The sequence below is a fragment of the Cannabis sativa genome, chromosome 5, assembly GCF_029168945.1.
Source record: "Cannabis sativa cultivar Pink pepper isolate KNU-18-1 chromosome 5, ASM2916894v1, whole genome shotgun sequence".
In the NCBI taxonomy this organism is placed as follows: Eukaryota; Viridiplantae; Streptophyta; class Magnoliopsida; order Rosales; family Cannabaceae; genus Cannabis; species Cannabis sativa.
In genome coordinates, this window is record NC_083605.1 from 74734855 (window position 1) to 74857314 (window position 122460).

The 122460-nt window shown below is 30.4% G+C and overlaps 17 protein-coding genes and 3 long non-coding RNA genes across 26 annotated transcripts; 12 read left to right on the plus strand and 8 right to left on the minus strand.

Moving 5' to 3' along the window:
• Positions 1-4368: 4368 nt before the first annotated feature.
• Positions 4369-6629, plus strand: LOC115716156 (ethylene-responsive transcription factor CRF2). The gene has a single exon (XM_030644899.2). The coding sequence runs from the start codon at positions 5327-5329 to the stop codon at positions 6362-6364; it is 1038 nt and encodes a 345-aa protein (XP_030500759.1). The 5' UTR covers positions 4369-5326; the 3' UTR covers positions 6365-6629.
• Positions 6630-19984: 13355 nt separating this feature from the next.
• LOC115718122 (umecyanin-like) lies at positions 19985-21878 on the minus strand. The gene is made up of 2 exons (XM_030647082.2): positions 21346-21878; positions 19985-20488 (listed from the first exon to the last, which is right to left on the minus strand). Exons 1-2 carry the CDS (start codon positions 21512-21514, stop codon positions 20091-20093), a joined length of 567 nt encoding a protein of 188 aa, XP_030502942.2. The 5' UTR covers positions 21515-21878; the 3' UTR covers positions 19985-20090.
• A 2032-nt stretch (positions 21879-23910) lies between these two features.
• On the plus strand, positions 23911-25309 carry LOC115716173 (uncharacterized). Its single transcript, XR_004011530.2, has 2 exons — positions 23911-24400; positions 25029-25309. It is a non-coding gene; the product is annotated as an uncharacterized LOC115716173 (long non-coding RNA).
• A 239-nt stretch (positions 25310-25548) lies between these two features.
• On the minus strand, positions 25549-26393 carry LOC115716172 (uncharacterized). The gene is made up of 2 exons (XM_030644920.2): positions 26030-26393; positions 25549-25790 (listed from the first exon to the last, which is right to left on the minus strand). Exons 1-2 carry the CDS (start codon positions 26391-26393, stop codon positions 25717-25719), a joined length of 438 nt encoding a protein of 145 aa, XP_030500780.2. The 3' UTR covers positions 25549-25716.
• Positions 26394-28673: 2280 nt separating this feature from the next.
• Positions 28674-29481, minus strand: LOC115716171 (uncharacterized). Its single transcript, XM_030644919.2, has one exon. The coding sequence runs from the start codon at positions 29184-29186 to the stop codon at positions 28875-28877; it is 312 nt and encodes a 103-aa protein (XP_030500779.2). The 5' UTR covers positions 29187-29481; the 3' UTR covers positions 28674-28874.
• Positions 29482-33677: 4196 nt separating this feature from the next.
• LOC115716144 (uncharacterized) lies at positions 33678-36855 on the plus strand. The gene is made up of 3 exons (XM_030644882.2): positions 33678-33950; positions 34314-36337; positions 36434-36855. The coding sequence occupies exons 2-3, from the start codon at positions 34360-34362 to the stop codon at positions 36595-36597; spliced, it is 2142 nt and encodes a 713-aa protein (XP_030500742.2). The 5' UTR covers positions 33678-33950; positions 34314-34359; the 3' UTR covers positions 36598-36855.
• Positions 36856-37499: 644 nt separating this feature from the next.
• Positions 37500-47693, minus strand: LOC115716322 (uncharacterized). Of its 2 annotated transcripts, none has more exons than XM_030645087.2 (3): positions 39554-39697; positions 38789-39451; positions 37500-38421 (listed from the first exon to the last, which is right to left on the minus strand). In XM_030645087.2, the coding sequence occupies exons 2-3, from the start codon at positions 39444-39446 to the stop codon at positions 37931-37933; spliced, it is 1149 nt and encodes a 382-aa protein (XP_030500947.2). In that variant the 5' UTR covers positions 39447-39451; positions 39554-39697; the 3' UTR covers positions 37500-37930. The 2 variants fall into 2 exon arrangements, 1 of the variants encoding a protein (XP_030500947.2); XR_009688023.1 differs by lacking the exons at positions 38789-39451; positions 39554-39697 and adding exons at positions 45983-47110; positions 47491-47693 and having other exon boundaries at positions 38282-38421.
• Positions 40958-42957, plus strand: LOC115716323 (nudix hydrolase 15, mitochondrial). The gene is made up of 5 exons (XM_030645088.2): positions 40958-41104; positions 41718-42043; positions 42125-42267; positions 42429-42548; positions 42648-42957. Exons 2-5 carry the CDS (start codon positions 41740-41742, stop codon positions 42870-42872), a joined length of 792 nt encoding a protein of 263 aa, XP_030500948.2. The 5' UTR covers positions 40958-41104; positions 41718-41739; the 3' UTR covers positions 42873-42957.
• LOC133038067 (uncharacterized) lies at positions 43746-45053 on the plus strand. The gene is made up of 2 exons (XR_009688026.1): positions 43746-44020; positions 44355-45053. It is a non-coding gene; the product is annotated as an uncharacterized LOC133038067 (long non-coding RNA).
• Positions 44115-52114, minus strand: LOC115718126 (uncharacterized). Of its 4 annotated transcripts, none has more exons than XM_061116097.1 (3): positions 51978-52114; positions 49890-51650; positions 44115-44988 (listed from the first exon to the last, which is right to left on the minus strand). In XM_061116097.1, exons 2-3 carry the CDS (start codon positions 51643-51645, stop codon positions 44876-44878), a joined length of 1869 nt encoding a protein of 622 aa, XP_060972080.1. In that variant the 5' UTR covers positions 51646-51650; positions 51978-52114; the 3' UTR covers positions 44115-44875. The 4 variants fall into 4 exon arrangements, with proteins under 4 accessions (XP_060972080.1, XP_060972078.1, XP_060972079.1 ...); XM_061116095.1 differs by lacking the exon at positions 44115-44988 and adding an exon at positions 48317-49058; XM_061116096.1 differs by lacking the exon at positions 44115-44988 and adding an exon at positions 48317-49058 and having other exon boundaries at positions 49890-51675; positions 51978-52106.
• A 3363-nt stretch (positions 52115-55477) lies between these two features.
• LOC115716321 (uncharacterized) lies at positions 55478-58653 on the minus strand. 2 transcript variants are annotated; one of them, XM_061116100.1, is made up of 3 exons: positions 58538-58653; positions 56963-58241; positions 55478-56296 (listed from the first exon to the last, which is right to left on the minus strand). In XM_061116100.1, the coding sequence occupies exons 2-3, from the start codon at positions 58218-58220 to the stop codon at positions 55914-55916; spliced, it is 1641 nt and encodes a 546-aa protein (XP_060972083.1). In that variant the 5' UTR covers positions 58221-58241; positions 58538-58653; the 3' UTR covers positions 55478-55913. The 2 variants fall into 2 exon arrangements, with proteins under 2 accessions (XP_060972083.1, XP_030500946.2); XM_030645086.2 differs by having other exon boundaries at positions 56963-58225; positions 58538-58640.
• Positions 58654-61268: 2615 nt separating this feature from the next.
• LOC133038518 (uncharacterized) lies at positions 61269-62145 on the plus strand. The gene is made up of 2 exons (XM_061116687.1): positions 61269-61952; positions 62071-62145. Exons 1-2 carry the CDS (start codon positions 61269-61271, stop codon positions 62143-62145), a joined length of 759 nt encoding a protein of 252 aa, XP_060972670.1.
• A 5163-nt stretch (positions 62146-67308) lies between these two features.
• Positions 67309-72368, plus strand: LOC115718127 (COP1-interactive protein 1-like). The gene is made up of 3 exons (XM_061116101.1): positions 67309-67669; positions 69877-70002; positions 70329-72368. Exons 2-3 carry the CDS (start codon positions 69960-69962, stop codon positions 72056-72058), a joined length of 1773 nt encoding a protein of 590 aa, XP_060972084.1. The 5' UTR covers positions 67309-67669; positions 69877-69959; the 3' UTR covers positions 72059-72368.
• A 3319-nt stretch (positions 72369-75687) lies between these two features.
• Positions 75688-84088, plus strand: LOC115717376 (COP1-interactive protein 1). The gene is made up of 4 exons (XM_030646344.2): positions 75688-75904; positions 76368-76439; positions 77694-77852; positions 77951-84088. The coding sequence occupies exons 3-4, from the start codon at positions 77759-77761 to the stop codon at positions 83749-83751; spliced, it is 5895 nt and encodes a 1964-aa protein (XP_030502204.2). The 5' UTR covers positions 75688-75904; positions 76368-76439; positions 77694-77758; the 3' UTR covers positions 83752-84088.
• Positions 84089-85628: 1540 nt separating this feature from the next.
• On the minus strand, positions 85629-89502 carry LOC115716868 (mitochondrial adenine nucleotide transporter ADNT1). The gene is made up of 9 exons (XM_030645773.2): positions 89100-89502; positions 88461-88509; positions 87997-88160; positions 87841-87878; positions 87488-87600; positions 87258-87371; positions 86822-87169; positions 85892-86019; positions 85629-85790 (listed from the first exon to the last, which is right to left on the minus strand). The coding sequence occupies exons 1-8, from the start codon at positions 89264-89266 to the stop codon at positions 85936-85938; spliced, it is 1077 nt and encodes a 358-aa protein (XP_030501633.1). The 5' UTR covers positions 89267-89502; the 3' UTR covers positions 85629-85790; positions 85892-85935.
• Positions 89503-97802: 8300 nt separating this feature from the next.
• Positions 97803-99820, plus strand: LOC115715944 (uncharacterized). The gene is made up of 2 exons (XM_030644624.2): positions 97803-98166; positions 98249-99820. The coding sequence occupies exons 1-2, from the start codon at positions 97840-97842 to the stop codon at positions 99563-99565; spliced, it is 1644 nt and encodes a 547-aa protein (XP_030500484.2). The 5' UTR covers positions 97803-97839; the 3' UTR covers positions 99566-99820.
• Positions 99821-100144: 324 nt separating this feature from the next.
• Positions 100145-102221, plus strand: LOC115715945 (uncharacterized). The gene has a single exon (XM_030644625.2). The coding sequence runs from the start codon at positions 100145-100147 to the stop codon at positions 100562-100564; it is 420 nt and encodes a 139-aa protein (XP_030500485.2). The 3' UTR covers positions 100565-102221.
• A 248-nt stretch (positions 102222-102469) lies between these two features.
• On the minus strand, positions 102470-105085 carry LOC115715946 (protein SLOW GREEN 1, chloroplastic). Its single transcript, XM_030644626.2, has 4 exons — positions 104275-105085; positions 103781-103927; positions 103541-103621; positions 102470-102963 (listed from the first exon to the last, which is right to left on the minus strand). Exons 1-4 carry the CDS (start codon positions 104905-104907, stop codon positions 102778-102780), a joined length of 1047 nt encoding a protein of 348 aa, XP_030500486.2. The 5' UTR covers positions 104908-105085; the 3' UTR covers positions 102470-102777.
• A 1823-nt stretch (positions 105086-106908) lies between these two features.
• On the plus strand, positions 106909-108871 carry LOC133037691 (uncharacterized). 2 transcript variants are annotated; one of them, XR_009687738.1, is made up of 3 exons: positions 106909-107164; positions 107293-107431; positions 107834-108871. It is a non-coding gene; the product is annotated as an uncharacterized LOC133037691 (long non-coding RNA). The 2 variants fall into 2 exon arrangements; XR_009687737.1 differs by having other exon boundaries at positions 106911-107164; positions 107310-107431.
• Positions 108872-116169: 7298 nt separating this feature from the next.
• LOC115716749 (protein ENHANCED DISEASE RESISTANCE 4) lies at positions 116170-120097 on the plus strand. The gene is made up of 5 exons (XM_030645645.2): positions 116170-116913; positions 117094-119164; positions 119244-119304; positions 119398-119621; positions 119715-120097. The coding sequence occupies exons 1-5, from the start codon at positions 116796-116798 to the stop codon at positions 119767-119769; spliced, it is 2529 nt and encodes an 842-aa protein (XP_030501505.2). The 5' UTR covers positions 116170-116795; the 3' UTR covers positions 119770-120097.
• The last annotated feature ends 2363 nt before the right edge of the window (positions 120098-122460 follow it).

Genomic DNA, 122460 nt, shown 5'->3' on the forward strand with positions numbered 1-122460 from the left:
CCGCACTATCCCCACTGCAACACCCCTAATGGTTCATGATTATTTTGAGTATATATTTTCACTTTCAATATGGTTCATTGCATTGCATTGATGATGTTTTATTACATCAATCTAATAGAAATCTTTCTTTAAAAATTCAATAAATGCTGAATAATTTAAATAACTAAATAAAAATATATATATAAAAAATCAATTTAATTATTAAACTATAGTAAGTATTTTTTTTTTCTTGTAAAATTTATCATATACATACTCTACTTATGGTTATGGTCATATTTAATATTTAATATACAACACCGCCACAACATAAATTACTTTTTCCTTTTTTTGGTTAGAGCAAACATAAATTACTTGGAAAAAATAATTTTCCATGTGATATTAAATGATTTTCAAATATTAATGAGTGTTTATTTTCATTTATACTTACTGACAATTTTTCTTAACTAAATAAATAGATACCTTTTCTATTCCACACTCAAACGAAGACTCAGTGACTAGTCATTAACAGTAAGAATAGAAATTTGGTGGGTAATATGCGGTAAATGTTGTATTTTACCGTCTCAATCTCGTTATCGAATCTTATATAACTTAAAAAAATAGTTTTTTATAGAATATCACTAACCAATCATGAAGCACTACCTATAAAAAGTATTAGACACCACTGATACTCAATAATAATGCTCTTAAACATCCTCGTCTCCATCCCCATATATTCTCCATTTAAGACGGTGTGGAAGATCCCCGTTGAGCTGGTAATACACATAGAAGACCCATTTATTTTTAAAAAATAAAATTTTGAATAAAAAACGTAAATTGTATAAAATTTGAAATATTATATAAGCTAATATTTTAAAAATACTTAAAAATTTACTAATAATAAATTACAAAATAGTATAGTAATTAAAAATAATATTATAAAATAAATAAAAAAATTAAATGGGTCTGCATCGGGGCGGAGGACATTATCTCCATTCTTGCTTGTTTAACATTCGGTGATAGAAAGTTGTCTCTGTCCGACCGTCTCCACTTCATTCGCCATTTAAGTATGAAATCTTTGCTCCAACAGGGGTGGATACCTACGGGCCCATATCAATATGGGTGCGATTTCCATCCCTAACTCTCTTCAAAATGATAACAATACTAAATTTTTTACAATTTTTGAGAGAAATATTTTTACAATTTTGGCTTTGGTTAAACACTGAAAATGCATGCATTTAGTAGTAATGGAGTGATTGCCTATCTTACTACATAGACAATAAGGACAAAAAAGTAATTTCAAGTGTACAAGTTAATTACGGGGTTGTAGAAGAAGAAGAAAGAAGTAGACAGATATCATTAGTAAACCACTTGGGGCTAGCTCAAGTGGCCATAGGTGGGTGTGTGAGTGTTGGAGGTCCTGGGTTCGAGTCCCATGTAAAACATGATGTAATATATAAACGCTTAAATCAAAAAAAAAAGACAGATATCATTAGTACGGTGCCGTTTTAGCGATTTCTACTCCAAAAGGCATCTCTACTACCCTGCCTATTTTTTGCTTTTGAATTTAAGTGAAAATGACATTTCTTCTTATATATATATATTTATTATAATCACCTAAATTTCCCATACGCTATAAAAACAATATCACATGCCCAAACCAGTTTTGTACTCTTGATTTCAAAATAATAACATTAATTGCACTATATTTTTTTTTTAATTATTTTTGGGTTAATTTCTTCATTTTCTTTTGTATTTTTCCTGTCTTTCTATTTTATTTTATTTTCTCTTCTATATATATTGACCTTAGTACTTGGTAACTTCTGATTTAAATGTCTCATATATATATTTATATACAAAAGAGTTACACACCAATGATAATAATGATGAGTAGTAGTAGTAGTAGTAATGTTATTAATTAGTAGCCATTATTACTATATGGCACAATAAAAATTTAATTTTTAACAGAGAATAAGATCCAACCAAACAAACAGCATAAATTGCTTTAACACGTTTATATATTATTATAGTCTTTATAGACATATATTATGTAGAGTAAAAATAAAATAAAAACATAACATAGTTTTTTTTAAAAAAAAAATAAACATATTTTATTATTCCAAGTTTGGCTTATGATAAGGACACTACTCTTTTATAGTACATTAATTATACCAACATTAAGGTTTAAATAATTTTGTCCCTAAGTGTAGTAATTATTATTATTAAGAAACGTACAAGCTGGAGTTAAAAAGTAATTAAATAAAATCCCAAGTTGATAACAGAGGCTAATAATTATCAACTTGCCGAAATTCACTGACCCCAAAAAAAAAAAAAACAACTGTAAATGGTAAAAGATTATGTATGTTGACTAATTATCTATTTTTTTTTTTAGTCCATTTTATTTATGATTGAATAAAAGTTTACAAACTTTATTTCAAAAAAAGATTATTTGTGAATTTTTAAAAAATTCTAAGTAATTTGTTAAAAATAAAATTCAAACATTTATTTACCATATATTTTAGAAAAATAAGTCACACATACAATAAAATATATAAATTTTATTTAGAATATTTGCGGGGAAACTCTTTTAATATTTACAATTGTTACATATATGACCCCTAATAAAAAAATTACGGCTGCAAAAAGAAATCGTAAGATAAGGTACTTTTGCCGTCATTTTTTTTATTAGGGTCATATGTGTAACAATGGTAAATGTTAAGGGCGTTTCGCTGTAAATATCTCATCTTATTTTTGGCATTGTAAATTACTTATTTTTTGAAAAATTACTGATGGTCCTAAATAACTAAAACGTATATGATCATGAAAAAAAAAATTAAATTAAAAAACTCTCCTGTAAGTTGAAACAGATAGAGATATACCGAAACAAACTTTTAAGAGAGCGCACTATATACTTACTAGGGTTGTACATAAAATTTTGTAAACCGTTAAATTCGAATAACCCGTCCAAACTAAACCAAGATAATCTGACAAAAAATATAAATCGAAAAACTCGAAAAAAATATAACTCGCCTAATCTTTATATTGAGCGGGTTGAAAATAATATCAATTCGCTTAATTAACTCGAACTAATTTGACCAGCCCGATTATGAAGATTTTTTTTATATATATTTAAAAAATATAAAGTTGAATTGAAATCAATTTTTTTTTTTTTACAGATTTAAATTTTGAATTCAATTTATATATTTATTTTATTATTATAATTAATTAAAATATAATAATTGAATGTAAAAATAAAAAATTAAAAACAAAAATATTAGTGCATGTTTGGTATCATAACTAAAAAATTGTTTTTTGTTTTTAAAAACAGAAAATTATTTTTAAAAACAATTTGGTTTGTTTGGCCTTGTTTTTTAAAAACAGTTTTCAGAAAACAAAGTTACAAAAAACAAGAATTTTAAAAACAACAAAATGTTATTTTCTGTTTTAAAAACCAATTCACTTTTGGTCCATATTGTTTTTAAAAAACACTAACCTAACGTGACTTGTGTTTTAAGAACTTCAAAAACTATTTTTTGTTCTCATTTCTAAAAATAATTTTTTAAAACAGAAAATAAAAAACAATACCAAACATGCTCTTAGTATTCTATACAGAGGAGTTAAATTTACAAATTTTATTAGGTGGGTTACTATGTTTTTTTAATGCTTACCCAAAGGATTGTTGGCGAATCACTGTTTTAAATTTTGACTAACCATAACCGGACAAGACTTTTTGTTTTACTTTTCATCTACACAGCTAATCAAATGCTGAAACGTGTCTGAGTTACAGAGTCTAGGCTGTACTGTAGCACACTGGATTACTTTCTTAGCCGTACAAAGTTACGAAATGGTAAAACTAAAAAATAGGTAAAAATAAATTAATTAAAGATATAAAAAGGTAAGATTAAGGAAGAAGAGCGTGCATGGTTTAAGGACAGTAGTTATTAATATTGTCGATTTTCGAGGTTGCCTGCCACGTTACACTTAGCTGTAAATGATAAGGGGTTAAAAGGGTAAATTCACTCTCTCAAAAAGTATAACGGAAACGGCCACTGCTACACTCTCTCAAAAAACTACAAAGTACACTTTACTGAAATGACCAAAATACCCTCTCTTTGTTAAAAACTCTAATCACCCGTTTTAATGGGCATTATAATAATTAAATTAAAAAAATTCTTTTTAATTTTTCAGTCAAAGGAAAGACTGTAGTCTGTACCCCCATGTGTGTATCTCACGTGACCCGAATCCCATATTCCAAGAAATACAAATTCTTTAGCTGAGTAAGCTCTCTCCCTGGCCGTTAGATTAAAAAACTCATTACTCAGATTCTGCCACGTGTAAGGCTCCAACTTGCCCAGCTTATGCGGCGGCTCGTTATAAAATATCTGCGGTAAGTAACCGGAGCCGGAAAAACTCAGGTTACTACTAACCGGTGAAAGTCATGTATTATTAATTATTAATTAAAATAATAATAAATATTTTTAATGTTGTAGGAAATAATTAAAATTGGAATAATAAAAACAAGAAAAAGTTAAAATAATTAATATTAATTAAAATTGGGAACATTTAAACCAGGGTTTAGTGATTACGGCTCTGTTTGGTGGATCCTATAAAGTAGCAAAGTTTCTCTATAGACCACAACAGTTTGCTCTTTTTCTTCTCTGTGTATTATCTATCTTACTTTCTCTTTCTCTTTTTTCCTTTCTTAAATTTTCCCGGGAATCTGAGAGAAAATATCAGAGACTACTGTAGTAGTGGTTAGTGAAAGAGTGAGTGAAGACAATTTATTCCTTCATTTGCTTTGCTCTTACCTTTCCGGTTAAAGCTATTCTCCCCCCCACGAACGAACCCATCTTTCTTTCTTTCCCTTTTTCTTTTTCTCTTCAAACTTTTTTCCCAGAAAATTTTCCATTTTCATCCATTTCTCTCCTTTTTTGGTTCTCCAACTCTCTCAGTCTCTCTTCTCCCCAAATCCACGCTCAGTTATAGTATATATATATATCTCTGCTTTTCCGTACTCTGTGTAGTGTGTGTGGGTCTCTTTTCTCTCTCGTCACGCTTACTCTTCTCTCTCTCTCTTTCCCTTTTTCTGGGTGTGACTTTCCGTGAAATTTCTCTTCCTTTAATAAACCCCAAAACCCCATAAACCACTGGTTTTCATAGCTTTTAATCTTTCCTTCTTCTTCTTCTTCTTTATTTTTTTTTTAATATTCTCTTCTCGTGTCAAATCTCAAAAGGAATCTCTCTTCTTCGCTTTTCCACCATTATTTCAGTCTCACTTCGTTTTCAAATGCCATAACAACACAGCTTTGAGAATCTAAACAAAAAAAAAATAGAGAGAAGCTTCTCAAACATGAATCGAGGAGGTTCAGTAATCAAGTTCACCGAGCACAAAAACCACACTAAGCTCACTACTCAAGAAAAATCCATTACCAAAACATCGCCGGAAATGGTCATCAAGCGACCGAGAATAGTGCGTGTTTCAGTCACAGACGGTAACGCCACCGATTCTTCCAGCGACGAAGAGGAATATTTCAACAACAACAACAATCGTCGCCAGAGAGTTAAGAAGTTCGTTAATGAGATTACGATTGAGTCTTGTTCTACTGATGAAACCAGTGCCGTTTGGAAGAGCAGATCGTCGAGAAATTCCAGGAACAAGAGGACGAGGGTTCCGGCGGTGAATCAACGGAGTATGAAGGCGGAAACGACGTCGTCTGTGGCGGCGAAAAAGTTTCGCGGTGTGAGACAAAGACCTTGGGGAAAATGGGCGGCGGAGATCAGAGATCCTCTGAGACGTGTACGGCTCTGGTTAGGTACGTACGACACCGCAGAAGAAGCTGCCATGGTTTACGACAACGCGGCTATTCAGTTGCGTGGACCCGACGCGCTCACTAACTTCTCTACAGTACCGCCTGTACCGAAAAATGTTGTTACGGAGAATATTATTAAGCCGGCTGTTAGTTCCGGTTATTACTCCGGCGAAGAGTCCAACAACAACAACCTCTGTTCTCCAACCTCTGTTCTTCGTTGTCCTTCTCCTTCGATCGAAGAAGAAGCCGAGTCTTCTTCACCACCCTCGAAAGAATCGCGAGATATCGGAGAAATGCGAGAAGATTCATGTGTATCGGAGAATTTCTCGGAGTTTTCGGAGCATTCAAGTTACGGTTCTTTCATTCCAGACGATATTTTCGATTTTCATAGCTCGATACCCGACTTTTTCGACGAGACGAGTTTACGAGACGGTATTTTGGGTAATGATGATTTCTCTGGTATTTTTACCGAGACTTGTTGGGATTTTGGTTTATCGTCCAACAAATCGTACCCGATGGATGATTATTTTCAAGATATCGGCGATATTTTCAGCTCAGATCCTCTCGTTGCTCTATGAAACAATGTGAAATGAAAAAAACAGTCATTATCTCTCGATTTTTGGCAAAATTTTGTATCGGCGGGAATCAAAATATCGGCTGTCTTTTTCTTTTTTTTTTTTCGCCTGTAATTTTTTTTTATTTTCTTCAAATTTTGTTTGTATTAGTTTTTATTTATTTTTTAACTATAAATATTAGTGTTAATTAATGTAAGAAAATCTCCGTCACACTAACGGTGATGGACGAGTTTAAGTTTAAGCTAAATTGTACGGTCTTTTGTTACTATCGCTTGTTTTTTTTTTTAAAAAAAAAAAAAATTAAAAGGGAAAAATTAGTATAATAAATAAAATTAAATGCACGTGCCCTTCCACGTGACTTTCCACCTCGTGAATGGTTAAAGGAAAAGAAATAATTTTTTTTTAAAAAAATTATTTATTATTAATTATTTATCTAAGTCGGTCTAAAAATTATATTAAGATTTAAGGTGGCGTTTGGTTGGAGGTAATGAAATGGAATGGAATGGAAAGGAAATAATTTTCATTCCATTCCTTTATTTGGTTGCATTTTAAAGTATTGGAATGGCATTCCAATAGAATGCTCTTTCCACCATTTTGGTGGAATGGCTATTCCATTTTAAAAAGGAAGGAATAACCATTCCAATGTAACAAGAAAAAAAAATTAATTATTTTTTTATCAATTTTTTTTATCCATTTTAAATTTTATTTCTTTCTCATTCCCATTCCTATTCCTATATTTTTATTCCTCCCAACCAAACGCCTCCTAAGAGTCTTAATTTTTAATTTCTATTAAAAATTTTTAGTCACCCTCTGTTCGAATTTACATTTTTAGTATTGTTAATTTTTTGAAATCTTTTTAAAAATTTATAAAAATAATGTAAATACTATTAGTTTTAGTGTAATAGAGGTTAATAGTTCAATTCCCATATAACTATTATTTTTTTTAAAATTTACTTTTGACTCTGCTTTAAGAAAAAATTATACCCTCCTCACTTTAAATCCTAATCTGCCACTACTCTTATTACAACTTTTTATTCAATGGCAGTGTTGTTATGCTTATAACATCATCCTTACAAATACATGTCAGAATATTTGTTTTTAATTTTTTTTCATGGTAGTGTTGATTATGCTTATAACATCATTCTTATAAATTTTTAAATAGATTACAGTGTCGAAAATATGTTAAATGCGCATGATAAAGTGGAATATCAAGAACTTTATAACTTTATTTTACATATTATAAATTATTTAAAAATTTTTAAAAATTTTACAAAAATAGAGTACGAAAAAACATAAAAAAAAAAAATATTTAAACATGTAATTTTAAGCTTTAAAATTGTATTAAAAAATTATAATTAACAATCATTGTTCATATAAACCCAATATGAATGTACACGTGCTATGAATATACACTTTTAGTGCCGTGCTCTCTCTTCTTTTCATTGTTAATAGTAAAATTAATAATGAATTAAAATTTACATATAAAGTTTGGTAAAATATATAAATAGAAATTAAAAATATCTTTTAAAAGGTGGACTGACAATGTCAGTAAAAGAAAAAGAGGACACGTGGCAATAATATGATGGGGAAGAATTATGAATTGAGAAAAAAGCTGTGCTGTTCAGTTATGACCGTTACGTTGTTGGACACCATTACTGTTCTGATTAGTGCTCTCATCTCTATATTCAGATATTTTTTTTTTTTTTTTTTTTTTTGCGAGGGATCCTAAGGAGTCTATCTTGTGGGTGGCCTCTAAGATGCTTCACTTTGCTGATTCTCTTATTGGGGAAGCGGCGGCCTGCTTATTAGCTATGGAGACGGCGGTCTCAAGGCACCATCCTTTTGTTATGGTGGAGAGCGATTCAGAATGTGTGATCAAAAACCTAAAAGGTGGTGAATCTTTGTGGGGGATTGAAAACTATACAAGACAATGTAATCTTCTCTCTACTTTGATGGTTTGCTGTAATTTTTCTTTTATTACTAGAAACTGTAATTTTGTGGCCCATAATGTGGCTAATTGGGCATTCGCCAACAATATTATCGGTATGGTAGAGATATCTACTATTCCGACTGCTATCCTTTGTAATGACCGCGAGGTCTAACTCTTTTTATTGATTTATAAACGCTTTTATTCAAAAGATATTTTTTTTCTTTCATGGAATGAAGTTTTTTTTTTTTTTTTTTTTTTTTGGGGGGGGCCAATTTTTGATTTTGGTGCTCTATGTTTCTATGTATGAAAATGAATCATTGTATTTGTACCACATTCTTTTTTTTCTTTTTTTTTTATTTTTTATCTTATTCTAAGATGTTCTTTCCTTTTTTGGGAAGAAATATTTTCATTATTATTATTTTATTATTATTATTATTATTCACATTTATGTCCCTGCAGAAAGAAAATAAAAAAATTATTGGACACTTTATGATTTTGTATATGGAATTTTAAGAGTTGTTTTGGTTGGCAATGTGTTTTAATTTGTTTTATTTTTTAGTAAGTTAGATAAATAATTAATTGTGTATGTATGGTATATGGTATGGTATGGTATGGTATGGTGAGTAGTGTTTTTTAATGTTTTTTGTAATTTAATATTTAGGAAAATTGAAATTTTATTAAATAGTTAAATAGATGTTTGATAGTCTAAAATACTAAAAAAAAATCTTATGTTGAAAATAAGATGACCAAAAATAGCTAATCAAATTGTAAACAAAATTAAAACATTGTAGTTAGGTTTAAGCTAACATCTTTCATGGGTTAAGTATTCGAATACATATTTGAAAGAAATTAGTTATGCTTAGTCTTTTGGAATATAAATTTATTTTGGTAGTTTATTAGGGACACTTAAAATATTCAGTATCGATGATCAAACTAATAATGGATGAAGTACGAGTTTCCTAGAGCAAAGCATATGGTTCTTGCTCGCGGGAATTGTCTAAGACAAAAAGAGTAAGAAAATACACCACGTGATCTCTCCTTTTCACTTAGTGAAAAATTCATGTATAAATCATACATTATGATTTGTAATTAATCTTTAAGTGTACAACTAAATAATAATTTAGGTACACTTAAATTGCACACACTAATTATAATCCAAATTACATAATTAAAAGTGTTGTAGTCCTCAATCCTTATTTTAAAATAGAAATGATTAATATTTAATACAGTATAATAAGTATGTACAATTTAAGGTGCCGTTTGGTAACACTTTTGTTTTCTAATTTTTTAATCACAAAATAAAAGTAAAATTTTTGTTTTTAAAAATTTTGCTTTTGAAAAACAAAAATTCGTTTTGTAACCACTTTTGTTTTTTCAATTTTAAAAACAGAAAATAAAAGTGTGTTCTGTAAAATTCTTTTTCATTTTCATTTTTTGATTTTATTTACGTCAGGTCTAGGTCTAGGGTCGAATTTGAGTTCAAGTCAGAGGCCGAGTTCAGCGCCAGGGCCGTGGGAGGATTTGGGTCCGAGTCTGATCGAAGTCCAAGATATTGATTAAGAAGAAAAAAAAGTGTTTAAAAAAATATTGAAAGTGATTTTTTTTAGTTTTTAAAATTTTTATTCTCAATTAAAAAATTGAAAAGTAATAAACAATTTTATAGAACATGTTTTTGAAAAATATTTTTACTTTTTCAATTTTAAAAACAAAAAACTGATTAAAAAAAAAGTGTTACCAAACATCACCTAAATATATATATATATAGCATTTATGTGTCTACAAATTTGTGACCATAAAATTTGCCCCTTATAAAACCAAGCACTAATTCATAATAGCTTGAAAGGTATATAAGAATCTAGTGTTAAATTTACAAAGAGATTGAGTGTATCTTTTTTAAAGATGGATAAGATATTTTCATTTTGATTGAGCAAATAACGTGGTTAACAAGTATACATGTGTAGTATATATATATAGTATATATATATATATATATGATATATATGACTAGTTGAGTAGTAATACTAATGAGTAATGCCACACCTACATGTACTTGTGTCTCAATTAATATGGCTACTATGTTTACTCAGTCATTATTATTATTACATTGTGTGGGTGAATCATATATATCATCTTCTCATATCATTTTCACCACACAACAAAGAAGATAGTGTTATAATAAGTCACACATTTTCTCACTTGCTTTGAAAGATTGCTTATCTTTTTTCTCTAAAAATTATATAAATATGTATATGACTTTGTAGAACATGATGAATGATATCTTTCTTGGCCACATGTTATTATTAGTAGCAATAGTAGGATATATTAATAATTAGTTTAATGAGCGTTAAACTTATATAATTATTGAGCATTTAATCTTGTATTATATGGTATTGAAAAAGAATTTATATGCAAGTTACAACTACATTAATTTGTCAAAATATGAGATCAATTTATAGCTTTTTTGTCTTTAAAGAAATATTAAATACCATTGTTAATGCTTTTGATTTGGACCCATCACTCTAATGAAGAAGATTTTGACAATTAATTAAGCCAAAAGTTTTGTCTTTCATGAAAATATCACATAATTATTAATAAGGAGATTAAGGTTTTGATCAAGTTCAAATCAAAGGTTGGGGTTTAATTAAGAGTATATATACTTAGTTTGGATTTTTAAAAAAAATACACTCGTTTAAAGTTTTTTTTTATATATTTTTATAGCATTTTATAAAGACATAAGAAAAATATAAAAATAACATATAAATAAAAATAATTAACAACAAAATAACTAGAGTAAAAAATAAATTAAAAGACCATTTTTTATATAAATAGAATTTTAAATTTTATACAGTCGTAATTTTTTTTAAAATAACCTTTTAATAATAATAATATAATAATTAAGTGGTCCATTTAGATAAGGATTGGGTCATTTTTATTGTCTAACTGAAAACCCTGCAACAATAGGAGTAAGAAAAAAAAAAGTATATGTAAACAAAATTGTTGGCATAGAGAAATAGCCAAATGGCATTTACCTCATACAAAATCCAAACATGACCTTAATTAATATGTATGCAGTTATACCTGAAGACAATCAGCCTACATGCCTAATATGACAAACATACCCTGAGAAAACCCACCTTGTCCTTTCCTTTGTTCTCTTCCTCTTTAATCTTTATACACACATATATATATATATATATTTACTAGGTGATTGTTACGTGCCAAGCCACGTAGTGTTAGTTTTATTTAATATTTTAGTTTTTTATTTAAATTAATAATTAAAATAGTATAATTATTTGAACGATTTGTTTTAATATTTTCATATTCTAATATTTTTTAACCTTCTCCTCTTAGTGGTAAAATTAAAAATAAAACTAAAAATAAGCACAAACATATAAGGTAAATACTAATTACAGCCCATTTTATCTTTTTTTTTTATTATTTTTTTTAAGCCCAAGCCCAAAAATCTCTAAGCCAACCCAATCAATCTTCTTTTATATTATCTTTTCTAAATATTTTATCTATATTTTTCTTTTTTAAAAAATAAATAAAAAAATTATTAATATTAGGTTTGTTAGAGAGATATGTGGCTAAAATGATTTTTTTAATTTAAAAAGATATTATTAATATTTAAAAGATTGTTTAATTTTTTTGGATTTAATTATTGGGTTTATTTTTTAACGGGAGATCAAACCTAATCGTTAAATTTAACAGAATATTCTTTTATTTTTAAGTATATTCTGTTAAACCAAGAAATGCCGTTAGATAGGCACTTTTAATATATAAAGATATATATACATATTTAAGTTTTGTATAATATGGGGGGTTATATAGGGTTATATTACTATAATATTAGGCCTATGCATGTAGTCCTTGTGTGATTAGGGAGTTCAATGTTAGTTATGTCATTTTCTGGTTAAACATAAGAGACAAAGTAATGACTATTTTCTTTTTCTTTTGAAAAAGGCTACTATTACTTCAGAACCTATTACATCTTATTACTCTGCCTTTTCATAAGTGATATCTTTTGGGTCCCCCATCTCAATTTGAATTTAACATTATTAGATTACCCATAATAAAGTTGATTTTAATTATGTTTGATATATAGCTGATTAATTTGTTAGTGTGGGAGATATGGGATTTATTAAAATGACAAGTTTCATTGATACCAAAACTTTTCACAAGTCTCAATACTTAGATAATTTTGGACCAACCAAGGGAAAGACCCATGTTGGGTTGTGGGTTGGGACCATAATATATTGTAAAAAGAAAATTAATGTAAGTATGTAACATCATTCAATTTCAATCATTGTAACATTATATTATATATATATACATATATATTACTTACTCTATTACTACCACTACATGCAATATATACTTGATTTCACTATCATCGTATTATATAATGAGTATTAATATATGGTATACCAATTGTGTTTGTACTACTTTGAGTTGAGTTGAGTTGAAGGTTAATGATATTTTATAATAGTTATTAATTAAAATATGTAAGATCTGATATTTAATTATATTAATAGTGATATACAATAACAAATGTCTTTCAACATTTCTCTTAATAGGAGACTTGGGAAAGAAAAAAAAAATTATTAAGCCCATCTCCAAAAACACTTTAAAAGCTTACATATAATGTAGTTTTTTCTACATAATATTCCAATCGAGCAGTAAAACGTATCTTATTTTGATAAGAATTTACAGTTTAACAGTGCATGGTAGACCACACCATTCTTTTTTTTACTTTTTAATAATTAAATAATTAATTTATTAAGTAAACATTTTTATTATATTAATAAAATAATATTATAATAAAAAATATTATTTTTATTATAATTTTTAATATTACTGTTGGAATTAAAAAAAAAAATAGTGATAAAATAGTACCCTAATTTAACTCTAAATTTGAGTTGACAAGAGTTGCCCTAAATTACTAATTGCCCTAAATTACTAATTGCCCTAAATTACTAACCCAAAACCTAAAATTGAATGATAATAGTCCTAAAGTCATTGTTAGAGAGCCACTTGTATATCAATGATTGCATTTTTCTCCTACACCATCCACTAAAATCCTCTGCATTGTGTGTCCCATGACTGTGTTTAATACTACTGTTTCATTTCATGCCCTTTTCTCACTCTCTCTCTTTATATTTTTTCAATGCTCTTTCAACCAAATAGAAGGTCATCAAAAAAAAAAAAAAAAAAAAAAACTTAGCCCCACAAACCAAAATGTCCCATAGGACACTAGACAGGTCTAACGAAATCCTCAGAGAAAGAAAAAAAAAAACACACAAAATTCCAAGATTTTTCCAAGATTCAGCCCCAATGGAACAAAACAAACAAAGAAGATCTTCTTTGTTATTCTCTAGCTCCCACCATAAATCAATCTCCACCGTACACGTGTACTCCTTTCTTTCTTCCACCTGGAGACCTCGAGCAGTGCAAGTGTTGCAATTGGGCCTTTGTTGGGGCCCAAGCCCATGGTCCCCCTCTCCTCCTACCAGATCCAGCTCATACAATACTGTATGTCTGCACCTACGATAGTGATAGCTTTGGGCCCACTTTGGTTTGCTGACGTGGCCCATTTGGATATTGGATTAAGAGACTTTGTTTGTGTTTCATCATTTTGGGCATCCACGTCATCAATCAGACCAACAAATAATGGGCTTTCTCTCTTTTGAGGCCTCTTTGACGTGTGGCCCATGTCACATCCTCTAGTAATGACTTCTCTTAAAATAAAATAATAAAAAAAAAAATCTTAATTTAATTTGTTGTTTTTGTCACTTTCATTTAGATTTTTAGATCATATGGAACAATAGACAATTAGACATGTCATGTATAAAGATTTGAGTAAAGAGTGATTCACAAAAAAATATGTATAATATAAAAAAAATTAAAAACTCTAAGAAATTTTATTTACAATTTTTAGTGAAAATTACACATTTTATACAATTTGTGCAAAAATATGATTTTTTTTTTCAAAAATTATTTTCTGGGAAAACATAAAAAATATATACATGGTGTGGTGTTACAGTGTTCCAGCTTTAATTACAACATTTTTTATATATATTAATGTTATATTTATTATTTATTAGGTTATAAGTTTAGTGTAATGGTTATAATGGTAAAATATATATAGATATTTATGTAGTGTGCTAAAATTCTATTCTTATAGTATTGGTTCTACACCAATAAAAAAATTTGAGTATTATTTTATATTTATATATATTTTTAATGTATTGTGGACGAATAAAAATAATATTATTAAATATATATATAAATAATAATTAAAAAAAAACAACAACAAAAACATATAGACATGGAAAAAAGAGATAAAGTCAATGGCCATTATTTTGATCCATGCACTTTCTTAAAAATTGAAAGTATGGTGCTATATACCTTAATAACCAATAATAATAATAAGAATGACATAAAATTTTGTACCCAATAACAAAGTTTTTTATTTAATAATTAATTTATTTTAGGAAAAATAAATAAATAAATAAATCCCATGTTTGGTTGTGTGGGAGGAGAATTCCATACTCCAACAAAGGCTTGTATTATGGGCTTCATTATCAATTGTTTGTTTTAATGGCTTTGTACAATCAATCTCATTATCTAAAAGTACTTCTTATTCTCATAAAAATAAAATACAAATTCAAAGTACCAACATATTTTTTGTGTTATATATAAATATTCTCCGTACACATTCAATCATATATTATGGTGGAAATACATCACTCATATTTATGAATTTTTTTTACCAAACAAACACATCATTAATTTATTACATATGTAAAAATATATTGTCACGTTTAGTTTGGAAGAATAAAAATATTAAAATAACAATGAGGATGAGAATAAGAATAAGAATAGAATGGAATAAAATTTAAAATGTATAAAAAAAATAATAAAAAAATTATTAATTTTTTTCTCTTTATGTGTTGGAATGGTTTTTTCTTCTATTTCAAATAGAATAACTCTTCAAGGTTTTGTATCCCAATTGAGCTATTTGATAAGTACCTATCATTAAAGGATGAAAGTGATTCAAGCAACTGAATTTATCTTTCATAGACATAATTTGTCTCTAATACTAACTACTATTTTTTTTTTTTTTGGAAAAACCAACTATTGGTTTGAGTTTCATAACTCCACCAATCTTTATCACCCAAGTACACACTACGAATCTGCTTCATCCACAAATTATCTTGCTTAATAGCAATAGACTAAATATATTTCCAAATAGCAGCAACATATTCCACTTAACTGTTCTTCTAAATCTCAATCCTCCTTCACTTTTTGGTTTGCAAATCTCATCCTAAGAAATAAGACTTAGGCCATCATAATTAGCCATTACTTTCCATAAAAAAGCACGACACACCGCATTCACTTTGTGAAGTACTTTCGTAGACAAAATTATTATTGAATGGTGTTTTGAGTATTTTGAATATTTTTGTTATATAAATAAATTGAAATTCTATATATACACATTTTATCATATAGAAATTACACAATATATAGAAAAATTATAAGAGTTTACTTTTTTATTGCATAAATAAACAATACCATGAGGCTATAGGTTTTTTTTTTTTTTTACATTTATATGTGATTTTTTTTTTTCCATATTTTTGTAAAAAAAAGATAGAAATCTCATATTTTTAAAACAATAATAAGTTTTCGTCGAAAAAGTCACATGAGCTGGAAAAGTCACCGGTGCCAGAAAAGTCATTGAAAAAATTACACAATAGATAATATTTATATATATTTTGAAAATGTAGCCTTAATAAAAAATAAACAAAAAATAATTGACTGGTTTTACAAACTTTGGTCTCAAGAATGGTAGATGGGAAATGTAAAATTATGTACTAATGTTCTTGGTAAATGTAATATAATAAAGTAGAAAGTGATTTGATTTTTTTTTTATGAGAAATGTTAAAATTTTTATAAATATTTGTCTGAAATTATTTTATTGTTATTGGTGTAATTAAATATTAAGTCTCGTATAATTTAATTTAATAGCTATTATAAAATATTGCTAACTATATGCAAAGTGCATGTAAGCTAGATACACTAGTGTCTAAAAACAATGTTCATTTTCAGTATATGTACAAATAGAAAGAGAGGTAAATTAAAAAATTGAAGTGAAGTGAAGATATAGAGAAAATTGAACATAAGGAAGGAGGACTAGGAGTAGTAGTAGTAGTAGTGTGGTACAATACCAAATAATAATGACAAGTAAATAGAGAAATTAAATGAATGCATGATAAACAAGTGTGGGTGGAGAATTAGGTAGGTGGTGTGAATATCACCAACCAACCCCACAATATGGGACATAATAATAATAAAGGAAGTAACTCTAGTAACATTTTTTTTTCTTTTTATTTTGCAATATTAGTGAATAGTGATAAATAATTATATTGGTGAATAAGTTATTTAATATGTGTAATTATAATGAATACTTCTCATTATATTTAATTTTGGGATTATTTTATAAATACATAAAAATAATAAAAAATTTACAAAAATACAGTTATACAGAATTTTAAATATTTTTACGGTTTTTAATATTTTATTTACAGATAATACAATTTTTTAGGTTTTCATATTGTTTTGTTGTTAGTTTTTTACTATTTGCATATTATTTTTATGTTATTTTGATATTGTTTTCCTGTTATTTTCATATAGTGTTTTTATTGTATTTATAGAATACTTTAAAAATATAAATAAATAAATATAAAAATATAATTTTTTTACCAAAAATAATATTTTGTGTAAATTTTTCTTTACTTGTGCTAAAAATAGAGTTCAACAATCAATTTCATACATAAAAAAAGTACTAGTAAAGTTCGGAACCTTGAAAGTTCATTGTTCATAAAAAAAAATAATTAAATCAACATACAAAAATAATATTATTTGGAGAAATAATTTATGCGGATGATTCATTATAATTTTAGTGTAGACTATCTTAATTAATTATACACATATATCATTTAAAGGACAATACTTTAATCTTGTAATACTTTTAAACCCTCAAATTTATGTAGTTATTAATTAAATAGTATGAAAAATATAATGTCATTTTTTTAAAAACAATAAAAAAAATATAAACACTAGTATTGAAAAAAAAAAAAAAAAAAAAAGAACACACAACCTTCCTCTTCAAATAATAATAAGTGAGATTTTGTTGAGTTTTGATATGTTTTCTTTGTTTCTCATTATTTAATTTTGGTGATATGAGATCTCATGAAAATGCCACATATTAATTAATACCAATTTAGACATTCACTTCTTGTTCTTTTCTTTTTCTTTTTTTTTTTTAAAAAAAAAAATATTTTTTTAAAAAAGATATTATTATTACTCCTCCTACCTTTATTTATTTATTTATTTATTCATTATTATTATTATTATTATTATTATTATTATTATTATTATTATTATTATTATTATTATTATTATTATTATTATTATTATTATTATTATTATTTGTTGGAATGTTATGTAAATAGGATCTTATAATTTGATATTTTAATTTTGGAACATTATGGTATCATTGATAGTGAAAGTTATATAAGTTGAGATACCAATATTTATTGATATGACTTTTGAATTTTGAAACTCAATATCACAATCTCATTTCATTTGTACAAAAACGTGTTAGTGAAAAAAAAAATGAAAAAATTGACATTTTTGTCTTAATAACTATCTTTCTTTTTTCTTTTTGAGTACAAAATTATATATATCATTTTAATTATTGTTTTTTTTTAAAAAATAATACAAAAGTTATTGGAGTGGTTCTGCTTAAGTTTAAATGAAAAATAATGTAAAACAAGTGAATTTTGTATCAAGTCATGCTAGATACATGATGAAATGATATAAAAATGTTTATAGATATATTTTGAAAAAAAAAATGGAAAATAATAATAATAAATTGGTATGAGACGAAAAATTGTATGGAAAAAAACTTGATTCAACAAAATTTTTTATACCAAAAATTAATAATTAATTTTTTTCCTTTTTTTATTTTCTATATTTTCCTTACCTTATTCTTTTCTCACCAAAATTCAATTTCCAAACATTAAAAAAAAAAAAAACCTCTAAAACAAATTCCAAAATATTTTTCCTTAGTCTAAACAAAAACAACAAGCCTAAATACTTGAATTTCATAGGACTCCTTTTCTTTTTGGCTAACTATTATTTTTGTCTACTGAACTCTATTATATACTAAATTATGTCCTTCAAAATTTTTAAACCGTTAGAAAAATTTCTAGACTTATTGAGAATATTGGATTTAAGAGCTTTTGTTTAATTTTACTAACAAATGTCTGATGTGGATGAAAGTTTAGAGGCATGATTTAGTACATATTAAAGTTTGGAGATCTTGATTTGGTACATGAACAATCTCTATGTTAGTAAAACTGAACGGAATTAAATAGAAATCCTTGAATTTAACAATCTCAATAGTTCGAAGAAAATTTTTTAACGACCTAAAAAGTTTAGAAATATAATTTAGTACATATTAAAGTTCAGATGATACAAAACCTAATTAAATATTCATTTGTACAGAAAGAATAACATATTACAATGATGCAGTTTGGGGATTTAAACGTTAAATACCATTTTTGACCCTGTGTTTTGCAAAAGTTACCAATTGGACCCTCTGTTTTGTTAAATGACAAAATGGACACTGTATTTTCTAAAATGATACAAATAGGATCTTGAACTAATTTTTTGTCAAAATAAAATTTAATAATAATCCGATCTAAATATGTTATGATAAAATTATTTACATTTTCTTGTATCTCTTCGTATTATGAATTCTCTTCAAGTTGGTTATATTGAAAAAAAAAAAAGTTGTCTAAAATTAAGCTCATGGTCCTATTTTTACTATTTTAGAAAATACATGGTTCATTTTGATATTTAACAAAATAGAGGGTCCAATCTGTAACTTTTACAAAATACAAGGTCCAAAATAATATTTAAACTACTAAAAAAGTTGAGGACTTTAACTGCAACATTATGGGGGGAATAAATTGCTCTCTTTTCCAAAATATGTTTCCCAAATATTATTGGTGGGCCTTCATTGAATGAAGTTTCTTAGAGTTGGATTTATTAGATCACCTTCTTGTCCCTCTAAATTGGGCTATCATGGCCCAATGGGCAAGTACTCAAGAAAAAGAAAACATTGAATTTAATTGGGGTTTTTATAAAAATATTATATTTTGAGCAAAAGTTTACAATTTTACTGCTACATAGAAATTTTTACAAAAAATATTATTTTTTTATAAAACAACCGTAAAACAATAAAAAAGAATAATTAAAAACAACAATGCAATAATTAAAAAATAACAGTAGAATAACATTAAAAACTAAACACACTACATAATAATTTTGAAAAACATATAATATTTTGAAAAAAATATTCGCCTCACAATAAAAAAAAATGAGAAATTTTAATAAGTGGTGTAAAAATCCCAATTAATTAACAAGTCAATTATTAAAAAAAATAATAATTCAAAGTCCAATTTGACAATGCACTTAAAATCCATAGACAAATCATGAAAAAAAAAACTAGACACAAATACCAACTACTATATAAACATTATATATATATAGCCCTGTCATGTATGGAGTTTCAATTACAACACAATTATATTAAAAGAAACTTTAAATAAAGACATTCAAAAGAGAAGCAAACAACATAATTGAGTATTAAATTATGTAAGTTCTGCAAACGTAAGATTTAATACTTAATTACATCAATTAATACCGATATTATATTAGTCTATATTATTAGATAAAGAACAAAGACAAGAAGAAGTAACAAGTAAGTAACAAACTAGAAGTGAAAACCGAGTGGATGGCGGTGGCCGAGGAGTGTTGGAGCTTAGAAGCAGCGTCGGGGGAAGAAGCATTGACGGTGTAATTAGACAAAGTGTCACCGTCGAAGTACTTGAACGGATGATCGTCACCCGAAAACCCTTGTTTGTCACCAACATTGATGTGGAGCTTGTGACCAGCCTCACAATGCTTGCCCACACCACTATAGAAATAATAGTCACCAGTTTGGGTTAGGTTTAGGACTAAAGGCCCTTCATAGAAAGCTTTGGTGATATTGTTTTGGGTGCAATGTTCATAGTCATCTTTGCCTACCCATACCACATTGTTCCCACATGGCCTGGATGGGAAAACTGAAAATATTTCTCATCAGGACAAAAAATTAAATTAAATCATATCTACTAAAATTCAACTATTTTTTACCAACTCTAGCAACTTGTTTTCATGATATAATAAAAACTATTAGAATTGAAAATTAAGAATATTTATAGCGAAAATATTTAAGTTATTATATTTGTAGCACTTCAGTATTTAAATTTTTCTTTTTCGGTGGAAGAAACTAAATTATTGCATTTGTAATACTTAGTATTTAATATTTTTTTGTTATGCAGGTTTGGTCTTGGGTATAGGCGGGTTGGGCACCTAGTTCAGGAGCTAAAAAATCTCTCTTTTAAAATTACATATTTTTAATTTATTAATTTTGAAAAATACTACATTTAGTTTTAAATAAGAGTCTAAATATATATATATATATATATATATATTTTTTGTATGGTTCACTAAATTTTAGAGTCGGCTCTGTTATTATGTAACATTTAAGTTTGTTTGTTGAATGGGTATTTTTCCGCAAAATAAAATATAAGATTTTCTTTTTTCTTTTTAAGAATTTCATTTGGTAAGAACATTATTTTAAGTATAGTAATTTTTTTCTTTTCTATTAATTTGAAATATGAAATTATGAAGAAATAAAAGAGAATGAGATTGAAATGATGAAAAACTTATCAAGATGCTCATTGCTCCAACAATGAAATGATTTTTTTTTTTTTTTTTACTGAACCAACAATAAAATGATATTCATTATTATGTTTCTTGAAATTTTGAAATAAAATAGTGTATGACATACATCGATGAATCTTTTTTTTTCGAAGGCGAGAATAAATAAGAATAAATATGTTTTGGAATGAAATGAAAAGGGATAGTAAGAACTTACCAAGTCTATCACCAACTCCAAATGTTCTTGGCTTAGCCCATTCATCAAAAAATGTCAAATTTCGAGGCACACGCCACCCAAATCGTCCTCCAACAATATGAGTAAATCCCATTACACAATCCACCATCATTAAAACCAACAATAATCTTTTACATTCCATTTTCACCATTTTTTACCACCTTAAAACTTTTGTGTTGGAGGGAACAAATTCTTCTGTTAATTTCCCTTCAACACATTTGAAAAAAGAAAAAAAATAAAGTGTTTAATTTGTCTTAGAAAGAAAGAAAGAAAAATCGGATTAGTTTCGACAAATTTTTGTTTTGTTTTGTTTTTGGTATTTTAAGGGAATGAAAAAGTCAAAGAAATTCAAGTCTTATGATTGGGATGTTATGGTTTGAACATATTTTGAAAAGTGAGTTTTGGTTTGTATTTAGAGGAAAGGAGTGTTTTTAGAAATGAAAAAACAATATAAGATGATGAAAGTTGGGTGTCTTTTTTTTTTTTTTTTTTTTGCATGAAATGTGCATATAATTTAGGAATACCTTTAATTATGTGTTTCATCAATATTGGTTGTAAAATATGGTTTTATTTTCTAATTTTTTTAGTGTTATTTATTCATATTAGGAATGGTATTTGATCTGAGTTGGGATTTTAATCGATTCACAATTCTATTTAGAAAAAAGAAAAAGAAATAATTAGATATTATTACATGATGATAAGATTGTGAATTAGGCTGATTTTTTTTTTCTTTTAAATGCCACTTAAATTTAGCATTTGTAATTTTAGAATAATTTAATAAATAAGATTTTTGTTTATCGAATTATTATAATTACTGTATTGTCCCTCTAAATTTTTTGATTTTTTTGTTAAAATTACCTCGCAAACTATTCCGTAACTAAGTTTTAGTCCTTTTATTACTTACGTGGCTAATCAAATTTGGATGTGGAGTTTTTGGCGTTGATGTGGGAATGACACATCATTGCCACATGTATAATTCAAATAAATTTATAAAAACAAAGTTTATATAAAATTTAAAATTAAAAACTTAAAACAAAAAATTATAATTAAAATTTTATATCTAAAGTCTAAAAAAAAAATTGAATTAAAAACAAAAAAATTAAGCTTCCAACAAGTTTAGGGTAATTTATTTGGAAGAGAAGGATGAGTTGTATGTGTTCCATTTATGTTGATTGAATGTACTAGATTCTAGATCTAACATTCAACCAAAATAAATATATACTTTTTAATTTATTTACTATTGAATCTATAGAGTTAAGTGCTCATTCAAATTCATCATTCATGTCATGTTACATAAACTCATGCTTCATGCAAATCAATCCAATCTAACACATATAGTATAGTTACAAGGTTCATTTCATGCCAAGAAATTTAAATATACAAGTCAACATGGAATATCAAATGAGTATTGCTATTAGGCATCAGGCACCTTCTTGACATGTCGCGTTGCGATTGGCTAGCGATACTACTTAAAAGCTATTATATTAAATTATATGGGACCCAATACTTAGTTGGACTAATAGCGATATTGACACATAAAAGAGTGCTAGCCAACACTGGTGCCCCTTAGCATTTCTCATATCAAATACACCCAATATATGTAAATGCAATTTAATGAGCATGCCTACAAAGTGGGCCCAAACCACACAAATGAAAGGCCCTATTCATTAATGGGTTCTCAATGGAAGGTACAATTTCATAGTTTGGTGTATCTTATTAACTCTAAAGGCACCACAAGAAGCACGATTAGAAAGATTTGGTTTAGTTGCAAAGGCCAATAGTTGTAGTTGCCAAACTCTTACATGAAATTTATTGAATGATATTTAATTTTTGTGGCATTACCATTTACACCAACCCATTCTCAAGTTGTTAGCAAATTTGTCATAGATCTTTCATAACTATTTTGGCAAAGATGTTATTATGACTCCATATGTTGACTACTACTCAATGTTATCTCATCAAGTGGATTTTTATCATCTTTTAGGTCGATGATGAGCCTTTGATACTAGTGAACTCTTTGAATAACTATGAAAAAAAGGCATATAGCAAATTCTTTTTTGAATAAAGATAATAGTAGGATAGAAAAATAGATAAAATATAAATTTAAGTTCTCTTCAAAGAGTTATGGAAAAGAGTTTAGAAGAGCAATAAAGAATTTGTAATAATCTTAGTTTAACCAGATTTATGCATCTTTGATTTGGCTTAACCAATTTGGTTTTATCCATTTAAACGGTTGAATGATATTCCTTTTTCACCAAAAAAAATCAAAGAAAAACTTTTGTTAATTAATAATTGATTACACAAAATTTCAATTACAACACATATACTTTTCAAATTTATATTTTGTAAAAAGAAAATAAAATGAAGAATCGCGAGGGGAAGATGACTACATCGAAAAAAAAAACAATAAAATTTAATTTGAATTTTTATACTTTATTTAAGACAATAACAAAATTTGTACGGACAAAATTAAAGAATAATTACAGTTTATGCCGCTAAAAATAAACATTCAGTTTATGCCGCTTAACAACATAAAACTTTAGGTACTTATAACGCTATTTACTTTTATTTTTATTAGGGAATTTCTCATCTCGTTTCGACCCAATTATGAAATTCTTTGTCCTATTTTCGATAAAAAAATAAACAAAAATAGAGATTAAAATATTAAAGGGAGATAGGAAGCTGCTATCACTCCTTACGATTCCCCTAAAATTTATTAAGGAAAACGATGTGCTTTGCCGGTTGTTTGGGTAAAAGTAACTGAAAGTGGTCTTGACACTTCTTTTTTCCCGAGAACCAAACAATCCGCAAAAGAGAAAATAATTCATTAAAGATTTAAGCGAGGTTTTATCAAGAAGGCTCTAGAAAACGAAACCCTAATTCCGAAAATCCAATGGAACATTCTCCAGCTTCTGATGCTCAGCCCGTATGTGCTCAGGAAGCTCTTGATCTTCTCAATTGCGTTACTCAATCTCCTTACGATCAAGACAAATGCATCCGTCTTTTGAATTCTTTGCGAGACTGCGTTCTCACCAAGGTATTTTTCTTTTTTAATATTTGAATTCTCTGATTTGATTTTGGTAATTTGTGTTAATGGACAAAAGAATCGATTTTTAGTTTGTTAGGATTAGTGGGTTAGATTGTGAATTGTGTTGATTGTTTGCCCTTAATTGTTTCTTTATAAGATTTGATTAAATACCTAAATGGGGTTCTCCACAATGTTTTTGAATTGAGAATTATGGTGAAAAACACTGTTGAACAATTGAAATTGTGGCCTTTGAATTTGTATTAAAAGCTCAGCTTATTAGTTATCTTTGATTACATTTAACTTTAATCTGATGATGTTGAGATCTTAGTTTTGACTCAAAGATGTTCATTTCATAACACTATTCCGTATAGTTATAATATTATTTTTTGTAAATTTTTGAAAAATTTCTAATAATTTACTAATAGAATTCCTAATATTCCAATTTATTAAGTTTCACTTTAAACCAAAAAAATTGACCAAGAGATTTATAGGTTGGTGGTAGCACTCCTCCCACAGAAATCCATCTAATTGACATGAATCCCCATTGTTTGGTCAATTTTTTGTTGTATTTTATCACTATGCAATGAGTTTCTCTCATTTGGGGTTTTTTCTTCTCTTATTTTTGTGTGTAATGCAGAAAGTGAAGAAGTTTTCAATAGCTGATCAGGAAGCAAAGCCAAGTGACAAGAAAATTTGATTGAATTATGTATTGTTTTGGTAGAAAATACTTGGATGAATTGTGTTGATTGCTACATTTTATGAGAGTCTTCTTCTTCACTCTATACACTTTTGTAATTTGTATATCAAATTCAGACGCTAACCTTTCTTCATTATTGATTTGTTAAAAAAGATGTTACTTTACTATGATTGCATTTGCTACCACTTTTAAGGTTCAATAAAGATAACATTTCCTCCCTACTATTATTGTTTTCCCCTTCTTTCTTTTCGATGGGGTGTGATTGTTTTGCCAATGAAGGTAATTCCATGAATTTGCAAGGAAAATGAGCTTATTGTTACAATTAGTTATCACATTGCTAATGTTAAAAGATTGAAAGAAGCCATTGAATATGAAAGTTGGTATTGTCAAAATTCAAACTTGATCTTGTTTCAATGGAAGGTTTGATAGAAGCAAATGGAAATGACCCATTGAAAACAGATTGAGATGAAAAATGACAGTAAACCAAACAGAATAGAATCCTCAACAACACAATCAATAAATTGTCAAAATCAGAACACTAATTAGTATATAAATCCATAAATTTTGCCCCAATTTCATGACTAAATCACACAACATATAATCCAACCCCAATTCAAATAATCTCTCTTCAGTGAATTAGGTATGTCAATACCAAAGCCACCAACATCAACAGGCATGCAATCCCTTGATCTATCGTTGCCCCTGAAAAATCACCCAAAAAAAATAAAAATCAAATCTTTATTACAAACAGTACCCAATTTGATCAACCAATGAACCCTAGGAAGATTCAATGAGAGAGAAATCAACAATGCAATGCATCATCACATTTTTCAAGACCCATTTTTCTTTAACCCTAATTCGACATTAACCATGGCTGCATTGACATATATAATAAAAATTCAGAATTCAGATCTGTTAAAAAACAAGCTGAGAGAACTCACCGTCGCTGGTGGGAGCCGGAGCCGGAGCAGACGATTGAGCCGTAATAGTCAAAAACAGAGAAGCAACCCCCAAAACGAAGAACAAAACCCTGGAAATCTCCATTTTCAGTGAAAGACACACACAACACAAACTCTCTCTGCGACGAATCAAAAAAGGGTGGAAATCCTTCTTAACCTCCGTACAATGGGCTCCGGAGAGCCCCCGCGCAGAGAGAGAGAGAGTTTTGTTTTCTGAAACTACGGCTATGGAGGTTGAAGAAGAGAGAGAGGAGTGTTTGTTATATGGGCCGGGCTTTTGAAGAGAGAGAAAACCGGTAAAGCCGGTAAAATGGGTTGGGGAGAGGTGTGGGCCCATTAGGCCCATGACATGTGACAGAATGAGGTGGACTGAGGCATGGTTTGACCCAGCTTTTTTTTCTAATTTTAACAGTGTGTCTACTCTCTCTTATATCCACTCAATATTTATCCCAAACTTCCTTATTTGGCGCCATATTCTACGGCTCCCATTCTGCCACGTGTACCTCATCTCTTTTTCCTTTTTTTGAAATGAAAAAAAAAAAAAAAAAAAGAGAAACCAAGTGGTAGTTCATCCTTATAATTTTTAAAAAATTCTAAAAAATTTATAGTGTCGAAAATAAGTTTAAAATTTTTTAAACATGCGTGGTAAATTAAAATATTAAGAATTTTGTTTTTGATACTATAAACTATTCAAAAACTTTCAGGAGATAGGAGATGATATTGTAACTATAATAAACATTGTTATGAAAAAAAAAAAAAATCGATATGTGATTTCAAATGTGAAAATTGACTAAAAGGTTGTAATATAAAATTGTAATTAGTATATAATCAAATAAATGAGGTAATGTATAATATATTTTAGGCAGATAAACAAAATTCTGAAATGACCTCTACAACTACATTTAAGAATTTAACTAATTTAATATTATAGACATACCATGTTACAATTTCATGTCAATGTACTTCATATAGTGTTTGCATGGTGGTATTTAAGCCACATTTACATGCACACTGAAATTTGTCAAACTCAAATACTAAAATTTACAAAATACCAACTCTTAATTTAATCCATGCATCATGGTCGCCCATAGAGGTATTCATCCGATCCAATCCGCAATATTTTGCTCATAGTACATCTGATCCGCACTAAGTGCGGATTTTATATTTTGAATCCAATCCAATTCGTGTATTAATTCAAATTCAATCTAATTCAATCCGCATATATATATAAATTAAATCGATTATTTTGGATTAATTATCTTTTAATATTAAATTATTTAATATTTATTAAAAAAATATATATTATCACATAAATAATAATAAAGTAAAGAAAATTATTATTATGTATCCTACAATAAATTAAAATAAATAAAACAAAAAATAAAAAAGTCAAAACCAAAAAAAAAAAAATTATATGTATAAAAAATATTTAATTTTATTTTAAATTATATTTTCTTATAAATAAAAATAGAATATACAATTGATTTACTGTGTTTTTAAATATATTTATACCAGACATGCATCAGATCTTTAAGTTACCATATTTATAACATCAAAATATTAATTGTATAGATATTTTTTTTTGAAATATGTATAAATATGTGTGGATTGGATGAGATCGATTACTTTTACATTTTAATCAACATCTAATCCGCACAAGTACGAATTTTAAAAATTTCAATTCAATCCAATCCGTACAAGTGCGGATATCCGCACAATTATTTTGGTATTCGCAAAATTTCTAATAGTTTACAGGATCGAAAACAGAGTTCCTACCAATCTACTATGTGTGTTCAAAAAACTTCAAACCTATTTTTCGGCATGGTAAACTATTCGAAAATTTTCAAAAATTTATAAGAATGATGTTGTAACTATAACAACAATGTCATGAAAAAAATATTCTATCATATGTTTTCGAGCACAAAGATTAATTAAGAAGTCGTAATAGAAGGTTGACAGCAACATTTCCCAATTGTATCGATTATAAAAATAAAAAAAATAAAAGAAGTAAGAAAATATTAGAAGAATAGACTTAGCATCTGAATCCAAATAAAAAGAACATAAAACAAAAATGTAAAAGGAGTTTTCTTAGTAGTGTAAGGGATTTAGGTGAATTTTATTAAGTGGGTATTTGTTTTAGCATTTAATATTTTAATTTAAAAATCATAAGAACGAGCACCAAGCTAAATTTTAGCAATATATTACTAATTTATCGGTTTTTTTTTAATTAAATTTTGGCACAAGTCTAGTACTCACCACAAATCTTATGGTCCAAGTTAACAAAAAAATCATGTATATATATTAATCTCAAGAAAAAAAAAACAATTTAAAATTGACCCTTCATTTTTTGATTATTGTTTTCTTTTGTTCACCCCAAAATTATAAACGTGAAGCAAATTAATTTCTGCAGTTATTAATTTTGATGAGAACAAATGTAAATAAATGATGAAAATGAACGTTACCCAATTGAAGTTAATTTAATTGATCAAAAGTATAAACCAACATTAAAAATGAAATCTTTATTCTCAAATGTGATGATTCATTAATTCTTGACTCTTTATAAGTAGAAATAAGGTTTTGTTGAAATGAAATTGGTAAAAAAAAACAACCATTTAAAGATTTAAAATTGGTAAACAAAGGATTCAAAGATTGGTAATTAATTCTTCTTTATTTGGAACAACATAACAAAAAAATTAGACTCAAAAGAAATGAAAAACTCCAAATGAAAGATCATTATATAGAACACTACATCAAATCCTTTTACCATCTATCTCAAAAACAAAGATGCATAAATATATAATATATGACTAATAATATAATGATATTATTATTGATGATATTGAGAAGGCCAAAGAAAAGCTCCCATAGCAAATTTCCTCTTGTGGTTAAGATTATCATCATCATCATCATCACCAAGATTTGTAGGCAAACCATATTGTGTCAAAAGCAAGTCAAGCTTCCACTCAGCCATAATCTCATAGTCTCTTTTCTTGTATCTTGGGTAGTGAAGAGGCATCTCAAAATCACTAATCTTCTTCTTCTTCTTCTTCTTCTTATTCTCATCATCATTATTATTATGTTGATTCCCAATATTCTCTTCTTCTTGGATTTTACTAACTCTTTCTTCCTCTTTACTCATTGTTTTTCAACCTTTGTTATTTCTTGATCACTAATTCACTCAAATATACAAAACAACACTGCCCCCCCTTTATTTATAGATGTGAGATTTTGAAACAACTCGAGTGGTTAATTATGATATAATAAAAGAAGTAAATAAGTGTGATAGATATGCATTATCAGTGGTGCCTAGCATCTTTGCGACATGTCGCGTTGCGATTGGCTAGCGATACTCCCTAAAATTATTATATTAAATTATATGGGACCCGATACTTAGTTGTATCAATAGCGATATTGACACATAGGAGGGTGCTAGGCACCACTGGTGCCCTTTAACATTTCTCTATTATTTATTTCTTGAAAGTGAAGCATATTGAATTTTGGGGGAGACTATTTAATGTTACCTAAATAAAATGCAACTGAAATTCATGGTTGAGCTTGGGTTTAATATTTATTCAAATTCAATGAATGAGAATTTTAGTGTTGAAAAGTTGTACAATGCTAAATGTTATAAAGCACTTGTGGTATTTACTATTTAATGTAATATTACTATTATTATACTTAAATATTGAATCTCCTATGAATTAATATAATAATATTTAAAAGATATTATTATTTAATTATATGCGATATTTTTAAAAAGTATTTGTTAGAAAAATACTTATAATTTTTTTGGATGCACTATATAATTATAATTTATAAGTGGGATATGGCTAAATTCTAGAGGGTAAATACTATTTTGGACCCTGTGTTTTGCAAAAGTTACAGATTGGACCTTGTGTTTTGTTAAATGACAAAATGGACCCTGTATTTTCTAAAATAGTAAAAATAGGACCCTGAGCTTAATTTTTGATAACTTTTTTTTAATACAACCAACTTGAAGACAATGCTTAATACGAACAGATACAAAAAATGTAAACAGACTTGTCATAGCACTTTTAGATCGGATTATAATTAAACTTTATTTTGACAAAAAATCAATTCAGGGTCCTATTTGTACTATTTTAAAAAATACAGGGTCCATTTTGTCATTTAACAAAACACAGGGTCCAATTGGTAACTTTTACAAAACAGAGGGTTCAAAATGGTATTACCTTTTCTTTCATTGGGAGTAAAATTGCCAAAAAGCTACCTTGGTTTTTAGTATTCTAAATTTTGTTTTTCTTTTCTAGAACAATCTAGAAAATTATTTAATAACCTTTTAAAAAAAATAAAATAAATAATTTCATAACTTGTCTTTGGTTTACCTCCCATTTGAGCAAAAGATCATTAACGAATTAAATTTTTGTTTAGTGTGGGTGAAAATATATATTCTTTATCCGTTGTTTTTTTTTTCTTACAAATTCTTTATTCATTGTTAGTTTGTTATAGTGTTGTTAATGGGTTGACCTTTCACTAGTCTATTTAGAGTGTCAAACATCTTCATGATAAAAGGGCCATTTCTAGGTCTTCCACTAACGGTCGGCTTGAGTTAAGGCGAACTAGGCCCTCGTCTAGGTCCAACTAGCTCAAGGGTAAAAAAAATAATAATTTTTTTAAAAAATATATATAAATAGTGTTAAAAAATACTACATATATTTTAAATAAAACGTATAATAATTTTTATTTTCTTAATACCTAATTAATCTCAGTGTCACCTTAGAACCAACACCACTATTTTGGGAGAACAAATACTTGCATATTTTTTTACAAATATACAATTTTTGGTGACCAATGAAGTTTGAAGTATCCAAGCCCGGCCTAGGCATAGGCCCAGGGCCCACCTAGTTCAACGATCCAAGAAAATATTTTCCATTTTTAAAATTACATAATTTTTTTTTATTAATTTTAAAAAATACCACATTTTTTTTAAATAAATGTCCAAATTATCACTATGTTGTCAAGAATTCCTTTTTCTTTTTAAATAACAATAACAACATTTTTTTTTTAATTATTACAAACAAAACAAGGAGACATAAATAAATTTATATAATTAATATATTTTTGAAATTAACAAAGGAGACCTAATGTAAATTGTACTAATATAATAAGGGTTAATTTCACAAATGCACAAAAACAACAAAAAAATAATAAAAATACAGTTTTACGGAATTTTAAATATTTTTACGATTTTTTTGATTTTATTTACATAAAATACGGTCTTTTTATGTTGAAAATTTGTTCATTTGTTGTTAATTTTATGTTATATGTATGTTATTTTTTGTTATTTTTTTATTGTTATTTTGATGTTATTTTGATGTTACATTTATATTGTTTTCTTATTAATTTTATGTTATTTTCGTGTTATTTTTTAAAAAACTATAAAAATGTAAAAAAAATATACTTTAAACGTAAAATATAAATATTTTACAAAAAAAAATAGTACCTTATATAATTATTCCATATAATAATTCAAACAAATAATTCAGATTAAGTAAGTGGATAGGGTTATGGCTGTTACCAAAAAAAAAAAGAAGCTTCTTTGACCCACTTTCACCACGTAAGGTTGTTGTTCCACGTGGCAATATTTAATTGGTTATATCAATACGTGGGACCCACCACAACGACCACTCCTATTAGTTTTTGCGTTAGTTTCGAAAGCAGTTAACATCGTGAACGTCACACACTTAAAAAATAAATTAAAACGTGCCGCCCATACTAATCACCCCTCCTTAATGCTGCCACGTGTCCATAACATTAATTAATTAAAGTGCAAAACTTAGTTTAATTAATTAATTAGCTATTGTGGGTTTTTTTAACCTCTTAATCAATCAGATATCAAATTAACGTAGCATATGATCAATTCATTTTAAAATAAAAAATTTACTTAACACGAATTGCAATGCAAGACTATATAACTATATATATCATCCAATATGTATATAGCATAAATAGGATGAATTCCCCAAAGTATGATACTTGTAGAATTTTTATAATTTATAAAAATTTCTCTTAAATTATAAAAATTGTTGTGAATGTTTCTTTGTAGTTATATTCTAGTTATTACTTTAAATAATTTATTAATATAGTACTAACATAATGTTAGTTTGATTCAATTAAAGAGTCAAGATGAAATATTATATAATTAGCCATTCAATAATAAATTATGAGATTACACATGTATATTCTTAGAGCTATTGTTTATATGTTTAATGTTAATAATTGAATTTTAAGTAGCTTAACATTATTAAATAAGCTCTTATACTAATTATACTTATAACTGATAGTTATATAAGTAAATTGTTATAAAAAATGAGGAGAATGCAATTGGATTCTCAAAGAAATATTTGTAACGATTTGTATATTTAAATAGAATTTTTGCAATTGAAAAAAATTTAAGAGGAAAATTCCTATATATGTATATTATAAATAGAGTAATTTGCGGTAAAACCTCTTTAACTATCAATTTACTTGCAAAAAACCATCCAACCTCATATTTTGGTGGGAAAACCCCCCAAAGTACTATTCTGTTTACATTTTAAGATGTCGTCTGTCCAGCTCCTAATTTTGCCCACGTGGCAATGACAAGTCACTAAAAAATTATCATATGTGGCCATATTTTACAAAATAAAAATAAAACTTTAAGAGTAATTTGCGGCAAAACTCCCCCAACTATCAATTTACTTGCAAAAAACCATCTAAAAAACTTTAAGGTTGGATGGTTTTTTGCAAGTAAATTGATAGTTGAGGGAGTTTTGCCGCAAATTACTCTTAAATTTTTTATTTTTATTTTGTAAAATATGGCCACGTAGGATAATTTTTTATTGACCTGTCATTGCCACGTGGGCAAAATTAAGACTTAACGAGGCTGAATAGACGGCACCTTAAAAATGTAAACGAAACAGTACTTTGGAGGGTTTTCCCACTAAAATATGAGGTTGGGTGGTTTTTTGCAAGTAAATTGATAGTTAAGGGGGTTTTGCCGCAAATTACTCTTATAAATAAGCATAATTTTGGCTACTTTATATCATAACGTTAGGAAAACATTAAATTTTTTTTTTTTTTTTGAAAAACAAACATTAAATAATTCAATAAGCAATAATCATGCTGAAAGTTGTCTTCTTCTTTTTTCTTTTTCTTTTGTATTAATGTGGTTTTAATTTCATAATAACTCTTCACCTTTTGTATTAATGTGTTAATAGTTGTTTTTTCTTTAAGAAATTTTTTGTACAACCCCACTGCATAAAATTAGAAAAAAATAATAGTTTATGGGTGTGAAAACTAAAAAAAAAATGTCTCTTTTTAATGAACATAATTATCTATTTTAAACTAGTCAAAGAATAGCTTATTTTGTCTAACCAAATTATTATCCCTTTCCTTTGTACTATGAGAATGTTCCACCGTTAAACTAACGAACTTTTACTAATACCTCAAACGACAGAAAAACGGTGTCGTTTTGACAAGAAGAAGAATAATAGTTAACCGTTAACTAACGGGAACACAAAAATCGCGGGAAAATAAAATAACCAAATATATAAAATAAATTAATAAATAAAATTATAATTGTATGTACATAATATATATAAATATATAAATGTACGTAAAAGCCAGACTAGTTCCAACGGCCACACCACCATTTCCATTCTTAACCAATTAATACCCAAAAATAAGAAACTGCTCAATTTCCTAAAAGCTTTGATTTTTTTTTTTCTCTTTGAATAATCTGACAAAAACCCACCTTGGCAGTTTCAATTTCAATTTTTTTTTTTTTCAAATTTAGTTAAAAGAAAAGTCAAAATCAGATAGATACGCCAGCTTCTTCTTTCTGGGAAAATATTTTCTGTTTTGGTCAAGGCTCAAAGAATCTGTAAGTTGGTTTTTCTCATCATCATGAATATTGAGTTCTTCTCTTAATTCTGTTTTGTTTTCTCTAGAAAATGTTTTGTTCAGGTGCCCATTTGGTTATACTTTGATCTTTTTCTGGGTTGAATGAATTTGCTATGAATAAATATGGAAAATGAAAAAAAAAAATTGTTCATTATTAATAACTGTTGATTTTATTTGTATAAAGTTTCATTCTTTTGGTTATATAGTTGTTTTTTTTTTGTTTTTAATTTTGAAGTTATATACTTAAAGTTTGGAAATTTCTTCATTTTTGGGGTTTGACACATTTAATGTGGTCATTTTGTTTGTATTGTAATTATTTTTATTTAATTTGATTTTTTTGAAGGTGCCCAAATCGAAATTTTGTACCTTTTTGATCTTGGCCGGAATTAATGGAGCAATTCCGGCATGTAGGTGAGGTTTTGGGAAGTATGAGAGCTTTAATGGTGTTAGAGGATGACATTCAGATCAATCAAAGTCAGTGTCGTTTACTTCTTGATATTTACAGTTTAGCTTTTAAAACCATTGGAGAAGAGATCAGACAGAATCTGAAACTTGAAGAAAAGAATACCAAATGGAAAGCTCTTGAGCAGCCATTGAAGGAGCTTCAAAGGGTTTTTAAGGAAGGAGAGGTTTACATTAGACAGTGTATGGATTCAAAAGATTGGTGGGGTAAAGCTATGAGCTTTCATCAGAATAAAGATTGTGTTGAACTTCATGTTCATAACCTGTTTGTTCATTTTCCTATTGTGATTGAAGCCATTGAAAATGCTGGGGAAATTTCTGGTCTTGATCATGATGAGATGAAGAAGAGAAGGATTGCTCTTGTAAAGAAGTATGATAAGGAATGGTGTGATCCTAAGCTTTTTCAATGGAGATTTGGGAAACAGTATTTGGTACCTAAAGAGATTTGTAAAAGATTGGATTGTGCTTGGAAAGAAGATAGGTGGAGATTGATTGAAGCTCTTAAGGAGAAGAGAAGTTCGATTTCGATTTCGTTGACAAAGAATGAGATTAAGCTTTCTGAGTTGCTTATCAATAAACTGAATGGTTCAGAGAATTTTAAAGGGAAACTCTTCCCAAGTTCTGTTTTATTGGGTGGAAAAGATTACCAAGTTCGGAGGCGATTAGGTGGGGGAAATCAGTTCAAGGAAATTCAGTGGTTGGGGGAAACTTTTGCTTCAAGGCATTTCTTTGCTGATATTCAACCATTAGTACCTGAAATAACTAATCTTTTATCACTTTCTCACCCTAATATACTCCAATACCTTTGTGGATTTTTTGATGAGGAGAAAAAGGAGTGTTTTCTTGTTATGGAATTGATGAGTAAGGATTTATCATCTTACTTAAAAGAGAATTCTTGTTCAAGAAGGAGAGCTTTGTTTTCACTCCCATCTGTTGTTGATTTAATGCTTCAGATTGCTAGAGGAATGGAATATCTACATTCACAGAAGATTTATCATGGTGATTTGAACCCTTTTAATGTATTTCTCAAGGTGAGGAATAATTCAAGTGAAGGTTATGTTCAAACAAAGGTATCTGGTTTCGGTTTATCATCTGTATCCAACAATCCAAGTACTCGAAACTCCTCGCCACCTCGTGATCCAGTTGACACCTTCATTTGGCAAGCACCAGAAGTTTTAGCTAAGCAAGAACAGGCAGGTGGGGATGCTGCTGCTGCTGCTGCTGCTAAGTACACCGAAAAAGCTGATGTTTATAGTTTCGGGATGATTTGTTTTCAGTTATTGACAGGGAAAGTACCTTTTGAAGATGGACATTTACAAGGAGATAAGATGAGTAGAAACATAAGAGCAGGAGAGAGGCCTCTTTTCCCACACCCTTCACCGAAATACCTTGTTAACTTAACCAAAAAATGCTGGCAAACCGAGCCATCTCACCGTCCAAGCTTCTCATCGATTTGCAGGATTCTACGTTACATAAAGAAGTATCTTATCATGAACCCAGATCAAACTTTGCCAGAGCTCCAATCTCCATCAGTTGATTGCTGTGAATTAGAGACGAGTTTTGTGAGAAAAATGTCTGCTTTAGAAGGGGGTTGTTCTTCTTCTAACATGTCCTCAGTATCCCAAATCCCATTTCAAATGTTTACTTATAGACTTTTGGAAAAGGAGAAGACTTTCACACCAAGCAAAGACATTACAATACCCGAATCAACATACGACATAGGCTCATTCTTTAGAGACTCAGCTTCAGCCTGCACTATTGATTATCTACCACCTGTGTTGGAAGATCCTATTTCAATCACAGCAGGAAGTGATACAAGGTCAATTTGCTCAGAGGCTCCATTGAAGAGAGCTTCATCTGTAAAACAATCTCCTGAAGTTATGAAGAGTACAAGAAGAAGTTCAGGTCAGTGAAAAAACAAACCCCAACTCATTTTTTTTTTCTTCATATCATTATTAAAACTTTTGCTTTATTTGACTTAAACATGTTATGTTTTCTCAGGGAAAGTAAAATCTCAAACTCCTAAAAAACAAGCACCGTTGACTCGTTCGAGTCGCAGTTTGAAGATGAATGAAGATACTCAGTTGAAGTTGTTAATGAGGCCTTTGAGACAAGGCAGAGTTAGAAAATCTGGTCATGTTTCAGATTCAGAAATAATTCATTAGCTTTTGTTTACATACTTTGGTCATTCATTGTTAAAGTACAGTTTTTTTCTAGCCTTCTTTTACTGTAATTTTCTTTCTTTCTTTCTTTAAAAAAGATTTGCTTTTTTTGTAATCCTTGAAGAAAAAAAAAAAGTCCCAGGTTTTAGTTTTTTATGGTAGTGTGTGGATGAAGTTGTTCCTCCATTATAAAGAGTCATATACAAACTGTTCTTTGATCTTCAGATTTCTTTATAGGAAAGTCTTTTTCTTTTTTGGTTATTTACCAATTATTGTTGAGAAAAGAAAGAAGAAAAAAAAAATCAGTTAAAAGATTTATGCATAATCAATTTTGTATATAAAGAAGCTGTATTAAATGTTCTATCCAAATTATTAATCTAACTCAGAAAATTTACTCAAGCTGAGATAACATTTCTGATTTATTCCAACTATATATTGAGAATAAATAAACTTGGTTATAATAACTATAAGGTGATATGAGAACAATGGCAAATGGGGTTCCAAACTAGCAACCATAATATCTTCAATTTCAAGCACTTGATTTCCCAATACTGTTAAATAGTTGCCCAAAAGTTGTCAATGTGCCAAACTTGATTTTTACACTGATTAATTTCTCTTAAAATTACTTCTAAATACACTCAAATTGGCAGAAGAAACACTCAAATGCTTCACTGATTTTAGACAACTTTCTAATGCAATTGTGCCAATTTTCTAATGTTTTGTTCTTTATTTCATAACTTATTGATTCAATCCAATCATTAGACTCCTTTAAAATCAATTTTTTCCTGGTCTTAAAGAAGACCCTAATGTTTTTTCTGCATCAGTTTCTTTGTGTTTTTCAAACCAAAGGGCTTTTGGAAGGTTTCCCATTGTGGCCATGTTCTCCAATTTACATTGAGATACAGTTTTCTTCAAGCAAAAAGAAAATATAAATATATATATATATATATATTTAATAATAATAATAACTTGTTACAAATATCTGTTGAGCTTTGACTATACCAGTCCAATTAGCTAGTTTTGTACAAAAGGGGAAGAGAAAAAGAACCATTTCAACCTTGCCTTAAAAATATACATATAGACAGGAACAAAGGCAAGAATGGTTTTTTCTGACTCTTCCTAAGGTAAGGTAGTGAACTAATCATATATAGATACATATACACTAATGTGTTAGTTTAATGGCATCTAACTATATCTATAGCTACAAGCAAGCAATAACAACCAGCAACAAAAAGATCAGAAATGCAGAGTACAAGAATCCTCTTGACTGCCCCGAAGAACAAGTAGACCAAAATGGTGTTCAAAATCGCTGGTCGTGTACACTCACTTATCTTAGTTAAATTGGTTTCTGGCTTTGTGAAAAGATCTCATCTAAATCAACGCTAGCATCACTGTGATATGAGGAACTAGTTTGCTTGTCAGATGAGGAACTAACCTCAAAATTGAAAGCCCCACTCTCATCACCAACTGTTAGCTGGTTAAAAGTAGTTGGAGAGCTTTTGTCCTCTCTTGTCTTCTCTTCGTATTCAACTTGAACATGTTTTGATGGCGATTTTCGGTTCTTAGCATCATTTGTAGGTGTTGCACCATCAAGCTTCCTCTTGCTCCCACTTGCATTAGGCGAACAAGATCTTTTTCGTTTAGACAGAATGGGCTTAATATCCCAATCCGTCAGATCTATAGGGTCTTTATAAGTCAGATCTATAGGGCCTTTATAAGTCAGATCTATAGGGCCTTTATCATGCAAATTGGTTCTAGGAGGAGCATTTTCATCATCACTATCAATGATAACAATAGTTTGTTGTTCAAAGTCAGATTTCTTGTCACCTACATTGAACATGGAAGTTAGGAATCTTACATGTGCATGCATATACATATATATCTATATATATATTCTTTGACTTGATGTCAATCCCAACTGAAGCAGTGACCACTTCATCTAACAATTATAACTATGTTTGCTACCCCAAACTGGATTTCTTTGAAATTAGTCCCTACCACAGCTAAGGACATTAATGGCAGCTCATGAAAATGTCAAACTACACTTATCAGTACAAACTACAAAGTCATTTCCATAACATGTAATCCTTTCAAACTCACATTATGACTCAATTTAGCATTTTCCTTTAACTCAAACAAACACATGCATGATAAGTAAATTGCAAGAAATAAGCAATGCAAACAAAGATCTTACTTAGAAAATCTTGGTTCATTGGAGAAGTTGGAGGTGAAGGAAGATGATGATCATTTTCACCTGTACCCTTCTCCCCATTTGCCTTGTTAGACTCAGTAGAATCTATGGCTTTTACATTTGGAACCAAAGATTCAATTTTTACAACATTTTGTAATTCAGCTTCTAACAAAGTTACTCTTTTCTCCAATTCCACAAAGCTTTTCTTCCACACTTGAACATCTTCCTCAGCTCTAGTTTTCTCAGACTCTAAAACCTTAATCTTCTCCTTGAGCTGATCAAACTCATCCAATTTTTCTCTCTCATTCTTCTTCGCATCTTTCAGTAACCGTTCCAACATTCCTTCAGTTTTTTCAGCTTTCTCTTCAGCCATCTTCACTCTTTCCCTCATAATTTCATAATTCTCTCTCAAAACTCTACTCTCACTATTCTCTGTCTTCAACTTCTTGACCTCAATTTCAAGTCGGATTTTGTCAGACTCCAAATCCCTAATTTGTTCCATCATCTTGTTTTCCTTAATGACAAAAATCTCCTCAACCCTGTCAAAATCGGAGGGCCTAAAGGCCGTCCTGAGGTCGCCAATGAGCTCAGAAATACTGAGGTCAGCTCTTTCGTCATCACTTGGGTCCATACCGTAACTCAGTGGAGACTCGACCTCCATTAACACTGTCAATCCAAAACCCACAAAACAAAATGTGAACAAGTATTATATACAGTAACCATGATTTTTGGACCAATTTCTATGATAGAAAACATCACTGTTTTTACCTGAGCTGAGACGAAGATGAAGAAGTGAAGCTGAGCAGAAACGGAGCTCGTCGGAGTGAAGTTGAGGGAGCACAGTAGCTTAGCGTGGAGGAGAGACTAGGGAAGTGGGAAAAATCCAATACAAGAAATAAATAATAATTTTTTTATAAGTTTCTTTTTGCAATTAAGCCCTTTTAATTTTAAATTTTAGTGGTAAAATTCTTTAAATTATTTAAATGTTAGTAAATTTAAGGTGTCATTTATTTTTTAAAGTTAACTAGCAATATGAATTGTTAGTATGTACATTGTTGTATATGTGTAATGTTTAGATTTGTACACCTAATATTATTATTAAAAAATTATTTTAAAATTTATAATATTTTTTTATTTTTATATATATTGTTTAAAATTTTAAAATGAATTTTGAAATAAAAATATTAAATATAATTTTTAATTTTAAGTATTTAGATAAAAATTCCAATAATTAGAAATTTATGTAGTAGATTCAATGATTTTTCTACTAGACCTCTATTTGTTTTGATATATAACAGAGTTTTTAATTTATTTGTTTTATATATATATATAATTATATATATTGTAGCTATTTATTTAAAATTACTTGTAAATTTTTTTAAAAAAATTAAATAATTTATCGTGTCAAAAATAAAATTTAAAATAATTACTTATTACACGTTAAAAAAAAACAATCAGCGTGAAACAAAACATGTAAATTATATTTTAGACATTGTAAATTTTTTAAAAAATTTTAAAACTTTACAAGTAATTTTAAATAAACACAACATATATAATCATAAAAAATAGGATTTTTTTTGATTTTACAATTCAAAATATTATATATATATATATATATTTACATAAATCTGTATAAAAACTTACATAATAATTGACAGAGCAACATAAATTGCAACCAAAATCCACTTAACTACCCTCATGAAAATTACTGCAATAATTACCGAAATAACTTAAACCGTAAATTTAAAAACACAAAGTTAAAAAATAGGATAAATACTATTTTAGACCATGTGTTTTGCAAAAGTTATCAATTGGACCTTCTGTTTTGTTAAATAATAAAATGGTCCAAGTATTTTCTAAAATGATACAAATAGGACCCTGAATTGATTTTTTTTTCAAAATAAAATTTAATAATATTTCGATTTAAAAAAGTTATGACAAAACTGTTTATATTTTTTGTATCTGTTCGTGTTAGGAATTGTCTTCAAGTTGGTTTTATTAAAAAAAAGTTATCAAATATTAAATTCAAAGTCCTATCTTTACTATTTAAGAAAATACATGATCTATTTTGTCATTTAACAAAAAAGATGGTCTAATCAATAACTTTTGCAAAACATATGTTCCAAAATATTATTTATCCAAATATTATTTATTTAATGTGCTTAATATTTATGTAACTAACTACCCACCCTTGTCATCTTAGACTCTTTACTGTTACACTTTACAGTTACGAAAATAGCCCTAACTACGGTGCTCCGCTTCACTCCGACGACTACCACCGAAGCCACCTCCACTCCCATCCCATCTTCTAATCCTTTGGTATCTTTTCCTAACACTAAATTTATTTACATTCTTCTATTTCATACTCTGTTTTCTACTCAATATTTCCTCTGATTTTTGAGAAATTCATGTTTTTAAACTTAGCAAATGCTCAAACAATCATACTGTTGTTGCCTTTTATTTGATACTTTCTAGTGAAGATCTCATCTAATAATCATGGTTCTGTATATCATTGCCTTTTCATTTGCTTAGAACACTCAAAGTTTGATTTTTTATAAGTACTGATAATTCTCAGATGGAGTAGTATTTGATACTTTGTAGTGAAGATCTGATCTGATTTTTGAGAAATTGATGTTTTTGAACTTAGGAAATGGTCAGAAAGGATGATTATGGTGAATTTAGACTTCAAATTGGTCTCAGCTAGATTTATTTTCTTGTACCTAATGATTAGACCGACTCTGCTGGTACCAGAACAATAGCAGAATCAAAATAGAGAGAAACTTGTCTATAGATTGATAGATTAGAACAGAGAATTACAGAGACAATATAAACTATCCTTTACTCTACCACAATGACTTAACAGTTAATCAATTAGCTCTTGGTTGTGTGCCTCAAATCAATTAACTTATTTTCACCTTTCTTCTTACAACAGACGACGATTAGTTTGTGTATATATGGATTCAACAGCAAATTGGTTTGGAGGGTCTGAGAGCCTAGTGGCATTGGCCCAACAGCTCTGTCACTACAAGGCACCGCGAATGCCCTTTGATGATGATTCAGAGGAGGCCACCTCTGAAGAGAGTGCAGGAAAGGTCGTGTCCCAAGTGGGTGTCGTGGAATCGGCTACCCCAATTAGCCGAAACCCACAAAGATTCAAACAAAAGAGAGCAGCTGTCTTAATCTGTCTTTTCCAAGGAGATGCTGGGGATCTGAGAGTAATTCTCACAAAGCGGTCCTCCACTCTGTCTACTCACTCGGGTAAGGGTTAAGTTTATGAGATAATTGGGAATCTGTTGTGTTTCTGAAATGGGGAGTTTGATGGGGTTTTTGTTTTTGCAGGTGAAATTGCTTTGCCAGGGGGTAAAGCAGAGGAGGGTGATAAGGATGATGGTGACACAGCTACGAGGGAGGCACATGAGGAAATTGGTTTGGATCCATCACTTGTCAATGTTGTGACGGTTCTTGAACCATTCCTTTCCAAGGTTTTTTTTTTTTTGCTTTTTCTTTTCTATTTTCATCTTAAATTATCAATCAATACATAGACCTAGATAGATAGATTCATTTGAGAGATCTGATCTGAATAATGGCCCATTGCTTCATTTTGAGTTGAATGTTAATAATCATTGGCATCTTCTACTTGCAGCATCTTCTTAGAGTAGTTCCAGTCATTGGCATACTTAATGACAAGGAATCATTCAAGCCTGCTCCTAATCCTGATGAAGTAGAAACTGTATTTGATGCCCCATTGGAAATGTTTATTAAGGTTCACTGTCATTCATTATATATATATTCACTTTTGTCAAATCACATGTCCAAAGTGGATGGACCTTTAATAGAAATATTCATACATATTTTTGTTTAGGATGAGAACAGAAGAGTAGAAGAAAGAGAGTGGATGGGGAACAAGTACCTTATTCATTTCTTTGACTATGAAACAGAGAATAACAAGTTCATGATATGGGGTTTGACTGCTGGGATCTTGATTAAAGCAGCATCAGTTGTATACCAACGGCCACCGCCTTTTCCAGCGCAAAATCCTATCTTTAAAATTCTTCGAAATGTAGAAAAAGATACTGCATTGCCCTAATTATAAGAAAAAAGAAAAATTCTTTTGGAGTGTAATAATGTGACAGTGTGTTACTTCACCTAATAGATTTGATTCTTGTGGCAAATGAGTAGTGGAGGAAAGGAATGGGGTGTTAAAAGTTGAGAGAAAGCTTGTAATTAAAGTTAGGCTAATTAGTAATTTTTCCCCCTGAACTTTGACATGTACTAAATCATGCCCCTGAACTTTTTTGGCCGTTAAAAATTCCCCCCAAACTATTGAGATTGTTAAATTTAAAGACTTTTGTTTAATTTTAGTAAAAAAATTATAACATGGATAAAAGTTCAAGGGGCATGATTTAGTACATATCAAAGTTTGAGGGGCATAATTTGGTAGATATCAAAGTCTGAGGAGCATGATTTAGTACATAAATAATCACTGAAACGGTAAAATTGAATGAAATTAGACAAAAGTCTTTAAATTTAACCATCTCAATAGTTCGGGGGAATTTCTAACGGCAAAAAAGGTTTAGGAAGTATGATTTAGTACATGCCAAAGTTCGGAGGGAAAAATTAATAATTAGCCTTAAAGTTACTATAAGCTAAATTTCTCGTCGAAAATGAATTGATATTTTATGTGGCTCATCATTCCCACTTATAAGAATGTTGTATTTGTCCTCTTCTACTGTTGAACTGTTGGAGATGCTGGGCACTTTCAAACTGTTCTATGTCAAACTCTCTTTAACTGCATTTCATTTTGACAGACATAAAATGCTATCCTTAACTGCATTGATGGTATTTCAGAGACTGCCATTCTCCATGTTTTCCCTTTCAACTCAGAGAAAAAGCAAAGCGAGGGGGTGTTGCTTTGAAACAGGTATGTGATTTACTTGTTTGTTTGTTGAATTATGCCAATATCACAACTTTGGAACATTCATTGAGTTGTTTTTATTAACTTTAATACTGTTACAACATCTGATACAACAAAATATTACATAATGCGTTTACCTCTTGTAGGTTGAGCAGCATTCACAATTGTCTTGTTTTCTTATAATAATATCATTTTATTTTCATGGTAGGCGGACTCAAAAGTGCATATACATTGGAAGGGGGTTAGTGGAGATAGCCTTGGCCTCGTGTACAGGGTATCTTGATGCAAATGGTTGTGTGTAGTCCATTGATGAAAATAAGGTTAGCAATGGTGATATTTTAAATGAGAAAGGAAGTATAATATGTGAAATTTAGAAGGAACAACAGAATTTGTGGAAACCAATAAAAACATATGTAGACGAAGAAAGAACCCCATTTGGTCAATAATTAGAATTTTAAGTCAGAACTTTTTGGGTTAGTGTAAGGTTACAAATTTGCCATGAATTGTTTTGATTTGATGTGTTGTTATTACTTATTAGATCAGTTACAGATATTTTGTAGAATTAAAATTGGAATTAAAACGAAACGCAATCACCCAGTTAGAAGATTCCTCCAATCGTTTTGGATCAATTTTCTTTTCATATTCTTATTGCAGGTCCTACGAGTTGGACCAAGTTCCTCCAATCAGTCTCATTGGTGACGGCGAAGACACCAACCTATGGCAATCTGCTTGGCTCAATGGTTATCCCTTGCGTGACCAACCAGCCAGGATCACTCCTTCGGACAGTGACCTCTTACTCCCAGCACTAGAACTGCTATGTAGGCTTTTGGAAAAGGCACAGCACTAGAACTCTGCTATGTAGGCTTTTGTGGTTTGAATCCCTCTCTTTCCATACCCTTATTAACACTTAATTCACCAACATTACCGACCTCAATGTATCAAATAACAATGAATAGGTATATGTGAAATATCTGTGATAAATCCAATAAAAAGACGGAGCCTAGCAAGGATAGGAAAGACAGTATCCTAAGATCTAGGAGAAGTGGTACTTTGAAAGAGAGATGTTAAGAGTAGTTGGAGAGCTTTTGTTCTCTCTTGTCTTCACTTCACATTCAACTTGAAGATGTCTTTATGGGGATTTTAGGTTACCAAGAAGCTTCATCTTGCTCCCACAATTAGAGAATAAGATCTTTTTCGGTTAGACAGTACAAGCTTGTAGGAGGAGCATTTTCATCATCGATATCAATGATAACAATAGCTTGTTGTTCAAAATCAGATTTCTTGTCACCTGCATTGAACATGGAAGTTAGGTATCTTAGCTACTCAAATGTACTAGATCAGTCTTCATAATCATATTCAAACAAAGAGAAAAAAAAAAAAAAGAATATCCTTGTTCAATTATATTTATGGAATGCCTAACAAAACAATTTCTTTGACAAAATGCCAATCCCAACTTAGTCATCTATCAGTAATAACTATGTTTGTCAACCCGAACTTGATTTTCGATACACTAAGCATATAACAAAATGAAACCTGAAGCGCATCATCATGCCAAGTTTGACAACATCAAAAGGCGCTTTAATTAAGTACCACTGGCTTACCATGCCTGCAAAACTAATTTAAAACCCAGACTAATCCAGGCAAAAGGAATCATACAAATACCCAATGACTATCACCTAATCAAATGTCTCACTGTTTCTTATGTGAATTGAGTCATAACTTTCACTAATAAAGTCCGAATTCGGTAATTCAAGTAGCTGCAGAAATCTAAGCCTCGGCGTTAAAACAAAACCTCTATGTTACAGACTCGGCTCAATTGTATTGTAAGGTCTGTTTTGATAAATTGAAGGCTGTAATTAGACATATGTTTCAAATAGATTCATTGATCAACCTACCACCTAGTATATCTCATACAACTACTCTTTGCAGACATTCCGAACCTTGAAATATGAATCCCAGAAATCCCACATATTAACATACTAATTAAGTTATTTGGTGATTACAGCATTCAGGTAATGATACATTCATTCATACTTAACATAAATAAAGGCCCATCTCATAGATTACAAAAATGTCCTCCTACATTTATCAGTAGAAACTACAAAAGTCATTTCCATAACATTTAATCCTTTCAAACTCACATTATGACTCAACTTTTTTGAATAGATTTGATGCCTGTTTATACTACATTATGTTAGCAATTTAGCATTTTCCTTTTAACTCAAATAAACACATGCTTAATAAGTAAATCCCAAGAAGCAATGCAAACAAAGATCTCTTACTTGGAAAATCTTGATTCATTGGATTAGACAAGGTGGACGTGAAGGACGACGAGCAGAGCCTGAAACAACATCAAATCCATCATGTACCCTTCTCCCCATTTGCCTTGTTAGATTCAGTGGAATCTCTGGCTGTTGTTACCTTAGTAACCAGAGACTCCATTTCTAAAACAGTTTCTGTTTCAGCTTCTAACAAGGTCACCCTTTTCTCCAATTCCTCAAAAGTTTTCTTCCAAACTTCATTATCACCCACAACTCTATTTTCTCCAGACTCTAAAACCTTGTTCTTCACCTTGACCTGAGCAATCCCATCCAACTTTTCTCTCTCATTCTTCTTCAATTCATTCTGTAATCGTTCTAACATTTCGTCTGTTTCTTTAGCTTTCTCCCTCGCCAATTTAGTTTCCTCCTGAGCTTTCATAACTCTTTCCAAAATTTTCTTCCAAACTTCATTATCATCCTCAGCTCTATTTTCTTCATACTCAAAATCATTGTTCTTCTCCATGATCTGACCAATCTCATCCAACTTTTCTCTCTCATTCTTCTTCAAATCTTTCCGTAATCGTTCTAACATTTCTTCTGCTATTTTAGTTTTCTCCTCAGCCAATTTCATTCCCTCTTCAGCTTTTATAACCTTTTCCTCTGTCTCTCTTGCTTTCTCTTCAGCCATCTTTAAATCTTTCCGCAACCGTTCTAACATTTCTGCTGTTTTCTTAGCTTTCTCCCAAGCCAATTTCTTTCCCTCTTCAGCTTTTACAACCTTTTCCTCTGTCTCTCTAACTTTGTCACCAGCTTCTCTTGCTTTCTCTTCAGCCAATTTCATTCCCTCTTCAGCCACCTTCACTCTCTTTCTCATGATCTCATAATTCTCCCTCGAAATTCTACTCTCACTACTATTTTTACTCAATCTCTTGACCTCAAGATCAAGTCGGATAGTCTCAGACTCCAACTCAGTGATTTGTTTCTTCATCTTGTTTTCTTTATTGACCAGAATCTCCTCGACTCGGTCAAAATCAGAGCTCCTGAATGCCGATCTGAGATCATAAATGAGCTCAGAAATGCTCAGTTCAGCTCTTTCGTCATCACTTTGGTCCAGACTAAAACTAGGCGGAGACTCAACCTCCATTATCACTGTCACACCAAAACCCACAAAAAAAAAGGAAAAAAAAAAACTTAAAAGTGTTCTATCTAAGCAAATGAAAATTGAAAAGGCAATGATATACAGAACCATGATTTTTAGATCATTTCCTAAGTTTGAAAACATGAATTTCTCAAAAATCAGATCAGATCTTCACTACAAAGTATCAAATAATACTCCATAAAAAACAAACTTTGAGTGTTCTAACCAAATAAAAGGCAACAGCTACGATTGTTTGACCAATTTCTAAGTTTAACAACATCAATTTCTCAAAAATCAGAGTAGAAATAGAGTACAGAGTATCAAATACAACAATGTAATGGAGCTCAAATAAATTTAGTATGACTGCAGTGAAAAAGTTAGGAAAAGATACCAAAGGATTAGGAAATGGGATCGGAGTGGGGTGGCGTCGGTCGTAGTCGTCGGAGTGGGGTGGCGTCGGTCGTAGTCACCGGAGTAGGGTGGCGTCGGTCGTAGTCGTCGGAGGGGAGCAGAGCACCGTAATTAGGGTTATTTTCCAAACTGTAAATTAAAATATAACTAACAGTAAAGAGTCTAAGACAAGGGTGGGTAGTTAGTTGGTTAAATATTAATTAAGCTTAGTAAATTATCAATAGCTAAGTTTAATTTTTTAAACATAAATATAACTTAAGTATTACTATGTTTAAAAATAAAATTTAAATATTTATCACAATTAATTTTTTTTTTTTTTTTAATGATATCACAATTAAACTTAAATATTTATTTTACAAATTATTCTTATATTTATTTATTTTTTGAAATTTTTATCTACATAATTAAAATTAAAAAAAATTACTCTATATATTATTTTTTTATTATTTTTTTTTTTTTCATTTTTACAGTTCGGATTGCTCTGGTGGTTACTTCAATGGTTTCTTTGTGGATTTTAGTTACGATTTAAATTCTTTCGTTGGTTACTATGTAAATTTACGTAAAAATACCAAAAAAAAATATATATATATATATTTTAAAGTGTAAAAATAAAAATAAAAAATAAAAAATCCTAAATTTAAAAATTATACATTCATCCAAACAAAAAATTAAAAATTGTAATTAATTTTATATTGTTATATTTTTTCATTTAATTTTTTTTAGGGATTTTTCAAATTTTATTTGTAATTTTCTACTTAATGACAAAATAATAATAAAAATACTAAAAATATATTCATCAAACATTCTTTAAATCATACCAACTTTAACTTGCAAAAAGCAAATATAAACATATACATACTAACTTTAACTTGTTACTAATATCTGTCTAGCTTTGACTAATACCAGTCAATTTGCTAATTTTGTACAAATGTGGGGAAGAGAAAGACAACTACTTCAACCTTAACTTAAACATATATATACATTAAGAGGAACAAAGGAAAGAATGGTTTTTCTAACTGTTCCTAAGGTAAGGTAGTGGACTAATCATATATATTTATATATATATATAGACATATACACAAATATTCTAGGCAAGCATGTGTTAGTTTAGTGAATCTGTATATCTTGCTTATCTTAGTTAAATAGGTCTCTGGCTTTCTGACATGATCTCATCTAAATCAACGCCACCATCAATGTCCGATGAGGAACTAACCTCAAAATCGAAAGCATCACCCTCATCACCAACTGTTAGCTTGTTAAGAGTAGTTGGAGAGCTTTTGTCTTCTCTTATCTTCTCTTCACTTTCAACTTGAACATGTCTTGATGGTGATTTTCGGTTCTCAGAAGGTTTACACTCATCAAGCCTCATCTTGCTCCCACTTACATTAGGCGAACAGGGTCTTTTTCGTTTGGCAAGTATGGGCTTAATATCCCAATTGGTCAGATCTATAGGGCTTTTATCATGCAAATTACTTCTAAGAGGAGAACTTTCATCATCACTATCAATAATAACAATAATTTGTTGTTCAAAATCAGATTTCTTGTCGCCTGCATTGAACATGGAAGTTAGGAATCTTACATGTGCATATCTACCCAAGTGTGGATACATATATACTTGTTCAGTTATATTTATGGAATGCCTAACAAAACATTTTCTTTGACTTAATGTCAATCCCAACTTAGGCAGTGCCTACTTCATCTAACAATAATAACTCAATTTTTGATACACAAAGCATATAAGCAAATTAGACAGTTAAACAAATCAGATCAGATCAATTTTCAAAAATAATGAAAGAACAATATTTATGTTATAGAATGATTAATGGCAGCGTTGAAACCTGAAGCACATATCATGGATCCTCTCACTAAAATTTCTGAAATATTGTTATACTCTCCCTAATTCTACCTCCCAAAGAAAAACAGAAGCTCGTATCATAGAGAAAGAGTAAAGAAATATGAAGAAAATAGTGAAATAATCTTTGACAAGTTTGACAACATTAAGATTAAGGCTTTAATTAAGTCATTGAAAGACAAGACTAATCCAGGCAAAAACAATCAGCCTGCTATGTTTCTTGAACATAATAAAGCAATACAAATATAACCAATGACTATCCACCTAATCAAGGCAAACAAAGTAATCAAATGTCCCACTGTTTCTTATGTGAATTGAGTCATAAACTTTCACTAAGAAAGTCTGAATTCAGTGATTCAAGTGACTGCAGAAAATTAAGACTCAGGTGTTAAAACCTCTACGTTGATGACTTGGCCCAATTGGATTGTTTAAAGTGAAATTCGCGACATAAGCTGATGTACGAAAGAAAAGAAAAGAAAACTATGTTTTGATAAAATCACAAGAAGCAATGCAAACAAAGACCTTACTTGGAAAACCTTGGTTCATTGGACAAGTTGGAGATGAAGGAAGATCATCAGAACCCGAAACAACAGCAAATCCATCAATTTTACTTGTACCCTTCTCCCCATTTTCCTTGTTAGACTCAGTGGAATCTCTGGCTGTTACCTTTGTAGCCAGAGATTCCATTTTTGAAACATTTTCTGTATAAGTTTCTAGCAAGGTGACCCTTTTCTCCAATTCTTCAAAAAAATTCTTCCAAACTTCAGTATCATTCTCAGCTCTACTTTTCCCAGACTCTAAAACCTTGTTCTTCTCCTTGAGCTGAGCAATCTCATCCACTTTTTCTCTCTTAATCTTCTTCAAATCTATCAACATTTCTTCTGTTATTTTAGTTTTCTCCTCAGCAAATTTCATTCCCTCTTCAGCTTTCATAACCTTTTCCTCTGTCTCTCTTACTCTTTCACCAGCTTCTTTTGCTTTCGCTTCAGCCATCTTCAAATTTTTCAGCAACCGTTCTAACATTTCTTCTGTTTTTTTAGCATTCTCCCTAGCCAATTTAGTTTCCACCTCAGCTTTCATAACTCTTCCCTCAGCCTCCCTCACTTTTTCACCAGCTTCTCTTGCTTTCTCCTCAGACAATTTCATTCCCTCTTCAGCTTTTATAACTTTTTCCTCTGTCTCTCTTACTTTTTCACCAGCTTCTCTTACTTTCTCCTCAGCCAACTTCATTCCCTCCTCAGCTTTCATAACTCTTTCCTCAACCTCTCTAACTTTGTCACCAGCTTCTCTGGCTTTCTCCTCAGCCAATTTCATTCCCTCCTGTGCTTTCATAACCTTTTCCTCCATCTCTAATACTTTTTCATTAAGCTTTCTTGCTTTCTCCTCAGCCAACTTAGTTTCCTCCAGAGCTTTCATAACTCTTTTTTCCGCCTCTCTAACCTGTTCAACAGCTTCTCTTGCTTTCTCCTTAGCCAATTTCGTTCCCTCCTCAGCTTTTATAACCTTTCCCTCTTTCTCTCTTACTTTTCCACAAAGCTCTCTTGCTTTCTCCTCAGCCCATTTAGTTTCTTTCTCAGCTTTCATAACTCTTTCCTCAGCCTGTTTAACTTTGTCACCAGCTTCTCTTGCTTTCTCCTCAGCCAATTTCCTTCCCTCCTCAGCCTTTATAACCTTTTCCTCTGTCTCCAATACTTTTTCACAAAGCTCTCTTGCTTTCTCCTCAGCCAATTTAGTTTCCTCCAGAGCTTTCATAACTCTTTTTTCCGCCTCTCTAACTTTGTCACCGGCTTCTCTTGCTTTCTCCTCGGCCAATTTCCTTCCCTCCTCAGCTTCTATAACCTTTCCCTCTGTCTCTAATACCTTTTCACCAAGCTCTCTTGCTTTCAACTCAGCCAATTTCATTCCCCCTTCAGCTTTCATAAACTTTCCCTCTGTCTCTTTTACTTTTTCACCAAGCTCTCTTGCTTTCTCCTTAGCCAATTTCATTCCCTCTTCAGCCACCTTCACTCTCTCCCTCATGATCTCATAATTCTCTCTTGAAATTCTACTCTCACTACTCACTATCCTCAGCCTCTTGACCTCAAGATCAAATTGGATAATCTCAGACTCCAACTGAGTGATTTGTTTCTTCATCTTGTTTTCTCTATTGATCAGAATCTCCTCAACCCGGTCAAACTCAGAGATCCTGAATGCCGATCTGAGATTACAAATGAGCTCAGAAACGCTCAGTTCTTCGTCATCACTTTGGTCCACACTAAAATTAGGCGGAGACTCAACCTCCATAATCACTGTCACACCAAAACCCACAAAAAAATTTAAAAAAAAAAAAAGCTTTGAGTGTTCTATCTAAGCAAATGAAAAGGCAAATGATATAGAAAACCATGATTTTTAGATCATTTCCTAAGTTTAAAAACATGAATTTCTCAAAAATCAGATCAAATCTTCACTACAAAGTATCAAATAAAAAGCAACAACTATGATTGTTTGAGCATTTCCTAAGTTTAACAACATGAATTTCTCAAAAATCAGAGCAAATATTGAGTATCAAATACAACAATGTAATGCAACTCAAATAAATTTAGTATAATTGTTGTGAAAAAGTTAGGGAATGATACCAAAGGATTAGGAGATGGGATCGGAGTGGAGGTGGCGTCGGTCGTACTCGTCGGAGTAAAGCGGAGCACTGTAGCGTCACAGTGAAGTTAGGGCTATTTCCCGAACAGTAACAATAACAGTAAAGAATAGTAAAAAAAATTTGTCTCTTAAATTTAAGGCTAATTAGCAATTTTTTCATCTGAATTTTGACATGTACTAAATTATGCCTCCTGAACTATTAAGATTGTTAAATTTAAGGACTTTTATCTAATTTTAGTAAAAAAACTCTAACATGAATGAAAGTTCAAGGGGCATGATTTAGTACATATCAAAATTTGAGAAACATGATTTGGTAGATATCAAAGTCTGGGGAGCATGGTTTAGTACATAAACAATCACTGAAACAGTAAAATTGAATGAAATTAGACAAAAGTCCTTAAATTGAACAATCTTAATAGTTCAGGGGGAATTTTTAACGGCCAAAAAAGTTCAGGGGCATAATTTAGTACATGTCAAAGTTCGGGGAAAAATTGCTAATTAGCCTAAATTTTAATATGTACTAAATTATGTCTTTTAAATTTTTTTGGCCATTAAAAATTTTCCCTGAATTATTGATATTATTAAATTTAAGGATTTTTGTCTAATTTCATTCAATTTTACTATTTCAGTGATTGTTTATGTACTAAACCATGTTCCCAGACTTTGATATCTACCAAATTATGTCATTCGAACTTTGATATGTACTAAATCATGTATTTTCATTCATGTTAGACTTTTTTTAGGACAAAAATCTTTAAATCCAACAATCTCAATAGTTTAAAGGGCATTTTTAACGACCTTAAAAGTTTAAGGGGCATAATTTGGTACATGTCAAAGTTCGATGGGTCAAAATCTTAATTAGCCAAAAGAAAAATGGTGCTCATTATAATCACTTAGTTAACCTTCACACTCAAAATTTTGAATATTTTTATTTTATTTTTTTTTCGTAACGTTATTAGTTATAGTTATAATATCATTCTTGTGAATTTTTAAGAGAATCTTAATACAATACCAAAAATAAAATTTCTAGTTTATGAGGGTGATGTTTTAAGTATAAAGAACACCGTTGTGAATAAAAAATAAAAAAAAAAATATATTTCGATATATGTTTTTAGGTCCAAAAATTGACTAAGATGTTGTGATAAGAGATTGATGGTAATACTCTTCTAATGATTGATTAAATATTATTGTTACCAATAACTACAACGTAAAATCTTGGAAAAAAAATCTTATGTTTCATTTAATTGGATTTATTTATTTTTTTTGGGATTCTTACCCAAATACCTAAAATGGTATTTTTTTTTAGATATTGTTATAAACTTTTCAAGTTTTTACTTGATATTTTTTACTTAATATCATTCTAAATACTTGACACAGGACATGCCCCCTACTTTCTTGGGATCGTGTCAGAATTCTATCATGTGGGTCAATTTTCGCAACTCTAGTTGTTATCAGATGCCCTTTCATATTTCGTTCTCAGAAGCTTCCTATGGGCATCCTTCTTCGATCTATACTTGTTCACTGTTTAAGGGATCTTAGGTCCGGCTTTAGGTCTCCAGGTCTGTCGTTGAAAGACAGTTCTGATGGATCCGGCTTCAAGTCTCCGGTTTCGACCATCCAAGTAAACGAGTTGTCCAAATGATTCATTTGGGTCTAGTGAATTTGCCTTGTTTCTGTATTGAGAATTCATTGTAGCTTACTCATTAGTTATCCAAAAAATACGGATAACATAATGAAATTAAATTATTCATTACGATATTTGGTTACTCTTAAAGGTGATGTAATAGGATTACAATGTACTCGTTACATTATATAAATATATATATAATGGAATAGAATTCTCATTTATTACTTATTTTACTTTCCATTTCACTGTTACCATTCTTATTCTATTCTATTACTATTACTATTACTATTATAATTACATTACACCAAACATCCCTATTTCAAAATATTAGAAAAATATTTAAAAACATAAACTTAGAACTCTTGATTTGATTACTACCATTTCTTTTAGTTTTGTCAAGAATTTTATCTCTATTCTCCTCTCTCTCATCTAATATATGACTCTATTAATCGATTAAGAGAGATAAGAGTTATTTTTCTATATACATATATATTCATGATTATAATTATGATATCAACAATCAACTACATAAAACTTATATTGGAAACGTTTTACATTTTTTCTCTTCAGACGAGAATTTTTTCATTGGGTTTCATGGAATGTAGATGCAATATTAGAAATTTACATGATTTTCCCATTGAAGGGTGCACTATTTTTTTTATCATGGTTTGGTTCTATTCGCTGAAGCCGTGAGTGTAAGGGAAGCTCTCAGTTGGATCAAGCGACGACATTAACACAATATCATTTTGGAGACTGATTGTTTAGGTGTTATTCAAGCTTTGATAAGTAATTTGTTTATGATTTCTTTGTTTAGTCATGTTATTACAGATTGTAAGTCATTACTTTTTTATTTGAGAAATATTTTTGTTCTATTTTTTAAACGATCGTTGAATATGATAGTTCAAAAATTTGCTATAACTTGTATGTTATATCCTAATTGTACTTTCAGTTTGGAGTTTATTTCAACTGAATTGTTACCATGTTTGGTAACAGAAGTTTATGCATAATAAAAGTATTTTCCATTCAAAAAAGTTACCTAAATTAAAAAGAAAAAAATATATAATGAAACCAATCATATTATAACTAAATAAATATAAACCACTAGATCTAAAATTAGCTAGTTTAGAATAATAAACTGTGGAGGATTGAAGATGTTGCTTTATTAGCTAAACTAAACTTTGAAGAATGAAGTAATGCTCAAAAGATGTATATGGTTACCAACCTTGAATCTCGTAGGGTTGCAGTTGAGCATTGGATGACACCAAATTTTTCTAAAATCAAAGTTAATGTTGATGGAACTGTATTTAATGATAATAGGTGATTTGGCTATGGGTGTGTGGCTCGAAATTCAGCTGGAGTGGTTCTGGAAACTAAGTGAGGAAGCAAAGATGGCAATCTTGAACCTCATGTAGTTGAAGCATTGGGCATCAAAGAGACTTATTAAGTTGGATCAAGGCTCTTGGATGGTCAATGTGATACTCGAATCAAATAGTCTTATTGTGGTTGAAGATTTGATTAATAATAAAAACATGGTATGGCTGTGCAATTTCAAATTGTAAGGCTATTATTAATAATTTCTTTGTATTTTGTCAAATTAATAAAGTGACATATATTTGCGCAATCTTCTCATTATAAGTCTAATCATATTTATGGTTAAGGACAATCTTCCTTTCTATGTTTCATCCTTAATTTTGGGTGATATTATCTAATGAAGTGTTTGGTTACTCAAAAAAAAAATATATATCTATATATATAAATGCTTTCATTTGTGAGAACACTACTTTTGTTCTTACATAAAGAAGAGTACCCTATTTATATAAATGGAAAAAAAATTAAAAAAAAAAATCCACAAAGTTGATAAAACACCTCTTGTATTGAGATATAGTTTTCCTGAAGCAAAAAGAAATATAAATATATACATACTAACAGATTGTTACTACTATCTGTTCAGCTTTGACTATACCAGTCAATTAGCTAGTTTTGTACAAAAGGGCAAGAGAAAAAGAAACATTTCTACCTTGACTAAGAGGAACAAAAGGCAAGAATATGGTTTTTCTGACTCTTCCTAAGGTAAGGTAATGGACTAATCACATATATATACACAAATATTCTGGGCAAGCATGTTGTGTTAGTTTAATGGCATCTAACTATACCGATAATTACAAGCAAGCAAGAACAACGAGCAACAAAAGATCAGAAATTGCAGAAAACAAGAATCCTCGTGACTGCCCCGATGAACAAGTAGATCAAAATGGTGTTCAAACCTGTTGGACTTCTACACTCACATATCTTAGTTAAAGTCTGTCATCAAACCGTCGAACAAATCAATGTAATCATAACTTTCAGATGAGGAACTAACCTCAAAATTGAAAGCATCAGTCTTATTACCAACTGTTAGCTTGTTAAGAGTAGTTTGAGAGCTTATGTCTTCTCTTGTCTTGTATTCACATTCAAGTTGAACATATCTTGATAGAGATATGTTCTCAACATCATCATCATTTGTACATGTACCATCAAGCTTCAGCTTGCTCTCACTTACATTAGGGGAACAAGATCTTTTTCGTTTAGACAGTATGGGCTTAATATCCCAATCTGCCAAATCTATAAGGCCTATATCATGCAAATTTCTATATCCCATTCCATAACCTTCATCAAAATCAGATTTCTTGTCACCTGCATTGAACATGGAGTTAGGAATCTTACTTGTGCACTACATCTGTCTTCATATATTATACATATCTACATATATTCTTGTTCAGTTATATTCTATGGAATGCCTAACAAAACATTTTCTTTGACTTAATGTCAATCCCAACTTAGGCAGTGCTTACTTCATCTAACAATAATAACTCAATTTTTGATACACAACGCATATAAGCCAAATATAATGAAAGAACAATATTTTATGTTATAGAATGATTAATGGCAGCATTGAAACCTGAAGCACATACCATGGATCCTCTCACTAAAAGTTGTTTTTCTGAATATTGTTATACTCTCCCTAATTCTACCTCCTAAAGGAAAACATAAGCTCGTATCATAGAGAAAGAGTAATGAAAACTTCAAAAACGAAGAAATATTAAGAAAATAGTGTGACGTCCTTTGAAAAGTTTGACAACATTAAAGCTTTACCATGCCTGCAAAAGTCATTTGAAAGACACATATCGCAATATTACAGACTAATCCAGGCAAAAAGAATCAGTCTGCTATGCTTCTTGAACATAATAAAGTAATACAAATACCCAATGACTATCACCTAATCAAGGCACACAAAGTAACTCACATAAACACATGCATGATAAGTAAAATCGCAAGAAGCAATGCAAACAAAGATCTTACTTGGAAAATCTTGGTTTATTAGACAAGTTGGAGATGAAGGAAAATGATCAGATCCCGAAACAACAGCAAATCCATCATTTTTGCATGTATCCTTCTCCCCGTTTGCTTTATTAGACTCAGTGGAACCTATGGCCGTTACCTTTGAAACCAGAGATTCCATTTTCAAAGCAGTTTCTGTTTCAGCTTCTAACAAGATTGCCCTTTTCTCAAATTCCTCAAAAAGTTTCTCCCGAACTTCATTATCATCCTCAGCTCTATTTTTCCCAGACTCTAAAACCTTGATCTTCTCCTTGAGCTGAGCAATCTCAACCACTTTTTCTCTCTCAATCTTCTTTAAATCCATCCACATTTCTTCAGTTATTTTAGTTTTCTCCTCAGCTAATTTCATTCCCTCTTCAGCTTTTATAACCTTTTCCTCTGTCTCTCTTACTTTTTCACCAGCTTCTTTTGCTTTCTCATCAGCCATCTTCAAATCTATCCGCAATCGTTCTAAAATTTCTTCTGTTTTCTTAGAATTCTCCCTAGCCAACTTCGTTTCCACCTCAGCTTTCATAACTCTTTCCTCAGCCTCTCTCACTGTTTCACCAGCTGCTCTCGCTTTCTCCTCAGCCAATTTCATTCCCTCTTCAGCTTTTATAACTTTTTCCCGTGTCTCTCTTACTTTCTCCTCAGCCAATTTCATTCCCTCCTGAGCTTTCATAACTCTATCCTCAGCCTCTCTAACTCTGTCAACAGCTTCTCTTGCTTTCTCCTCAGCCAATTTTGTTCCCTCTTCGGCTTTTATAACCTTTTCCTCTTTCTCTCTTACTTTTTCACCAAGCTTTCTTGCTTTCTCCTCAGCCAATTTCATTCCTTCTTCAGCCAATTTCTTTCCCTCTTCAGCTTTTACAACCTTTTCCTCTGTCTCTCTAATTTTGTCACCAGCTTCTCTTGCTTTCATCTCAGCCAATTTCATTCCCTCTTCAGCCACCTTCACTCTCTCCTCCATGATCTCGTCATTCTCTCTCGAAATTCTATTCTCACTACTCACTATCCTCAGCCTCTTGACCTCAAGATCAAATTGGATAATCTCAGACTCCAACTCAGTGATTTGTTTCTTCATCTTGTTCTCTTTATTGATCAGAATCTCCTCAACCCGGTCAAAATCAGAGATCCTGAATGCCGATCTGAGATTACAAATGAGCTCAGAAATGCTCAGTTCAGCTCTTTCGTCATCACTTTGGTCCATACTAAAACCAGGCGGAGACTCAACCTCCATTATCACTGTCACACCAAAACCCTCAAAAAAAAAATCGTTTTTTGAGTGTTACAACTAAATGAAAAGTCAATGATACATATACAGAACCATGATTTTTAGATCATTTCCTAAGTATTAAAACATGATTTTTTCAAAAATCAGATCAGATCTTCACAACAAAGTATCAAATAAAAGACAACAACTATGATTGTTTGAGCATTTCGTAAGTTTAACAACATGAATTTCTCAAAAATCAGAGCAAATATTGAGTACAACATATGTAATGGTTAACCAAATAAATTGAGTATAATTGTTGTGAAAAAGTTGGTGATTGATACCAGTGGAGTAGGAGAAGGGACCGAAGATGGAGGTGCCGTCGTTCGTACTCGTCGGAGCACCGTAGCCAAGTTAGGGTTATTTTCCTAACAATAAAAAAAAAAATTGGTAACTAATCTAATTTTATTTATAATAATCAAAATTTTAAAACCAAATCAAAGTTAATTTTAATATTTTTTTAAACAGTTTTTTTCAATTAATATTTTAGATTCCGACCAGACCCGTACATACATCCCCACGACCCTGGTGCTGAACCTAGACTCTGACCTAAATGTGAATCCGACTCCGAACCTAGACCTGACTTAAATAAAAATAAAAATAAACTTTACAGAACACATTTTTATTCTCTGTTTTTAAAATTGAAAAATAAAAATGGTTACATAATGCATTTTTATTTTTTAAAAACGAAATTTTTAAAAACAAAAATTTTACTTTTATTTTTTGATTAAAAAATTAGAAAACAAACCTGTTACCAAATGAGAAATGCTAAAAAAAAAAAAAAAAAAGCCTCTCCTATGTGTCATTGAGTTGAAAAGGAAAATGAATTTTGGTTTGCCAATGAAGTTGATAATATTCTGTTTGTATAGTGTACATTTTTACCAACAAATTTTAGAATATTTTAGTTATTGATGGCTTTTAAGATATCTTTTATGTTTGGCATTGGGATTTTCTATCTAGAACAATTGGAAATGATAGAAATAGTTTTATCTTATTAAACTTGGATTTCATAGGTTCTTATTTGAGCATGTGCTTTTAGTTTTGGATTTCATAGATTTTATAGTGTACTCGGATGAAACGAATGTTTCCGGGACTATGAATTGAAGCATACGCCGAAGGGTCTTCCCAGATAGAAAAAGTAACCGTCGGAATCGACTATTTGAGAGGTTCTCTTTAAGGAGGAAATAACTAACCATTCAGAACTCTTTTTCAAAAAAAAAAACTAACTTTCCTTAAGACTCTCGATGGACACAAAGGCCTTCCAAAAAAGTTCTTTTGGGAGATGACTAATTACTTTCTTAGATGACAAAATACCAAAAATAATAATTATAATTATTTTTAAAATAAGTTACAAGATTATTTTTAAAATTTTACCTCTTTAGAGAGAATTCCTTCATTTACCACTTAACCAAAAACTAAATAATATTAAGCTAACTCTAAAATTTTGTTTTATCTACTTGAATAAAGGTCATAGGTAGGTGTGTTTAAGTATTATTGGCCTAATTCACAAAATTATACAAACAATAACATACATGTGATGTGTGCATAAAAACTTGGAACTTGAGTTTATGTCTAGATACAAATTTAGTTAGCCTTAACAAGTTTAAATCTACATAATAATATTGTATGAAGTTGTTCAAAAGAAAGATAACTCTTTCATTAAATTTTTAAAGTCATTTTATATGTAGAAAAAGTTTCTCAATAGAATAATCCTCCAATTATTCCACTTCTTGTCTTACTCTTGCATTTAAAATTTAAAAGAGCATCTAATTATCTCATCTCATTCCTAATAGAATTAACGTTTCGAAAGCTCTTTGGACCATTAATCTATTATTATTGGTTTGTATATATGATATATAGATTGGATTTTTGTCCCAACTACGTAATTATATAGGTGTCGTTTGGTAACACTTTTATTTTCTAATTTTTTAATCACAAAATAAAAGTAAAATTTTTGTTTTTAAAAATTTTACTTTTCAAAAACAAAAATGCGTTCTGTAACTACTTTTATTTTTCAATTTTAAAAACAAAAACTAAAAGTGTGTTCTGTAAAGTTCATTTTCATTTTCATTTTTTGATTTTATTTACGTCGGGTCTAGGTTCGAGGTTGGATTTGGGTTCAAGTCAGAGGTCGGGTTCAGCGTTAGAGTCGTGGGGGGATTTGGGTCCGGGTCAGATCGAAGTCCAAGATATTGATTAAGAAAAAAAATTGTTTAAAAAATATTGAAAGTGATTTTTTTTTTTTTGTTTTTAAAATTTTGATTCTCAATTAAAAAAATTGAAAAGTAAAAACAGTTTTATAGAACATGTTTTTGAAAAATATTTTTACTTTTTCAATTTTAAAAACAGAAAATTGATTAAAAAGTGTTACCAAACGACACCATATATTTTAAATAATAATAAAATAAACTAAAAATTTATCAGTAATGCTAAAACACACATTCAAATTAATAAGTAGAGAATTTTTAAGAGTACTTAAGCTATATTTATGGAACTTCCATAAATACCTAATTGTTAAGTGTTAAGTCAATATCACGTGACAGTTCCTGAATAGTCAAAGTCATTAAATTTTTATTTTTTATTTAAAAATTAATTTAAAAAAAGTAATTTACAACATAAATAATTAAGTTTAATAATCGATTGTAAATAAATATATAAGATTAATTTTTTACGGTAACAATACTTAAGTTATAATTTTAGAACTTCTATAGGTACCTAACCGTTAATTATCATGTAAATTGTCACGTGACAATCCTTGATTGGTCCAAAGTAATAATTAAATTTAGGTATATATGCCGTAAATTACTATTTTGAAATACTACTTTTTATGTTTTATTTATAATTTTACGACTTTAATTTTTTATTTATAAGTTAAGATTTCTTAATTCGGAGTGGGCGGCCTGTTCTAATAACTCCAAATTAAAAGCATGGTGGAAGTTCATTTGGGGATCAAGATTAACTCCGAAAATGAAAAATTTCATTTGGAAAGTGTTTAGCCATTGGATCCCAACTAAGATGGAATTGAGAAAGAGAGGAATGCCCTTATTAGCCAACTGTGGCAGGTGCTTGCAACAAGAGGAGGATATACCTCATGCATTATGGGGCTGTCCTAAGATTCAAAAAATATGGAAGCAACTGGGTTATTCCAAGTTTACAGATCTCATTGGCCTTAATGCCTCGGCCTTCCTTTGGTGGCAATGGGAACATCTCTCAAAGGAGGAGTTCATCCGTTTTGTGGGTTATACTTGGTTGATTTGGCAACGACGCAACCAGTTCATTTTTCAACACAGGGACCCGGGCATTAACTTCTGGATTCCTTGGGCGATAGAGACCATAGAACATCAAGTGGGACAGCAAAAAACCAGTCCAGGCCCTCCTCCTTCAAAGCCTATTCTTCTCTGGCAGTCCCCTCCCAAGGATTTTTTCATAATCAATACGGATGCTTCACTGGTTCACGTGCAGGAAGGCTGTGGAATAAGTGCGATAATTCGTAACGAAGCTGGCGGATTAATTGTTGCTGAAATTGTATACACACCTGGTTGTATGGCTGTCAACTTAGTCGAAGATGCTGCTATTCTTTTGCGACTTAAGCTAGCCATTAAATGGTCCATCTCAAACGTGTGGGTAGCCTCGGACAGCAAAACAATGATATCTGCTATTACTAATGGTGCTTCTTCTCCAACCGATTGGGGGCATTTGGTGCAAACAATCATTCAATTGAAGACCCATTTTCAGTCGATTCATTTTTTATTTTTTTACCAAAAATTGTAATAAAATTGCTAATAGTTTAGCTAAGTGGAGTCGTATGACTCAAAAGTTCGAAGTATGGACTGATAGTTTACCTTCTTGTGCTGCTGCTTTTTTAATAGCAGATGTGCCTAGTGTTGCTTAGTAATAAAATTTCTATTTCAAAAAAAAAAAAAAAAAACTACAAAATAATTAAAACATAATTTATTATTTTTATCGAAAATATATTTTTGTAAATAAAAAAATTTAAAATTTGAAAATAAAATTCTTCGTGTTAATATATTTTTATAATATTAATATGGGTAAATACCATTTTGGACCTTCTGTTTTACAAAAGTTACCAATTGGACCCTGTGTTTTGTTAAATGACAAAATGGACCATGTATTTTCTAAAATAGTACAAATAGGACCCTGAATTGATTTTTTGTCAAAATAAAGTTTAATTATAATCCGATCTAAAAGTGCTATGACAAAACTGTTTACATTTTTTGTATCTGTTCGTATTAAGCATTGTCTTCAAGTTGGTTGCATTAAAAAAAAGTTATCAAAAATTAAGCTCATGGTCCTATTTTTACTATTTTAGAAAATACATGATCCATTTTGTCATTTAACAAAACACAGGGTCCAATCTGTAACTTTTGCAAAACACAGGGTCCAAAATAGTATTTACCCTATTAATATTTTTTTCAATAATTATATTGTTAAAATTAATTACACTAATATACTATAACTTTAAACAATCATCAACTATTCAAAATCTAATATTCCATCATATTATATAATTCATTTTTCTCCTTTTTCCCATTTAGTATGAGGTTTTGGACTAATTTACATGCATGATATGATCACCAATATATATTCATTTAAAAAAAAAATAGTATTTTATTGTATCAATAATAAAGAAAAATAAAAGGGGTGATGGAGGCATCCACATCACATGATAACGTGGAATTTGCATGTGACACATAAATAGGCAAATAATAAAATATAATAGAAACTCATTAATATATTTTCAATTTTTTTTTTGAAAGAATATATATTAATAATTATTTATATTAAGACTTTCAATTTAATATAGCTACTTTCCCTGTCTTTTTCTTTGCCCACTAATATGATTTTCCATTTGCAACACTACCCTCATGAATCCCTTAGTCGACATATAAATATTTGTATTATAAATAAATAACTAAATTATATGGTATATTTTTTAAAAAAGAAATATTTATTCAAAGAAATTAAAAGAATCACACAAAATTAAAGTCTCACATATCTCAAAAGAAATGACAAAACTCATGGATAAATACATAAAGATTCTTCCATAAATATATAAATATAATAAAATATTTACAAAAATACACTTGTACGGAATTTTAAATATTTTTTTTTATAATTTTTATGATTTTATTTATAAAAAATATGGTCTTTTAATGTATTGTTATGTTATACTCTTATTAATTTGTTATTGATTTTTTTATTATTTGTATGTTATTTTTTGTTGTTATTTTAATATTATTTTTTTATTACTTTATTTTTTGTTTTTGTGTTGTTTTTATAGAACACCATAAAAATTTTAAAAAAAAATTTGAACATAAAAATATAAAAACTTTACAAAAAATAGTAGTTTATGTAATAATTCCTAAAATATTAAAGGCAATTAGGTACATATACAAAAAAAAAAAAAAAAAAAAAAAAAAAACAAACAAACACACAAAAATACATAGAGTTTTAAGAAATTTACACAAAACACTTAAAAATAGATTTTTTTTAATATTTTTTTTATTTACATATTTACATTTCTTTATTGTTTCAATATTGTTAATGTTATATTATATTTTCGCAACGTGTAAATAACCGTCTATAAAGAAAAATTATAAAAAATGTAAAAGAAAAAACTCAAAATTTTGTAAAAACGTAAATTTTTTATTGTTTTTAAATATTTTTGAAATAATCCAAAGATTTTTGTTAGATCAAAACAACGATAATTAAAGAAATTTAATTTCAATCTTTGATGCCCTTAATCTAAATGAGCACTACTCCTAATAATAGAGTATACATGATAGATTGATCAAAAGAAAGTATGAACAAAAATATTTGTTATTCTAAATTTTTATTTTATTTAATTTTTTTTTTTAATAATTCATACAATTTTATTAATAGCAAGCTAAAACAATAGCCTACAACTTAATTGAGACATCTTGTCCATTAGAAACACAACTTAGATTAATATCAAAAAAAACGAGCTAAATAATTGACCATTTGATTTCTAGATCGTTTGATAAAAAATTAAAATAAAATCATGAAAAAAAGTGTAGTGTATTACAATATTAAGTTTAAAAATACTTATATTCAATTTCCTTCACGGTTTAAAAAACACAACAGTATAAATTCTTTTAGTGCAAAATATGTAATTGTACTACTAATAACCTTTGATTTGATGACTAGCAATCAAAAAATAAAGAAAGATATATCAAATAGGTTCTATATATTTAAATCCTATTAGATAGGATATTAGCACTACAATATAGAAAATATCATGTTAACTATTTAGTGTAAAAAGACAATTAGAGGAAGGATTAGTGGTTGTGGTTGTATTGTTAAATATTCATATGAATAACCTTCTTTGTCTTGATAAGAAAGAAATCAATTTATTAATTATGATTGAGATCACAAAGTAGTGTGTTTGGTGGCAAAATACATTTACATATATATAATATGGCTTAGTGTTATTAATTTATTATATATATAAGAATAAGAATTATAATGTTCAAACAAGGATTTAATTTTTTTTCCCCCTATTTCTACATCAAAAGAATAATTAATTATTATTATAAGAATTCAAATTAATTAATTAGTTCAAGGTCTCAATGTTCACTTGAATGTCGAGAACGACCCTTTTATAAAAATAAAACAAAATTTCTTTAAAAAATAAAAAATAAAAAAGTTGAAAACGACCTCATATTATTATTATTATTATTATTATTATTATTATTATTATTATTATTATTATTATTATTATTATTATTATTATATCTTAAATTCTAGGACAGCATGTATTGAACTCTTTTTCTTATATTTTTTAATATCAGATTTGAAAATAATTGAACATTCATCTTAGAGATTAAGAAACAAATAAAAATGTTTTTTTTTTTTAAAAAAAAAAATAATAATGTTATTAATTAATCATGATATTTCTCAATTTATATATAATAACTCTTTAATAGTTCAAATAGATTTGTCATGGTTTTATTAATTTATTTGAATCTAAAAAATACTAGGACTACGATTATACAGATTTTTTTTTTTTTTTTGATACAATCTAATGTCATTATCACATTAATATTATTATTATTATTATTATTATTATTATTATTATTATTATTATTATTATTATTATTATTATTATTATTATTATTATTATTATTATCACTTGTAGTATTGTTCCTTATTTTGAATTTCTCAAGCTTCAAATCAAATTCAAATTATATATTTAAACAGATCATATAAGTGAATGCTATTTTGCTTTCCATTTTTTTGGACAAAAGTTGGAAAGGGTAGTTAATTAATTAGTTATTAAAGCAATTAATTTCTTCGTTATAAAAATGAAAAAAAAAAAGTATAATTAGTAATTTTGTCCCAAAATTTTTGATACCATTTCCTGTCCTTAGAATCTACAACAGTACGACTTATTAAAAATTCTATTTGAACTTTTATATTTACAAAGATTTAGTTATTTTATTAGGTTTCGTCGAGTATTTTGTTTAAATAATGATGTGCCTTTGTAAATTAATAATTTTGTCCCATAAACTTTGACAACTATAAATTGTACCACATTCAAATAAAAAATTAGAAAGATTCAACATTTTGTTTAATAAATCTTAAGAAATTAATTTAGATCGATCTTAAAAAAAAAACGAAAAAAACATTTTGAATGATTAAAAAAATTAAAATTTAAAACTAATTAAGTGATTTAAAAAATTAATTACTTTTTATTAAAAAAAAAATCTGTTTAGATATAAAAAATATATTAAAAATTTAATTTTTGTAAAAGCTCACAATAAGAAATAATATTTTTTATAATACCAAAAAAGTATTATAAAAATCTTTCCATAATATCAAAAAATCAGTTTATGTGGTTAAGTGTCACTAATCATAGAGATTAGGTAGTTTTGCTGTCAATATCTCTTACTGTATTAGCTTTGAAGTTTTACTTTCATGTATACACATGTGTACACAGTGGTTATCTATTTGGTATTTAACAATGATATTTAACTGATGCTTCAAATTTACAAAATAAATAAATAAATAAATAAACTTAAGGAGATTTTGCCAAAAAGAAAAAAAATAAAAATATTAAGTGTATAAAAAATAAAATATAAGGGGTTAAGTGTATAAAAACTAAAATATAAAAGAGTTTTACCGCAATTACTCTAATGAAAAACTAAATTTATAAAAATTTAATTTTGTTTAAACAACCACATTATTATTTTGTTTGTTACCTATGACAAAATTTGACAGAAATATTAATTTATAACACTGTAAATAGTTTGTGGAGATTATTTTCAATAAGCTAAAAAATTCATAAAGCACAATAATACATAATTTATAGTTTAAGAGACAAAAATAGTAAATAATCTAAAATAAATATTAATTAAAAATAAAAGGAGAATTACTCTATATACTATTTTCTTAACTTTTTATTCAAATTTACGGTTTGGGTTTCTAAAGTGGTTGCAGCGCTAGTTGCAATAGGGGTTTCTATACGATTTTTTGTTGCAATTTAAGTTGCAGCATTAGTTGCAATAAGAGTTTCTATGTATAATTTCGTAAAAATGTAAAAAAAATTGTTTTGAAGTGTAAAAATGAAAAAGACCCACCAAAATAAAATGTAACAAGTTGAATGTTATTATTAGGGTAAATACCATTTTGGACCCTGTGTTTTGCAAAGGTTACCGATTGGACCCTGTGTTTTATTAAATGATAAAATAGACCCTGTATTTTTTAAAATAGTATAAATAGGACCCTGAGCTTAATTTTTGATAGCTTTTTTTTTTTTAATATAATCAACTTGAAAATAATTTCTAATACAAACAGATACAGAAAATATAAACAATTTAGTCATAACACTTTTAGATCAGATTATAATTAAATTTTATTTTGACAAAAAATTAATTTAGGGTCCTATTTGTACAATTTTAGAAAATACATGGTATATTTTGTCATTTAACAAAATAGAGGGTCCAATTAATAACTTTTGCAAACAGATCCAAAATGGTATTTACGCTTATTATTATTATAAGGAGTTCCATATAAGAACAAGAAAAGAAAAAAAAGGCGGGAATATCCCACGTGGCGTCAGAGATGAGAGGCTCCAATAATTGTCCTCGGAATTTATAACTATTATTTTATTTTTTATTTTTATTTTTAATTTTTTTTTTCTAAAAAAATTGGGGCCTGAATTTAACATCACGAGAAATTGATATTTTTGTAATTTGATTAAAATCCAAGGACATTTTTATCTAAATAAGCTCCAAGATTTAGATTCACCTGGGAAAGACAAAAACCAATCTCACCAAAATAAATTATTAAAAAGAGAAAAAAAGAAAATGCTGTAATTTTCTTCTCAATAATAAAAAAAAAAATGGGGAAATTCTTCTTCAATTAATTCACAGGTAAATTCATTTCCATCTCTTTTCTTTTTTAATATTCTTTTTAGAAAAAGAAATTTTTAATGCTGATTGAAATTATTCTTCATTCCTCAAAAGATTTGAATATTTAATGCATATTCTTACATTAAATATAAAAAACAAATCATAGAAGATTAATTTCAGTTTTCTCCAGATTTTGTTACATTACAAAATTATGAAATTTATATTTGAAATTATTGTTTGTTTTTTCTTTCTTTCTGTATTTTAGATAATTTTAGAAATTGTTTATAGTAATTAGATTGAAGTGTGATGACCTTTTTTTTGTGATAAAAAGTTGAATTATCTGAATTTATTGCATTACCATAAACATAACACAAAAATCAATTTTGATAGAACAATTTTAACGAAAATTTTCAATTTTTCATTTTATTAGTTCAATTTTATGTATTTTTTTATTGGTAGAGTATATAATAAAATTTAAATGTATAAAAAAATATAACTACAACAGAATTTCTGTTATTCATATTAATAATTACTCTAAAATAAAACTATAACGATTTAATAATTATTATAATATTTATTCTATTTTTAAGTTCTCAAACCTCATAATTTTGTAGTTTGAAAAAGAAGCCATATTTTTTCGATTTTTTTTTTTTTTGTGCTTTTCATATTGCCATAAACATATAATTAGTGTACCTTTTTGGTCTACAATTTTCTCTAATGATAAACAACACTTTCTAGTTTTTGAAAAGAACAGTTCAATACTCAAAGATCATTCATTATTTGGTTTTTTTTTTCTCTTTTTTTTTTTATTTCTTTTTCTTTTTTTGAATAAGTGGGGTTTGTTTCCATTTTTAGAGCCAATATAATCACAAATAGTTTTTAGTATAAAATGGCATAATGAGCACCAAGTCAAAGTTCTAAACCCAACTTTCTTTTTTTTTTTCATTTTTTTTTTTATCATCTTTGATTTGTTTTAAAGGCTTAATTTCAATGTAGGCAAAATCTAGGTAAGAAAAAAGGGAAATTTATAAAAAATACTGGAATTTGAGTTAACTTTTACAAAAATACTGTCACACGGAATTTTTTTCAAAAATACTGTGTTTTTATAAAACACCAGTAAAACACAAAGCAGTATAACTCAAAACAACAGTAGACCACTAGTAAAACACTAGTAGAACACCAGTGAAAATTTAACACAGTATACTGCAGTATGAAACTTATAAAAAAACACAGTAAAAAAGTAAAAAATACCGCCTGGCAGTATTTTTGTAAAAAAATAGCAAAAGTTAGTATACCATGTAAATTTCTCAAGAAAAAATGGGTTATGTTGCCAAAGTATGACTAAACATGTGGTCCCTTAACACCAAAAAAGTTACAATGCATTTTGTTTATATGAAAATCAAATTGCCTTTTATTTTATCCAATGTTAATATTATCATTATTATTATTATTATTATTAATTTCTTAAGTATTGTTCTTTAGTGAATGAGATAAAATGTAGCACTAATTTGTAATTAGATCAAACAAATTAATGGTTTGTAATCTTGTTAATTTGTGCATTTTTTTGTTACATATATTTTCATTGGAGTAGAACACTAAAAAGTGTTGTGGTCCATTGATTTTCCTTCTAAAAGTTCAAATTTATTAGTTCATCTCTCTTTTTGTGTAAACTCAAAAATTAATCATTATCTCCTAAGGTTTTAATTATTTTAGATTTTGTAAGATGTAGTTAAATTTTCATGCATGTTAAAATTGTCAAAGTTTTCTTATTTCTAGTTCTCGGCCTCATTTTGAGTTCATTGCTCTTTAGCAGTGTTTTCTGACTATAAAAAATCTTACTTTTAGTTACAAAAGTGACTAAAAGTAAAAAAGTTGTGAATAATTATAAATTATCATTTCTATGTTGTGACTTAAAGGATCATGCCTAAATATATTAGTCACAAAAATCACAATTTATTGTGACTAAATGTGTTTTAAGTCATAATACTTATTGTGACTAAAACTAAATTAGTGACAACTTGTATCTAAATACTATTTTTTAATTACAAATAACTTTTTATTGTGACTAAAAATCGTTTAGTCACAAAAATTTATGTTGTGACTAAATAATTATCACTAAAAATAGTTATCTTTTAGTGTGATATGCTATTTCTCTCTAAATATATATATAAATATATATATATAAATAAAGAGTGAAAATCCTTAATTTTTTTATTCTTCTTTTTCAGGTGACCGAGCTATCGAAAATATTCAAAGTAGAGATATACTTAACAAGTTCAGAGAAATAACAAAGTCATTTGGGAATCAAGAAATGGATTCTGAAAAATTAGAACAGCTGAAAATGACTAAAGCAGGTTAGTTTATTTCATAAGCATAAAATTAATATCATGCATAAATTAATAAATTATAGATACTATATGTTATTTTGCTACTTTGCTTGAACAACATAATTTATGATTTTGTTTACAATGAAATTCTTAATTAATTTTACAATATTTCATAATTAATAATATGAGCACAAAAAATATGCAAAAAAAATTGCATTTTTGTTACAGTACTTTTTTTAACTACAACATTCATCTTAATTAGTTGTGATTGACTGAAAAATATTGTCACGTCATTGAATGTAATATTTTGATATATATTTAATCTGATTGAATTTGTTGTGTGTAAATTTTAGAGATTGAGAAGAAAGTGACAACAATCTTGAGGCTACTCAAGAATGAAGGGCAAGGAAAGAGAAAGAAAGCCAAAAAAGAGACAGAACTACTTGGATTGGTTGAGAATTTTTACAAGGATTACCAATCACTCTATGAATTGTATGATAATCTTATTATATCACAACCAAGAACAAGAGTAATTCATGGAAGAAAAAAACACAAGGAATGTTCTTCTAATTCTAGCTCAGATTCCGAGTACTATTCGTCTGAGGAAATCCACACAAACAAAGGCGAAAAATTTGTATTTGAAGCTGTGAATCTTGAAGTTCTTGAGATGAAGAACAAATTGGCTTCATTGAGTGAAGAAAATGACAATTTGAGATCAGAATGTGAAGCTAATTTGACTAAGTTACAAAAAATCGAGGTCGAGTTGGATGAGAAAGACAGAGGAATTTTAGAGCAAATTAAGTTTAATGAAGAGTTGAGATTGGAATTGGATAATAAAGAAGGCGAAAACTCTCTTCTCATGAGGAAAATCAAGGAGAATGAGGAGAGTTTCGAGTTGAAAATCGAAGAGATGAGGGCGCAGATTAATTGTTTGAGTTCTCAAAAAGGTGAATTGGAAGAAATTTTAGTATGTGAAAGAGAAAAAGGTGTAGCTCAAGTAAAGGACTTAGTGAAACAGATCAATTTTATGAAAAATGAAGTTGAGTCAATTAGAGGTGAAGTTTTGGATAAAATGGTTAAGATTGAGTCTTTGAATGAAGAGTTATTGGCTAGAAAGGTGTTAGTTGAGAAGAAAATGGTTGAAGATCAAAAGGGTCAAGATGATCAAGTCAATGAGAGTGAGCAAGAGAAAAAACAGTTGGATTACTTAAAGAGCAAGAAAGAAGAATCGGAGTTTCAACAAGAGGTAAAAGAACACTCCAAAAGTAATAATAAATCAATGAAGGGTTTAGCTTTGAATAACAAGGAAAATAAGCAAAACCCTCAAATTGTAGCGAAAAAGATGGAAGATTTGGCAGAGAAATTTAGGGATGGTTTCGAAAACAAGTTTCGGTTACTTAGTAGGAGAATCTTGATAACAGAACAATTGAACACTGAGAACAAAGAAAGCTACATGAAGATGAAAGAGAAGTATGAGAAAGAAAATAAAGCATTGGAAGAAAAGATTGCAGCTTATGAAAATGGGCAAAGAAATAGTAATATTAATATCAAAGAGAAAGAGATTATAACAACATTAGTAGAGTGTGCAATGAGTAATTTGGAGTCAATTGTTAGGAATTTTGAGGATAAAAATGAGAACTTTTTGGTCCATATTTCAAAAGTGTCAAGTGAGGTTAAATTTGCAAGTGGTGAAATGAGAAGGCTAAAGCATAATGTGGATTCATTGGTGAAAAAGTTAGATGGTAAAGAAGAAGAGGAGGTTTTGCTGAGAGACAAGGTGTGGAATTTAGAAGCTAAAGTGAGCAAAGAAGGAGGTGAAAAGTTGAACTTGATGCAAGAAATTGACCAACTTGAGAAAAAAGTTGGGAAATATGAGAAGAAAATTAGAGAGAAAGAAGAGAGGCTTTTGTGTCTTGGTGATGAGAAGAGAGAAGCTATAAGACAGCTTTGTATGTTGGTTGAATATCATCAAACTCGTTTCGACCATCTCAAACAACTCCTCTCAATATCGAGTTTAAATTGTATGAAGACTACTGCTAGTGATGGACTCAGAAAATCTTTCAAAGTAGCTCATTGTGCATAAAAAGAAATTAGAGTGTTTTATAACTATTTTTCTAAAAAAAATTACATTAACAACTACTATTTATTAGAGCTAGTTACCATTCATAACCAAGTTTTGTGGTTAATGTATTTAGTTACTAAAAAAAATGTTAAATATTTTTATTGCCGGATGTTATTTGAATTGATTATATAACTTGTTGTAATTTCACAGTTTTGAGTTGATTGGCTGCCAATCAAAAAAGAATATAATACATTTTTATACAATAATCAGATTTTCATCGAGACATAATCACAATTAGTTCTATTGCTTAGAGTGTTATTATTGCTTTATCTTCTATAGTAGTTGTTTAGTTATATAATTGTTAGAGAGTCTCACATTGCTAATGTGTGGAAATATAATAGAATATATAAGAGTAATGGGCTACTCCTCCCATTGCCAATTGGTTTTGGGATGGAATCTCATTCACCTTATGTCCTCAAATTGTAACATGGTATCAGAGCAAAAACAAACAAAAAAATCTCTAGTGACTATCCAACCCCAAAAAAATAAACCGATCGAAGTAGAGCCGAAAAAAAAAGAGCCACCAAAAAATCCCAAAAAAAAAAAATTGATCCAACTTATGTCGTCAAATTCTAACAATAATAGCTCCATTTCATGACCAAAATAAATTGTTTAGAAATGTATATTAGCCCTTTCATTGCTAGTTTTATATACTGAATTTGTATGTATATGGTGAATCGAATTGTAATAATATGTAAATTTTACAATTTGTTAATGAAATACTTTTGCATATCCTATTCCTATTAGTATTGTAAATTCGTGCGTATCGTGCCGGTCTGATTCATAATTTTTTGTGCTTCTCAAAATATGGATTGTGTCGTGTCGTGTTACTGTTTTTACGAGGTAGGCCAAACACGGCCCGTAAGCTTGATTTTTTTGTACCATATTCGAATTTATGTCGTGTTTTGCTCATGCGTGTCGACCTATTTTTCTTAGACAGACCAACACATTTTCATATTTGGGCTCGAATTCATATTTTACTTACTAAACTTTATGCATATTTTATAGTTTTAATTATATTTATATAATTTTTAAATAATATTTTACAAACACTCATATAAAAAAATAATTAAAATTATTAAAGTTTGAATATTAACTTATAAAATCTCAAATTTTTTATTACACTCTATAAATAAATTAATATATATTTTTAGTTTTATATTTTTTAATAATTTTAATTATAAAATTATAATATTCAATATTATATATAAATTTTATTATTATTTTAACTTATTTATAATTAACAAATACACATATTATTATAATTATTAAGTTATAGGTTTTTTTTTAATGTTTCGTACTGTGCTTTTCGAGCTTGTTAAGTGTCACATCTTTCAAGCTAGTCTATTCGTACTTATGTGTCGTGCTTTTTGTGCTTCTTGTGTCATGTTATGCTTAATGACATATTTTTTGTGTCGTGTTGTGTCGTTCGTGCTTCTTGTATCATGTTATACTTAATCACATATTTTTTGTATCGTGTCGTGTTTAAACTCATATTTTTTCGTGCCTAATCGTATCGTGTCAAAAAGTTCTCATTGCACCAATAATGACCAAATTTTACAATCATTGTATAGTTACTGAGTACCACCATAACCTTAACCTCCTTGTTTTTTTTTTGTTAGTAACTCTAATAATATAGGATACACCCTTAACCATGTTTGGTACAATTAATCAAACAATAATGTCTATACAACGTATTGTTTGTTGAATGGTAGATATATACTTGTCTTTACTACTAAATACACTATTATTAGTGCTTGACAATTTGTTCTTATACAATCATTTTGAACAATAATTTTGTTTTAATTTTCTGTTTTTTCTTCCCTTTCATATTCTAAATACTTTTCAATAGAAACTTCATACCTAAAGTTTAGTCTTTTAACATCATAAAATTATAGTGGATGATATTTTTCTTATATAAAAATTTTCACATATTTATTAAATATTTGATATTAATTTATTTATTTTTTATTTAGTTGATGTTCTTTTAGTGGGACAAAGAAAAAAAAACACAAATTAAGTTTTTTTTTTAATTTTTTTTATGCTATTAAAATTTTATTATCTAATTTTTCACTTAATAAATTTTTTTTAATTAAAAAAAATTCTTTTAACTCAATGTAGTTACTTTTATTATTATTATTATTATTATCTTTTTCAGTTACCCTTAAAAGAAATTACTTTCAATATCTTTCTATATTCTTTATAAAATTGTTTATATAAAAATTCATTTTATAATTTATTGTTTGCTCTTATTCCTTAATGAGATTATTTCATGATTATTAAAATTATATAATGAACTTAACCCTTAATACAACAAAATACAGTTTCATATAACTTAATACAATATATAAATACAAATGCGCCTCGTCCAATCAACTGAAAAGGACAACAATATCTCACGATATTGACCCCGAAATATCGAGAAGAAGAAAAAAACAAACAAAACCAAAATTATCGTTATGCCAGGTCATATCTTATATAAAAGCCTCAAATGGCAATTTCAGTAAATAACAAACAAAACCAAGGCTAAATTTACTAAAAATAGCTCCAAAACATTCCACCCTTAGAAAAAGGAAAAATTTAATTAAACCCTAAACATTTATGAGGAAAATTTTATTTACACCTCTAAAATTTTTAAAGGCACCTAATTTTACTAATTTTAATTTAATATAAAATTTATATCTTTAATTGTACTAATTTTTTTTAATTTTTTTCTTCCAATTTATATTCTTAAAAAATATACCTATCAAACAAAAATAAAATATATTTTAAATATTATGACAAAGAATTATATGAAATTTTCTTAGGAAAAAAAAGTATACATACATGAATTAGAAAAAATTATGAAAATGAAATCAAAATAAGTATTGAAATTAACATAAAATAATGTGAAGAAATTTTTTTTAAAAAATATTAAGAGTAGTTTTTAAAAAATATTTAAGTTTATATATTTTTTTTAATAATAGAGTGTATTTATAAGTTTATGGGGGTACAAATAGAAGTAGAACTCCCCAATTTATAAATACACTTCATTTTAATAATTTTCATTTTTCATAAAATATATATATATTTAAGTATATTATTTTTTAAAATTTTATTCTTTCAATTTATATCCTTATAAAATAATCTTATTAAACAAAAATAAATTATATTTTAAATTTTATAACAAAAAATTAAAATAAAAATTATGTAAAATTTTATTAAAAAAATTATACAAGATTTAAAATATTTTATAAATAATAAAATTAAAATAAGTATTGAAATTAAAAAATATTAATGCTAATTTTTAAAAATTGTTTTAAACTTAATTAATTTTAATATTGGAGTAATAAAATTTTAAAAAGAAAAAAAATGAGATATTTGTGGCGAAATTTCTTAGTATTTATAATAATTATACATATGAGATATGACTAATAAAAAAAAAACAGTAAAATACTTTATCTTAAAATTTTGGTAGAGTATAATAAAATCCTAAAATAAACTTTTTTTTTTCTATATTTTTTTTTATTAAAATGATATGTGTAATAATTATAAATACTAAAAGAATTTAACTAACAATATTAAAAAAAAAGAAAAATTGAAGCTAGAAAATGGTGAACGACTCACTTCAACATCTCTCTCTTAATCCATACAAAACCACTTTTCTTTTTCTTTTTTTCATTTATTAATTTATTTTCTCTCTCTAGCTCTCTCTCTCTCTCTCTATTTTTTGATTGGAGAGCTTCAATTCAAGTATTTCAAAATTTCAGTGCTCTCTTTCTCTGTTCTTGATGATCGTCTTCTACTTCCTTTGTATCAGAATCACAGGTAAGTTTTTTCACTTTTCAATCGATTGATAGCTTTAGTATTTGAATTCTAATTTTTTGTTTCAATGAAATTTTCTTTCTCTTAGTTGTGATTTTCTCGGCTGAGAAAGTGAGCTCTGGAAAGTATTTCTTTGTTTCCTTTTTTCATTGGTTTAATCACGGAGGTTCTCTGATTGTTTGGATTTTATTAGATCGTGGCTCTTTTGCCTGAATATTTTGATTTTTTTTTTCTTTAGTGCTTTTTGTCTTACTTCTTTCTTGACTGTTTTTCATGGTTCTGGATTTAAATCTGATTATTTTGTGTTTATTCTTCTTCTCAAACATGAACTCGAACTCGATCACTGTTTTTTGATAACTCAAATCAACGACTATAAATTTCTCAAATGATCATATAGTATTAACTGCGTTAGATTCGTTTGAGTTTTAGCTTAACTGTCTGAATTAATTTATTCATTTTTGTTCAGGAAATTGAGCTTTGGCGATTCTTAAGAAACTTCCGGAGGAAAATTGAAAGAGAAAGTGAAAGAAAATTTCAGGTAAATAGTCTCTTCTTCCCGATTTTGACTCTTCGTGTGTAATAAAAAGGGCTTATCGGTCATTTAATCATTTCCTGTGAAAATTACAGCAATAAATTTACTTTGGTACCTTTTTTTTCTTCTTTGTTCTTATTTTTCCTTTTAATATTAAAATTTGTGATAATAATAGTGTAGGTGACATAATACGGTATATGAGTAATAATTAATAAAGATTAAAGAACAAAAAGAAGAGGTTTTCCTAGAAAAATTATAAAAAATTATAACAAGAGGAAGAAAGAAAACAAAAAGAACAGCTCATTTTCCTCTGATATGATATCTGTCTTTTCTGAATGAAAAATCATGTTCTTCTGAGCCTTTGAGTGATTCCCCTGAATTTAAAAATAAATAAATAAATAAAATCTGACGTGGCAGAGTTGTAAAGCTTTTTTGTTTTAAGAATCCTACGTTACCAGTCTTCTTTCTTTTTTTCTTTTTTCAGTTTTTTTCTTTCCAAACAATATTAATTTAATATAAGTTAAGCAAAAATATTAGTTTAATATTTAATATATTATATATTTCCTTGTTTAAGGTGGCGTTAGGCTCTGCTTCGTTTGCCCAGTACTTTTTTTTTTCTATTTAGCCCAGTTAGGTACATAAGAATAAATAGCCTGGGACATGGTAGAATTAATTAAGTGGGCTACTTAATTTTTACTTGGTTGTTAATGTGATTGGGTGTTCATGAAATTAACCAGTAAGCAGTAACCACCACTGGTTTTGAATCGTGTGTGGACTGTGGAAGAATTTTGAGTTTGAAGTACCTGGTTCAATTAATAAAACGAATATGCTGGGGACCATTATTATGTGTGTATATTCTTAAAGAGGAGCCATTATACGTTGCTTAACTTCTGTGCTTCCCTCTTTTAATCCACCAAAACGTCAAATTTATTGTACTTTAACGATTCATTACATGAATAACTGCTAGTATACCTTGTTTGTGTAAATACATCAAATAATAAATGACTATAAAGAAAGCCGTAAATTAGCTAATTCAGTACTAAAATTGTCAACTGATATTTATAGGCGTTATAACTTAACATAATGCTCTGAAGTATGGCCGATAGGCCTAGTTTTGGTATATGACTCATATTTCACCATAGCTATACTTATAAGAATAAGAATAGTATTGGTCCATTTGTTCATATGTTAGTATTTTAAATATTCTTTTTCTGGTAGTTCAATTACAAATGATAATAAAAAATGTATGTTGTGTTTCAGACTCTGGGTATGGTGATTGTCTTTTGTCGCTAAGGAGTTGTTAGGGTGATCGGAAAATTGCAAGGATGGGAAGAAAACGACGTGTGAAGGATTCTATCAAATCCTTATTTGGAAATCATATTCAAGAAGAAAAAGATGACATGGAAGGAACTAAATTGGGTAAATTTTTATCAGATCTTTAGACTCCTTCTAAAGTTTTTATGCATATTTATAAATGGCTAAATGGAAAACTTAATAAATTTTGCTTTGTACTACAGAAATGGATGATAAGATGAGTCAAATCTTAGAGCTTATCAAAGATGAAGAACATGCTGCGGATAATGGCAGTAATACTGAAGCAAAAACCAAAAAAGAACCACTTCAACTACTTGTCAAGGATTTCCATAAGCAGTACCAATCACTATATGCACGTTATGATAATTTGACTGGAGAGCTGAGGAAAAAAATTCATGGCAAAAAAGAAAAGGACAACTCTTCTTCTTCATCTAGCTCAGATTCTGACTCTGATCATACTTCATCAAAAGAAAAAGGCAGCAAAAACGGACGATTGGAAAGTGAACTACATGAAATAATTGATGGTGTTAAGCAAGAACTTGAAGCATCACAATTACAAGTTGCTGAATTAAAGAAGAAATTGGCTGCTACAACCGAAGAAAAGGAAGCTTTGAATTCAGAGTACGTGAAAGCTTTGAGCAACATACAAGAAGCTGAGAAAATAGTTGTGGAGTTAAAGAGTGAAGCTGAGGAGCTAAAGGGTGAAAGAACACAGCTTCTTACTGATAACAGAGAACTAAAGCAACAGCTTGAAGCTTCCCGTCAGTTAGAAGCTGATCTCAGTAAAAAGCTAGAAGAGTCAGAGAATGAGAAAAACAGCTTGATCAAGGAGAAAGAATCTTCAATCAGAATGATTCAAGAGGGGGAACAGGTCGCAGCAGAATTAAGATCTTCGGCTGATCAGCTAAACAGCGAGAAATCAGCACTTGTGTTAGAACTGGAAGCTATTAAAGAGGAATTTCTCAATGTTAAACAGCAATTGCAATCGACGGAACAGCAAGTCTCTGATTTAAACAACACTCTGAAAGATAGAGAGGAAGAGAACAGATCTTTAACTTTGAAAATATCAGAGTTTTCGGATGAGATTCAAGTGTCACAGAACAAAGTGAAAGAACTTTTGGCTGAAGCGATTCTGCTAAAGGAGACATTAAGTGAGAGGGAAAGGGAATACTCGACTCTCTCTGAGTTACATGAGACGTATGGGAGCAAAACATCAGTTCAAATTGAAGAATTTGAGACACAAGTGACATCCCTCAAACTTGAACTGGATTCGTTGCAGGGTCAGAGAAAAGATCTGGAAGATCAGATTGAAAGTAAAGAAGCTGAATCGAAACAACTGAGAGAGGACAATGTAACACTACAAGCTCAAATCACAGAACTTTCAAAAGAGAGTCAGCAGGCCCAGGATACTATTAAAGAGCTACTGGCAGAATCTAGTCAGTTAAAGGAGAATTTTGGCGTGAAGGAAAGGGAATATTCATCTCTGTCTGAGACACACGAGACACATCGAAATGAGACGTCAACTCGAATAAAGGAGTTTGATGATCGAGTGGCAGCCTTGGAACTGGAGCTGCAGTCCATTAAAGGGGAAAAAACAGAGCTGGAAGTTCAGATTGGGAGTAAAGAAAAGGAAGCTAGCAAACTGGCAGAGGAAAATGTAGGGCTCCAAGCTCAAATCTCGGAACTTTCAAACGAGGTTCAGCAGGCTCAGGACACAATAAAAGAAATACTGACAGAATCTGGTCAGTTAAAAGAGGTATTTAGTGTTAAGGAAAGGGAATACTTAACTCTGTCCGAGACACATGAGACACATCGGAATGAAACATCAACTCGAATACAAGAATTTGAGGCTCAAGTGGCAGAGCTGGAGCGTGAGCTGAAGTCCGTTGAAGGTCAAAAAAGAGAGCTGGAAGTGCAGATTGAGAGCAAAGGAAACGAAGCTAGCAAACTGGCAGAGGACAATGTAGGACTCCAAGCACAAATCTCAGAACTTTCAAATGAGGTTCAACAGGGTCAGAACACAATAAAAGAGCTACTGGCAGAATCTAGTCAGTTAAAGGAGGTGTTTGGTGTTAAGGAAAGGGAATATTCTACTCTCTCTGAGACCCACGAGACACATCGAAATGAAACATCAAGTCGAATAACAGAACTCGAGGCTCAAGTGGCAGACCTGGAACAGGAGCAGCAGTCCATTGTAGGCCAAAAAACAGAGCTGGAAGTGCAGATTGAGAGCAAGGAAAATGAAGCTGGCAAACTGGCAGCAGACAATGCAAGACTCCAAGCTCAAATCTCAGAACTTTCAAATGAGGTTCAGCAGGGTCAGAACACAATAAAAGAGCTATTGGCAGAATCTAGTCAGTTAAAGGAGGTGTTTGTTGTTAAGGAAAGGGAATATTCTACTCTCTCTGAGACGCATGAGACACATCGAAATGAAACATCAAGTCGAATAACAGAACTTGAGGCTCAAGTGGCAGACCTGGAACAAGAGCTGCAGTCCATTGTAGGTCAAAAGAGAGAGCTGGAAGTGCAGATTGAGAGCAAAGCAAATGAAGCTAGCAAACTGGCAGAGGACAATGCAAGCCTCCAAGCTCAAATCTCAGAATTTTCAAATGAGGTTCAGCAGGGTCAGGACACAATAAAAGAGCTACTGGCAGAATCTAGTCAGTTGAAGGAGGTGTTTGGTGTTAAAGAAAGGGAGTATTCCACTCTCTCTGAGACACATGAGACACATCGAAATGAAACATCTAGTCGAATAATAGAACTTGAGGCTCAAGTGGCAGACCTGGAACGGGAGCTGCAGTCCATTGTAGGTAAAAAGGGAGAGCTGGAAGTGCAGATTGAGAGCAAGGAAAATGAAGCTAGCAATCTGGCTGCAGAAAATACAAGACTCCAAGCCCAAATCTCAGAACTTTCAAATGAGGTTCAGCAGGGTCAGGACACAATAAAAGAGCTATTGGCAGAGTCTGGTCAGTTAAAGGAGGTATTTAGTGTTAAGGAAAGGGAATACTCATCTCTCTCTGAAACACATGAGACACATCGAAATGAAACATCATCCAAGCTAAAGGAACTTGAGGCTCAAGTGACAGCCATGGAACTGGAGCTGCAGTCCATTAAAAATCAAAAGAGAGAGCTGGAAGTGCAGATTGAAAGCAAAGAAGCAGAAGCTAGCAAACTGGTTGAGGACAATGTAGGACTCCAAGCCCAAATCTCAGGACTTTCAATTGAGGTTCAGCAGGCTCAGGACACAATAAAAGAGCTATTGGCGGAATCTAGTCAGTTGAAAGAGGTATTTAGTGTGAAGGAAAGGGAACATTCAACTCTCTCTGAGACGCATGAGACACATCGGAATGAAACATCAACTCGTATACAGGAACTAGAGGCAAAAGTCTCAGGCCTGGAACTAGAGCTGCAGAGTAAAGAAACTGATGCAACACAACTGAGAGAGGAAAATGTAGTGCTACAAGCCCAAATTTCAGCACTTTCAAGTGAGATCCAACAAGCTCAGGACAAAATAAAAGAACTAGAGGCAGAATCTAGTCAGCTGAAGGAGGAATGTGGTGTGAAGGAAAGGGAATACTCAACTCTTTCAGAGACTCATGACACGCATCGGAATGAAACATTGGCTCGAATTAAGGAACTAGAGGCACAAGTGACAGGCCTGGAACTGGAGCTGCAGAATAAAGAGACTGATGCAACACAACTGAGAGAAGAAAATGTAGCATTACAAGCTCAGATTACAGGACTTTCAAATGAAATTCAACAGGCCCAGGAAAAAATTAAAGAAGTAGTGGCAGAATCAAGTCAGCTGAAGGAGGAATGTGGTGTGAAACAAAGGGAATATTTAACTCTGTCAGAGACTCATGACACTCATCGAAATGAGACTTTGAATAGAATTAAGGAGTTGGAGGCACAGGTGGCAGGTCTAGTTATTGAGCTCGAATCCGTGAAAAGTCAGAAAAGCGATGCTGATATGCAGATAGAGAGTAAAGAAACTGAAGCAAAGCAACTAAGAGAGGACAATGAGAAGCAGCAGGTCCAAATTTCAGAAATTTCAAATGAAATCCAACAGGCACAGGAGAGAATTGAAGTACTGTCAGTTGAAAAGAATCAATTGGAAGAGAAATTGGGTGAAAAGGAAAGGGAGTATTCAAGTCTCTCTGAGAAGCACGAGTTACACGGAAATGAAAAATCAGCTCAAATTAAAGAATTGGAGGCTCAGGTGACACGCCTGGAACTGGAGCTGGAAACTGTGAGAGGTGAAAACAGAGATTTGGAAGTGAAGATAGAGAGTAAGGAAGCTGAAGCAACTCAACTTAGAGATGGAAATATGGAGCTGCAATCTCAAATTTCGAAACTGGAGTCGATGTCGAATGAGAGAGAAGATGAGCTCTTAACTCTCACGAAGAAACTTGAGGACAACAACAATGAATCAACGTCTAGAACAGCAGATTTGACAACACAGATCAATAATCTGCTAACAGATATGGATTCTTTGCGTGCTCATAAAGTTGAACTGGAACAGCAGATCCTATGTAAAGGTGATGAAGCATCAATTCAAGTCACTGGATTATTGGATCAGGTGAATTCATTGCAGAAAGAACTGGAATCCCTCCACAGGCAGAAAAGCGATTTGGCATCGGAACTCGAGAGCAAGACTCAAGAGATATCAGAGTTTTTGATACAGATACAAAATTTGAAAGAAGAGATCACAAGCAAGAGTCTGGATCAGCAGAGAATTTTGGAAGAGAAAGAAGGTTTAATTGCTGAAAGTCAGAATTTGGAGGTGAAGATTGAATCAGTTCGGAAACAGAATGATGAAATTGAGGAGCAAGTAAGAAGCAAAATCCATGAGAATGGTGAGTTGAGAGAACAACTCGTGGGGCTAAAGGACAGAATTTCGGAATTGGAGACAACTTTGGCTGAGAAAGAGAATGAAGCTTCAGCTCAGATAACAGCCTTGACAGCCCAAATTAGTGATCTGCAAAAGGAGTTGGATTCTGTCCAAGCTCACAAGCAAGAGCTTTCAGAAAGATTAACCGAAATGGAGAATCACAAGCTCGAATTATCGAGCTCAATCGCGGAACACCAGAGGATGCTGAAAGAAAGAGAAGAATCACATAACAATTTGAAGGAGGAACACACTCAAGTCCATGGTTGGTTTCATGATTGCAAAGCAAAACTTGAAGTTGCAGAAAGGAAGATTGAAACAATGGCGGAAGAGTTCAGTCAAAAATTCGAATCCAAAGATGAAAGAGTAGTTGATATGGAAATGATGATTGAAGACTTGAGAGGAGAATTGGAAGTTAAAGAAGATGAACATCGTACTTTACAAGATAACATTAGAAACATCGAAGTCAAGCTACGTCTCTCAAACCAAAAACTCAGAATCACAGAACAGTTATTAACTGAAAAAGAAGAGAGTTTCAGAAATGCAGAAAAGAAATATCTTGAAGAGAAGAAAGAACTTGAAGAAAGAGTATCTACATTGTCCAAAGCCATAACAGCTCATCAAACAATGATCAAAGAAATATCCGAGAAAGCAAACAACACCATGATTGGACTCCAAACAGTGATACATAAATTCGAAGAGGAATACAAAACCCATCTTGAATCAATCTCAGTAGTGTCGTACGACGTTGATTTGGCAAAGAATTGGATCAGAGAAACAAACGAAGAAAAGGAGAAGCTGAAGAAGGAAGTGAATTACCTTAGTAGGCAACTTCAAGAGTCGAAACGACAAGAGTTGGAGTTATCAAACAAGGTGGAGAAATTAGAGGTAATAAAGATAAAGGGAGAAAGAGAAAAGGAGAATTTGGTTAGTAAAGTGGGAGAGTTAGAGAAAATGATGGAAGAGAAAAACAAAGGAATTATGGGTTTGGGAGAAGAGAAGAGAGAAGCCATAAGACAACTCTGTGTTTGGATTGATTATCATAGAAGCAGATATGATTATCTCAAGGAAGCTATGTCCAAAACGACGACGTTGAGAGGCCAAAGGGCAGCCTAGTTGATTGGTGGTTGGTTCTCTCTTATGTTAATTCATTCTTGGTAAATTTTTATTATTATGTTGCTATAAATGCTTGCTTGCTTGGGTTGTTTTCTATTGTTTCAATTTTTTTTTACCTCTTTTTCAAGTTGAAAGTCGAAAGAGAAGTCAGTCAGTGTGGTTTTGTGTAAATTTTTAGAACTAGTAAGGAAACAAAACAAAAAAACCTCATATCATATCATATTTTATATATATGGATGGGTTTGTTTCAAATTTTGCTTTGCTAGTTTTGGTTATGGCTAATAAGACTACTACTGTTTCTACTGTACTTGATGTTAATAAATTTTTTGTTTTGTTAGATTGTGAGGTTTATAAGATACAACTTTCATCGTGTAAATAACTCTGGTTGTATGCATTAGTACGAAAATTGTTAGAGTTTTATCTCTTATAAAAGTGAACAATTATATAATAATATTAATGAGTAACATTTTAGTTGTCATTGTGCTTGTTGAGTGTGTAACTAAAATTTCACATTGGTTAGAAATGAGAAAGACTATTGGTATATAAGGATGGACAATAATCGGATCCCAAAATTTCTACACACCAACCAAATTCATCCAACACTTACCTAAATCAAACACAAATTTATCCCGTTTTAGTCTTAGAGATCGAACTGATTTCTGACCATACTCCAACTGAGAGCCATCATCACTAATTCAATATGAAAATGTTGAACTTGTACAAACTACAATGGCAGAGATCTAAAATGCTCTTTGTACTTATACCAGAAGAACAATCGCAGTTCTTCTCAACCCTGAGTACACACTTCGATTTCTTAGTCACAAAGAACTTGAACTCTCTCTCTCACTCTCTCTAACATTTATAGTACAAGTTACATCTGAAATGAAATGGGACAAGAGCTATTTAATAAATAGTACTTATAACTATAGCTCATACAAATAACAAATTATTATGACTGAAGCTAAAAGAGCTAAATAGCTCAATTCCAACTAACTTAACCAATAATTAATTATGTTTGTTATTGTTTTGGAGGATTAATTTCTACGGTGCTGAAATTATACTCAATTCATCTTGGTTCAAGATTTAACTAAATATGTATTATTTATCTTCATATTAAATTGAGTAATGATATGTGCACCAAAATATTATATGTAGTAATTTGTTTTAACCAATCACTTTTACTTTAGATGAGATTTACAGGCGCTAACACGACCTTCAATCATTACTCAATTTGAAATAACGCTATAGTGCTCGATACTAATATGAGATAACTTCTTGTCAATAATTAACAATTTTTTATAATATTTATTAATAGGTTTGGCCAAGTGGTTTGAAAACCTTACATAATCTATCAATTTTAGAACCATAAGTGTATTAGGATTACAAATTTTATTATTTGTTGTTATGAATATTTATTATATATACATATAAAGAAATTATTTATTATAAAAGAATGATAATAAAAAAAAAATAAGTCTTGTGCAATGGCTAAGTTGCCAAATGTTTGGGCCAGCTATGATTATTAAATGAAAATGTGTAGAACTCGATACTTAAATATATTAATAACGATACGACAAATTAGTGATACCAAGCACTTAGTATCCTTTAGCATTAGAGTAATGTTACGAGCATAATCAAATTACACATATTCTTACACAATGTTGTATTTCATTTTAGTTATAATGAGTTCAATTGAAAATTTTCACCCAACATTGAAATTTTCAAAACGAAACTGAAATGTAGATTGCCTAACAACATGGTTGATGCAATGTTATTCAAATTGCTCATCAAAAGGAATTATCCTATAATCATTATCAATATCTGAACTTCAAAATTTATGGACTACAATAAAACAATAAATAAAAACACCATAACGATAGAGAATCAAACTAAATCACATTTATAAACCATAACCACAAAGTGTTTTTAACTAAGAATTCTCTTACATCCATCCACAACACAAATGCATCTCACAGTGGATAATTTCCAAACCATTACTTATTATTTCCATGATGCAATAGCACAAGAATAACAGAAACCTAAAACAAAAAAAAGAATAAAGTTAAAAAGGGGTTTTAACTAAGGGCCACTTTTTTAAAGTTGGCTTCTACATTCTTGGTAAAAGAATTGACCAATTTACCTTCCCTATGAGAAAAAGATTATCAAAATAGATGGATAGTTAATTCAGTCAGATATCCTCATTTCAACTCCAAGAATGTCCTTAACCACCTCATAAGTAACAAATGCAATTGCTATAGATGGGACCACCTGAAAAAAATTATTCCAAAGATAAAACAGATGAGAGATAATTTAATGATGTTTGGTATCGAAAGGTAATAGTTGCTATGTAAAATAATACAACCACTTAAGTAGAATTCATTTCCAAAAGCTAGCCTAAGAAAAGAAGGTGCCCAAGTATTTATATACTATTACCTAATTTCATACTTGGTCAATAAATAGATAGCTTCTTCTGCAACGTCGGTCCCACTTCAGGCTACTACTTATTACAACTATTTAGGTGACGTTTGGTTTGAGATAATGAAATGAAATGGAATGGAATGGAAATGAGACAATTTTTATTCCATTCTTTTGTTTGGTTGATTTTTGAAGTATTGGTATGACTTTTCCATCATTTTGGTAGATGACTATTCCATTTTAAAATAAAAGGAATAACCATTCTAATGCAAAATAAAAAAAAAATTAATAACCTTTTTATCAATTTTTTAAAAACATTTTAAATTTGATTTCATTTCATTCCTTGTTATTCCCATTTTCATTCCTATTTCTATATTTTCATTCCTCCTAACCAAATGTTTTAAGTAAAACTCACTCTTAAAAACTAGCCTAAGAAAGAAAGGTGCCCAAATAATTATATACTATTAACCAATTCCATGTTTGGTCAACATGTAAGTCAACTTGTGCTTGTTCACAAATCTAATGAGAACGATCAGAGCATTTTATTATAACACATAGCATTGCTCAAATATGATTTTACTACCATGACTTTGTCTATTTTGATTACTAATTCTTTTAGATTTCGAGAATGTTGATCATGGAGTTAGAAAATCACCTTCACGGAATTGGGGACCAAGCCCTTGTACAGAGCTCCAAATCCTTCATACCGAACTGTTTTCCTGAATGCATCAACCATCCCGGTGTATTCAAGTGAGGGCTTGCCTTTCCCATCACCAGTTACGATTGAAGATGCATCTTTCCAACCCACCATCTGCATTCTTCGCCGAATAACATCCAGAGGGTAAGCAATTGTCTGGCCAACGGTTCCAGCTGCAGCCCCACAAGCGAGTCTCGTTGTCACACTCAGCTCCCCAGAGTCATTAACTAATCCAAATGGTTTAGTTTTGACCAGATAATCTTTTAAGGATTCATAGACAGCAAAGTTGAGACCAACATATGGTACCTTAATGACAAGTCAAAAGATTGATAAAGTAGTAGAAGACTAGATAATTTGTACAGAAAACTTTCAGATTAATAAAAATTTTACTTACAACTCCTATGACAGAAGGTAGCCAGCCCCTATATAATGCCCGAAAACCTTCTTCCCGAAGAACTGTTGAAAGAGCGTGGAAGATTCCTCTGTACTGGTGAGGTGATTTTTCTGTCTGGTCAAAATATAGGCCAAAAATGAATTAATCCACCAAAAAAGAAAATTCCTTTACAGTAACGGAATGAATTCATATTCAATCTCATAGCAAAGTTCTATATGTGAAAATGATACCTGGACAGTCAGTCGACCTCGTACCATATCCATTGGGTAAGTTGCCGACATGGCTATAATTCCAGCACAGGCACCAGCTCCAAGCCGTAAAAGAGGTGTCAGTTGAGCCTCTTCTGCAAGAACAAAAGAATCATTCTAACAATTAAAAAGTCACTTAATACTTCAAAATTTATATAAAAGCAGATAAGTACAATACAACAAAGCACCACCTGTAATGACACTATAACAATATAACACACTTTAAGAACCATATCATGAAGTGCCTTCAAACCATATGACATTTACTAGCAATAAAAAATTAATAAATTCACAGGTTTAGCTCATTCATATGAAGAGCATGAAATTATTCATACCATTTCCAGTTTGCTGCCGGTAAAACCATAAAATGCTCCTGTTAAGCAAAAAGTTAAGAAATAAAAAATAAAATACAGCCTTAAATACAAATACGTACAATGAACATATGATATTTCAAAGAGGGAAATGAACCAAAGAGACAAGCAGAAACTCACTTAGATGCCTGCTCGTAGCTATAGAATTTTACAGCAGAGTTTGGAACAATGCGAGCACAATTAGTACCATTGCCTTTAAACAATCCTCTGAGTCCTTCAGTTCTCCATATATACTTCAACCCCTGAACTGTTCCATTGTATTTGATACTGTGAGGATTTTGTACCTGCATAACCCGAATGCAAATAAATTTACACTAGCTTAATTTAAACATGACCATATTATGAAATCCCATTGTATCAATGGTAAAGAATTAAAAACTAGCCTTGTTACTTCACTGTGCTCAACTCCAAAATCACATTAAATCTCATCATAACTGCCCTCTACATAATAAATTTTAGTCCAATGGGTGGTCACTGATTCTATGGTATCTAAAACTAAATTAAAAATATTCTGACACTCTAGTAATTAGAGCTTTTAACAATGAAACTCCCCCAATTTCCAGTCTAAAGCTAGAAGAGAAAACCTGGAGCAAAATTTTTAATCTTTCCAATGGAGCAACAGCAGTGCGTGACCTACATCAGCCAAGTTGATAAAACATTTAGATAACAATGAAAAACTTCACCCTTAAATTCACAGACCTAAGTAATACAATACCAACATAAAATGCAACTTTGATTATCAAATACCCGAAAATTCGCCAAATTAACAATATGAAAATGTTAAATTGACAAAATTACATTGAATTTGAATGGTTGCACAGTGTAAATTGATATTTGCAAAACAACTATTATGGTCGCATTAATTAGCTAAGAATTTTTCTTTAATTCTTCAAAGTATCCCAGATGAAAATCAATGACTGATCAAGTTAAAAAGGCAGAAAGCCACACAATTTACCCTAATTTTATTCATCAAAAATTCATCTTCCTCATTTTTAAAATATAGTTTAGTTTTTTACTCGAATAATCCAAATAGCTAAATCAAAAAACGAACCTTTGAATCAAAACCTAAACCATTTACCAAAAATTAAAATTCTCAAAAAGCAATCAAACAGTAGAATTTACAAACATAAAAACTTCAGAAAAACTAAATAATCAAAAATTCAAAATCAAAAACAAGATTAAAGAAAACTAAGAACAACACAAAAGATTAACAAAGAACTCACACTCCACCAGCGACACCTCCAGCGATGAGAGACTTTCCAACGCTAATAAAAGCATGGCTAGGAGCCTTGACTCCTTCGCTAGCGTGCTTTGCCTCTTCGGCTAGGTTAACGATGGTGGTGACGGCAGACTCACTCGTCGTCTTAGTCACCGCATCTTCCGACGCCATTTCTTCCGAAACCTATATAAATAACAATGATGTGACTTAATTTCAGCAGCAAGTCAATAACGTCGCCGGAACCCTCACCGGGCAGATTCCGCCGGCGATCGGCGGAGTTTTCGGGGAATTTATCGGAGAATGTGTTCTCCCATTTGTAGGGAGATACGGCACCGTTTTATTGGTTTCAACGAAAATAATAAATAAAAAATTAAATTTTGTTGGGTGAGCCTTTTATACTTTGCCAAGTGTCGTTTCGATAGGGACTTGTTTATAAATATTAATAATTAATTAATAGACTACAATTGATATCTTTAGCCTTTTCATTGTTCAAAGGGAATTATTGTTGTTTTAATTTTAAATTTGAAAATATCAACTTAAATAACAAATTTTTCAATTTAATACAAATCAATTTAATTTTGTTAAACAATGTCATAAATGTTAAAAGATATTAGTGTGTCTACCATAATTTAAAGATGTTAAATTGTTATTGGTGTAATTAAATTTTAGATTCCTTATAATTAAGACACACTTTTAGGTGGTGCTAGACACTACTTTTATGAGTATTGCTATTAGACACTACTAGTGTCCAGCACCTTCTATTTGTAGTGCTTTATGATTGGTTAGCGATATTATTTAAAAGTTATTTTCTAAAGTTATATGAAACTCGATACTTTATTACACTAATAATAGTATGATATCGAGGATAATGCTATATACCAATGATATCTTTTAGCAATACTCTACTTTTATATAATATGCACTCCTTAAAAGCCCTCTAAAAAGATTGTTTTAGTACATTCTTTTTTTTTTTTTACTTTATATACCTTGTAATTTATGTAAGATTATCTATACATTTTACAAAATTTGAAATAGTTTATGGTGTCAAAAGTAAAATTTAATTAAATATTTTGTTGCAGATTAATTAGTTTTTTTTTTTTTTTTATACGCATGCATTCTTAGCAACGGTTCAAATCTTAATTTCTGTAAATTATTCAAAAAAAACTTAAAAGAATTTTATAGGTAATTTTAAATAAATACAAAATATATGGATATATTATTATATATATATAAAAAAAATTAAAAAAATTTCTAAAATATCAAAATAAATAAATAGCGTACCAAAAAAACTAATTTAGGAAGTATACTACAAATTTTTCCAATATAATAATGGAAACGTTGTCCAACTATATTTACTAAAATTAAATAATAGACAAAAAGATATCATTTGTAAAATATTAATACCAATCTCTCATAATTTCATGTCATGCAAAAATTTATTTACATTATTACACGAATAGTATAAAAGGCATAAGTATTAATAGATACATAAAACAAAGCACTGAAATTTCATATTCATTAATTTACTAAATTTGTGATCCAAAATGCCTTAGATTTTGTATAAATATATAAATATGCCAAAATAATATTTGAGATAAGATTATCCCAAAAACACATCACTATCTAATTCCAAAGTGAAAGCTGAAATTGGTAAAGAATATTTATATACATTTAGATAATGGGTTTGGTCCACAAATTCTTTTTGAGATGCCTTTGTTATTAGGCAACAAATATAATAATTAAAAAAGAAAAAAGAAAGTAGAGTCGTCAATTTCAATATATTTATCTAATATAAGTTATTATCATTATATATTGAGACACAAGTAAATCAATACTAGCCACAAAAAGTAAATGAGTTAAGGGTGTATACTAGACTAAATTTAGTATTTTTGGGTTTATTTAGATATCATTTAATTATATATTAGATATTAAATTTTACCATCTGATCTCATTTAATTAATTTAAATCATCCAATCAATTTAATATTAGATCGAATCCATTTAATATTTTAGATCTAATATATATTGGATGAATCTAATCTAATTTAATAAATATTAGATGGATCTGATCTAATACAAAGATTTATATTCATTGGATGGAACCAATCTAATCTAATATTTATCAAATTGATTTGATTCAATTGAGTATATAGCATTGGATTGGATCAGTTGGAGAAATTCAACATCCAATGTATAATTAGATTGGACCTAAATGGATTGGATTGGTTAAAGAAATTCAACATCCAAGAAACAACTCGAACTGAGAGCTAATGAGAATTGACTAATTTATAATTTATATAATTATGGGTTAATAAAATTAATGACTTAAAATATTGGATTAATACTTATGTTAATTAATTGTGCAAATATTTTCAAATTCACACTAAACACTATTGTAGTGTACAACCTCAATGGTTTCATTCGTTTCATCTAGGAATAGTTTTATTCAGGTCACTATCCCAGTTCGACCCGACCAGTAATATTTATATCAGATCGGGCTAACCTGACCCGATGTATATAATCATTTTTAAATCTAATTTTCTTCCAAATTTAAAATTTTCCCAATCTTAAATTGTATCCGTGACTTGTGAGAAACTCAGAAGTGTGAACAATTCTAAATTTTCGTAGACATATTTATTAGAAGTCAGGATTTGTAATTTTGTCGCTCATGGTTAAGTGGGCATTTACTTACAAATTATTTAGTGATATTTCACTATCCACAATCCCATTACACATATTATGTAATAATCGTGAGATCTACTTATTATATATTAATTTTTTTTCAAAAAAATAAGTTCAATTTTGTATTGAATGTGAGAAACATAACAGTAGAGAGAGAGAGAGAGAGCTTTAGAGAGAGAGAGCTTTAGAGGGTCGAGTGTGTGTTTTTTTGAGCACAAGAACTAAGTGTGTTGATTGTAAAGTTCTTGGACAAACTTTGTACTGGTTTATTGAGATTGAATAAAGATTTTCAATGCCCGTGTGGCTAAGAAGCTGTGACTAAATCGGAGTTGCAAAGCCTTTGGTGGAACCATATCCTCTCAGCCGGAGTATTTGACGATGCTTGCTGCCATCGTCGGAGCTTCAAGCTTGCTTTATCGCCAGATCTGAGCTTCAACAACTCGGAGTTTGACGACGCTCACTGCCATCTACAGAGTTCGAAGCTTGCTTCTATGGCCTAACCTCGATGCTAACGGGTGGAGTTTAAATGCCGATTTGGTGGTCTGATTATCACCACCTGTAGTGAAAGAGAGAGCTACAGATTATCACCTCGGTGCTAACAGGTCTGTTTATGTTGGCCGAATCCTTTGGTCTTATTGGTTCCTCGTCCTCGGTTGGGAAAAAGAATGGAGGAGCTGTGTTATTGCTGCCGGCGACTACGGGCGACGGAGAAAATGGATCGAAGGGAGTTTCGTCCTACCTGTCTCGACGTCCGAGCCAACTTGTGAAAATGACTGCTCATGCGGCTGATGGTCTCGGGAAGTCCCACCGTGCTGTGTGGTTTCCTAAGAGTCGTCCGTACGGAGTAGAGAAGTCAGTTGCCATTTCTGGCTTTGGAGGAGAGAAAGTCGTTCTGGGTGTGAGAAAGGAACCTGAGTCTTTACCTGTTTTGCCTTCTAACAGCCAAGTCTTTGGTGTTAACGCTGGTTATTTCAATTTTTTGACCGTTAGAGAGAAAAACATGGAAAGTGGGCCTAGTGTTAATGGGCCGTGTGGTAAGTTCAGTGGACAGGCCGGTTCTTGTGAGGTGTTTGGTCATGGGCCTAGTAATAAAGTTAGTAGTAATGGTAATGCTGATAATGGGCTTCATTTTATTTCTAGTAAGACTCAAGTGGGTGGGCCTGTTTTGGAGGAGACTTATGCTGAGTCTAACGTTAACCAAGGATTGGTGGGGCCGTGTATCTTGGGTAATGGCTCTAATTCTCATGGGCCGACTTCTCTAGCCAAAGACAAAGTTGGGCTTGTGGATGCTAATTTGTCTACTAATATCCACGGAGCCCAGGAGCAATTAAATGAAGAAAAAGCTTTGGCTCAATTTTTAAATGCTCAAGAGAGCTTATTGCATGACCTCAAGCACTTTGGGAAACTTGATTTGTATGAGTTTCAAAGCATAGGAGGTGACATCGGGGTCCCGGCTTCCTCTGAAGTTAATAAGCGAACGACACCTTTCAAGAAACGAAAATTTGAAGCGTCTGCTTCTCTCTGCTCAAGGCCCCATAAAGTTCCATGCAAGTACCCTGACGTTGTTCGTGTTTTTCCTTGGGACACCAGGAATAATGTGTCTAACCCTGAGTTGGAGATTGAAGATCCTTCGGAAGACAGCTCTAGCTCCCCGAGCTGCTCGGGTATCTTGAAGAACCCGATTGTGGGTTCCTTTGTGATTGATGAATCTATTTCGAGTGGGTCTGCTTACTCCCACAACCCTGTGGAGGAGAATGTCGAATCTCCTCCACAGGAGCCATGAGAGGTATCGCTTGGGCTGTGGGGTTAGGGCGGACCTGCAGGTTCGGGAACTGAAGTCCCTGATCCAGTCTCGTTCTCCGGATTTTGTGTTTCTATCTGAGCTCAAAGTGGATGCTAATCCTCTGGTACGCATTTTAAAGTCTTTACACTTTTACTTTAATATTTGTGTTCCGTCTATTGGTAATGCGGGAGGAATTATTTTGGCTTGGAAGGCGGGCTTTAGTTTTGAATGTATCTCTTGCTCGCGTAATCATATCTCGGGTCTAGTGTACTCGGACCCCCCGTCTTCCCCGTGGCTTCTTTCGTGTGTGTATGGTCCTCCTTACATGAATGCCAAGAAGAAATTCTGGCCTGAGTTATTGAAACTAGGGGATAGGTTCGGCGGGCCATGGTTAATTTTGGGAGATACAAATTTTGTTCTTAGCAGATCTGAAAGGGAAGGTTCCTCTGGCCGTGATCCCTTTATTCCGATCATTTCTACTCTGATTGAGGGTAGAGGACTTATCAACATGCCAATCCAAGGGGACTCTTTGACTTGGGATAACCATCGGTCTGGGACACACCACGTGAAATCTGCCCTGGATAAAGGCCTTGTGAATGGGGCCTGGATCAAGTTATTTCCAAAGGCTATTCTTTTCTCTGCTCATACGAGTAATTCAGACCACAGACCTCTTTGTCTCTTCTCTACGGGCTTGGAGCCCAAATTCAAGAGATGCTTCAAATTTGAGGAAGGATGGACTCGTGACGTTAGAAGCAATCTTGTAGTAGCCCATGCTTGGAATTCGGTCAATCATAATTGGGCTCCCTCTCGCCTTTTCAAGAAGGTTGGTGCTACCAGGGTGGCCCTCCTGAACTGGAATCGTTCCCAATTTGGAAAGATGGATGTGACCATAAAAGAGCTTGAACAAAAGCTCAACTCTCTTCAAAGCCTCTCGGCTGGTTCCCGGGACTGGAATCAGGAACGAGACATTCGTCGAGCGTTGAATGAATCTCTGGAAAGAAAGGCGATCTATTGGAAGCAAAGAGCCAGAGTGTCGTGGCTAAAGGATGGAGATAAGTGTTCTAAATTTTTCTTCCTCTCGGCTGCCATTAAAGGCAGAAGAAATGCCATAGAGAGTATCTTGAATAAGGATAATGTTTGGATTACTGGCCGAGGGGCTATTGGGTGTGAATTCATCGAGTATTTTAAGGGTATTTTCGCGGGAACAGTCAATGATGTTGAGTACAATTGCGCTCAGTTAGTTCCAGAAAGAATCTCTCCCGAAGACTCGGAGGCCCTGGTTAGTAGCCCTAGTCCTGATGAAATTAAGAGAGTTCTTTTTGCCATGAGTAACCATAAGACCCCGGGTCCTGATGGGATGTCAGTTTTGTTCTATAAACACTATTGGGATTCAGTGGGAGCTGACTTCTGTGATGCGGTATTAGATTTCTTTGTGACGGGTAATATGCATAGAGGTATTAATGCCACTAATGTTGTGCTTATCCCAAAGGTCCAAAATCCGACCCGAACCAACCATTTTAGACCTATTTCTCTGTGCAATGTGGTCTACAAAGTCATCTCCAAAATTTTAGCAAACAGGATCAAACCTCTGCTTCCCTCGCTCATCTGTCCGACTCAAGCTGCCTTTGTCCCGGGAAGGAATATCCATGATAATAATGTTATTGTTCAAGAAATTATTCATTCCTTTAACCGGAAGAAAGGTAAAGAGGGTTTCTTTGCTATAAAAATTGATCTGGTCAAAGCCTATGATAAGTTGTGTTGGAAGTTTATTGACCATGTGTTGGAGTGCTTTGGAATCCCCCAGAGATTCCGTATGTGGATTTCGCAGTGTATCACTACCACTTCGCTAAACATCTGTCTCAATGGGGGTCAGGTGGGAAGTTTTAACCCTTCCTGTGGGCTTCGGCAAGGTGACCCCCTCTCTCCTTATTTGTTCATCTGGGCTGCAGAAGTTTTGTCAAGACTATTTCATGTGGCTCTTGATCAGGGTTCTATTCAGGGTGTCAAACTAAGTCGAGGTGGTCCGACTCTTTCTCACATTTTCTTTGCGGATGATCTAATTCTAGTCGGTCGAGCTAATTTAACAGAGGTGAATAGATACTGGAGTTGCTTAGAGAATTTCTGCTCGTGGTCGGGCCAACAGGTCAACAAGCTCAAAACTTCTATTTTCTTTAGTAGAAATACCCCGGTGAGCTTACGTGGGGAAATTAAGGAAGCTTTGGGAATCGATTCTCCTGAAGGATGTATCAAATACTTGGGGCTGCCCCTTTTTCGATCTAGGCAGAAAGATGCTGACTTCAATTTTATTCTGGACAATCTCACGTCAAAGCTTCAGGGTTGGAAGGCTAAAACTCTATCTAAAGCAGGGCGTGCTACTCTAATCAAATCTGTGGGCTTGTCTATGCCTATGTATGCTATGCAAACAACCAAACTCTCTTCTCGTATGGTTAACAAGATTGATGGCATGGTCAGAGATTTTTGGTGGGGTTTTGAGAAAGGAAATCATGGAATTCATCTCAGAGCTTGGGATAAACTGTGTCTTCCTAAGTCGCTTGGTGGTCTAGGTTTCCGAAAAACTAAAGAAATGAATCAGGCCTTTTTGGCCAAATGGGGGTGGAATATCCTCACCGGAAGCCAATCTCTGTGCTGCAGAGTTTTAAGAGCTAAATATCTAAAAGGGAAAGACTTCCTTAATTGCAGATATAAAGATGCAGATTCGTGGTTTTGGAAAAGCGTTGTTAAAGCAAACGCTATCTTAAGAAAAGGTGCCTGCAAGTTGGTTACAAATGGTGAGAACACTAAGATCTGGGAGGATCCCTGGATTCCGCATCGTAATGGTTTCCGTCCGAAACCAATTGGGGGCCCCTCCCTCAATGTAACTTGTGTGGCTGAGTTATTGTTAGATAATGGGCAGTGGGATGTTCCAAAGCTGCGAGGCTATTTCGACCAAGAAACAGTCTCTGACATTCTTAAAGGAGGCCACCCTTCTGGAACTGGCTCCGATAGTTGGGTTTGGACACTAGAAAGTACCGGGCGATTCTCGTCTAAATCTGCGTATCTGTCTCAGGCTCAGGAAAGAGCTCCTCACTGTGAGGTAGCTCCGAAACTCTGGAATAAGTTATGGAATAGCAAAATTTTAGAACGTCACAAAGTTCTGTGGTGGTGTATCCTTTCCAGTGCCCTCCCGGTTAGAGCGGTGATTGGAAAAAGATTCCATATAGACGACACAACCTGCCCCTTATGTGGTTTAAGGGAGGAATCGTTTGAACATCTTTTCCTGTCCTGTGATGTGGCGTTTCATTTATGGCGCTCCTCTCCATGGGGCATCTTCCCAATTTGTGACACTGGCATAAGAGTTTGGGATTGGGTCAAGTTTATCTGGGATTTAAATACCAGAGGGGTTCGAGTTGATGATGTGTTTTTATATGCCTCGATTGTTGTGGATACTATTTGGAGGGCGCGCAATGAGAAGGTTCACAATAATTGTTCTCCTGATTTAAAAAAATGTATTGACAATATTTGTACCTCTTATGCAGATTTACATGTTACTTTGCTTCCTAGTCCCACTCCAGATCTAAAGGAAGCTTGGTCCCCTCCTCCCCCGGATTGGATTAAGCTGAATTGTGATGTTAAGGTGGGATATAATAGTATGTGCATTGCTGTTGTTGCAAGGGATCATTTTGGCAGAGTCATTAGAGTTCAGACGGCTAGGGAAGATTTCTCGGATGTTCTTTGTGGAGAAGCTGCGGCCTGTTGCTTGGCTGTCTCCGTAGCCTTAGATATTGGTTCTAAATTTGTGATTGTGGAGAATGACTCGAGTGTGGTGATCAATGCTTTCAATGGGAAGGTCTCTCGCTGGGCTCTTGAAAATTACATCTCTTTTTGTACTAAGAACTCTCCCTTTTTTATTAGTTGTAATTTTGTTCATGTCAGTAGATCTTGTAACTTCGCCGCACATAATGTGGCTAGATGGGCGTTTGCTCATCAGGTATTTGGGTCTATCCCGGTTTTGGATTTACCTAACAATATGTTGTGTAACGACCGCGAGGTCTAACTATTTAATTATATGATATAAACGCTTTTTCTCAAAAAAAAAAAAAAAAATTTTTTTTCAAAAAAATAAATAAATAAATATGAGTCAAATTATTTTATTGGATCTTATTCCTCCACGTATTATTAATGTTTATCTAATTTTTTATAATAAAAAAAAAATTGACAAAACAATAAAAAAAAATTAATAAACAGAGTAGTCTCATATTCTATTAACTTCTAAATTAGTAATGTCTTCTCTCGAAGTTCCGCCATTACTCAAACCACAAACTTGCTTCGGTTTCTCTCAAGCTCGCCGCTTTACCACTTCTGCCACTGTTTTCTCTCTTCCATTTCGCCATTTCAGAACCCTTGCTTCTCCTCTTCTCACAACTCCTGCTCTTAAACTTCAAACCTCCAGATCAACTCACATTCCGGCCATTTTGGACTCAGACTCCGGCGCCATCGCCACCTCCGACCACTTATCTGAACCTCCGGTCAGAATTGTCGCCTTAGTAGGCCATGGAACCCTCAGTCCTCTAAAATCCGCACCTTGGCAGGAGGTCATGCTCCACACTGTAAGTACTGTGTTGAATTCTTTGTTTTATGGTAATATTTGGGTTTTACATATTTGCTGATAATTGGGTAATTGAATTTTAGGCGAAGAGATTGAAATGGGTTGATGAAGGGTATGAAATGATAGTGTTTACTGATGATTTGACTCAATTAGATACTGAAAATTGTGTGAATTTGAAAAGGGAATTGAGCTGTGCTGATATTTTGGTGATTGTGGGTGTGAAAAACCAAGAGTCAGTGAATTGGATTCAAAGCAATAGTGGGAATATTAGAAACATAATTTGCTTTGAATCTTCTCCCAATTTGGTGAATAAATTGGGAGGTTCATATGTAGAGAGTCAAAATAAAGGGAGGCCATTTTGGGGCCAAACAAAGATAAGTAATGAAACTGTAGAAGTGGTCAAGACTGTGTCTGAGGCTTGGGAAAGGCATAATTCTGATGATATAAGATTTTGTATATTAGTTATAATCAATGCTTTTATAAGGCCAGTCTCAATTTTAAAGAATCTGAGATCAAAGGGGTTCTCTACTCTCAGTTGCATGGTGAAGAATTGTGGGAGTCAGATACTAAATTGTCTATTGGATCCTGACTGTAGAAAAGCATTGCAGTGCTTGAATAATTGTAGTCCTGTGGATCAAGTGTGTAACTATCGGTGCATTGCTTCATATGAAAGTCCTACATTGGAAGCATTTTCCTTGTGCGTTTTGCAGAAGCACAATTGCCTTGGATTAGATGCTAAGATTCCTGAAAGGCCTTATGTGCCTCCCATGTCGAAATTTCGAGGGGAAGAATTGTGCCATGAAGTTGCTGAGGATGTTTTTGTTGGCTGGTTGGGGGGTTTGGACTGGAGTTGGCGTGTAGTGGCGGGACAGAATCCAGCTTATGATCAATTCCCCTGTCAATACCAGCTATTTTACCGCGGAAAGGCAAAAGGGTCGTTTTGGTATGAGCCAGTGTTTCAAGTGAAAACTCTTGAGGGGAAAATGGTTTGGAGGAGGAGAAAGTACAGAGTTAAAAGGGGAAAAGTTGTTGGGACATTTTACTTCAGTGTGTTGGACAATGGGGTTGTGTCTAATGAGTTTTGGACCATAGTGGATGCACCAGATGATCTTAGTTGGGGTTTGTTTCATTACAGTGGAGCTGCTCGAGTTGCAGGACAATCTTATACTGGGGCAGTGCTTGTGAGTCCAGATGGAGCATACCCAAATGAGATGGAGAGGAAGAGATTGGTTTCTGCTTTACAGAAATGTGGAATTGAAGAATGGGAGCTTTATACAGTTGATAATTGTTCATGTGCAGATCCTCCATTAGGAATTCCAGAGGGTTCAAATTTGCATTCTGTGATTCAAGTTAAAGAAATGGCCCAATTGGGTGTTCAAATTGGGGTACCGAATGTCTGAAAAAAAAAAAAAAAATTAAGTAGCATTTACAGTATAATAATTTGACTTTTTTTTTTCGTTTTTTGTTAAATATTCAAAGCTTGCATTTTTTTTGAAACACCCATCTTCATTTTTATCTATTTTTTTTAAGCTCATAAAGATCCAATCTTTGATTGGTCTTGGGCTCTTAGAATCTGTAACAATTTCTTGCTCTTAGTTTTTTTGGTCTTGGTCAAACTCACAAATCTTGTATATAGAAATACATATTCCTTACTAGTGACTAATTATATTTTAATGTGTTGTGCATGAACACATCTCAGAAAAGTTTATATCTGTCCAAGCTTGCTTGTTTTTTCTCTTTTTTGTTTGATTTAATTATGAGCAATTTGGTAAGTCTTGTTGAGTTTTATATATACAGGTAAGATTTCTTTATATATGAAAAAAAATTAGCTGACATATTTCAATCCCCACAACTCTACTGCTGGGTGGTGAGATTTCTTTCAATCTAACTGGGTTTCCAATATTTACTTCCTTTAGATTTGGAACAGTTTTCACAGAAAGAAAGATTCAAATCTTCGAACTAATTAGTTTACATCTTTCATGGACGACGACATATTTGATTCATCTCTAAATTTAGAAGAAGCCCATTTGAAAGAAGGCTTCAATGAGGGCTACAAAGATGGTCTTGACTCTGGTAAAGAAGACGGTAAACAAGTGGGTCTGAAAACTGGGTTTGAGATCGGTGAAGAGCTGGTATTCTACAAGGGATGTGTGGATATATGGACCTCAGTTATCCATGTTGACCCGACCCAGTTTTCTTCTCGGGTTCAAAAAGGTATTAAGCAAATGGAAGAGTTGATTGAGAAGTACCCAGTTATGGAACCTGAGAATGAGAGTGTTCATGAGATTATGGATAGTTTGAGGTTGAAGTTCAAGGCTGTATGTGCTTCAATGGGTGTGAAATTGGAGTATAATGGGTACCCAAAATCTTCTTCAGATGCAAATGAGATGGGATTTTAACAATGAAAAAGAAAAATGGTGATAGAGTTTTTGTAATGTTTAAGAATCAGTTGTGTCAAACTAGCTTTTGAGCTTGTAATCAAAACTACAGTGTTTGTTTTAATTAGATTATTGTCTTTGTTTGGAAAATGTTATCTTTCTTTGGTTTATCTAAATATAAGGTTTTTATGAAGATTGGTACTTTTAGTTGGACTTAATTGGATTAAAGAGGTTTGTTCAGATTCGTTCTCTCTAGTCACAGCTATTAACAAAGGAATGGTGTTTTTTAATGAGCTGGGTGTGCGGCTTAAGGATGTCACAGCTTTATTTTCTAAACTTTCGTTGTACCATGTGGTTCGGAATAAGAATTCTAATGCTCATAGTTTGGCAAAGTATGCTCTTCGGTTAGACGATGAGCTATTCTGGTTTGAGGAGGTGTCGCCGCTAATTGTGAATTGTTGTTTTGTTAATCATGTGTGATTTTGATCACCGCGTCAAAAATAATTTTGTGTTATGATATGGGCAGTTGAGAGAGAAAAGATAATGTTAAAAGTCGATGCTTGGTTGTTGTAAGGTGTACATATCTGAAAGTAGAAACAGGGCAGCACTAGAGTCCATTGAAAGAGCTGCTAAGCTATTCCCAAAAGCTCCCATTATCAACAAATTTGTTGATGAGACTTACAACAGAGTTGGCTACACACTTGTTTCCAAGTTGGTTCCATGCCCCTTGAGAACCTCAGTCCTGGCCATGGTTAAGGCTGCTTTGGAGTCCATTGACCTTCCATCCTTTGCTCTCTACTTCTCTGGATCAGGCTGCTAACATTGCCAAGTCTTTGGCTGCACATGTTGGTTATGGTCTTCAAGGTTCGTCTCTTTAAAGTTTGATCTTGTTTGAATTTTGTAGAAGCAATAACTGTAGTAGTAGAACATCAAAAATGGTCTAAGTAAAATTCTTCATGACTGTCAAATATGTAAAGATAATGTTTCATGACACATTTTTGGCCACTAATATCATCTACATAATACAGCTATTAAATTGTATTTCATGCAATATTTTTAAAATTCTGTGTAGTATTGATTTTTATAATACAATACAACCTGACTTAATACAGCGTACCAAACCAACACTTATTATCTTCTTATTTCCATTGCTAAAAACTTTATATGTAATTTGGAGTACCTACTTTTCTATATGGAGCTGCCCATGTAGAAGGGAAAAAGCTTGATACAATCAGAAGAGAGTTGGGTTATTTCAAGCCAAATTCAAGTGGAAACCAGTGGATTCACCTCATGTGTGATTCCAACAAAAGGAGTCATTGTCATCGGAGCAACCCGGTGGGTTGACAACTATAATGTTCCTGTTTTCTGTACCGATCTCTTAGCGATTCGCAGAATTGCAAAGGGTGTAAGTGGAAGAGGAGGAGGCCTTCCTTGGGTCCAGGCCATGGCACTTGCACATGGTGAGACTGTCATTGAAGTAGCTTGTAATTTGTTGGACCCAAATATTGTGGGAGGAGATAGAGTTCAACTTGAAAGTTACTTGAAGTTGGACTTAGGGTAAACGGAGGATTTATTTATTTTAATTTTTTATTTTGAATCACACATAAAAAAGAAAGCATTATTCTATGTAATGAAAACATCCATGGAATGAAATGTTAGAGAATTTCGCTTTGTTATTTATCATGAACATAAACATGGAGCTCTACTCTCTCATGAGTAAACCATACTTGAAAACTTCAATTCAACTCATTTTCAATCTACATATTTGGTTTCAATCAAATACAAGTCCTTTTTGGAAATTTATTCATAGAAAATTCAAATTTAGTTCATCCACTTAAAAATTCAATGCAAACCAAATAATATTTTTCAATTGCTTTTTAGATAACTCTTGCTCTATTTTGCTTGCCACAAACATCTTAGACATCATTGACATAATAAATATTTATTTCATAATATGTAAAGTTTTCCCATTTTATTTCTCAATATTTGACAAAATTCAGGTTCTATGTTGGTGCACAATTCAAGCTTTAGCAAACTATCTGAGTGCTCTACTCCTCTAGCTTGAATAAAATGTCAAGAAATTTGAACTTGAAAGTATTAATCTATAATTATTTCCTTACAGAAAATTAACTTTCAAAGACCAAATAAAAACACCACTTAAGCTGAGCCTGATTCTACTTTTTTTGTTGCTGATGAATAAGCCTGATTCTACTTGCTTGACAAAAAAGATGTTTTTACTTCAACTTTGTGTATTCATTCTCAAATTCCTTCTGTAACTGTTCTCTTGATTTGGATTTTGCAGCCAACACAACATCATCGAGAAATCCCCTTTCTGGAAATTCTTCTGGCACGAGAGATCGGTATGTCTCAAACTGCTCTGCAGCCTCTTCCTTTTTATCAAGTAAGCTGTACACAATCCCCTGCAACAAATCCCAACCATGTTAGTTAGTTCTACTTCTTAGTTCAAACGGTTTTACTATCGTCTATTTTACTGTGTATACCCGATTATGAGAATTGGGAAAATCTTAAAAATCATGAGAAACATTGTCTGCTTATCATGCTAAGAATTTGTACTTTAAAAATTGAAATAAAATATGTTCTCTTAGAACACCTCAATTTCAGGAGCAGCAAGCAAGCAAGCATATCTCGGATTTTGGATAAGTTTGGAAGTCACAGATTGGAGTTCTTAATAGTCTAACAAAAGTAGAGAAGGGTAATAGATTTAAGCTAAGCCTTAGTTTCCAACCCTATCATTATAATGTGTATCAAACTTATACAACAAAGAAAAACATGTCTCTTCATAATATGTTCTCATTGCATTGCATGGGGTCATGAAATGATCACTAACTAAAATTCATGTTTCCACAAAGTCAACTAACTGAGGAGAATTTCATGGTGCATTGATACAATACCTTCAATCATTAACAGAGATTTTCAAAAGAAAAAATAAAAAACTCGAAATATTAGCAGCGACAAGAACAACATTAGAAAGCTCACCATGCAGAGATAAGGTCTAAAATCACGATGATCCTCCTTAACCAGAGTTTGAAATTCCTTCAAACCTTCTTCCAATGCCCCCTGATGAGACAAAAATTTTGTAACACAAATTAACAGTTGCTCAAGCAACTAGAACTACTTAAACCTAACATAATCTTTCATATGAGTATACAACATACCATTACCATCAATTCAATTTAAAGAATACAAAGATTACAAGTCGTTCCAATCCGAACTTACCCTTACAACATGCATTTGTGCAATCAGAATTCTGATGTTTCTCTCCTCGGTAACCTTTTTTTCACGCCGAGCTAATTCTAAAGCCTTATTCAGCATCTCAAACACTGCTGGACCTTCATGATTCTTGTGCATCACTAATGCTAGACCCTGTTGAACACAATTATTAAGTTTTTCAGCAATGACAATTTGGTAGGATAGAACAACTATTTTGCTATCAGCCCAAAACCATTAATGACACTTTAAGTAACAAGAGTAAATTTTATATATATAGGCAACAACAAAGTATATAGTAATTGCAACTTCTCAAGGAGCTAAACAAGTAATAGTCTAGTTATTTCAATTCATCTAATCCATTAACAACCAGCAACCTTATTTCATCAACAAAGACTGAATTTTTAAAGTGGCAAACTATATATACAATCCAAATACATGAGCAACATTTATAATGAAATCATAAAAGCGAAAAAAAAGAGAGAAAAGACCAAGAATCATACATGCAAGGCTCTAAGCAAGAGAGGCCTCTGTTTCAAGATTTCCTTGAGCAATCGTTTTGCTGTACTCAATTTCCCCATCGTCTCATAAGAAAGTGCCAGCAAAAGCTTCCATTCAACTTCCTGTGGTTCCAACTCAACCAACCTCTCCACATATTTAACAGCCTCCTTTGTGTCCCCTCTCCTCATTTTCTCATACAAAACCACCATTAAAGCTTCAGTATTATTCGGCTCCTTCTTCAAAACCTCCTGGTAAAACTCCTCCTTTTCAATTTCTTCACTTTGGGTACTACTAGAGCTGGTCGTTTGAGCAGGTAATAAAGCCAAAGCTGGTCTCATACTAAAAAACCCAGTAAAGAAAGCCGTCCCAACTACAAACCCCACAATTTTTTCCAGGAGAAATCGATGAAAATTATCCTTAGGTGGGAGAAAACAGCTCAAGTCTGACCCATTTGAGAAATGGGTCTTGAATCTTGATGGGTTTGTAGAAGTTCGGAGTATAAATGGTTTTTGTATGTGGGGTTTAGGGAAGGAGGGTTTAAGAGAGTTGTAGTCAAGCTTAGGATTAGAAAAGAGCTTGGGAGTAGAAAAGATGGTAGTGTGAGAGCAAAGAGATAAAGCAGTGGAAAACCCCATAATGGATTTCAATTTTCAATTCAATGCTATTATTATTCAGTGTTCACCCATTTGAGAAGTAAAAGCCAAGGCTTTGCCGGTTTTATGACGAAGGGGACGAAGAACAGAAGAGCAACGGCGACTATGGTAGGCACACTGTGAGAGGAAATTCGCCTTTAATTTTTATTTTATATAAAATTTATAATTTTAATTATATTAAGTTTTTTAATATTTTTATTTTAATTCATATTCTAAAAAAAAAAATATATTATCAAATAAAAATAAATTAAACTTTAAATATTATGACTAAAAAAAATTAAAATAAAAAAATATATAAAAAAAATTTAGAAAAAAATTAAAAAAATATATACATAAATTAAAAAAGAATTATGAAAATCAAATCAAAATAAATATTGAAATTAATATAAAATAATAAGAAAAAAAAAATTTAAAAATATTAAGAGTAATTTTTAAATTATAATAGGGTATATTTATCATTTTATGGAGTACAAATAGAATTATTATTTTTTAATTATTTTACCAATTTTGATTTACCCCAACTTTCTTATAAACTTACATATTTATCTCTAAAAAATATAATCTATTATATTTGAAATTATATCTTAATTATTTAAAGATGTGAGAATAATTTAAGTATAATACTCAAAAGAGATATATTTAAATTAAATTTTATTTAAATATAAATTTAGTTAATGTATATATAAAAAAATATTCGTCGATATTATTATTATTATTATTGTTCAAAACATATTGTTCCTATAATATTATTATTTTACGCTATAAGCTTTTAAAATTTCAATATTAATTGGTCGATATTTTGAGATTAGGGCTTAGGTAATTCCTTAACTTATATAAATCTCCTAAAAGAATGACCAATTGAGGTAAATCATAACAATGGTCAGAAACTCCAAAAAAAAATATGCAATCAAATATATACTATATCTTCTCCTAAAAACATATTGATGTTATAAAATGTATAAAATGAGAAAAGAACTATTATAAATTTCCTATTTAAAGAAAAAAAAAATTAATACAAGACACTAATAAAATCAAGAGTAATTTATAGTATAAATATTTAAGTTAAATTCTTAGTTATAAATACTTAAATTTAATTTTTTACGGTAATAATACTTAAATTATATTTTTAGAATTTCATAGGTACATGACCGTTAAATTATCCACGTATCATTTTTTATTGGTATATTTAAATTAATTTTTTTAAAAAATAAAAATTTAATGACTTTGAACAATTAAGAATTGCCGCGTGGCGATTTACTTAACATTTAACAGCTAGGTACTTACAAAAATTATTACTACCAAAAATTAAACTTCAGTATTTATTTACAATTAAGAATTAAACTTAAGTATTTATGGCACAAATTATTTTAAAACCAAACACCCAAAAGTAATAAGCTACACATCCTTTAGGGCCTTAGGTTAGTTATAAAGTAAATTTCAATTAATAGAGGAAAATAAAACAACCAATTATTCTACTCTAGCAATAAATAGTAGTAGTACCATTGACGGTAGGGATGCACACGAGACGAGAAATTATAGGGAGTATTCTCTCTGTTTCTATCCCTGTTAAGAATTTTAATCTCTATTTCTATCTCATCTCGTTTATTTCTCCATGGAACAAGACAGAGAATCTCTTAATGAGGTAGAAAATCCCCTAATATAAAAATAATTTTTTTAAAAAAATATTAAATTATATAACAATTAAAATATCACATCTTATTTATTATACAAAAGATAATTAATATATTAAGCGGGTTCATGTCGGAACAGGGAGTGTCATCCCTGTACCTGGCACGTTTAACATTTAGGGACAAAAAATGATCTTCGTCCCAGCCCCATTCTCTATTTAGACAGAAAATCTCTATCCCATTAAGGGCGAGTCCTGAGGGAGGCCCATCCCATGAAAAAAAAAAAGTGAAAATTACACCAAATATGGAATTTTATAAAAAAGTTTAATAAATATGGCATTTTAAACTTTACCACCCTTATATGGCATTTGTTCAAAGTTAATGTTTTTTATGGTATTTTATTTGCCACTTTTTTGTAAATTTAATTTTCAAATTCCATATTCTAGGTTTGTCTATTCAGCCCTAATTTTTTCAACTTATTTCTCTCTAGTCGGCTGCCTCTCTCATTTTCTTCTCTGAGGAAGAAGTTGGTCAGGCTCCGAGTCAAGTTTCCGGCACCGTTCGCAAATTATCCTGCTCGGCCTGCTTTGACTCTCTCTGGTTCTGTTATTGTAAGTCTTCGTTTTTCCTCTGCGTAATTTTCTCGAACACCTTCTCTTCATTCCCCAATTTTTTTAATTTCCACTAATTTGCTTGGTACACCGAATTAGACTTGATTACAATTCAATATATACTATAGACTTGGTCTGATGCCAGCTCCAGTTCATCAGATGCAGCAATACTATAGACCAAAAGGGTCACTTGATAACTATTCTAAAAAATGGAGTGCTGTGGTGGATTGTTTAACCTTGAAGACCAAAGGGTCTGCTCAAGTTCAGGTTTCTTGCTGAATTCTCTTGTAATTGGTTTTTTACCAAGATTTTTGAGGCCATTTCATCATTTCTTTTTAAATATTATTGATTGATAGATTGAGTATAATATTAACTTAATTTGATTCTGCATATATTTGATGATATTTGCTTTTGATTTAATTTTTAATCTCTGTATTATGTTGTAATAAATTATCATGTGTTGAAACTTAGAATAATCTTAAGACACCTTCCTACACAGTTTGCCAAAGCTGTGGATATTAATTTGGGGGTTAGTGGGGTGCTCGTTGATTGAATTGAATTGAAATGTTTAGTTGAATATTAATTTGGGGTTAGTGGGGTGCTCGTTCTAAGCAGTAAATCTTTTTTTTTTTTTTTTCTTTTTTGAGAAAATTGGATTTTCTTTTACAGATTCTTTGAGTCAAAAGTTACATCATTCAGTGGAGCTGATGAAGTGTGTTCTGCAGGGACTAAAACCATTCCATCGATTCAGTGGAGCTGATGAAGTGTGTATTATGGAAGACTCTTATTAGGTGATATCAAATTCTATCTGTGAACGGGCAAAATGTATCTAGTGGCAGTGACTTTTGTAGAGTTCTAGACCAATGTAAAGTGGGCGACAAGATAAAGTTTCATTGTGTTAACTCATATTAATCTACATTATCTTCTTATAATGATAGTTTTAGAACAGAGTTAGAAAAATCTTAAGAGAATTTCAATTCTTACTCCAAAAATTTTTGAGTGCATAATATCTTTCTCATTTTAAAATATTTATTTTAACTTATTAACTAATTGATTGAGCTAGTCAAACTGTTAAAGTATATCATGAGTACCATGAACTGTAAAACAACAGTTTATTTTTAAGATTATTTGTTTAGAAAATGAGCTAGGCCTAGCCTCTTATGTTTAAAAATTGTTTAGAGTTAAAAGGTGTTCTATGATTTTTCATAGAGTCGAAACTGGTTTCACTGGGTTTACAGGTTCAAAACTGGTTTCACATGTTTTGAGAGTTCTGCAATGAGGTTGCTCTATTTTATTATGTTATTGCATATTTTTAATTTTAAGTTACTTTTTTATTATTTTGTTTCTCGGTTAAGAACTTACACTTATATTTAGTTTTTAAATTATTGGTATGTATTGTGTGTTTTGATTTTATTTGATTAGTATTTTTTTTTTTGTATTTTTGTGTGTGTGTTTTTTATTTGGTTGTTTGATGAAACTGGTTTCAGTTAGCTTTATTATTTAACATTTATATTTTGTTATGATTTTTCAGCATCAAAACTGGTTTCACAGGTTTTAAGTGTTCTGTAATGGAGTTGCTCTATTTTTATGATGTTATTGTATATTTTTTAGTTTGTATAAAACTAGTTTTATTATTGTCTGATATTTGAACAAAAATGTCTGCTTTATTTTAAATAACCAGTTTCTGACACACTTATTATTTTATTATTTTCGTAATTTTTTTTAACATTATTATTGTTCATTATTGATTTTTAAGTTTCAGTTTTTTATTTGGTAATTCCAAGAAACTGGTATTATCAGTTAATTTTTATTTTGGTTGCTTTATTAATAATTGGTTTCTCCCTCCCACTATTTTTTTGTTATTCTTTTATGGTTTTTATTGCGTTTTTGTCTCTTTAATATAAAATTTATATGTTCGAAACTGGTTTTTAAATTTAGTATCTTTTTTGAAAGTTTAGTTATTAGGCATTGTGTATTTTTCATTGCGTTGTTGATGAAACTGGTTTTTTTTTTTTTTTTTTTTGCTTCTTTTAATGAAATAATTAGTTTTTTTTTTATATTGATGAAACTGGTTTTTAAAGCTAGTATCGTCTTTAGATTATAATTTTTTTTTCATTATTTTATTGATGAAACTATTTTTTTTTCTGCTACTTTTAATGAAATTATTAATTTTTTTAATGTTGATGAAACTGGTTTTTAAAGTTTATATCATTTTTAGATTATAATTTTTTATACTGTGTTTTTTTTTTTTGTTCATTATGGTGTTGATGAATTGATTTTTTTTACTACTTTTATTAAAATAATTAGTTCATTTTAATATATAGAATTAATTAGTTTATTAATTTATTACGTTGATAAAATTATTTTGATATTGCATCAATTTCTATAAAAAAAAACAAAAACAAAAAAGTAGTAGTTTAAAAAAGTAGCTTCAGTTTGAGTAAAAAAAAATAGCTTCAACTGAGAATTTTTTTTAGTGTTTTATTTTTTAAAAGATAAAAAAGAAAAAGAAAAAGAAAAAAAAAAAAGAAATACAATTTTAAAATTTTTTATGGCATTTTTTTTTTAAATAAAATGAACTTTTTCCATATTTTTAAGTTTTTTTTAAAAAATGTCATATTTAGTACAATTAAGTTTTTATGCCATATATATCAAAACTTATCTTCCATTTCCCATATTTTTGTAAATAGCCCAAAAAAAAATGCGCATATCTAATTGCATGGCTTATATTTTCCATTAAACATTATATCAATGTGTTGGCTTTTGAATTTTTGTCTCAAATATTTAAATATCCCATATTAAAATTATAATTTATTTGAAGTATATAGGAAGATTTTTTTTTTTTTAATGTTTAATATGTAATAGAAGATTCTATAATGGTTAGGCTGAAATTCTATGTCACAATTTCTACATCTTTATATTTTTGGAAGATCATATATATAATGCTTTTATATATATAGTATTACAATCAATTTCTTATAGTTTAATGTTTCTTTGTCCTCAAAAATACATAGTAGAGTATTTTTTTTTATATTTTTTTTTATGATGGCTTTTGTACGTACGTAGTTATGATATATTTTAATGATAATTTTTTAAAAAATAACATAATATTTAAAACATATTCAAATTTGCATCAAATTATTAATGTGACAATTGTGAGATGAAAGAGATCTCAATTCAATGCCACAACACAACTTACCTACTCAACTCTCTCAAAAGCTTGCTCAAATTAAGCACGTGACTATTTCTCATTGTGACCAATCTATAATTCTATAAAGGTTATAGGTAATTAACTTCATTATAATAATAATAATAATAATTGAATAAATCATGAAATTTTATTAACAATAATTAGTTAAAATAATAGCATACAATTTAATTGAAACATTTCTCTTGTTAGAATGTGACCAAAATTAAAATTAAAAAAAAAATAAACTAAATAATCAGTTGAACACTTATATTTTATTTCATTCATTCTTCAGAAGACACAACTGTAAAAATTACTTTAACAAGTTCAGCTTCGTAGCTTGAGCACTTAACTATTATGTAAGGTACGTAATTGCACTACTAACAACTTCTTTAGTCGCAAAAATTTATTATTCCTAACCACTAATAGCGATATAATGGTGAGTTATTGAAGTACAAAGAATAACTAACAACGAAACAAAATAAAACCATGTCACATAGACAAGACTAAAATACATAAAACTATGTAACACATACAAGACTAAAACACTCAAAACCATATCACGCAGACAAGGCTAACCGCAATAGCAAAACACAACCCCGATCAAAATGTACCTAAGCCTAGAGAAAGATGGCGGGCCAAGTCGGAGAAAAAAAATAATATTCCATAGCTATAAATTTAGGTAGAAATTTAGATTCTTTTATTTATAGTACTTATATTTTTATTATTATTATTATTATTATTATTGTCAAAGAAAGAAGAAGAAATTAAATAGCTAGCTAGAGGTCCACGTGTCCAAAGATGATTCGTTTTCGTTCTATTATATATATACATAAGAAATGTTGAGATTATTAGGGATCATATATTATAATATATGGTTGTTTAATTTTACTATATAATATGTTTGTTAAATTATAGAAGTTTTAATTGTTTTAATAATTAAGAGATGAAAGAAGAAGAAGAAGATAATATTAATGGTAGAATATGGGACTGTGGTAGTCCTCTATATGATTCTTATGAATTGGCTTCTATGGCTCATCTTTTTCACAACCATACTAACATCCCATTTTTCTCATCTTCAACTTCTAATGGCCGCCGTTTGATCAACATGGTACAACATCATCATCAACGGACCAGATTTAATCTTGGATCATCAGGTAATAATTGTAAAAGTTATAACAACAACAACAAGAAAGTTGTAGTTGAGAAACCAAAAAAATGTAAAGGCTTCAAATCATGGTTTTGTTTCTCTTAATTAATTGTATTATATTTTTCCCTTCAAAAAAAATTGTATTATATTTATTTAATGTTAGATCTTTTATATTATAATATTATAATGATCTTGCATCTTTTCTTTTGTATATTAAAAGTGATTATTTAAATGAAAATTTTAATTTAACAATTTTTTTTATCCCGTGATGTTAAGTTTAAAATATTAAATAATTTTTTTACGCATAAGAAAATGATTTAGCAAAATTTTTTTGTTCTTCTCTCTGCAAAGTAAACTCCTAAAATCCTAACCACAATTTTATAAATTCTTTTTCTATCGAAAGGTTCTCGGCCTCCCTAGTAAAAAAAATTAAAAAACCTATATACGCATAAAAAAGAGAAAAATGAATTTTGCATAGCTTCAACAAAAATTTCAGTGCGCACTGGTGGTGGCGGTGAGTTTCAGTGCGCACTGCGACTTCGGGAATTCTTTATTTGAAGTGTGATATAATTTTGTTATTGTTTCATCTTCAGCTTCAGTTGCTATCCTACCATTGTCGTCGCCACCAGATTGTCTAAGTTTCATGTTATTGTCGATTCATGGTGGTTTGTGCTCGTCGTCGGTTGCTAACAATATAGTTGCATGCAAATTATATTAATTGATTGTGATTTAGATACAAATTGTTACTAATTTAATTTTAATTAATGACTAAAAGCATATTTAATTATAATAAATCGTAATTTTTATAACTAATATATTTACTCACCATTTAATTACAATATAAAAATGAAAAAATACAATTTCTTATAGTGACAACAACAAGAAAGTGACTCTAATACTATTAAGCTACAAGTTAACTATTCCATTCTAATACTATTAATCTACAAGTTTTACTTTTCTACTATTAATTCATTTATCTTACAGTTTTCATTTTTATATATGTATTATTTGTGAAAAAAATATATACTAGAAAATTTAATCTTAAATTTAAATATATATATATATATTAATAATAAACTAGACAATTTAGTCTTAATTATAATTTTTGTACTAATAGTTTGTTAGATACTTAAAGTGTCCATTTTTTCAGTAATAGAAGCAATATTAGTTAATGTTTTAAGGCGCCAAACAACACATTAAATAATGCAATATATAATAGGGATGGATTTTCAGTATTTTTTTTTTTTTTTGAAAGAAATAGATTTTTAGTATTACTTGGTGAGATTTGATATTTAATTTTAATTTTCAGTTGCAAATAAATACTTAAGTTTAATTTTTAGCGGTAATCATATCTAAGTTATAATTTTGTAACTTCTGTAAGTATCTAGCTATTAATTATTAAATAAATTGCCACGTAACAATCCCTGATTGATTCAGGCCATTAATTTTTTTAAAAAAATTAGTTTAAATATACTAATAAGAAGACAACACGTGGAAAACGACTTCATTTAACGGCTAGGTACTTATAGAAGTTTTAAAATTATAACTTAAGTATTATTACTATTAAAAATAAAACTTAAATATTTATTTACTAACTCGAAATTAAATTTAGGAATAATTACATAAAGCACCATTTTTTGTAAAATATTTACATTTTTACGTTCAAAGAATGTTTTTTTCTTTTTTACATTTTTACGGTTTTCCAAAAAATACACACGAAAACAACATAAAATCAACAAGAAAACAACATAAAAGTAACATCAAAATAACATCAAAATAACAACCAAAAATAACATACATATAACAAAAAATTAACAAATAAATAAAATTTCAACATAAAAAGACTGTAAATAAAATCAAAAAAATCATAAAAATATTTAAAATTTCGTGAAACCGTATTTTTGTTATTTTTTACATTTGTGAAAATAACCCTTAAACTTAATTACTTACGACACAAATTACTTAAATAGCGGTATTGATACAATTACAAGCGTGCTGGCCCAAAAGAACGAACAATGGGCTGTTAGAACCAAAACCTTCACACAAGGCCCAGCTCAAAAAAGTCAATTGGGTTTGGTCCATGGGCCAAAAATTAGTGTTTTGAGAAAACAACTACTAACTTTTATCTAGATAAAATTTTAAATATAGTATTTCTAAGTAAAAAAACTTGGGGGTACTTTTAAAAAACTAATAGTATAAATAGTAGTAAAATTTTAAAATATAATAGTTTTGAAAACTAAATTAATTTAATTTTATCTTAAAAGAATTAGATCAAGGTTGGGTCTGCCATCACATTTTAAACTAGTAACTACCAATAAAGTTACCCATGCTCGAACCCGCAACACACTACTAGTTACTAGTTACCAGTTACCATAAGTTCAGTGGTAGTTTTCTTGAACTTTAGTTAGACAATAAACAAGTCTCTCATTATGGGCTAAATCTTAAAAATCAAATACACAGAAAAATAGGCTTTTATAATGGCCACTTCTTGTTCTTTTCCTAAAAAAGTGAAACAATCCCATAAATTTCAAAACATGAATAAAAACAATAACACCAATTCAATGCAATATAGATTGAGAACAAAATACCCATTAACACAAAGTAATTAATAGGAATATACAAAAATAACAACAAAAAAAAAAAAAAAATTACACAAATACGGTTATACAGAATTTTAATATTTTTACGGTTTCTAAAATTTTATTTATAGAAAATACGTATTTTGATGTTCTCATGTTATTAGTTTTTTTAATTTTTGTATGTTATATTTATGTTATTTTAATGTTGTTGGACGTTATTTTTTTTGTTATTTTTGTATATTTTTTTTTTATTATTTTCGTATTATTTTATATAACACTATAAAATTTCCTAATTAATATCCAGGTAGAATCTAAATAAATGTCCAACAATTAAAGTACTTACACTTCAAGATATGTTTATTGTTCATTTATGTGCATAGGTTAGTTAATGATTAATGATAATAAGGCCATTTTAACTTTAATTATAATAATTAATTGACTAAGTCCTCCACACGAAGTGTTGAAATGTCATTATCATTTATCCAACCTATGTGTATGCTTTTATTATTAATTATTATTATTTTAATTATGACAAAAGTCAAAAAATATTTCCACCTAAATTACTAACTAAAAACACCAGAAAATATGTGCCAACTGTTCGTCAATTTCAAAATTATTAAATTAGTCTTATTTATAATAAAAATTACATAGAGAGTTTCATTTTCAATCTAATAATTTGAACTAAATGAAATACAAAGACTATATCTTCATTTATTTTGGATTTTTTTGGGGGTTTATGTTTGAATATTAGTTTCTTATGTTTTTTGATATAATATGAATAACCATTGAGTTGTATACCCATCACACATCTCAAAAAATTATGATAAATATTATAAAAAATTTTATTATAAAGATAATAAAAAAGAAAATTCTTCTCTACTTTGACACTTATATAATTTCATCTTTTAAATTATTTTTTATTATTAAAAATGCCAATTAAACTAATTTAGAAATAATTATAATTTTGTCTCTTCAGTTGCATTTGGCTTATTTTTACAAATAAATTTTTTATGTAAGATTGATTCATGGCTAAATTACTAGTACAATAAAATTTAAAATTGTAAAACTGTAATTATATTTGTTAGCTTAAGTTAGTTAAATAAGTTCTCTACGGTAATTATCCGCATAAATTGTGTAAAAAAATAAGTAAAATACACTAAAAAGACAAATTTATAATTATTTTCAAAATTCAAGAACCATTTTTTTTTTTATAAAAAGAAATTAATTGGTAGGACAAATTCATATAATTGTCAAAATTAGAAAATATATTTGGAGAGGGTAAGGGTTTGTTTGGTTGTTAGGCTTTTTATTAAGGTTATTTAAGATTTTTGTCTACGAATTATAACTTATGTGTTATTGTGCGTTTGAATTTTTCAACTTGTCGAAAAAAGTTTTCAAACTATTCACGTTGTAAATTAATTATTCTGTCAAATTTTGTCACACACAACCAACAGAATGATGATGGACATGCAACAAATAGAATGATGATGGCATAGCTATTTAGACAAGTTTTGGGTAGAAGGCTTTTTATTAAAAGGAGGGCTATTGTCAATCTTCTATTACAACCTTTAGTCAACTTTCCCTAAAATATATTTTTTCATGTTGGTATTTTTTATAATTACAATATCATTCCTGTAATTTTTTTTAAAAAATTTTAAATAACTTACAATGCCGAAAATATATTTGAAATTTTTTGAACACGTGTGATAGATTGAAATATTAAAAATTTTATTTTCGGTACTGTAGACTTTTTAAAATTTATAAAAATAATATTGTAACTATAATAGATACAAAAAAATTAATATTTTAGTAGGTAATTTCGACGTGAAGACGGTCAACTTTTGTTATTTACTCTCCCAAATATTAATTTATTTTTCATTAGATGATCAGCAAACTGAGTAGCACATTATGTTGCTAGACATTATCAGTATCAATCTGATCGTAACATTTCTTTCTATTCCTGGTGAACTTTTACATTTTTTGTATACAAAATGCTAAATTATTCAATAAAATTGATATTTCATTTCCAAAAAAAAAAAAACTCGAAAATATAATAAGATATTCTAATTAGTATCATCTTTTATTAATAAGAGAAGCCAAGTCAACGTGAAGGCCTGTGGAAGCTTGGTTTCCAAGACCAACCAGTAATAACATCTAATAAACATGGCAGAGTCTCCTTCATTTACAGACGCGTGGGCTGTTTCAACATTACCCAAACCAAACTCACTTTCAAAACACTGTCGTTTCATGTATTTAATGATCACCATTCTCTTTCTTTCTTTATTCATTTATTTATTTATTAGTACATTACTACTTCGAGAGAAACAAAGAAGAAGATACAAACAATCCCATTTTACAACAATAAAATATTTTCCCGGAAAGTTGTTTTCTTTCCTTTCCTTTCCAACCAAACTTTATTACATCGATAACCCCAAATTCTCTGTTTAACCAAATACTACAGACAAAGCATTTGTCTTTTTTGGTTTTGTTTTTCTTATTTGTTTATATAAAGGCAAAAAGTTTGAGACTTTGATTTGAAAAAAAAATAAAAAGCTCAAAGTTGAATGTCCTTTACTTGGTAATAATGATCTTGTTATTTTTTCTTTCCTGGGTTTTGATTGGGAAAATGGGTTGATCTTAAAGTTTTGAGCTTTACTGTTTTGTTGTGTTTTTGAGGTGAAAAGGTTTCTGGGTCTTCCTCTATTTTGGTTAATAATGTCTTCTTCTGAGTCTAAAGTTAGGTTAGTTCGTTGCCCTAAGTGTGAAAATCTGTTACCAGAACACCCAGATTACTCTGTTTATCAATGTGGTGGCTGTGGTACTATTCTCAGAGGTATGATTCATTTTATTTTATGTTAAATAATAATGAGAAAATTGGATATAAAATCATGTCTTAAACAGTTGTTTAGAATGTTAAAGTTTTCATTTTTATTACTTTTACTTTGTTTTGATTATGTAAATTGTGAGCTATTCAAGGACCATTGTAGTGAATTTTGTTTCTTTTGGTACACAGCAAAAAAGAAAGTCCCGGAGAATAATAATAATGTGTTATCTGAAAATTCAGTTGAAGCAAAGGGTGAAGAGGTTTTTGAGGAGAAATTAGAGGGTTTAATGGAGAAAAGGGTTGAGACTGAATTAGGGAATTCTGGGATTGAGATTGTTAGGAGGAGAAATGAGAGATTTCCTAATGTGATTAGTGTTAGTGAAGAGTTAAACAATTTAAGGCTAGAGAAGAATGTTGAAGAGAAAGAACATTGTTATGGTGATAGATATGGTAGAATGTTGGAACCCCGGATGGATCAATGGACTCGCGGAAGTAATCAACATATGGATATGAACAGATCTGAGTTTGTAAACTCAAGTGTAGGAGATTTGACAGCCCAAGTACATAGGTTAGCAGGAGTGGATCGAACGGGTTTAGGAAGAGGTAGGTATGAGGGGTTTTATGGGAACAATGGCGTTATTGCTGAGCGTGGTAGAGCATCGAATTTGGGTTATCCCGGGGAGGGGCCATCAAACAACGAGGCGTATTATTTTCATGGTCGTGAACAGCAGATGAGTAGCAATGCCCCCCGTGTCAATGTGCCTAATGGAGTTGAAAGTTTAGAGAAGGAGAGAGCTGAGCTTATCAGAAAGTTGGATGAGTTGAAAGATCAAATTAGCAAATCATATGGTGTTGCAGATAAACCAGTAGAGAACAAACCTGTTGATAGGACCCCTCATTATCCTATGCCAAGCACTTACTCGAACTATAGTCGTAGACCGCCTTCTTTCATGACTCATCGTAACATTGATGTCCCAAACTTTTATTCTCATCAAAATCATTTCTTGAATAAGATTCCTGAATATGAAGATCCAATTCAGCCACAAATGACAAGAAATCCTCACCTTGTTCCGCCCCATCAGTACCCTCATAGTCATACATCTCGTGATTACTATACAGGACAGTATCCACATGAAACCTATATACACCCTCCTACATGCTCTTGTTTGAGATGCTACAATCAGAACTCGAGGGTTCCTCCCCGAGTTCCTGTTACATTTGAGCGGCAGAGTCATCCTCCACTGCAATCTCTTGATCCTATGCTGCAAACTAGATGGAAAGTTGGCCATGATTCAGACAATGAACGTGTGAGTCATCAAAGAAAGCCGGTGGAAATTAATAGGATTAGGCGTTTTTGCCGTCCCATTGTAGGTGGTGCTCCATTCATTACATGTCATAAATGCTTTGAGCTGTTGAAATTGCCTAGAAAGTTTAGAATGAGAGACAATAATAATCCTCCTAAAAGGCTTCGGTGTGGTTCTTGTTCGACTTTAATTTCAATTTCAATTGAGAATAAGAAGCTTAGTACTTCTGATTTTGAGGAACTCAAGCAGATATCCCCAGATAGCCCTGTAAGTTCAAGTTGTTTGAGTGTCAAAGGTGCCAGCTTGTGCTCTGATGATTTCAAAAGTTCTGGTTACAACTTTCGGTTGGCTGATATGGGAAACAATTCTCTGGTGGAAGATGAAAGGCTAAACTTTGATGTGTCTGAGAAGACGTGGGGTCATTCTTCATCGCCTTCCATCTCTTCAAGGGAAGAGGAGAACCGAGATTGTGTGACTTCCCTTGCTTCTGAGCCCGCTGAGATGCCTTTAAGAGATGCATACTCGCCAACACCACCACGCTCACCTGTCTGGCAAGAGTCCAATAGTCCTAAGCGCGGTCCAAGCAGATATGGCGAGCAGGGAAACAAGAGCAAAAGAACGTTGCGTAACAATATGGTTTTTAGTAGGATGTCCTCTCAAAACAGTTCTGTTAAAGATGCAGCTGAGGCCACCGAACTGGATGAGGTTTCCTTTAACGAATACCAAAACCGAGACTATGAAGAAACAGACAAAGAAGATCAACTCAAGCTCAGCAAAGGCAATGATTCCTTCTTTGTAGGTTTCATCAAGAAGAGTTTTAGAGATATGTCAAGATCTAATAATCATAATGGTGAGATTGAGAGGCCTAAGGTTTTTATCAACGGGCACCCTATACAAGATCGAGTGGTCAAAAAGGCTGAAAAGATCGCCGGTCCAATTCGCCCGGGGGATTATTGGTGAGTCTTCACATTAAAAATCAAGTCTTTTGTATAAATTCAGTAACATAACTCTAACTCACTATGCTTTATCTATCAGGTATGACTACAGATCTGGATTTTGGGGAGTCATGGGCCAACCTTGTCTTGGCATAATTCCAGTATGTTCAATTGATTTTCGGTTTATAAATTTATTATGTTGTCCACACTGCTGAATATTTTATAACAAAGCATTTTTTTTCGGTTGTCTTCAGCCGTTTATTGAAGAATTCAATTATCCCATGCCAACAAACTGTGGTGCGGGAAACACTGGTGTCTATGTAAATGGAAGAGAGCTTCATCAGAGGGATTTAGAACTACTCTCCAATAGAGGACTTCCAATTACAAGAGACAAATTTTACAACATCGAGATTTCTGGGAGAGTTTTCGATGAGGACACTGGCAAAGAACTCGATCCCCTTGGCAAACTCGCTCCAACGTAAGCTCTTACAAAGCATGCTTTAGTTAATGATTCCAATGTCATATTATGTCATGATTCTGTAAACACTAATTTGGACACTTTCCTAAACAGGGTTGAGAGAACAAAGCAGGGATTTGGAATGAAAGTGCCAAACATGGTCTTATGACTTTTGGTTCGGTTTCAGATTCTTCGGTTTCTCAACAAAGGTGATCACCTCAAATTGTACCATGTTTATTTTCCATTTTTGGTTTTCTTTGGATCTACTTTTCTTAATCCAAAGCTAAAATCCTCTGATTATGATGTTGTAGTAAAACTACTGCGAAATCTCTTTCGCTTGTTCATATATGTTTTCGGGTAGATGATGAGGCTCTAACTGATTCATTCTTAGATAATTTATTATTTGGTTTGTTTTTGTAGATTTAAGTCAAAATTCTTTTGATTGTACTATTTTGTAACAAACAGATGAAAATTTCATTTGAATTACATTTTTATTAGTTCTTGTTTTTACCATCTTCTTCAATATTCAGTAACAATACTTCAATTCAAGTAGTTGAGTCTAGGCATGTTTATACCTAATATTCAAAGAATAAATTAATCTGACCAAAGAGTAGGGTTGAAATTTAATGTTGTAATTGCTCATAATACCATAATATATGGTCAATTTTTATGTACCAAAAGAAAGAAGATGAAGACTTTCTTGAAGGATAATTCTTTATAGAGAAATGTTAAGTGATAGGTTAAGGGGCTAAGCATTCTTAAGGTAAAACATCATATCCATGTTGTTTTATATATATATATGAAAAGTAATGGTATGTGCTTACACTCAAATATTAGAGAATGACATAATAATTTTTCTCAATAAATTATGAGATTATCACTTTACTTATTTTCGTGTTGTTTGGTATTAAAAGTAAAGTTAGAATGATGAAGAGTAAAATAAATATTAAAATTACTATTTTATTATTTTTAATGTAATTATATATTTTATTTTGAAGGGTAGAAAAGTCATTTTATATATTATCCTTTTTTTTTTCCCTTCAATTTCCTCATGATGGATTAGAAATAGGGAAAGAGTCTCCTTCCATTAATTCTCTTCCTTCCCTTCTTTTCTTTCTCTTGCCAAACAAGAAAATTCATTAGTTTCTCTATCCTTCTCCTCCCCTCTCCCCCCTTCTACCAAACATAGTATTAGGGTAAATATTATTTTAAACTCTGTATTTTACAAAAGTATCAATTTGACCTTTTATTTGTTAAATGGCAATTCATCTTGTATTTTTCAAAATAGAAAAAAAAATTATACCTTGATTTTTTTTTTTTTTTGAGATAATACATTGAACTTAATTATTGTCAAATTAACACTTAATAATAAGTTAAGGTGTTATGATTAGACTGCATATTTTTTTTTATCTGTTCGTGTTAGAAACTAATTTTAGATCGGTTATATTAAAGAAAAAATTTGACGAAAAAATTGAATTCATGGTCTATTTTGTACAATTTTAAAAAATACAGGATTTAAATTATCATTTATTAAAAGGCTAATTAGGATTTTTGCCCCCTGAACTTTGACATGTACCAAATCATGCCTCCTGAACTTTTAAAGTCGTTAAAAATGATCCCTGAACTATTGAAATTGTTAGATTTAAGGACTTTTGTCTAATTTTATTCAATTTTACTATTTCAGTAATTATTTATGTACTAAACCATACTCCCCGGACTTCGATATCTACCAAATTATACCCCTCGAACTTTGACATGTACTAAATTATGCTCCTTGAACTTTCATCCATGTTAGATATTTTTACTAAAATTGGAAAAAAGTCCTTAAATTTAACATTCTCAATAGTTTATGGGGTATTTTTAACGACCTTAAAAATTTAAAGGCATGATTTGATACATGTCAAAGTTCAGGGGATAAAATTCCAATTAGCCTTATCAACACAGAATTTTAAAGTGTTATTTACCCCTAATTTATATGTTATGACACTAGATAGCAAACACCACAACAACCATTTTGTTTAATTAGTTACTTTGATTGCTAATTTTAGTGTTGTTTAATTATTGGCAAAAGAACAAAGCATTTCATATATTTTAATAATTCACAGAAACGTGACACTTACAAGAAGATTCCTTCCTTATCTTTCAAAATATTTATTCTATCTCAATATTAAAAAAAGAGGAAAAAATATTTGCATTTCATATATTATTGCTAAATTGGCTGCTTTCTAATCACACTCCCAACTTTGAAAATAGAACACACTACTTTTTTTAATGTTATTTTTACTTTTAACCAAAAAAAAAAAAAAATTTGTCCAATTCTTTATTGTATTTGTTGCAGTTCTTTTATAAATAATTATGAAAAAATGATTCTTTTTATATTATAATTTGGTTTTTAATAAATTTAAATTTATCACACATTTTTTAATTAAAAAAATTGAAGATAAATTTAACCAGAACCTAATTAATAATTTTCTTTTGAGAAATTCATTTTTGAATAGTGTAGTAATTTCTATTATTTTATTTGACAAATTAATTAGTAATTACATTAAAAAATATATTTAAAAGAAAAGTTTTTAGTAAATGACACTCAGTTTTAGTAGCATCCATGAGAATTACAAAAAAATAAATAAAACTTCTCAAAACCTTCTTTTTTTCAAAATTCTACAATTATCTTTAATTACATATTTATTATGGTAAATTAGAAGTTTTTTTTTTTTAATAAGGTAAATAAGATAATTAGACAAACATAACAAATTGTTGTTTTTTTTGAAACTCACCAAATTACATCTTAATTAAAGTAAAATTTTTAATTTTTTTTATGTTTTATTTATAATTTTACAGCCTAAATTTTTTATAGATA

Bases quoted from the DNA above. Each gene is read 5' to 3' on its own strand.
- LOC115716156 (XM_030644899.2), top strand. From the start codon at position 5,327: ATGAATCGAGGAGGTTCAGTAATCAAGTTCACCGAGCACAAAAACCAC.
- LOC115718122 (XM_030647082.2), bottom strand. From the start codon at position 21,514: ATGGTGAAAATGGAATGTAAAAGATTATTGTTGGTTTTAATGATGGTG. The intron at 20,489-21,345 runs GTAAGTTCTTAC...AAATATTTTCAG, and splicing joins TGGAGTTGGTGATAGACTTG to TTTTCCCATCCAGGCCATGT.
- LOC115716172 (XM_030644920.2), bottom strand. From the start codon at position 26,393: ATGGGCCTAATGGGCCCACACCTCTCCCCAACCCATTTTACCGGCTTT. The intron at 25,791-26,029 runs GTGAGTTCTCTC...GTGATTTTTCAG, and splicing joins TCCGGCTCCCACCAGCGACG to GGGCAACGATAGATCAAGGG.
- LOC115716171 (XM_030644919.2), bottom strand. From the start codon at position 29,186: ATGAGTAAAGAGGAAGAAAGAGTTAGTAAAATCCAAGAAGAAGAGAAT.
- LOC115716144 (XM_030644882.2), top strand. From the start codon at position 34,360: ATGGAGCAATTCCGGCATGTAGGTGAGGTTTTGGGAAGTATGAGAGCT. The intron at 36,338-36,433 runs GTCAGTGAAAAA...ATGTTTTCTCAG, and splicing joins GAGTACAAGAAGAAGTTCAG to GGAAAGTAAAATCTCAAACT.
- LOC115716322 (XM_030645087.2), bottom strand. From the start codon at position 39,446: ATGGAGGTCGAGTCTCCACTGAGTTACGGTATGGACCCAAGTGATGAC. The intron at 38,422-38,788 runs GTAAGATCTTTG...TGTTCAATGTAG, and splicing joins AATGAACCAAGATTTTCTAA to GTGACAAGAAATCTGACTTT.
- LOC115716323 (XM_030645088.2), top strand. From the start codon at position 41,740: ATGGATTCAACAGCAAATTGGTTTGGAGGGTCTGAGAGCCTAGTGGCA. The intron at 42,268-42,428 runs GTTTTTTTTTTT...TTCTACTTGCAG, and splicing joins TTGAACCATTCCTTTCCAAG to CATCTTCTTAGAGTAGTTCC. The intron at 42,549-42,647 runs GTTCACTGTCAT...ATTTTTGTTTAG, and splicing joins CATTGGAAATGTTTATTAAG to GATGAGAACAGAAGAGTAGA.
- LOC115718126 (XM_061116095.1), bottom strand. From the start codon at position 51,645: ATGGAGGTTGAGTCTCCGCCTAATTTTAGTGTGGACCAAAGTGATGAC. The intron at 49,059-49,889 runs GTAAGGTCTTTG...TGTTCAATGCAG, and splicing joins AATGAACCAAGGTTTTCCAA to GCGACAAGAAATCTGATTTT.
- LOC115716321 (XM_061116100.1), bottom strand. From the start codon at position 58,220: ATGGAGGTTGAGTCTCCGCCTGGTTTTAGTATGGACCAAAGTGATGAC. The intron at 56,297-56,962 runs GTAAGATCTTTG...TGTTCAATGCAG, and splicing joins AATAAACCAAGATTTTCCAA to GTGACAAGAAATCTGATTTT.
- LOC133038518 (XM_061116687.1), top strand. From the start codon at position 61,269: ATGGAATTGAGAAAGAGAGGAATGCCCTTATTAGCCAACTGTGGCAGG. The intron at 61,953-62,070 runs GTGCAAACAATC...ATGACTCAAAAG, and splicing joins CAACCGATTGGGGGCATTTG to TTCGAAGTATGGACTGATAG.
- LOC115718127 (XM_061116101.1), top strand. From the start codon at position 69,960: ATGGATTCTGAAAAATTAGAACAGCTGAAAATGACTAAAGCAG. The intron at 70,003-70,328 runs GTTAGTTTATTT...TGTAAATTTTAG, and splicing joins GCTGAAAATGACTAAAGCAG to AGATTGAGAAGAAAGTGACA.
- LOC115717376 (XM_030646344.2), top strand. From the start codon at position 77,759: ATGGGAAGAAAACGACGTGTGAAGGATTCTATCAAATCCTTATTTGGA. The intron at 77,853-77,950 runs GTAAATTTTTAT...TTTGTACTACAG, and splicing joins CATGGAAGGAACTAAATTGG to AAATGGATGATAAGATGAGT.
- LOC115716868 (XM_030645773.2), bottom strand. From the start codon at position 89,266: ATGGCGTCGGAAGATGCGGTGACTAAGACGACGAGTGAGTCTGCCGTC. The intron at 87,372-87,487 runs GTATCATTTTCA...TATTTTGACCAG, and splicing joins GAGGTCGACTGACTGTCCAG to ACAGAAAAATCACCTCACCA. The intron at 87,170-87,257 runs GTAAGTAAAATT...CTTGTCATTAAG, and splicing joins TACCTTCTGTCATAGGAGTT to GTACCATATGTTGGTCTCAA.
- LOC115715944 (XM_030644624.2), top strand. From the start codon at position 97,840: ATGTCTTCTCTCGAAGTTCCGCCATTACTCAAACCACAAACTTGCTTC. The intron at 98,167-98,248 runs GTAAGTACTGTG...ATTGAATTTTAG, and splicing joins AGGAGGTCATGCTCCACACT to GCGAAGAGATTGAAATGGGT.
- LOC115715945 (XM_030644625.2), top strand. From the start codon at position 100,145: ATGGACGACGACATATTTGATTCATCTCTAAATTTAGAAGAAGCCCAT.
- LOC115715946 (XM_030644626.2), bottom strand. From the start codon at position 104,907: ATGGGGTTTTCCACTGCTTTATCTCTTTGCTCTCACACTACCATCTTT. The intron at 103,928-104,274 runs GTATGATTCTTG...TGTGTTCAACAG, and splicing joins TCTTGCTTAGAGCCTTGCAT to GGTCTAGCATTAGTGATGCA. The intron at 102,964-103,540 runs GTGAGCTTTCTA...GATTTGTTGCAG, and splicing joins TTAGACCTTATCTCTGCATG to GGGATTGTGTACAGCTTACT.
- LOC115716749 (XM_030645645.2), top strand. From the start codon at position 116,796: ATGTCTTCTTCTGAGTCTAAAGTTAGGTTAGTTCGTTGCCCTAAGTGT. The intron at 119,165-119,243 runs GTGAGTCTTCAC...TTTATCTATCAG, and splicing joins ATTCGCCCGGGGGATTATTG to GTATGACTACAGATCTGGAT. The intron at 119,305-119,397 runs GTATGTTCAATT...GGTTGTCTTCAG, and splicing joins CTTGTCTTGGCATAATTCCA to CCGTTTATTGAAGAATTCAA.